The 144179-nt window shown below is 40.9% G+C and overlaps 2 protein-coding genes across 2 annotated transcripts; one reads left to right on the top strand and one right to left on the bottom strand.

The window, feature by feature from the left end:
* The first annotated feature begins 30392 nt into the window (after positions 1 to 30392).
* On the top strand, positions 30393 to 113567 carry STAB2 (stabilin 2). The gene is made up of 69 exons (XM_054060470.1): positions 30393 to 30850; positions 35403 to 35536; positions 36282 to 36397; positions 40179 to 40264; positions 41094 to 41163; positions 43561 to 43656; positions 43958 to 44083; positions 46062 to 46258; positions 47293 to 47426; positions 51100 to 51233; positions 53006 to 53088; positions 53704 to 53853; positions 55096 to 55239; positions 56022 to 56084; positions 56177 to 56296; positions 56789 to 56842; positions 58042 to 58122; positions 59096 to 59248; positions 62208 to 62270; positions 63073 to 63156; positions 64313 to 64399; positions 64954 to 65065; positions 66328 to 66508; positions 67524 to 67617; positions 67834 to 67992; positions 68384 to 68479; positions 69262 to 69357; positions 70328 to 70375; positions 72782 to 72918; positions 73379 to 73493; positions 74447 to 74524; positions 74701 to 74793; positions 74904 to 75011; positions 76372 to 76503; positions 77560 to 77685; positions 79026 to 79082; positions 80306 to 80401; positions 80902 to 81097; positions 81609 to 81704; positions 82644 to 82689; positions 84189 to 84265; positions 85783 to 85908; positions 86435 to 86508; positions 88232 to 88303; positions 91040 to 91159; positions 91632 to 91679; positions 92765 to 92848; positions 92949 to 93095; positions 93471 to 93596; positions 93894 to 93953; positions 94498 to 94674; positions 94757 to 94846; positions 95608 to 95754; positions 96941 to 96997; positions 97454 to 97577; positions 98569 to 98718; positions 100531 to 100635; positions 101019 to 101126; positions 101664 to 101857; positions 102897 to 103038; positions 103389 to 103522; positions 104660 to 104825; positions 105269 to 105375; positions 106013 to 106132; positions 106894 to 107052; positions 109269 to 109376; positions 111502 to 111630; positions 112731 to 112850; positions 113429 to 113567. Exons 1-69 carry the CDS (start codon positions 30776 to 30778, stop codon positions 113477 to 113479), a joined length of 7638 nt encoding a protein of 2545 aa, XP_053916445.1. The 5' UTR covers positions 30393 to 30775; the 3' UTR covers positions 113480 to 113567.
* Positions 113568 to 117612: 4045 nt separating this feature from the next.
* On the bottom strand, positions 117613 to 138587 carry NT5DC3 (5'-nucleotidase domain containing 3). The gene is made up of 14 exons (XM_054060478.1): positions 138388 to 138587; positions 133449 to 133633; positions 129849 to 129923; positions 129279 to 129334; positions 126497 to 126587; positions 124597 to 124734; positions 123050 to 123110; positions 122710 to 122812; positions 122467 to 122568; positions 121189 to 121270; positions 120750 to 120836; positions 119417 to 119557; positions 118994 to 119058; positions 117613 to 117874 (listed from the first exon to the last, which is right to left on the bottom strand). Exons 1-14 carry the CDS (start codon positions 138551 to 138553, stop codon positions 117613 to 117615), a joined length of 1614 nt encoding a protein of 537 aa, XP_053916453.1. The 5' UTR covers positions 138554 to 138587.
* Between the last annotated feature and the right edge of the window lie 5592 nt (positions 138588 to 144179).

Below are 144179 nucleotides of genomic sequence, written 5' to 3'. Positions count from 1 at the left end.
GAAAAGTCATGGCAGTTAGAAGAAGTCTCTGGTGACTGGAAGAGGGGTAACATTGTGCCCATTTTTAAAAAGGGTCAAAAAGACGACCCTAGAAACTACCAGCCTGTCAGCCTCACCTCTGTGCCTGGGAAGATTATGGAACAGATCCTCCTAGAAGCTATGCTAAAGCACATGGAGGACAGGGAGGTGATTAGTGGCAGCCAGCACAGCTTCAGCAAGGGCAAGTCCTGTGTTGCCAACCTAGTGGCTTTCTATGATGGGTTGACCACAGCAGTGGACACGGGAAAACCAACAAATGTTACCTATCTGAACTTCTGTAAAGCCTTTGACACAGTCCAGCCAACATCCTTCTCTCTAAATTGGAGAGAAATTGATTTGACAGGTGGACTGTTCAGTGGATAAGAAATAGATTGGATGGTCGTATTCACAGAGTAGTGGTCAAGAGCTCAATGTCCAGATGGAGATCTGTGACAAGTGGTGTCCCTCAGGGGTCTGTACTGGGACCAGACATGTTTAATAACTTCATCAATGATATAGACAGCAAGATTGAGTGCACCCTCAGCAGGTTTCCAGAAGACACCAAGCTGAGTGGCGCAACTGCCACAGTGGAAGGGTGGGATGTCATCCAAAGGGACCTGAACAGGCGGGAGAAGTGGGCCTGTGAGAACCTCATGAGGTTTAACAAGGCCAAGTGTAAGGTCCTGCACCTGGGTCAGGGCAATCCACAGGATCGAGGATGATGTGATTGCAAGCAGCCCTGCAGAGAACGACTTGGGGGTGCTGACTGATCAGAAGCCTGACATGAGTCAGCAATGTGTGATGGCAGCCCAAAAGGCCAAATGTATCCTGGGCTGCGCCAAAAGAAGCGTGGCCAGCAGGTCGAAAGATGTGATTCTGCTCCTCTGTTCCTCTCTTGTGAGACCTCATCTGGAGTATTGTGTCCAGTTCTGGAATCCTCAACATAAGAAGGATATGGAGCTGTTGGAACAGGTCCAGAGGAGGGCTACAAAGATGATCAGAGGGCTGGAGCACCTCAGCACCAGGCCGAGAGAGTTGGGTGTGTTCAGCCTAGAGAAGAGAAGGCTCTGAGGAGATCTTATAGCGACCTTCCAGCACCTGAAGGGGGCCTACAAGAAAGCTTGGGACAGACTTTTTATGAAGGCATGTAGTGATGGGACCAGGGGGAATGGCTATACATTGGAGAGGGGCAGATTTAGACTAGACATAAGGAGGAAATTCTTTACTATGAGGGTGGTGAGGCATCAAACATATTGCCCAGGGAACTGGTGGATGCCCCATCCCGGAGGTGTTCAAGACCAGGTGGGATGGGGCTTTGAGCAGCCTAATATGGTGGGAGGTGTCCTTGCCTATCGTAGAGGGATTGGAACTAGATGATCTTTAAGATCCCTTCCAACTCAAATCATTCTATGATTCTATGATTTTATGTTTAGGTTACACCCTTGTTTGACCTACTGCTGAAATGACCCAGCACTGTCCACTGTGTTTACATGTAAGTGAAAATCAAGTAATATTCAAAAGCCAAAATATGCCAGTACTGTACTGTCAGCAGTTCTGAAACTACAGGTCACACTAACAAACGAGATCCCAGGGATCACATGTATAGTACTGTGAAACTCATACTGTAAAGAATAGGATATCCTATTCTCAAAACTGTCTCTTTTCCCTCCTCTATTATTTCTTGAGAGTTTATTAAGTTCTGTGCAAATATCTATAAAATAAGCAGTAAATCCATGAAATGCAACAAAATTTCATTTTACTCATCTGCCACTACACACAAAGATTGTGTTATATCCTCATTCATGCTCAAAGGATCCATTTATAAGTAACACATAAAGTACATAGTGCCAAAGGCCTCTTTTAACAGTTTAATTTATAATAAATTAAGCACTGGAAAGATAACAGCCTATACATTTAGAAGTCTATTTAGAAGGTAACCTACTTTTCCTTGGATGGATCTGTGCTGTCATTCTCTTACTGACTTTACTCTGTGGCCCAGGATTCACTCTAATTAATTTTAGGGAATTTAATCTCCTTTTTGCAAAATTACCTATGGCTGGCAAGCAGAATGCAGAGCTCCCTAGCGTCCTCGAATAACACAGCCGTAATACCTCAGTGCAGCCTCTGTTCAGACTGGAGCCACGAGCATGCAAAAACAGGATGACACGAAACTCTTTCAAATATGAAAATCTGTCAGCACAGGTAAATAAAAATATTTGAACCGAGTTTAGTGATGAGGAAAAATGACTTTGAAAGACGTTGAGCCAGATAATTAGGTGGTAATGAATGCGGAACTGTGCTTGGTATTCCACTGCAGCACACTGGGGGCGAGTGTGGGTGGAATGTGGAGCTGAGTCTCCGCCACTCCTGCCATGCATCACTGAGGCCATACGCAATGTGGCCTCAAGTTGATTATCGCTGCTTTCCAAGAGGTTGTCAAAACATGTAAACAGCCAGCAGGAGACACACTTTTAATAAAACTGCCTAGTCTCCAGTGATATTTTTCAGTTATGAAAACAGCATCCTTTCACATAACATGGGCATGTGAGCAAGCGAGCATGTAAAACACTGTAGCAGCATTCCCAGAGAACAGCATTTTCATTACAGCAAAGCCAATTGGATATTTATGTAGACTGACATTCTCCGTGCTGTCTGTTACATGCCAATGAGATGATTTACTGTGAAATGACGGATACACTGTATTTGCAATGTGAGTAACATGAACCTTCATACTGTCTGTCAATCCCTCAATTTTTTCAATTCATGTGTCTTTGATCATCATTTTGGGTGAGGACAAGATCAATTAAAGTTTGCTTTTTTGTGTGTGTGTGGATCTACACATCTACACAACAGAATAGAATAGAATGGAATAGAATAGAACTCTTTTGGTTGGAAAAGACCTCTAAGATCGTAGAATTGTTTGATTGGAAAAGGCCTTTGAGATCATCAGGTCCAGCCACACCTGTCCGCTACTAAACCATATCCCTGAGCACAACGCCTACCTATCTTTTTATACTTCCAGGAATGGTGACTCAATCACCTTCCCAGACAGTCTGTTCAGTGCCTGATGACCCTTTCAGTGAAGAAATTTTTCCTGATGTCTAATCTGAACCTCCCCTGGTGCAACAGGAGACCATTTCCTCGTCCTGTCATCTGTCACTTGGGAGAAGAGATCAACACCCACCTCACTACAACCTCCTTTCAGGTAGTTGTAGACAGTGATAAGGTCTTCCCTCAGCCTCCTTTTATCTAGGCTAAACAATCCCAGTTCCCTCTCCCATCCCTTGTTAGACTTGTTCTCCAGACCCTTCACCAGCTTCATTGCCTGTCTCTGGACGCACTTGAGCGCCTCAATGTCTTTCTTGTACTGAGAGGCTCAAAACTGAACACAGTATTTGAGGTGGGGCCTCACCAATGCTGAGTACAGTATACTTTCCTGGTCCTACTGGCCACACCGTTTCTGATGCAGGCCAGGACGCCATTGGCCTTCTTGGCCACCTGGGCACACCGCTGGCTCATGTTCAGTTGGCTGTCAATCAACAGTCCAGGTCCTTCTTTGCCAGGCAGATTTTCAGCCACTTTTCCTCAAGCCTGTAGCATCACATGGGGTTGTTGCATCCCAAGTGCAGGACTCAGCATTTGGCCTTGTTGAACCTCATATGACTGGTTTCAGCCCATCGATCCAGCCTGTTCAGATCCTTCTATAGAGCCTCCCTACCTTCAAGCAGATCGACACTTCTTCCCAGCTTATTGTCATCCACAGAGTTAATAAGGGTACACTCAATCCCCTCATCCAGCTCATCAATAAATATCAATAAAGATATTTAACAAACTGGACAGATCTTCAAGTCCAACCATAAAATGCCAAGCTCACCACTAAACCATGCCTCAAAGCATCACAGCTACATAATGTGTGTTTGAGAATGGATGAGAACTGCAACACTAAGGTTTTAGATGCACCAAAATACCCATGGCACTCAGTAAGTCTCCAAATTCTGTGGATTGATTCAATAGTGTCTCCTGTTTTTCTCTAAGAGAAGAGAGGTGGGAATGAAGACCTGTGGGTCCACAATGCCTGCAAAAATAGTACATCTGGAGATGTAGGGGTAGAGTTGATACAAGTACATCTTGGATGTCCTATGTTCCATTTCAAAACAACAACAAAAAAAAGCATTTAACAAATGTAAATTTCAATAATTTCCTTGACACTTAGGACCCTACATTACTAAGGTGCTTTAAAAATCTTATCCACTGAGCGGAGAGGGGAACAAGAACTAAAGAGATGTAATAGATGCAATGGATGTGAGAAGGGGGTAAGGGCTGCCTCCTTCTAAGCAAATAAGTACCAGCAGCCCTACATTTGAAGAGTAGGAATGTACGTGCAGGTAAGGATGTAGGTGAAATTTCAAAGTGCCTTGAATCACAGTGCTTCAGTTCAAGAGCTTGGCACAGGGAGTGAGGGTTGTAGCGATATAGAGTATGTACTCATTTCATCATGGGGAAGAGCAAAACCAGGACAACAAACAAATATTGACCTTTACCAACAAACAGGTTTTTTCACCTTTATGAATCATTTTGTTAAAAGTGTCTTCTAGACAGCTAAATGCATAAGTGCCATCTTGTTTCTGCAGTCTATTAGCATGGACTTTTTTTTTTCACATATCCTCCTGACTCCCACAGTCACAGACTCAATAACAGTGCCACTGATACACTAACCGACCTGCATTCTTTTTAATTCTCTAATAAATTATCTTATTTGAAAACAGGCTTTCCATTGCATTAATTAATATTAGTGGGGAAAATAACAGTAGCCTTCTCAAGAAAACCAAGTTAAAAATGAAAAACATGGCTCCACACAGCGCACCTTTCACAAATACAAGTCAATCAATATATTTGCGTTTGCAGGATTTGTCTTTTAGCCCAGTTTATCTAGGGTTTAAATGCAGACAGAGCCTTTGCCTCTTCGCTAACTTGTTTTTCCTGCCACTTTACTCTTCCTTTGCACATAATTCTGCTCTGAAGCTTCCTCCACCTATCCTTTGCCTGCTCATTGTATGGGCTTTTTTTTTTTCTCCCCTGCATTGTTACAAATGCCACAGAACTAATAAAAGCCCATTTAGTTTTTCATTGCTGTAGGAGAGATTAAAAATCGTGTAGAAAAATAAGCTGGCATCAAGGAAACCCTTTATTTAAAAGGAAAGGCACTGCCAAAAAGGAAGACAAAAAAAAAAAGGAATTACCATATTTTTCCATGCCTCCTCTTTTGTTCTCAGTACCAGAAATAAACTTTCTCAATCTCTGTTGCCAAAAAGAACAAGGACTGCCTTCTCTTTGCATCTCAGAATCAAAGATCAAAACAAAGTGGTAAAAGGTATACCTACACTAGTATTTGTCTTCATAAAGAGTTGCTTTGTATTTAAATCTCTCATTTTCTAAGCACTGTAGGATTCTTTTGCTTTTTTTTTACTGCCCAAAACAATGCCTTAAGCAACTTTATGCAAGGGTGCCCGATGATCAATAAACCATCACAAGCAGACTAAGTGCTGTGCTTGATTCCTCTGCTGATGGAAATGTTTGTAAACACGGCAGATTAAGAAAAAAAATCACATTACGTTGTCACAATTAGTTAAAGAGCAGGGAACTCGAACACAGAAATACCCAGGAGCCAAGCAAGCACCCATAGTGATGGTTTCCTCTCTTTCCTCTGCCAGATGACAGCAGGAAAAAAAGACTCAATCTATCTTTCAGTGCTTTCCTTCATGGAGAAATATGAATGTTAATTAGGAGGCTGATAGACAAATCAATAGACAATGTCTATCAGAGCCCTAATTAGCATATGTAATCCAGTAATTCTCTCTTTTTAAGAGAAGCTGCTTACCGCATTGTTTTGAGAATCATGCAGCAAGGATATTCAATATGTATTTTCAGTCTTTCAATCAGAAGGAGCTCAGCTTTAACCTCTAGCTTTTCTAACAGTTTCAGTTTTATTGGCTGTAGTCCTTCCCATAGCGACGCATTGGTTTGGCACCAAGGTCATCCTGCTTACCAGTGAGTAGTGTGGTGCCCACTGGCGCAGTACGCACAGGAGCGGTGGCAGTGGTCATCTACACTGCCCTCACCTCCCCTGGGTGCAGGATTCTGCTGCTCACAGGCTGACCCCATCTACCCCAACTTTTACGTCTCTCCACTTACGTTGGATCTTGTCTTATTTTCTGCTTCCTGTGACAACTGTGTAGGTTTTATCCTCTTTGGGCTCTGACACCAAGATCTCTCTGTCTCGGCCTTTCGTTCGTTCTTGATATTCTGACTGCAAACCCAACACAACCATGTTTCAGGGAAGTACTGACCCTTTAATATAAACTTAATCCTGAACAGGATAATTTCTATTGATTGGCAAAGCCTAGTGGTGCAGTTTGGGATTATTTCTGAACTGTTTGATAATGTGAGGCAGTCGTTTGATAATGTGAGGCAGTCAATTCCAGTCTGCAGTCAGGACCTGACCCTCAGAAAATTAGTTGCTTTCCACAAAGATTAGAAATTTAACCTCAGCTTGCTCAAAAATGCTATATCTTTCATTTGGGATTCTGTCATAGATATAGTGCAACACTCTTGAGCACAGTTTCACACCTAGCTTAATCTGCCAGATTTAACTGAAACTACTAAAACACATCGGAATATGGAGTTAAATATTGCCTTCAAAAATAACAGGACATTTTCTACACTCCTCTTTTACAAGCACACACTGCGTGCAAGCACAAAATAGTGCACTGTTTAAGGCTTGCCATACTTCTGGAGAATTTCACTACTGACAAAGCATTTAGTTGCTCCTTTCTTACACGGTTTTACTCCTGGCACACTGATATTGGGGGACCTCACCGTGCCAACAGGAGCTCTGTTTTAATCAGTCTGCCTCCTAGCGTTCAGGCAGACAATCTTTATGACGTCTGCTTTTATTCCAAGAAACTGCATTCCCAAAGTACTTTAAAACACCAGAATATCCACATGTTTTCCCCCATTATAGGCACCGTGATCTAGAGGCTATCCTTCCCTACGTGCAATTCTTAAATCAGAGAGGGCATCATCTCTACGAAACTTCATTATCAACATCAAATTCAAGTTCAGTGGTTGACAGTAAGGTTGTCTCTACCCTGCAAGTCATGATTGCAGGTCACTGCAGTTTGCTGCTAACATGCTACTTTAGGAACTAAAACCACCTCGGCTTCAACAGCACAAAATGCAATTCAATCTCCAAAGCTCACACAGAAGCTGGATCATTTCTTCTGTCATGATGAGACCATGCTGCTACAGCTAAGTGCTTGCTAAAGCTATACGGCAGTAGAAACCACTGCTTCTAGCTGAGAGGTAGCTCCGCTGTGTGCCTGCAGGAGTATTCTTATCATTTCACCACCACTAAACATGACATAACCAAGGCTTTTAGTCCACCTATTTATTAAATCTCTACTTCTAGTCTCTTAGAAAAAAAAAAATCTTAAAAATGTTTTTAAATGCATCTTTAAATGCTCTGTTCACATTTCAGTGGGACTCTGCTGCAAACAAGAGTGTCATTCTTCAATAAAAGCTGTATAATAACATATACTGCAGGAAATGGCTGAAGGTGATTCAGTTGCAGTGGTTTTTTACTCTTACACATCTTTTTCAACAATGTTAATGTTCTCAGCATAAGTTGATGAGGCATTTTATAACAGCTTATACTAAATTAGGAACAGAAGTATAAAACCCAGAGGCAGAGGTGCAATTATCTGAGGAGCCATATCCTTGAGACAGCATCATGTACAATTTCTCCAATAAAATTTTATGGGCAAAATGCTGAATGTGAGATAGCACAAAGAAAAAAACTTCCTTTAGTCACTGTCTCATGCCAGTCTGAGAGTGAAACTCCACAAAGATTTGTTCACAGGGACCACATCAGGAGCTGTGTGCCCCAAAATCTCACTTCAAGCCTATGTATAGAATCATAGTATAGAATAATTTAGGTTGGGAAAGATCTTTAGGATCATTGAGTCCAACCATAAACCTAATATTGCCAAGTCTATCACTAAACCATATTCCTAAATGCCACGACTACACTTTCAGGGACAGTGATTCAACCACTTCTCTGGGCAGACTGTTCCAGTACTTGATAACCTTTTCAGTGAAGAAACTTTTCCTAATATCCAATCTTAACCTTCCCTGGTGTAATTTGAGGCTGTGTCCTCTTATCCTATCATTTGTTACTTGGGAAGGTTGCTCTTCTCCTTTTCCCTCTTTTCCTTTCTCCAGTCCTTCCACCTTCTGCAACTGATCTCCTGCCCTGGGTCTCTCCTCACCTCTCTGTGTCCTTGGGGCTGAGGACACATATCACACTGGGCTGACCCACCATCACATGGAGAGGCAGCAAGAACTTGAAGGAGTCAACTTCTGGTATAGAAGCTCTCAGACATATTATGGTCCTGCTAAAGTTAGAGTTAAACCAGTGGACATCAGTGGCTACTGCATCAGGCTTCAGCATGTTCAACAAACAGAAACAATTCCATGACACGGAAAGCTACTTATCTACCTCATTTGCCTTTTAAACAGGAATCTTCTCTGCTGACTTCATGCCATTCTTCATGTTCCAACACACTATTGACATCCTACTATACTGCCTCAGGTTCTTATTATTAGCCAGTCCCACGTACATCTCTCTAAGTGTTCTCAGTTCCCTGTCGCTAGTACACCTAGTTTTATCAGCTCAGGCTATGAATACAAATGTGATATATATTATTCAGATTGTTTTCTAATTTTAAGTCCTATTATACTTTACAGTAAGGGTCATAGTCTGGACTACCCTATCTCAGTATTCACAGTGCTCAGAAGTGAGGACACAACTTTTTCCTAACTATATTAAAACTCCAAAAGTCAGCCATGCTAAGCCATATTTTACATTCACTTTACAAGCAATAAATTGCCTTTCCAAAAAATTGCTCTTCACAAGAATAAGCATAGTCAAGTGGGCTTTAGTAACAGTGCGATGATCTGGTAAATCAGATACACATGAAAAGGCATAAAGCACTTTTTTCATATTTTTTCAGTGAATTGAGTCCAACTTATCAGAATTATAATCACAGTGTTTATAGCCAATAAGATTTGTTGCTCACTTATTAAATTCATCTTTTCTTGTATGTTAATTACTGAAATACTGAAAATAGAAATACATCTAATAATGCATTGCTAATGACTGCTAAAACTATGGGGTTTGTTTCCTCAGTGTTTCAATCTCTAATTCTACATTCTGCATGAAATGGACATGCATACGGTTTTGTACATCTTTTTTTTTAAAAAAAAATTGAAGATATTTGAAATTACTTAGTTCTAGTCAACTTCTCTGGATGAGAGTATGGAAAACAAACATGTTTCTTCTAAACAATGGACTACCACGCTTATATCTAATCCCACTCTTGTCTGCGCTAACATAAATCAGGACAATAACTAAAGCCAATAGGATGACATGGGGTCAAACCAGTTTGAAATCTGAATGAAGACCACACACTTTTCATCCTTTAGAAACACTCATACCATTTTGCTGTTGCTTCAGCTAACTAGGCTCTGCTTTCTGGTTTTTTCATACCAGCATTAGACTAGCACACAAACATTCATGGATTTATATTGAAGTGAAACAAAAATAAATTCAGTTAAATGCTTCTCTCCAAAGGTAAGTTAGACAAGTTATAAACTTTCTGATGCCATTTTCTTTAATACATTATTAAAGCATTATTAAACTAGTAAGTTTTATGTAGTTTTCAAATTGAAAATTGCTGTTATAAAAAATCCTGACCTGGTTATTTTTCACTGTATGATGAGCCTAGAGAGCTTTCTTAGCTGGACCAAGGCATCAGGGGAACAGTTCGTTCAGTCTCTGACAGCAAAGCAAGATAGTCAATGACCTAATAGAAGGGAAAGCATCTAAAAGCTCACTGAACTCAAGGAATCGGTGGTGTTTTGGACCTGGAGCAGGTGAAAAAGGAAATTATTCCAGCAATAGTTCATCATCCAGAAAGGTGTTACACTCCATTCTGCACTCATTGACATCTAAGAAACACTGGATAATACTGTATATTGGGGTCATAAGGTAATGTATTAAATACTACATAATGAAATGCATTTCACACGTTTTCACATACAGTTTACTGCAGTGGTATTCTCTTTCCTTTTTTTTTTTTCTGTTTTCTTTTCCCTCTGATGTTTAAATTCAGGTGAAAAATATTAGTGGAAAACATTCAGCTATGGTGCAATGTGTTTCCTTGTTTCATTTGAACTTCCATGGAGGACTTTATTTAGATTTTTCCTTGTTACGTTTTCTGATTTTTTTCTCATTAGCTTTTAGTTTTATTTCAAATTTCCTCTCCTTTTGTTTTAATTAATGGAGTTCATGTCTTATCCTGACTGTGGCACGTAAATTTCTTCTGCAGCCTCAGGTGGGAGTTTATCACACCTTTCAATTGCTCATAGTTAATTTTAAAGAGTAGCTTCGTCCTCTTCAGTTTGAGATAAAAATCCTTAAAATCAAAGGTTACTAGTTAGAATAGCCTACACTTGAAGTGCCTTGAAGTCTTTGGGTTTCCTTTCATTTCTGTCGGCCTCAAATCAGCCTGTACAGTCGTCTTTGTCCATTTATAACCACAAAGAGGAGATTCTCTTTCATTTATCAGAATTGTAGCGACTTGGATAAAAAAGGATTTTATTTTATAAGTAATGTTACAGAGATACAGTTATTTAATGATCTTATAAGCTAAAGACTCATTACGCATCTCCTTTTAGCCCCCTGCTAAGGATCAGCGCAGGACTAGCCTATGCAGAGACTGGGCTGGTCTAACTAAACTGAACCCATGTCTACAGAAGACACAGACCTGGAGCATGACGTTAGACCGAAGCCAAACACAAGCCTGAGGTGGCTTGCCAAAGGCAGTGGGGTAAAAGGGGAGCCTGGCTTGACCCCATGCATCTGTGCTGGAATCTGAGCTGTCACTGCCACATGGAGCTGGGATTGACTTATTAAGAGTTTGACGAGAGGCACTTGGTATTCTGCTAGGAAAGCAGCCTTTGCGTGTATGTTGGGAATGAAAGAGTTATGGCGTTTCTATGGGTCCTGTGAGCCTTTTATTTCATTCAGCCCTCTGCTGCTGCACAGCGTGAACTGACTGAGCCCCAGAAGAGGTTAACGAGCACAACAGCCATCATTTGTGAGGAGTGGGAAAGAGCCATGTGCTGCACCAGCTTCTTTTCAAGGCTCCTGATTTTTTTTTGTCTTCACACTGGCACAAGGGCAAGCACCCAACATAGCTTGTCTTGAGGAGCTTGGCAGCACTCTCCTCTCCTGGCAAACCTGACGAAGCCAAATAAAGTAATCTGTGCATTGTCTACTCCTTCACTTGGGTGACTTTTAAGTTGGGAAAAAAGAAGCAGTGGGGTATAAGACTTTTAGATTTGGAGCCCTGTTACCATTCACACTACAAGCATCTTGCTTGGGACACGCTAACTGAAATTGCCTATTGAAATCCCACCTATTAAGTAGAAATTATTTTTTGAGACAGCTCCCTTTAAACCCATCCTCCTCCCCCTTTTTTGAAGCCATCGTCGCATAGATTTATTCTATTCAGCCCTCACATTAACCAATGTGAATGAAGGAATCTGACTGAGCCTGTCAAGGCAAAGAAAGCCATGAAAGAAGAGAGAGAAGAAACATTACACAACCATAATGGCAGACACAATGGAAATATGCTGGCGTGAAAACAATTAATGCAATTGGTGCTCTAAGTTCACAGCTTACCCCGAAACCAGGCGGCCCCAGGAAGCATAAACCTCATCGCAACATAGGGACAAACCTCAAGCCACCAAGGAAATCATGAGTAAAAAAGGCTTTGCTGTGCATACAAAGCTGCTTTGGGAAGGGGCTTTAGCAAGTAACTTCTTCGCTGCCACACGCCAGAGCCCCGCTCAGGGACCAGAAGGCGGACAGTGTAACGTACTGTCAGGCTTTGCCTCACTGATGTGCAAAAACCCTTGCAATCTTGTCACTGCATGTGAGAGCTGGCCTTAAGCAGCCTTCCTCTCCTCTGCCCACGCAAGGTTCCCAAATCTTCCCTTTCCCAATAGAGAAAAAAATTGAAATCTTGAAAGGGTTTGCAAATCAGTAACCAAGAGGAGAGAAGGAAGGAGAAGGTCAGCTGAAATATTTTCTTTTCATCATCTCAAGTGCTCTAAACAAGAAACGTAAGTTTTTATCTAGAAAACATTGAAATAGGTGGTTTTAAGAATTTATCCTTTCCTGAAAACAGACTTTGTTGTAACTAAATATCATCTCCCAGGAAAGAAGAAAGAACGTATTCTGGAGCTCTCTGACAAGCTCCATTACAAAAACATGCATCTACAACTGACTTCAGATGCCCCTCATAGCACTTCCAAGTCGCATAGGATGAGTAGTAAACTGCAATATTTTCTCAGCGGAAGTGGTGGTTTCCCATAGCTCACACTAGTGATGGTAGCAGAAGAAATCATTGGACCAAAAAAGTGAAGTATTATGGATCAAGTAGCTCCTTGCTAGCCTACATGGCAGCAGGTCTAAAACAGGACTAAAATTCATAATTTTGATACTTCAACCTTCACGAATGAATATAAATAATACAGAAGGTAGCACGGGAGAAAAGTGGAAGTTTTCTCCTTTGAGGTGTTACAATGTAGGAAGTGATAGGGAGCAAGACTTTCCGCTGATGTCCCCGAACAGACATGTGACTTTCTGCATCATTAACTGTCTCCTGGGCCTGGAGAGCAGAGATCAGGCATGTCGGGAAGGAATTACTACAGCTCCCTCTGAGCACTACCAAAGATTTTGCTCACCATCTCCTCCATTTCCAGGAGCACCCTAAAAATGTAATGAATTTTACACTTAAGAGCAACTTGATTTAGTGTCTTTCCACAGCCTAAAATGTAGGTGCTTTCTTCAACCTGCTGCACAGCTACAGCAGCACTTTGACACAATTGTCACTACATCGCCCATCTGGTGTGTACACCTGTATAATTGCTCAAGACAGCATCCAGCTAACTTAGCTAGACCCCTTCCCCTTTGCTCAAATCAGGATTTGCTTTTATGACCTCGGCAATCTGAATTACAAGCTGAATAGATTGAAAATAGATTTTTTTTAAAATATGGTTTTGGTTATTTACAAAGGCACCTTTTTTTCTTTTCTAAAATTAATTTTGCATATATTATGTGGCGGGTTTCTAGCTTTCTCCCCACATCATGCAATTTTATTTGCATCTTGTTTCCCTTTAGTGCAGCAATAAAAGAATGCTATACATATTGTTCTATTTATAACATATTTCCTTGCATAAGCAGAAATGATCCCTCAAAATGCCAAGGAGATTCATCAGGGTCTTTTTCCTTTCTTTCTTTTTAAAATAATTTCTTTCCTTTGCAGTTATAAATAAGGCTTCTTCTCTTCTCTTTTGTGAAATCTAGCGTAGCTCTCAGTCACTGCTGTAGGTCACAAACTTGTTACATACTACACTGATAAATCATTGTCAGGAGGCAGCTACTGTATAGTTAAACAGGGGTCTGTCTCACATTAATGCAGCAGCATATACAAGTAGACCCACATTATCCCACTTCACCTGAGAATCTGAAAATGAAGCTATTTTCCAGAAGAGTCCCAGCATGTATTTTCTCCTTTTGGTTATTCAGGGGAGATGTACATTTCCCACCGAGCTCTGTAGCAGCTCAGGTTAGAGGCTCAGAGGGCTGAGTTTGGAGATCTTGGGGCAATTTGCTGCTTTGCCATTCCAGGTCTGGCCCAAGAAACAGTCAATGAATCAGGGAGAAAGAGAGGGAGGGAGTGGCAGATGGTAGATGACGCAGAAAACCTGGCCCTAAAGAAGGGCTGAACAAATTTTCACTGTTATGGAAAATAAAGGGGTATGTAAACATACAGTGCTATCAAGTCAACTTCTTAGGAGAAGGCTGACTAAACACCAAAAAATAAACCAGGTATCGAGTGTCATACATTGACTGACAAATTAAAGTCGGAACCTCAGACTTGGTACACAATGGAATTAGTTCACATCTCCAATTATAACTTCAAAATGACAAAACCATGTATATGCCATCCAGTTACTTTACTGCTCCACTTCATACGCAGTCTGTCAGGCAATATTTAAGCTATCCAAAGCAGCATATTTCTCTGGTCCTGTTTGTTTAAAATAGAGTAGACAACAAAAACAAGATGTTATAAGACCGCTATGCTAATTAGATTTTTATTAGAACATGCAACTTCTAAGTATTTGACAAAAAAAAAGCAGAGAAAATGAGGAGAGCAGCAACAAGCAGCAGTGTTTGCCAGCTCCCTATTATGACAGGGTGTAAATAGAGGTTAGGCTCATGCCTCCGTCTGCGAGGAGGTCACATCAAACTGCTTTCACCCCACAGGCAAGGTGAAAACAAGACCACACAGACAAAGAGGAATTGAGCTTCAGCTGGCATGACTGGAACCAATGCCAGTCAAAGAGTTCATTGAACAGTTCAATCATTTATCTTGACAGGGTATGATTCTTTTCAGGCTCCTTCTAGCACTCAGGCACAGTCAGCTCCTTAAACACTGACACAGTATTTAATAGCTCTAATGATCCAAATGAATATTTAGTCTAGCAAATTAACTTTTGATAACAGTGGCTGATATAGCCTCTTATGGCATACTGTGTTTATCAAATGTTATGGTAATTTATCACTGGGGAGAACAGAATGTTAGCTTTTATGGACAGATTCCAGTACTTCTTTTTAAATGAAAGTTTAGAGAGAGATTTACAGTGGTCCATACCACACAGGTTGCTAGGGTATGAATTTGACATCCTGAATGCCAAAGCATATACCTGTGCCACTCAAAAGGAAGCAATAGTGCTACTGGACCTCCCATTCAGCAGTGTATAAATTGTGACTTCCAAACCTATAATTATCAGAGAATTTTCACATTATTATTAATTACATTATTGATGTATTTTAATGTCCCTACACAGAGAAAACAGAATTTTAATAAAGAAGATTTAGCCAAGGCTGAAATTAAGCAGTAGCAAGCCCCAGTTTTCTTGTAGCTTTGGTCCAGCTGAAGAATTTCCAGATTTCACAAAAGTCTGGCTGCAAGATGGGCCATATGGGGATAAAAGCATATATGTTTGTGATAGGATTTCCTCCCAGTTCCAACCCGTACTGCATCACAGCACTGTAAAGCTTTCTATGTTTTACCATTGATTTTAAGGGAAATTAATTCAACACTAATTATTTTTGTGGTCCCAGCTATGACTTCTCCAGGTCAGCTGGACACAGCCAACAGACTATTCCCCCTTTTTAACAAGCTTTGTACAGATCTGTCCTTTTCTTACAACTAACTGGTTCTTTTTCTAGCTGCTCCTGGACCAATTGTGGAAATATTTCCTTAAGTCACAAATCAGTTTTTTCTCCTTGTTCTAAAAATATGTCAGTTACATTCAGGGGTAACTGATACTTTGCTGCCACTACCTCACTTTTGGTGCTGCAACAAATACAATATTCAACTTATCTGATTAATTCAGCTTTGGCATTGTTAACCATTTGGCGTCTGATAACAACAAAAAAATCAGATCATTTAAGGGAAATTTGCCGTCTTGTCCAGTCATATCTCAAGCATGCACTTCAGCCCAAACCTGCAACATGGCTAAAGCTTCAAAGCGGAACTCGGGCAGCAGTTAAGGACTGGTCCTAACAATCCACTCTAAACCCTCTGACACAGAACTAAATCCCATTCATAACTACTTGTGCAGTTAGAGCATCTGCTTTTAAAGATACTTAAAATCTTCATTCAGCACTTAGAGAATCCAGCTCACCCTAATAGGTTGTTATCAGGACAAATTGCCCCAACAATAAAATATGTATTACTTTTCTCTTCTGAAATTGTCTGGCTATGCTTTCCTCCTATATTGCTGTCTTTATTTTATATGTATACGTGTAATTTCACATATATAGGGACAAAAAAAAAGAGAGAGAGGGGTAGTAGGTAGCATTTTGCCATTAATTGCCTCTTGGTTTTGTGTAATTAAACAGACAAACTTTTTCATTTTCACAAAAAAGTCTTAATTATAATTTATGATCCTTAAAGAAAAAATATATCATGAAAAATGCTCTACTTGGCATAAATTTTACTTTAGTTTTAGAGAAAGAAGTGCATTTCACCAAACAAACGGTTACAGACGTACCCTTTTAGGAACACACTTTTTCAGCGCAGCAGCTCGCCTGGTCCCTGGGCTGATGACATATTTTCCAGAGAAGAGATAGTGGTAAAATAGCCAAAGAGATCAAATTCCCCATTTCCTGAATGACTACCTTAACAACTAGGCTGCTCAAAAGAACACAAGCGTCAAGTGGTACCATCAACGCTCCTGGCACATGAAAATGAAAATACGTATGGCATCTACGAACAATGGACATCCTGAATTTGGTGCAGACCTCATTGCCTTCTCGACTTCACACAACAGGGGAGGAAGAGCTGTTATACTTTTTTTGGTGGCAGGAAAGGACTACAATATCATTAGCACCCCAAATTAATAACACAACACATACACTAATGAAGGCCTGGCAAGCATTTGGGAAGGACAGAGTGAGATCTGTTCACTTCTCCATCAGGCTACTCAAACCACCTAAGTCAAAAGTTTCATAAACGGATCCTCCACCTCTTTTCAGGCTTTGCTCTGCTCCTGCCAGGCTAGCAGTGTTTCCAGGCACCCAGAGACTGAGAGAGAGGGGGGGTCGTCCCCATGTCTTGGGACAATATATGGCATGCATGCAGGAACAGATGTGGCCAGGTGTACGTAGTACTTCTGGGGCTCTTGCTGTTTCTACTGCACAGAGAAAGTGGGGCAAAGAAGCACCCAAATACTGTGTCATCCCAGGCATACATATCTTCAAATGCACTCAGTTGAGATTTTAATTGATATGGCCATAAATCCAAGCACTTCCTAAGCGTTAACTACAAGGAGAACAAACCCCAAGCCCTATACGAAGTCAGTAATAACCAGAATGAGAGCGATTTCTAAATACTTTTGTAAAGGACTCTGTGTGATCAAAAGTCGAAGAGGCAAAACATCTCAGTGCATCTATCACATGGAAGGCGATTACAGAAAAGCAATCTGCAGCACTTGCTGACAAATAATAATTTAGGAAATAGAGAATAAAATACACTCTACCTGGTATCATAAACTGTAGTTTCACCAAGGGATTTTCATGATGTTATTAAGTTTGAGAGACAAGCTCAAGTGGTTTAAATAATAGATAGAAGAAAATACAACTGCCTTAACGTTATATCTCAAAGCCCACTTCCTTGTATGTAATATATAGGGCAGCCTCACTCCAAATACATTTGAGATTTTCTGTTTCATGTTCTGCAGATTATGTTCGCGGCTCTTTGCAGGTATCTAATTTCCAACCAATCTAAGGTATTACACCAGGGGCAGCATGAGGTTATAGCAACAAGCTAGTCAAAAAACAGATTATTCAAAGACTGCTCAAAATAATACTGTAATTCTATCTGTTGTTCAACCTTTGCTTTCAAACAATAGAGCAATACACTGCTCACTGGACAGGCTTTTCATGAAATCCAACAAAATATAGTTTTAATATTCTTACTGAACTTTAATCAAAAATAATAAGTATTTCACTCTTTTTTATATCACTACCATATTTATTTAATTCTGTGTGAGTACCAAGTAACCAAACACTTTTAATTTCTTTTCCTCAAAGGGTAAAAATAAGTTCTCACCAATAGCTTTTTTTTGGGTAAAAAAATTATAGATGAAACACAAAGCTTTTAAGGCAAGATAATGACGCATATGAGGCATCTTGGCCAAGAAACTGAGATAATAGATGTGCAGCAGTTGTAAGAATAGGAATAGATGATTAAAAATTTGTGAATTCTTTAAGAATTCTGCACTTCCAAGGAGTGTAGATTCCCCAACTCCATGAGAGCTCTACCCATTTATATAACCCTGCCATCTACGCTGCAGAGTGTAATGGCCCTTTACAAAAGCCTCCAAAAGAAATCAAGAGTGTATGGAACAAAGTTTCTCCAGGGGATTATTATTATTATAACTGTCCAAAACATAGGGAATAAGGGAAAGGAATAGATTACAAGTTTTTCACATTAGAGAGAAAATATTGACAAGGAAGTGAGATGCATGACTATGCTGAAAGCATAGGTGAAAATGGGGTTAATAGTAAGGAAGAAAACCATATCATGTTACAAAAATATTTGAGGAGGTCAGTTGTAAGGCCAATTATGTGAAGAGCTGCAAAAGGATTTCACAGCAAATCAGGGGGGGGGTCAAGCAGCAAATGAAATCATGCATTAATCCAGATACACATGGAAAAAATAACCATGACCCAAGGATGGTTTTTAAATCAGCATTTGCATCCCCTAAAAAAAATCCGGGACCCATATGTCTCTCTCTCTGAAATATCAGCTCAATGTTCAAGATCAGGCAGAAGAGCATATATAATGCTAAGAATTTTAAGGAGAACTGAGAACAAACCAGAAAAAATACTTTTATATAACAATATAAACCTATGAGGCACAAACAACTTTAATGGTGCAGGCAGCTTGGCTCATCCCATTTCCAAAACACCAGAAGAGCTAGAAAAGGTTTTAGCCCCAAGAAGGGCGAAACTCAGTCCAGAAATACTGCTGCATGAGAAGAAACTGGGTGGATTATAACCCTTGTACCTGGAAAAGAAATAATGGTGACAGAGGGCAGAGGGATACGATACAATTCCACAGTCACAAAGAGAGTATTAGCTATTTCTCACAGCCCACCAAGCAGGGACATGCAACCACAGTATCTCACAAGATTTGAAATAGAGGTTTTTTTCACACAGCATGTAACTACGTTGTGGAAGTCACTGCCAAAAGATGCTATAGAGGCAAAAGAAAGAACATAAATCGGGTAAAAATAGCTCGTTACAGGTGAAAGACTAGCGAAGCACTTTAAAAACATTATTCTACGTTTGGCCTGCTTCTTATATTCTTTTACCAGATTGGACAGTTAGGAAGAGGGTAGCAGACTAAATGGGCCTTTGATTTTATACAATGTGCTTGTTGCTGTTTCCTTGCATTTCATATATATCAAGGGTTAAATTCAGAATAAATTCTTCACTTCGGAGTTTTGCCAAGAATACAAATTTGGGCATTTTGCCTGTTAAGCAATGTGACAAGAATTAGTTAAATCCAACTTTGTTATGGACACATTGCTTAAAACCTTCACTTCTGTCCTCAGTGCCGCTGTCCTTGGCTGCCAGACTGCCATCAGCACAGTATAACAATAGGTATAACAGTAATTGAAGAATCCACCCTCACTCTTCTACCATATCTGCCCTTGTTACTTCTCAGAAAATCTGAAAACTTTTTTCGAGAGTAGCATTCGAGTTTTAATGTTATAGATCCATTAGCAGAAAAAAGGCACACAGTCATTGATTCTGGATCAACAATAGTACATCCAAGAGCAAACTATAGCTGCTCTATTATCCTATTTTTCCAGAAATGTTATACGAAACAACTCAAATGCTGAGAACATATAAATGCAAATCACATACGGGGAACATGCAAATTTAAGGCTGATAATATACATTGCTTTGTGATAAGAATTTCCAGATAGGGTCAGCTTTTGCAACCACACTCAGATGTTATTTACTTACCTAACTAATTATTACGAGTTTCTCAAAGGAGCTCAGCACTCAGTTTGCTGAAATCTTTAGAAAACTTGGCCATAATAGTCACAATGGATACTGAGCTCTTTCGATAAACTAGTCACAGCTGAGAGTGCCAAGCCAGCAGGAACTGGATCTCAGGCAGAAAACTTGTGCCATAACATCTCTTGAAATACTCAGCGGTGGTTGACAGGAACAGATGAGTGTCTTCCCTCCAACTGCAGCCTGTGTCAGATGAACAACCAGTTGTGATTTTTCCATCACATTGATTTCCCATCAGGAAACCTGGGTTCCAAAAGACCTTTTCTGAGAGAGAGGACATTGATTTTAAGGCATCAGTTTGATTTTCCCCCAGAACATCACTGCCATGCTCTGAACCTCTCAGGACCTCCAGGCAGCCTGTGCTTCCCAACTTATGGATCCACAGAACCCAAACTAGTGAGTAAAAAGGACATCTATGTCTTAAAAATTGTGATTCCACAGAACATTGCCTAAAAGAGACTTGGAAAGGAGAAGTCTGTAGTCATCCTGGGCACAGGTCTCTGTAGTCCCATAAACTCAGCAGCTCTTCACGCTTTCAGGTTTCTAGTTCTTTGGAGTCCTTATGCCCACAGGGTGTATTTTAGTTGCCTAGGACTGCTTTAGGTGCCTCATGGTATTCCACATTTCTGCCAGGTGCTACCTACTCCAGAAGACCACAGCAGTCACTAGTCCTGAGCAACCAAAGGTATCTAAAGAGACACTAGTTGTCTTTGTCTAGGCACCTAAATTTCTTCAAGCCTTTCGGTTCCTCAGTGGAGTTTGAGACAAGCTATTTCACCTCTGAGGAGTCCAATCTAACAGATAGACGCTTTACCCAGTCAGCAAGGTAGACAAAGGTGAACATTTTCAGTTTTTCTGCAGTAAAACTTCTTCAACTCAGCATATGAATACTTATGTCCTCAGTTGAAATTTTAAAAAAAAATCTTATTAAAAATAAAATTATTTTCTACTAGAAATAAAAGTTTGCTTCTTATAAACTCTAGCTAAATGCTGCACAGGAAGTTTCTGAAACTGATTTCTGCCTGGTTGCTCTCAACCACAAATTCTAAAACATATTAAGATTTATCTGCCTACAATTAGACAACTAGAAAATAAGAAGTTAGAGTAGCAGAAAATACTAAATATTTTTTTACCACTTATTTACCAAGTTATAAATTTTTTAAAGGTGATTCTTTCACTCTCTTACTGTAGAGTTCCAATAAAAGAAACTTTAAGAATTTCCAATGTATCTTTTCTACAAGTTCAATAATACATCTATTCATTTTATCTCTTTTTAGTCTTCTTTCTACTCCACACTAGCATTTATCACATCCTATTTTTCTAATAATTGTCATTTTCATTCCCCAGTTCTCTCCAAATCCTTCTATATTCTCTGTGGGTTTGGATAATCAGAAATGGACACTACAGTCATAAGAAGGCTGAAGAGAATTTTTGCCATTAAAACATTCAGGCCGTTTCTTTAACTATTTGTCTTCTAGGAAAGCAGAGGTCTTTCCCGCAGGAGGTTGAATAGGAAGATGACATTTATTTCTGCTTAGCATATTAGTGCTGTTGAACAAGGTGAGGTTCGTGAAGTTATGCTGCAGTGCTGTTGTGCGATAGTGTTATTCCCCCAATTGATGCCTGAAGTTTTTACATAATTTCACATCTGCAGGTCAAAATTTTAAAACAAACAAAAAGAAAGCTGAAGTTTGAATTGCATTGTCCTACATCACTGTTCCTTATCCCTAAATAACTATGCACAGCTACTCAGCATTTGTCACTTATGCACACTCGAATGGTACAACTCATTGGCACTACAGGAACTTTCAGATTCTGACTGGTCTAATGTCAATGATGATGCACAAGAGGATGCTAAAGAAGTGTGAAGATGGAAGAATCTATCTTGACACTCTTAGAATACTGCTTATGCTAAATGATATTAAAATACATTCTGCAATCAGCAAAACATATATACTGCTGGATGAGAGCCTTGGAAGACTATATGACAGGGCCATACAAAGTTACATCAGCAAAAACATGAGATGTTAGTGGCAGTGAGGAGTTTATACCCTGCTTAGAGTTTCACATCATCAGACCGTGTTTCTGTTGCTTATAATCCAAATTAATTTTTAAAATCTAGACTAAAGGTCTATTCTATGAGTGGGTTTGGGCTTTCGGAGATTTGTTGGTTTGGGGGTTTTTTTATAAGTTAGGTGATTACATCTCCAAAAGTGTAAAAAATAAATCAACTTTCAATGTTTGAAAACAAGTCAAGCACTCAAAACCTAGAAATTTTCTAGTATATAAACTGCACATAAACTAGTTTTTCTGTCTCAAGCTGAATACTTCATGTTGCTGTCTCTAATTGGTGAACTGAATCCTCTTGGGGAGAGCATTTAATTTTAGACTCCTTGTACTTCTAAATACTTGATTTCTCCATCAAAACATTCAAAACTTGTAGCTTTTTTGATATATTTTGAACATATCTAAAGCTGTCTATGTTTCTGGATGAGGTCTTTGCACAGTTCTTCACAAGTGCCTTCCTACTTCCATACAGAGCTTCACTACATGTACGTGAGCCCTTGAGGGGGGTTTCCTGCATATTCTAATCTCCTTGTCAGTAACAATAACTTTACATTTTTATGCTTATTTAGAACTTCCAGTGTGTTTAACACAAAGTATAGTTATTTTACTATGGCTTTCTGTAATCAAAAAGGATCTCTGTATGTTTTTTTCATCACAACAAGGAAACAGTAAACTTTCTAATGACATTTAGTCTTCAGCATACAAGAAACAAAGCAGATTATTTTAGACTGAATTTCAGTAGGTGCTCGTGTGTTTTTGAAATCACTCTAGATTTTTTAATCGTGGTGTGTATACAACACTTAGGTACCAGATGGGAGACAGAGAAAAGGGAAGAGTTCCCTGTGTGCTTAGGTTTTGAGATGCAGCATGTTTTTGCAGGTATCTGGATGTATCCTCCCCCTCTACCTCATGTCCTATGTACTTTCTGCAAGTAGATGAACCCTTCCAAACTTTTCCCTCATATAGAAACCATGCATTACAGAATCCTTAACGTAAGAAGGATATGGAACTGTGGGAACTTGTCCAGAGGAGGGCTACAAAGATGATCAGGGGGCTGGAGCACCTCCCGTAGGAGGACAAGCTGAGAGAGTTGGGGTTGTTCAGCCTGGAGAAGAGAAGGCTCTGAGAAGAACTTATAGTGACCTTCCAGTACCTGAAGGGGCTACAGGAAAGCTGGGGAGGGACTGTTTACAAAGGCTTGTGTTGATAGGACAAGGGGGAATGGGTACAAATTGGGGAGGGGCAGATTTAGACTAGATATAAGGAGGAATTTCTTCACAGTGAGGGTGGTGGGGCACGGGCACAGGTTGCCCAGGGAAGCTGTGGCTGCCCCATCCCTGGAGGTGTTCAACTCCAGGTTGGATGGGGCCTTGGGCAGCCAAATCCAGTGGGAGGTGTCCCTGTCCATGGCAGGAGGGTTGGAACTGGGTGGGCTTTAAGATCCCTTCCAACGCAAACTATTCTATGATTCTATGATTATTTTAATATTACCAAAATTGCATTTCTACCTATTTGTTTTACATACATTAATAGACTTGATTAATATATTTTAATATATTTATTTTTATATATTTCTTTTCTATACTGGGGATTCTAATAGATTTGTTTATACCCACAAGCGCTCAGACTAATTCCAGGAAATCAGAGCACCTCAATCGCACACACGTGCTCACACTTTCACTCCCCCGGCGCGTCTCCTCTGCGCTGCAGTGGCGTTACCCACGTAGAGCATCGTGGGGGCAGAGAAGCCCCTTCCCCGCGGGTTGAGGGGGGGATTGAAGCCGTGGCTTGGGCTCTGCTGCCCTCCGGTGGTCCAGCGGGGAGGGTTCAGCACTTGGAGGAAGGAGGCAGGCGGGTGTCCCGGGAGGGAGCACCTGCCTGGTCCTCGGCCTCGGAGCTGGCTGCAAAACCGAGGGGTTCAGATGCCAGGGAAAAGCCCACTCTTGTCATTACTCTCCTCAGCAGGCTGCAGCAGGAAGATTTAAGAAAAAAAATCAGTGCACTGAATTGAAGAGGGATGGAGGATGCAGGTGGAGAAACTGCATTTTATTCTTGCATTGAAGCCATCCTCACCCCTGGTGTCACTTTTGGAGGTGGAAAGAGACAAACTATAGAAAGGAGAGAAGATGTAGCCAAGGCAAAAAGGAGTAGGCTCGTCAACATCTTTAAGCGATGGAGCCAAAAAGACAGCCTGGGACTCCTTATCCCAAGTCCATATCTACTTCATAGGGCAGTGGCTTGCAACCTTTGCTGGTCTGCAGCCAGCTAACACGCGTCTGGCAGCACCACACTTGGCTCTTCCCAGCAATATCAGGTGTCCTCATAGGCAACCAGTTGCCCTTGGGTCATAGCTTAGGGATTACCACATTGCATACCCACACTGCGTTACCCATCTAGCACAGCACATAACAGATCCCTGTAGCCCTGTGTAAACCAAGGCAAGTTTCTATATGGTAAGGATGAAGACAATGGAGGAAGCATTGTGTTATCCTATTCGAGGAAATTATGCCAGCTTTTCTTCTCCATTATATTCTTTCTCAAACAAATTTTGAGATGGCTTTTCCTAGACAAGATAATTGGCTGAAGCCAATTCACTATAGCCATAAACATGCACATTTCGATAATGTTATAAAGGCTGCATTTGAAAGAAAGAAAAAAAATAAATGAGCAAAGGTTGATTGCTCCATATCATTATGTGCAATTCAGTTCTATTACTAGTAAATTATTAACTACACCAAGCTAACTTTGTTTAAGTCTGATTAGTCAAAACAAAGACATTACTATGAAAGCATACAAGCTCTATGTAGTAGGCCAAAATTACAGCAAACTCTCTATGTTATACGGAGCAAGGAAGGAAGTCAGCAAGTAATAACACTGCACTACTAACACAGCCTCTGCTGCTTCCCTCAACTCCACAAACTCCCTTACCTTAGGGTGTGTGGGGTTTCCAAGTGTCCCCCAGTTCTGCCATGGCCAATTGCTAAGATCTGAAATGTGTATGCTGCTCTCTACCCTGCTTCTCTACAATGTGGTTGGAGAAACCAACATAACACTTACAGCACCAGAAATCCGTGCTCCATCCATTCCAAATACTGGAATCTAAGGGGTTTCCTGGTATTTTGGTCTATACATTCTGCCATCTTGGCAGAATTGCTGTAGTACAAAATGTATGTGCAAACTAGTCTAGTCTCTTTCCTGCCCAGATGTTTATAAAGTGCAAAACACGTCTGCTTGAGAATTGCCATCAAGATCCATTTTCAGCCACCTTCTCATCTTTTGTAAGCCCATTATTCATTCCTAGTTTCCAATATCTTTTTATTGCATCTTAAAGCTGAAGCTTCTTAATTTGGACATTACACAAGCAGGCAGATGTGAAATCAAACTGCATGTTTATTTTGGTGTATTTATCCAGCGGTTCATAACTGTGAATCGTTTCACTCCAAATCTGTGCAAGGAATGTGTGTTATATTTTTATTCCATTAAATAATAGATGCAATGATTCTGAAGAATGTTATAACAATCTCAAGGAAGAACATGCAAAAGAAGGTCAAGAATTTGTACCAAGGCAGTACCTTCTGCATTCACTATGCCATTAGCCGGCAGTAACATAGGACCAGAGTCTATGCATAATCTATAAAGAACTGCAATGCAGGAGATGTAAAGCAGACACAAGGACACAAAGATGGCTTTCATATTTCTCTACACCATCAGCACTTCCAGGTCCAAGTTACTAAGTCTTTCCCTTTACCTCCATGGTATTGCCATCCAGCAATCCTGTAGCTTCATCCTTCCGTACATCTTGGCCTGAATGTCACTTAGCTGAACGTTGGGAATGCTTCCAACAAGTCAGGGACTTATTTGTAAGTCCTGTATCCTGCTGGACCTACAGGGGATGGGGCCTTACGTATACCTAGAGCATAACTTTCATTTGTTTTAAGCAACATGCTATTATAACATGTAAAGGGTGGTAGAGGTACCCATGAGAACACCCTGGTTTTGTGGTCATTCTCTTTAGAGCGTGGTGCTGATTATAAGCTCAGCCTCACAGCTCCTCCACCTAACACCCCCTTAAAATTTGTAGTAAATAACATTGTCCAAGTTAGCATCGCATACGCTACTCTCCCCATGTCTCCCTAGCAAAGCCCTCTCTGCCACGACCTTAGCTCGAATGGCTTTTGTTTACAATTTCACCAGCTGAAAGACTCTTTTGAGAACAAAAAAAAAAAAAAACGGGGGGGAAAGAAAGAAAGCTGAAGAGGCCACTATGAGGATCTAATCTATGGCTAAGACCACCCCTTGACTGGCAGTCTGCATTGCCATCAGCTGTATGCATCATGAACGCATTCGAGTTTAGATCAGCTGTCTGTGCCTTCTCCCTCATTAACATTGATAAAAGCGATGGCCTCTGCCGGGCGCACGGCATTCCTCAGCATACCAGCTGCAGCTCTATCTTAATGCATCCTAAGGGCTTGGAGAATTAATTAGTTCTGATAGTCACCATGTTTCAAAATGATGGCTGTCATAACCCCACAGATAAAATTACACACCCCTAGAATTTTCCACATTGCCCATTCAGACTCTCCATAGGCCACCGTTGGCTTCCTCAGATGTATGGCACTGGAAAGACTTAACTTGCCAAATCTTTTTTTTTTAATCTCTTTGTTATGTTCCAATTAAGTCTGTGTTAATCAAAGGCAGTATTTCCCAAATATCCCCCCCTCCTCTTTCCCCAAGCCTCCTCCTAGGTGACTTGATGGTTTGAGCCCCCCTTCCTCCCACCTACAATTAGCATTCAGACGTTCCTCTTGGCAGAGCCAAAGCCTCCCTCTCCCTAGGAAGCTTTCTTCTTCTAAACACATTTTTATCTGTTCCTACCCCTCTGCAAGGTGCTTTAGCCAGTTTCCAAACAAAGAGCTAAGTGACTTTCCTCAGACATGTGGAGCCTCAAACTGTATTCAAACACCCCTGGGACAGATCTCCTGCTGTGACTGACTCTAAAACAGAAGCCACATACAGTAAAAAACAGTAATTCATTTATTTGCTGCTGCTTACTTTCAAATTAGTAAGAATATTAAATTTAGCTCAAGACTGCCCTCACCCTTGGCATTCTCTGAGATGTCACTAACAAGGCCACTCCGCTGGGAGAGGAGCTGAGCTGCAAGTAAGGTGGGATGTTTCAGAAAAGAAATACCACATCTCATGAATGTTCAGGCTGAGATGAGTACTCTGCTTCAAAATGGTCATAATTCTTCTTTATTTCTTCTGCTAAAATGGTGCTTTTATCATGATTGTTTGTGAAATGGCTGAGATGTCTTCTCTGAGACCTCATCATATGCTGCTCAGATATCTCTGGTTGAGGGCTTTTCATGTTCAGAAAGTACAAGGGAGTGATACAAAATGCAAGTCTTGTAGACAAAATCGATTATTTTTTTTTTTTAATGGAAGAAATTATGTGGTTATCAAAACCGTGTAGAGGAAGGTGAGCATTGCAGCCATCATATCTGTATCTCCACTGGTTTTTATTCATCTATAAGCTGACCTCACGTGCCAGATGCCTGGCTCTAAGAAAGAGCTAGCTCATCGTAACACTGAAATAAGTTGCAGCACTAAACATTGTTCTCAAAAACACCTACATAAATGAACCATCACATTTTCTCTTGCTCGTTGACATTTTCAGCACAGGAATAGAAGGAGTAGCGTGGAGAGATGTAGTATGTGGATGAAGAAAGTAAAGAGACAACCAACTCAGATCTACTTAAAGTAGGAGCATCCAGTTCAGGAATGCAATAGCAGAGCAGAGAAATGCTGTGACACATGCAAGTGTATGCCACAGCATATGGTATCTGCGCACACATTGACTCTTACAAATCTTTTTCGCTGGGGTATTTGCAACCTGAAAGTTTTCAGAGGTACAAAGGTGTCTAGTAGCCGAGAGAGGCATCCGAGTAGCCAGTATATCCCCAGGAAGGCTTAGCTGGGCCCTTTCACGTCAAACTGATCCCAGCTACCAGGCGTGTTCCTGCCCACAGCCACTGTCAGGCACACATTCCTTACTCTCACTTCCCTCATCTGTATCAACATTAATTAATAAAAAAATACAAGGGGGCCAACTCCACAGACACATTTGTATTTTGGTATTTGGCACCTAAGGCTTCCAAAATTTTGAGCTTCTTGTAGGAAATCAAGAGATTCAAGACGTCTCCACCACTACAGCTGGACACAGAAAGAGGCAAACAGAAAGCTAAAATAAAATGTCCTGCTAATGCCAGGAAAAAGTAAGAGTAGGAAATGCAAGAGCAAAAAAGTCTCAGCTGAGTTTATAAGCAGCAAGATAATGAGAACATGATAGCTTGCCATAACAACCCTGGAGGAGGACAACCCCAGAAATACACAGGCTGGACAACCAGGACAGATGCTGGAGAATGGCCAAGACAAAAGTCAGGACAGACAGAGCTATGCTCAGGGCAGCGCACTGACAGGTGAAATCCTCACTTGGGAATCCCAGAGGTGCGCAGACCCCTCAGCACTCTGTGGCCCGAGCACCAGCAGGGAAAGAGGAGGAAGGATGAAGGTCCCAGCCTGCAGAGATCATGACAGTGATGTTTCTAAAAGGAAAGGGTAAATCCTGGCAGAGAGGGCTTCCTGCCCATGCCAGCAGCATGCCAGCACCCAACACAAGCGCAGATGACAGTGCTGGAGCTGGCTGCTGCCCGGTACTTCAGGCACTGGCCAGACCACTGAGGCAGTTTCATCCCAAGCAAGACAGTAGCCAGCTCCCTGGCTGACTAGCGCGGACACTGCCATCAGCAGCAGTGCCACAGTGCACTGGCTGCTTTAAGCATTGGGGTGCTGCCTTCCCACCCTGTAAATCCCCAGGGAGCATCATCCTGTGTGCCAGGTGATATATTAGCCTGTGTTTTTGCCCGGAGAGGGGCAGGAGCAGTCCAGGCAGCATGGGAGCGTGGCACGGTCTGTCTTTATCTCTCACAAAAGAAGAAAATCCCTATCACCAGCACAAGGAAAGGGTGGCTTGTCCCTCCAGGGTAGGGAAAGCCGTCTTCATGGCAGTTAGCAGGGAGGCCATGCTCTGACACAAAGGGAAAGGAAGGAAAGGGAAGAATTCACACAAAATGCCTATACGGGAGGTAAGAGCAGATAACAAGAGAGCTGATGTGTGTTCCTTTTTATCTCAATCTACAGGACAGGAAAGGGACGGACGTGCTTTATTTACAGCTCCTTTCATCACTGTGCTCTCTGAAGTGGCAACAAGCAAAAAATCCAGCTGACCTCAAGCTGCTGCAGACGCTGTCAGCTCCTGCCATCACACTCACCAGGACCAGTTAAATATGTTTTGCCCAGGTAGCCACCCTGCCCACACTCCAACAAGGCAAAGCTGCAGAAAAGGGAGAAAAAGTTTTACTTCCAAGTGTTTCTTTGAGGAAGGGATGTGGCCATGGGCTATCATCACATAGGAGAAAAGATCCTCCAGGCTTCTGCTCTTTTGGAGAAAAACCTTCCACCAGGCCAGATTGCACATTGTACGTAAAACCAAAGTAACACGAAAGGTCTTGACCTCAGAAAAGAGAAATGGTACTTCTCAGGGACATATGTACCATCAGCATGTACAGCACAACCGCTGGCTGCTATCTTGTCTGCATAAACAAGAAATTATTTACTTTCCTCATTGTATAGCTGAAAGGAACAGAATCTGCTGAGCGCGCAGGAAACAACTTGCCCTGCTATCTCCTACCAGTAATTTTGAAGTATTCAGCTAAAGCATATAACAAAAGTAGATGAATTTGTGTATTATCTGTGTATCATCACTAGGTCCTTTAGGAAAACAATACAGAATTCAAGATAATAGGTTACAACTGCATTTGTCATCGGAAGACAAATTCTGCATTTAACCATACTACAAACAGGAATCTGGGAGAAAGCACTATGTTTGCAGCTACTGTGGATTCTTTAAAAACTTAAGCCAGCTTCAAAGCACAAGTTTTTATTAAGGCACCCTTATAGAGTGCCTTCAAGTGACTGGCAGACTGGAGGCAGCCGAATTATTAGGTATTTAACATGAAAAACTGCCCTTACAAGGCTGACCAGAGCAGCAGCAATGAACAACTCTTATGAAAGAGCTAAGAAAGCAGAGAAACAGTCTTGCTTTCAGCAAATCTAAATGTCTATCTACTCATTCCTCCTGATCATATGAATGTGACATAGCAGAGTTATTGCAATTTTCCTCTGCTTAGCTCCAGGAAATCAGTCAAAATGTTTTAACAAAAACAAGCAAAAAAAAGAAAAAGAAAATCCTCCTTTTTATCTGGCTAACCAGAGCTGGAAGATGTTCTTTTGTCCTCTTGAGATAAAGTCAGTAGTATTTCTCCCAGAATCACATTTAGAGGACCCACCTTCACATTATTAAGGCTGATAAGCCAACTTGCAGAGATCCTTTGCTCTGCATTAGATCAGTTGAACAAGTGTAGCGATAAACACAGCAGTTGCTCCCATCTCCTGTCCATATCCACCTAAAAGAAGAAAACATCTTCTGTTGTAACAGTTCAATGTCCTTGGTTTTGTGCTGTCAACAGCTTCAGAGAGAGGGATAAATGAACAGAACCCTGTCAGGATATCCTGTCATTCAGTTAGGAAGGGTTTATTCAGCTCTGCAGTGAAAACTTTCGGCAAATACCTTGTGTTTTGGAATTTTTCCTGCCTGCAAGCAAGCTTCACGTGCTGTATCTTTCACTCATTTACCTTCAAGAAGACAAGAGTCCTGTTAAACTATTTACCTATTAATACAGAAGAAATAGCACTTCTAATAAACAATCATTTTAAATTAGAATTTCAGTTCCCATGTCTGGAAGGCTCTGAAGGAGGAAAATCAAATTCTTCACAATGGAAAAGCACCTAATTGTTTTATTCTTTTTGGCTGCAGTGAAACCATGTTTGACATCACAAGTCCCAGATGAGGTAAGAAAGATTTTTATTGAAGTAATGAATCATTATATGTTTGTTTTGTATTATAGGGGTGAGGGTTGTTTCACTGTTATAGACAGAATAGTTACCAGATACTGTATTTCACAGAAGAGAAATGGACTTTAACAGTAATTGATGTATATGACACTGAATTATAAACTAAGAATTCTCTAATTCAGTCCTCTGAAATAACAGAAATTCACATTTATTCCACATGAGAATTTTGCTCAAAGGATATGCCATGAGCACACTGAAAAAATCTCGAAAAAATGGCAAATGTGGCAAAAGACTGGCTGACACATTTATCAAAAGCAACAAAAGAAAAGCGTTAGAATTTCTGATAAGTCAGAACATGAAAGCAGAAGTTTTGTCACAGTGAAAATTATCCACTCTACTAACAACAAGGAAGAAAAGCTACTTCAGTCAGGTAGGTGGGGGAAAATTAGATATCTAAGGAATTGAGCTATTGTAAGTAATTGCACAAAGTTATAGATGTAAGCTTTGTAGACTTTTGGGGAGTTGGTACGTTTGTCATGTACGAATCCTAGAGATCTGTGGAATTTGACAAAAACTCTTTTCAACACCCTTGTAGAGAGGCAGAAAGTGTTGGGTTACAAATCTGAAACACGAGTTCAACAGCAAGACATCCACTAAATGGTTTCACAACACAAGCTTTAACTTACTTCATTCTAGAGAAAAAAAAAAACTTATAGAAGAGGAAACAAAATGACAGGGGAAATTTAGGGGATGGAGGAGGAAGCTAATCAGGGTTTTTTGTTCCTGGTTGGGTTTTTTAAATGGAAAAATATTATGAAAATTATAAACAAGTACTAGGAAATATGTCAAACATGTTCTGTCTCTAAAAAAAGAGCCACTAACAAAACAACTTTCTTCCATTTTCTCTAACAGCAAAAAGGGAAAATGAGGAAATGGTAGAAAGTGGAAATAACCTCACCATTCCAAAACAAATATTGGTATATAGCTGATGGCAATGGAAGGATATAACTTATTTTTATTTAGCGTTTACATTTCCAAAATCTCTTTGAATTTTCTTGTTCCAAAAATGAAATTTTGTAGTGTGTCTTTTTGATGACAACTTCTGCAATGAGACAATTTCAGCCTCTCCTACCAACAGCGTTTTCCCTTCTGAACCTGAATATCCTATAAGCCCACCAGTTTGTCCTGCTTCAGACTTTTAATGGCTTACACCAAGTGTGTGTGAGGAGCAGGGCTTCAGTAGCATCCTTGGTTAAACAGTCAGAAAAAATCAGCCAACACTCAGAGTTTATGATTCTTCAATAATAACAATACTGATTTGACTCAGTGGAAATTCTCATAGAAGTTAAGCTGCCTGGACTGCACGTTTGTGCTGTATATGTTCTCGCTCTTGTGCACGAGTCATCTCATTAAGGATGAGCCGTTAAGGTGGGTAGACTGGTGCTGAGCACCACAGTTTTTAAAAGCTTGAAGCGTTCCAGCCCCCTTGTGTTGGTGCCTCGTGAGGTGGTTTTGGATGGGGAGTGAGGTGCAGAGATGCTCTGGTTTCAGTTTCTAGGAGACACCTTAGACCTGAAGCCCAAAGAACCACATAAATCGAGGGCCCCACTAGCGCCAGGCTCTGCCAAGAGTGCAGGGAGGCTGCTCAGTCCTCCCAGCACAGCACTGCACACTGCTGCTTTGCCAAGTGGATGATTGAGCTGTATCCACAGGTTACTCACATCTGGAAATAGGTCTAATTTTTATTTGAAAGGCGCCTGAAATACATTTACACAAAGTAGGAGGTTTTGCTAACCAAATACTTGAACACTATCCAAATCAGATTTCAACAGTATATTTATAAAGACTAGAATTTGACAACTAAATAGATGTTGAAATGTACTTACAGCTGAGTGATGACTATCAAGTGGAGTCCCTCAGAGCTCATGAAACTTAATCTCCTTATCAGCGTCTGTGATATATCCTCTCAATCTTCAGTACTGAAATGTGCTATCACAAACATTGAAGGCAGGATAATTAACAAGGGGAGAAATTGCTGGAGAGAGCTTCATCCAGGACTACTAGGCTATGGTACATGTAGAAATCCTCCTTAAGGTGCCAGTGTACCCACCCAGGCCAGCAATGAGCTTCTGCAAAGAGGCTGCAGTATCCCACATATGCCTAGAAGGTCCAGTAGTTGGACAGCACAGGGTTGCATTTGCACGTATACTATTTGGGAATCCCTGGGCAGAAATAGCAGAGGATATCCACTGAGGAACACCTAACAGCACTGTGATGGGCTTCATTCTTGAAAGTGGTGGCTTGGAATACACCCTGCACAGAAAACGACCTGAAGTTCCCGCTGTGATTTTTCTACACAAAGGGTTAATGGTTTATTTGCTAATGGCGAGGACTGAGAAGACTTTGCAGGGAGAGTGTGTAGGTCCCATTCATGCACAGAGGAAGTGCCTGGACAGGCTGGGTCTGATGCTTCCCATCCAGGTGGGCTGTTGGCAAGCCGGGCAAGCTCCAAAGGAGAGCTGGGGGATTACTCAAGAAATGGGAAACAGGTGTCATAGCAACGAATTCAAGAAATGCTATTTATTTGGGTGCCCAAAGAAAATCATAGAATCATAGAATCACTAGGTTGGAAGGTGATTACCCACTGGGTAATCAAGTCCAGCCATTCCTAACACTCCCTAAACCATGCCCCTCTGCACCTCATCCACCCGTCCCTTAAACACCTCCAGGGAAAGTGACTCAACCACCTCCCTGGGCAGCCTGTGCCAGTACCCAATGACCCTTTCCGTGAAAAATTTTTTCCTGATGTCCAGCCTGAACCTCCCCTGGTGGAGTTTGAGGCCATTCCCCCTTGTCCTCTCCCCTGTCACTTGGGAGAAGAGGCCAACTCCCTCCTCTCCACAACCTCCTTTCAGGTAGCTGCAGAGAGCCATAAGGTCTCCCCTCAGCCTTCTCTTCTCCAGGCTTTTACCTTGATCTCAGACTATAAGTATTCATAGGAAGTGAGTAGTAAAATCTGTAACAAGACAGATTCCTACCTGTGTCTTGCACAACAGTAGAACAATGACTAGAGACTGAAGCAAAACCATCACAGACAAATTATGACAGAAGGTACATGCCACCATTTATTTCTCCACAGCTGACCATTTCCAAATCAAGTGCATGCTTTCTAAAAGTCCTTCTTGTTCAAGCTAAATTTTGTGCAAGATGCTCCATTATCCTTTGTCATGCTCCTGTAATTATCCTTATATGCACCACTATAATTATCCTTCTGGCTTTGTAATCTGGGAAACTACTTAAAACATCCACACACAACTACTAACATATATAAGAATTCTGAAATGGATGATGCAACTAGAACTGGTCTTTTCATACATACACACATGCACATGCACAGTGGGCAGATACAGATTTATGGATAAACATTAAGCATTTCCTCATGTTGCCCTTATAATGATTTAGACATTGCCTTAATAGACTACTTGCCTACTTAATTGAAATCCCATCCAGACAGCTAATTTCAGTTCCTATTGTGTCAGATAGGAAGTCTTTCATGGTCAATATTGCTTGAGTGAGTTAAGACCACCTAAATGTGTCCATACTTAGAGAATAGTTTATAAATGGTTATCTTGGAATAGAAAATGGAGCACTCCAAAGTGCTTTCTCTCAAAAAAATTATTATTTCTTTTATGACTTTATGTTGGTCTGTAAAGATCGCATTTTCCATTAGATCATTTCTCACCATTTGTGAATTATGAACTTACTTCTACAAATACCAGGAAGAAAGAAGATGAAACCAACAGCAAAGACTTTTTGCTTTGAAATAGGTTGATTGCTTTAGTAGTAGGAAACTGATGTTATTTTGGTATACACACATTTTCAATTTCTTTTTTCTCTACGTAGAAATATAGGAGGCTGCTCTTCTCACTGTGCTCTGGCGGGGTCAGGCCCATAGCTTCTACCAGATTTGAATGCAAAGCTAGACAGAATTTTTATGTCAATTTGATAATACCAGATATAGTCCTTTAGTTCAATAAGGCATTGCTAACAATATGAAATCTGCACTGGAGAGGACCAAAGGCTTGTGCTATGCTCTCTGTGCATGGAGCCACAAGCAAATTCCTCCTCACCTTATGCTTACCTTTTCCATTTAATGGAGAAGACACTTAACACTTGTCTTTCTCCATCCTGCTTTGGGTTTGCAAGGCAACTTCAGAACTAAAGCTCTGTAGGCTGATGTCGTGCCAATAATCTGGCTTTAAACTCTGTAGAATTTAACACTTGTTGATAAAGCATTCTTAGAAGAAATATGACACTTAGAAGGGTTTATTCTGCAGTGACTGGGCATATTTTGTGCAGACAAGACTACTGCAAAGCCCTAATATGTGATCTATTGCCTAGCTTAACTCCAGAGTAGGTATCTCCTCCTGAACAGGATAGAGCTTATGGCTGTGAGTGAAGATAAAGCCAAGTTAAATTTGTGATTTTTTTCACTAATGCCACTGGGGACGGAGTTTCCTTCTTTTTAATTAATTTTCTCCTATTACAGATGCAGAAGCGATGTGACCAAAAGCTGCTCATTCGAATGAAAACTGAATGTGTACCTTGCTCTTTGAATCTTAAAACTCAATGCCCTGCTGGTTACACCAAAGTTAGCAATGGGACTGGGATACCAGATTGCAGGTATCGCTTGTCAGAGCTTTTCTCTGTGTATATTGCTCTCAATGAATTAGAACATATTCATTCATGTTGTAAGTGTTCTAATAGAATACAATTTTTCAAGGAACATTTATCATTGGCATCACTAACTCCAGAACTCAAGCTTCATTCAAAGTACTTTAAGCCTTAGGTTGATTAGTAAATGATATAAGAGAAAAATAAGCATTACTATTGATAGCATAACACATTTTCTTTTGAGTGATAACATAAAATCACTTCCTTCTTCATTCTGCGTACTTGCTCTGAATTATACCTGATATATAATATGTATTTGATAAATATATATATGATAATACATATTATTATATAAATAATATCTATATAAAATTTATATCAGATATTATCATGTAAATATAACAGATTTTTCAAACTGCCAGATTGAGGAGATGTTGGGGGTGAAGGGCAGGAAGAAATATCTAAAAAGAAATTTGAAAACTTGCTTTCAGTTGAAAAAAACCCCACAGTACGTTAGGGGAAATTAACTATTTTGAGCCTCCTTAGTATTCAAAAGAAACTTGATATTAAATAATTTTAAATTATTTAAATTGAATTGCAATGTATATTTTAATGAAGACAAAAAGGCAAATCAATACAACTAAGCTTGAAGTGCTCTTATCTGACACTGAAGAGAGAAGAGGAGGTTAAGAATTCAATTTTTCCCACAGGAGGCTTTATGTACTTTAAAACAGTTCTAACTTCTCTTCCTCAGATATTATCTCGAAATTAAAACACACACACTTTCTTTTCCTGGATGTCGTCACCATTGTACGAAGGAATTTGAACAACCTGAGTGCTGCCAGGGACACTGGGGCCCAGAATGCATGGGTAAGCTCTTTTTTTCTGTTTTGACAGAATTTGAGTAGAAACAAAGCAATGATATTTCTTGTTTTTAGAAAGTATATCCATGAGAATTTTGTTTCATAGAATTTATTATTGGGGTAGAAATAAACAGCAGTTTTCAGCCACAATTTAGAGGATTTAGGGAAAAACATGTATTCAAAGCATCACTTAAAAAGAAATAATCATAGGAAAAGGTCTAGAAAACTCAGGGAAACACTTTGGTTTTGAGATTTTCAAAGCAAACCATTTCAGTCAATGCCTGCAAATGTACTTTTCACAGGGGAATATCCCCTGAAAAGATTTTAAAAATTAAAGTTTTCAAACTACAAGTTTAAAGATTTCATTTTAGGTCAAAAATATGCTCATTTTCATCCAGAATATTTCCAGATCTCTTTAATTCTTTTTTTTTTTGATGTAATGAGGTTCTTCTCTTTCAGCTTAACTTAAAACAGCTTTTCCCTCCAAATTTATTGAAACTGCCAGTGAATGCTGAAGGCCATTACTGAAGCAGGGGTTATCATCATTGCCTCTCCTCACGCTCCCTCTTCATTAGGAAAAGCCTTCCAGCATCTCCACAAATGCACTAAACCTCAGGCTACCGAGATGGGGATCAAGACCCACAGAGGAAGTCTCCCTGCCCAAACAGAGCATTTCCTCCTTTAGTTAACAGGGTCAAGGTCTGGTTCAGAGTCCATGAAGTCTTTTTGTCCGCAAGACAGACAACCACATATAATTTCATCCTAAGCAACAGTTTAAATAGCAGTAACTTATCTACAAAAGCAAAATAGTCATACTCCAACTTATAGCTACTTCTATAAAAGACAGGCAAATAGCTGTATATGCAGCGTGTGGTCATGTCTTCTTCTGAAGCTAAACATTTATGTAGCGATTTACCATTTTTCCACTAAATGCAGCCTAAGTAGCTGGTAGAGGAAGGCAAGGCTACATGTGACCATTGTCCTATAGTTTAGAGTGCTCTGGGAGACCACACAAAGGACATTGGTAGTGATAGAGAGGCACAAATCAAGCTACCCCTGAGCCGGAGCCATGCCTGCACCACTGCAGTCTGGAGACTGCAAAGGCAAGGAAGCCCTCTCTTCCTTTGAACAAACTTCCTGGCCCCAAAAAGGAAAGAATCAAGGTCTGAGCATTGTTTCTGCTGTCATTTGGAGGAAGAAAATAGCTCTTTGCATTATCACAATCTCTCTAAGACAATATGGCATGCCTTGAAATGTTTGGAGGAAAGCTGGTCCTTCCTGAGGCCAGAGAAAAATCCCTGACTAGGGGTTTACTTCACATTTAGCATCTGAAGGCAATGACAAAATTAGGTCTTAAATAGCTCTCTGACTTCCTTAAATGATAGCATATGCTGGAACCCACAGTGTGGAAGAAAGGTGTTTTGTCCCCTTCCCTCTCCACAAGCACCGCAAGCCAAGCAGCCACACACCCATCCCTCTGTAAAAAAAGCATCAGAGCAAAAGGGAAAAGTGTGGGTAAGGATAGCTCCAGAGGAAAAAAGCACAGCCTATCAACACTGCCCGTATCATCCAACCACAGATACCACACAGCTAGTGGAGCTCAGATGCACTGTGTGTAATTTATGGAGCTTCAGCAGAAGCTGAAGGTTCCCACTCTGGGCAAGTATATGCATGGCTCAGAAGAAAAACTTGGTTACCAAATGAAAGGTGAATGGTGTGAACAACTGAGTAGAAAGCACTGTAATAAACAAAAAAGTGAAAAAAAAAAGAAAAAGGCCAAGAGGAAAGATAATAAACCCAATTATATCAAATTATGTTGTTCAAAATATATCTTTACCAGCTCTAACCACTGCCTTATCCTGCAGGGAGTCAGATGAAGAGAAGCAATACAAGAAGCTGCGTATGAAAACATTTGAGAAATGCTGAATCAAAATCTATGAGTTGAAAAAGCTGGTAGATTTAATCTTTTCTGGACTAGGTATAAAGCTTTGGCCTTTGGTCTTTGTCAGCTGTAACAGCTAAGCAGAAAGATCTCTTTCTTACAAAGGGGAAGAGTAAGGAACATCAACTGCAAGAAAAAAGAAAAGGAAAAAGTACTATTTGGCAGCAATTTTAAAGCATCCTTTCCTAGAATTTATACCATAAATAGAGTTTTTTAATGTTTTTTGTACCTTTGTATATTCAATGCAACTATCGGTGAAGGTGAAATTGTTTCCAGTCTGAGAAAATATCAAATCTGTGCCAATGTTAGAGATGAGATTTAGCTGTCATACAGTAGCCAGAAAAAAAAGACACTAAAACCCACTTTAATGATTAATGGATACGTATTTATTGCTTCACCTCATTTCTGGTTATTTTATCTCAATTCTTAATAAAAATTTTTATTTCAGAACGCATGAGATACACTGCACCTAAATTTTCATCCTTAAATTTATTGGTTTTTCATGAGAAACTTACTCAGATCCAACAGATTTCACAGACTCTTTATTAAGGAATAAATGAAGAAATATTAACATATTGGTATAAAGCCCAAGCTTTCACTAAAATTAGGTGTATATATATTCACATCCACTTATTTGCTTGACACACTGTCCAAATCAAACCAATTTTCATTAAAACTTCCACATTACTTAAATAGTTTAAATCAGGGCTAAGTTGCTTACTGGGAGCATAAATCCAATGCTGTCCATCTCCAGCCACACAGAACAAAATGAGGCTGTTTATAAGAAATAAACCTACCAGTACAGTACAGGAGAGAACGTGTGAGGGCAGTACGAGTTTGATACAGTTAGACACCGCCTTTGTCAGCATCGTAGTACCTAATGGGAACTCCAGTTATCTGAAAGAAGAGCTTGTGGAAGGGAATTAATAAATCATTCCCTCTGAAAGAGTGTACAATTATGAAAAATAAGGATTTCCCTACAGATGGAAAAAAATGAAAGAACAATCTGACTAAAAAGTGACCATAATATGATTTTCCTGTAGTCAAACTTTCAGTAAAAATTGAAGTACTGAAAATTTTCAACCAAAATCTATATTATTTTGATTTAGAAATACCATTATTGTTACTTATCCTCTCCTGTTGGCTTGGGTTTTTGATCAGACTCTCTCATCTGGTATATCACTGCCTATAATCACAGTTTTAGCACCAGAAGATCTGAAGACCATAGCACATCTTTCTCAAACGAGTTTTATTAGCAACCATAGTGCACTGGACAGAAGTAGTTTAAGAGATACCCAAATTCCAGTTTCCAAGATTGCTTGAATCAAATATCAGAGTCTTATAGGAGACAGCAGGGAAAAGGAAAAAAAATCCACATGAAGACAAGACAATTTGTAGGGGAATGAAAAAAGCTCATTTAAACTCTGACTTAGCATCAAATATAAATCTGACAGGAAATTTTCAATGACAGTTGTACTAACATACAAAAGAAGTTGTCAGGCAAACTCCACTTGTATCAAAAAAGCTAACAGTTTAAAGCATCTGCATACAGAGATGGATCAGCAGGAGCAAAATCAATACGGTACTTTAGAAAATAAAACCTATTTTTTGTGCAGTCCTTTGATTACAGTTGTTAGCTTAAGTTCCCATAATAGAAAGGGCGATGGTTTCTGCTCAAGCTGAGATTCTAGTGAAGAGATGTAGGCAGCTGCAAAGCAGCAGCTGTCACTTGAGGTTCCTGCCTGGCCCAAAACCCTGCAGCCTCCGAGGCTGCCACCCTGACTGTGCAAGAGGAGTATAAGGGTCAGAGCGAGCCGGCTGATGGCTTAAAGGCTGTCCTTTCTAGCCTGTCCAGGAGGAGCTGCATCACCATGCAACGGGAGAGGACGCTGCATCCAGGGTATAAATGGGGATGGAACATGCACTTGTCAGGTACGTCCTTTCCTTTAAAGGAAAAAATATGACAATAGCTTGCAAGCTCTGCTAAGAAATAATGCATGTTACATTGTATAAATACGTTCAAGGAAAGTATTTCAGAAACAGTACAGATAATCTACTTGGAGTTCATTTTTTTGTGTGATTTGAAATAATCTTCACACTACTACTTCTACAGACATGAGCATGTTCAGGTGAAATTATTAGAGCTCTTCCACCTTGTCCTACCAAAACAGGTGTACGAGTTCTTCTGTTTTGTGAGTGTGCTGTTACTGATGACTTTTTTGCCCTAATCAGAAGATACTTACGCTAGCAACTATTCTCAATACAACGTTCCTTTGCTGAGAATGCAGCATGTCATAGTTTATGACTTCACCAAAAAAATTTTTTTTAAGAAAACAACTCAACTGAATCTTTTCTACCTCTCCCCCTAATGGTTAATCTTTCCATGACATCCAAAAGCTTTTGCTTTCCAAAGCATATCTGGGCATAAGCAAAAAAGAAACAGAGTCAGAAATAGTCAGAAAACACAACGTTACAAATGTAGAAATTATTTGGACGTTAGGCTTTATCACTATCTTTACTGTTAACTTGATATTCAGGATCTCTGATTTGGAGTGCAAGAACTAAAACTTTAAAATAAAAAAAGAAGACAGAATAAATAATTCAAAAGACAACCTTTTCTAGTTTGCAGTAGTCATCTCTGATTTGCTGATTGAATCTTTTCTTTTGGCAGCTAAAGATGCTGTTTTCAGGCTGCTAGGTATATATCTATACAGAGATAGATGAGAGACTTAAGTTTTGATTTCCATTCTGTAATTCACAGAAGGGATTTAGTGGGACAGCCTGTGAAAAATGTGCTGAAGATAATTTATTTGGTCCTTACTGCACATCAGGTAAGTTTGTGCTTTTTTCATTGAAGAAGGGAAAAAGAAGGGAGTGAAAGCTATAGTCAGACACTAAGATATCAGAGTAAAAAGGGCAGGGGCCTAAGACTTTCCCATCAAGGTCTGCTGTCTCCTTCAGGGAACACGACAGGTAAAGCAAATAGGCATCTACTCAATTCCTTGTTCACAGTGGGGCTGTATTCAGCACAGGACTGCACAGACAACACTTAGTGCAGTGCTACAAAAATATCATTATGTTATCTTCAATATCTTTGCTATAGTCAACAGCTAAATAAATTACGGACTAGAATAACCTGTGTGTTACTGCAGGCATGCCTCCCTGTTAGCCAGTTATCATGTTATCCACTCTTCACCCTCAATTACGGATTTGCAGTTATTTGATATAAATATAGGAAGTTGTTACAAGACTTAAAATATTGTGTGAGAACATATCAAATCCATAATTTTTAGTGGCTTACAGTGTTTTTGCTTGGTTTTTTTAAAATATGTCTCACACCAGAGTGCCTGTATTAAGGCCTAAAATACTCACGCTGTATTGGAATATCTGACTCAAAAAATGTCACTTTTAATCAGGCCGAAAGTCCTTCTAGCCTAGCATCCCATATTGGAGGCCAGTAGTCGATATCTAGGGAAAGAGTACAAGCAGCCAGATATTGCATTCAAATCGCAGTGTTTAAAATCTCCCGCTGGATCTACCTTCCGTAAATTATCTACCTTGCTTCAGAGTCCAATTCTGGTTTTGCTCTCTGCAATATTCTTTACCTAGGAGCTCCAAAATTTATTCAAAAGTGTGAAAAAGGATGAATTTGGTTCAGTTTTGGGTTTTAGCCAGTAGATCAATCTGTTGGTTGGCCATACTTCTCTCATAGGAGGAGCAGGACATCGAAGGAGGGAACAGAGCTACGTGCATTATTTAAAACTTATATGTATCACAAGTGTATATATTTTTCCAGTTTTGCCTGTTTCTTAATGATTTTTATTATTTTATTTACCTTCCTGACCCTCGCTGAGCATTAGACAGATACATCAGAAAACTGCCTGAAAAGAAATACTAAGAAATGTCTCTTTCTTAAGTGGTAATAGCTGTTTATCTCTATTTTGTTTCCTGAAGATCTACATAAGTTTATTTCTAAAAGAGTCACAAATGGCCTCACTTTTAACTCTCTCTGTTGGACTTTCTACACTAATCGTACACCACTGCTGTCTCAGAGGCACATTTTCCACCAGCTGTCCACTGGATGCCAGTGTTGATACACAGAAACGTGACTGAACCAACATTTTCATGAAAATGTGATACTTGAGTGAAGTCATTATCACAAATGTAATTATTTTCCAAGAAGATACTGGAGGATTCAACTGCATATTAATTTAAGCAATATTTTACACATTAGCTTTCATTAGCTACACATTAGATATTCAAGCTCTGCAGGTTTTCTAAGCATCTATAAATACTGTCCATTTGTGACTAATTCCTTTTCAGCAATACCTTTGGCATTCCTGTTCTTTATGTTAGGATTATTAACATAGGTAGAATATTACTAATTAATTATTGTAGGTGCTTTGCATGAATACAGCATATGTTTGTAAAAGGGAGACATTATGTTATTTCAGGTTAAACATGAGGTCACCAATACAACTCTGTACATCTTTTCTAGGTGTAACTGCACAGGGCCTTTTTAAAAAAGCATCATTACCATAATTGAAAGAGTTACAGCTACAAAGCTTTTTAAGTATGAATAAAGCTTCAAAAACTATTTATAAAGAGTCTCAGAGTTGCCTGGACTCTGAATATCGAGTACTGTGTGCATATTGTCTCAAAGATTATAACCAGAAATGGCAGAATACAGGAATGGGACCTGAAAAAAGCCTGAGACCTACACAGTGATGAACTATTCTTTTAACTAAATACACTCGGTTTGGGGGCATTGGAGGATGTCACAAAGCTCATCTCTTCTGGAGGTGTTTAAGAGAGAAGCAAACAGAACTGAAGCAAAAATGAGCAATTTTTTAAGTTACAAAAAAGGCATCTGTTAGACGTTATATCCAGTTTTGGCTCAAGACATGTCAAATGTAAGTTTTATGGTATTAGCAACTGGTCAGTTTGGTGTCTATAGTATGCGTCATGGGGATTTTCAGGTCCTCAGGCTATAATCAGCCTGCAAAGTTAGCGTGTTACTAACTGATGTATGCAACAGTAAGCACTGATTTTCTCATTAACAGAATCCTATAGATTCAGGAACTCAGGTCAAAACTTGGGTTTGGAAAACCACATTGTGTAATATTTAACAGGTGTTAGCCAGGACACTATTTGCTGTGGGTAACCACTAATGGTATCTTTCCAAACATCATTACTATACAGTAAAGCCTGTCCATCTCTCCCCGTAGTCTGCAATTGTGTTCATGGAGTATGCAACAGTGGAATTACAGGGGATGGAAGATGTACTTGCTTGTCTGGATACAAAGGTCTAAACTGTGATCAGCGTAAGTAGATTGCTTTCTATATAAGATATATTCAACAGCTCTGATACAGTTAGAATTGCTGAGGATGAAAGTAAAACTGGTCTCAGATTAGTCACTCTAGAGTAACCAAACATACATCAAACCTGAAATCGTGTATGTGAGCTCCCACAACCATCATCACCACTCCAGTCCCCAGAATTATGAGAGTGATAGGACCAACGGTCCCTAGATCAGGCATACTTTGAAGTAATATACTGCAAGATGCAAGATCTCTTGGCACAGTTTGCAGATACAGCTTAACCTGTCACCTTCTGTCCATTAGCAATAGCTGAATGCGAGGCCTTGCGATGCCCTGCAAACTCCAGATGCACTGCCTCAGGTGAGGGTGGAAAACAACTGCAATGCATGTGTCTGCCCAACTACCACGGGGATGGTACACAATGTGAACGTGAGTAATTTTCATGTCCACTGAGTTCTCTGGATACAACATCATAAGTATTACGAGATACTGAGTGCGCTCTTGAAACAAATCTCACCATTGTCTTGACTTAATCATACTTGGGTTCATACCCCAAAGCAGTCCCAGGTGCATAAATTAGATTCCTTCTGGATGAAACTCAACCCTTAAATGTGCCCAATAGACACATTGGTCCAGCTGCTAGCAGTCTTCAGTCTGTGCAACTAGACTAAATCTAGTAAACTCCCTTGAAACTTATAGTAAGGAGAATGCATCATCATTGCTTACCAATCCACTCCTATCAAGTCACTGTACTTGCTAAAGTTCAACCTCATAGTTTGCTTCCATAAAAATCAATGACAGCATCCAAGGACTTATATTTATCAAATATCCATCATGTGGGGCTTAGCTTCGTCACTAAACACAAATTCTACACACAAGGTCATATTAGCTTTCTTATTTTTTATGAAACAAAAGTAATAGCATCTCAGCTAATGGCAAAAGTCTACCTTAAAGTTGTCTTTATAGAGTCCTCAACTTGCCACTGAATGCTCAAATTAACTGTATTACAACTGTATTACAAGAGTCTCTACTCACGTTATGTCTTACAGCACCCGTTCTTCCTTCTAGACCAATGGCAATGAAGAAAAATTGCTGTCTCTGTTGCTGAAAGAGCTATTTAGTAAATGTTGGCTTGGATCAGGCCAGAAATGCAATACTTCTTAGTCTCTCTGGAAATATTTACATTATATAATTTAACCTTCTTTGTCCTAACTGTGGAGTAGTCTTCTTTGAGTAGACTTGAACGGCATCCAAGAGCAAGCCATTATAAAGTCACTTCTCAGGTGATGTGAAGTTCTTCTAGTAGGTAGCATAGAAAAGTGAGAGACAAAGAAATTGCAAGAAACAGTGGAGAAGGAAGGTGGTAGTATCCCTACCTCTCTTGGCTTTTGCACTGGTGCAGCCTGCACGAATTTTGCTCTTCTGTCCCAGTGCCTTCAGATATTCGGCCAGCTGTCTTTTACATGTGACTGATTGCGAAGCAGAAAGCAAGCAGCTAAGCACTAAATGAGGATAATAGTGGCTGCACCCGACCCATCTTGGGGGTGGCATTCCTTATGGTCAGTTTAAGCATGTGAATTTGTGAATGTGAATGGAAGAGAAGGCTTGAAAGAGTGGATCTTGAGTGTTGCCAACTCTCTCAGGTCCCCACTGAGGGGAAGAAAGGGAAGAGGAGAGGGGAAGACAATAAGGAGCACCACCTTTTAGGTGAACTTGTGGCCTAGCACTTTCTATCTACAATATGTGCTTGACCATATCTTAAATTGGACACAAATGTGTGAGAAGATCCATTCTAAGCACTGATGGACTAGGAGTAAGGACAAAAACTGCCATTGCCTCAAAAAAAAAAAAAAAAGGGCTCAGAAATAATTACTGAGCTTCCAGTCCAGCCCTGAAACTACAACAATATATGACTAAAGTACTTGCTGGCCAATTTTCCATACAGCTGAATGAATTACATTATATTGTTTAATTACTGGAAAGAAAACGGTGAAGGTCTATCGTATTGTGAAGGTATTGAGAAATATTTTCCAACTGATCTAACACATGCTTAAACCCTGTACGGACTTTGTATCACGTACCTGACCCTTTCTGGTTAGAATCTACCACAGAACAGAGAAATAGTTGTGATATTTTAATGAGCATATTATATGTTTTAATCTCTTTATAACTCCATTTGACAAGTTAAGAGATCATTTCTGTTCAAAAGCAAACTGCTGGTTGCTATGTTAGCATAAACACATTCCTACCTTCTGTCTTCATGTCGCCGTAATACTTCAAACTTGGCCATTATGAGAAGTTTAGTCTACCCGAGCTTTGTTTGGCATGGAGGTGCTCTGGCAAATACTTGTCTTCAATTTGAGAACTGCAGGCGATAACTCATTTACTGCATTTCTTATTTCAAAAGCTATCAACCCATGCTCCAAAAACGTCTGCGATCCTAATGCTGGCTGCACTTACCTCGGACCAAATCGGCACAAATGTACATGTCAAGAAGGTTACAGAGGGGATGGACAAATCTGCTTACCCATAGATCCTTGCCAAGCAACATATGGGAATTGCCCTGCACAGTCCACCATTTGCATATATGATGGCCCAGGAAAGGTTAGTGTTGAATGAGTGCCCCAGCAGGTTCCTATGTCAACTACCTAAGAAGAAACAACCCCTTCTTTCCAAAAAGCGGAGGGAGGCCTCAGGGACACCAAGCTGTACTCCTAGCTTTGGCGTAAGCGCTAGTGTTGACCAGGAGTGAGTCCCTTTACCTGTCTTCTCGATGTCTGTACATCATGCTTCCCCTTTTGAAAATGGGAAGGGCAATAGTGTTCCTTTTCCTAGAATATTTTGGCTCAGATTTGCCTCTCCCAGAATGGAGGCACTGAAATAAAGCTTCTCCCAGTTACATTTTGTCTCTCCGACCACAGGGTCTTGTAGGACCAGGGAGGATACTTACAAAGGCACCACAGATATGCATCTGAATTTGCTGTATTTAGGAGAGAAGTAATCTTGAGGACAACTGATGAAAAACAATGTACGAAGGCTGCATATTATTCATGCTGTTAGGAACCAGCTCAGATTTTTTTGTGTAGAACTCCCACAGTTAAGAAAGCGAGACTTCAGAAGACCACGTCTGTTTTGCCTGGACACCCTGAAGAGCCAAAAAGGGACTTGGTCATCCAGGTTCATCTTGTATTTACAGTCATTTAAGTTGCTCCTCTCGTGGGTGTCTCAATGAGCTGCATGTGGCTAGAGCACACAGAATGGTATGTACTGAAGCAGTGTTGATACACCTTACTCATTAATAGTATGTTTTGGCACTCATCTTTGGAAGCAGAAGACTGTAGGAATAGAGGTAAAAAATTTGACATACCCATGCTGATCTTAAATGCTCTATGATCACAGAAGTGAATATACAGGGCTTTACCTGAAGGAAATTTATCTGAGAGTCGGTAGTTTTCTGGAGTGGATAAAACCTAGAAGGGAGTTATATAAATAAAGATAAGCTTTATACTTATGTCTGAACTCACCCAGTGGTTAAGTAAGGCTCACTGTCTTTATAGCCTGCTTCCAGAAAATATGCTGAAACTCACGATATGTGTATATCTCACTTTTGTCTCCATTATCCTATCTTTCTGATTTAGTCCCACTGTGAATGCAAGGAGCATTATACAAACTTTGTACCTGGGAAAGGATGCAGCATGAAGGACATCTGTGAAACAAACAACACTTGCCACAAAAAAGCTAAATGTGCAATGGTTGCACCAGGACAGATTTCGTGAGTCTTTTTGCTTATTAAAACTTTCATCTAGTTTCTCCTTCCTCCCCCAAGTAAACAGTTGCTAAAACAAAGCCAGTGGGTGAACATCTCCTGAAGTTATCATTAATTTTTTTTTATCAAGGACTAAACACAAGATTTAATGGGGTTAGGGTCAGCCTATTAGCATACTGTTTGATTTCATCAGACTAATTATTAATACCTATTAAGTAGGTTTGTGGTTTTTTATAGCACACAGAGGTCATTTCTACACTAGTAAATAAAAAGGACTAAGACCTCTTTTCTGTTCTTCAGGGCAAGCAGCAGCATCTAGCTTACAGCTAAATTCTCTTCTTCCAAAACAGAGTAACTGCCTCTTGGCAGCAGTCCCTGGCACACATCCCTTCAACTGTGCCTGAGCAGTGCATGGGAAAATGCTACTTGGTGTGGGCCAAAAACATGCCAGGCAGCATGCTAAAAATTAATCAGCATTAATTATCTTGGGACAGCAACGGAGCCCTGGCTCTTTTTACTATACTAATACAGATACAACGAGGGAATCTGACCCCCATGCTGTGAAAGCAACACTAGCTTCAGCAGATTCCTCAAACCCTCCAGTCAAGCACGTGGGAAACTGAAAAACCCCTGGCAGTTTGTCTTCCTGCACAGAAGTTTGCTACACAGATGTTAGGAGGAAAGTCAGTTTTAATACTCAACTTAACAAACATATCTTACATCAAAGAACTTGGATTATGCGTTTCTATAGCCCAGTGGTAGCTAAAGAGTTGTCCCAGAAACATTAGTTTTCAGCAGCCGAGTTTTTGAATGTGAAAGATGAGACAGTTGTAAGTTGAGAACAAATTAGGTATCGTATAGATCTACAGACAGAAAGTGTTTGCTCAGGAGAGTATTCTTATTGTCAGTTCTTGCTCCACCATGCAGCTTTCCCTTACAGTGTAATATCAACACCACTTTTGTGTAAGCTATTGGGCATTTCAGACAAGCTTATCTAGAATGTCCCCTAGGTCGTTTTTAGAGCATAGTATACTACTCAAACTACACTCGGTATATATTTATACCATACTTAGAATAATATACTACAACACTGCACAACCAGAGTTGAAAATATAAAATTCCACATCACATAAATCAGGACCTTGCTTTCCTAACTTTTCAGTTTCACTGTTGCAACTCAATTTTCTACAGCTAAGGAAGATTTGAGAATTTTAGAATGGGAAAATTTATGACCAAGAAGGGAAACAGGCAATCCAAATGCTTTGCACACCATTCATTCAATGAACTTTAATGGTAAAAAACAAATAGAGAAGAAAGGAGAGGGATGCAAATCAAACTAAAACTATCTCTTTGGCAAAAAAATTGAAACCATACTGAACAGTTTCCAACTAAGAAAAATTAATTTATGAAAGAGGAGCTTTGCAAATGAAAACATTAACTGGTAAATGTGGGCACAGTAAATGGTTTCTGAGAAGTCACGGATTCTTACTCTATTTTGCCTGCATCCCAGATGTTAAATGTATTTGGGAGGGCTTGTTTTAGTGGAGTTTTGTACTTTTTTCTCCTCTGCTCAGAAGCAAGGGGGACCACAGACATTAGTACAGCAATGTCTACCCCATCAGAAGAAAGGGGTCAGCCCCTAATAAGCAGCTGGTCCTTTCTCCCAGTCCTAAATTCTTTATCCACCTCCACTGTTGCACCCTCTACCCAAGAGACCTGCTTAATAAAAGGAGAGGGCTCTCCATCAGAGTTGCATCCTAAAAACTGAAGATGCTTTTGTACTTCTATTTTTACCCAGAACCAGAAGGAGTCAAAGCTTCATCCTCTCAGCCAAAAACTCAGCACCTCTCTGGGTCTATATGCAGTCCTCCATACTGCAGAGACCATGAGGATTTTCAAATAATCTTGCTATGACCAGAAAAACAGCTACAGCAGAGAGCACATATGGAAAACAGGAGATATTTTGGCATCAGGTTGATGCTACTGTGGGGTGTGAGAGACAGATGCGTGTTTGTAACCACCAGCACAGGCAAATGATTAGGTCATTAGTTATGTAAAGAACATTTTCTGCTTGTGTGGAGAAATGTTCTTTCTCTAATGATGCCATTAGAAAAAATATCCAGCGAGATGAATCATTATGAATAGGGCTTATACAAATACCAAACATGCTGGAGACTTAATTAGGAAAGGCACTATTAAAAGCCAGCGTTTGGCAACAAGTAGTTGTTTAGCCTCCTAAATATAGTTGGGTTTCTTTCTGTGAATGCTACATGTTGACAAGTACCTACTTTAATTTTAGCACTGAAGATGAGTAAATGACTGAGCTGACACCACCAGCCAGTCTCCCAGAAGCAGCCAAGCAGAGGCTGATTTTCTAAAGAGTGAAACAGAAATAGCTGAGACTGGCAAAACCAGCAGGTATCGATGGCCCCTCACATTGAGATAGGCTTAAAGATCCAGATATTTCAGAAAGCACTAACCACCTCTCCTGGTGAATAGTCAGGCTGACACAAGGTCAAGGTGCACACAAATCCTAGTTGTTGTTTGAAATTCACAAGCATTGTACACATCAGCACCAAATAACAAGCATACGTCAATTACGCTGACAATTTTTCCCCCACACCACTTGCAGTTCTGAGGTATTTCACAGCCATAAGACTCAGTTTTCATGAGGCATGTTCCCTCCCTCGTGTGACAAAAAATGTCAAACTGACATCAGATTTCCTTCAGATTTTACCTTAGCTGCAACATGCTACTTCAAATGCAGCCTATCCCAAGGCAACGAGGACATAGAGCCCACTTTGAGGCATTGACTGCCACCCTCATAGGCATCAAAACACGAGCCTGTTTTGGATGTACATAGGACTGGGTCAACCATTCATCACTGACACTTCTCATGGGCTGGAGTCCCCAGGAGATAGCCAATGTGTTATAACTGAGATGCTATTTCTAGTGCAGAGACTACAGAAGCATAAAGTGTACAACTGAAAAAAAACCCATGAGATCTTGTGCTTCGGCAGCTTCAGAAGAAAAAAAAAGGATAATATTAAAGTATCGGTATCATGGCCCAAAATGGTTATGTTACTTAAAGGGCAGTGTAACAAACAACCACTTTGCTTTGTTGAAAGGACAGATACCCCTGCCTGTCTTTTTGTACCAGTCCCATACAGCTGTTACAAGGATTGATGAGCTGTCATCACCCCCTTCATACAGAAATACCATTAATCCTGCCAAGTCACATGCAGTGAGTGGGGACTTCACACAACTGCCTTTCCACCACAAGGGTGGCAACTCCACACATGCTGTAGCCTTTCCTTGCTCACAAGCAGGCAAGAACAGTGGTTTTCCGGGCTCCAGCAACCACAACATTTGGGAACCAGAGTCTGCACCACAGCCAGAGGCATCATGTAGCGTCTAATCAAAGAGGTCCTGCAAGGCAGACACCGCTGCTTTCTAGCTCAGCTGCCAGGAGGACATTGCATTAGGCAAGCAGCCACCAGGCTGCCCCACACGCTGACATACTTTACAGCATATAGAAGCAAAGATTAAATAAAATGCATTGGTGTTTCCTGAAAATGCATTCAGAGAAGCAACAGGTAACACCTGGTGCAGGTTTAGTGAAAGCCTCGCTGACACCACAAGGCATCAGTACACAACTGAAATGACAATCCCTTCACAGGTGCACATGCCAGGGTGGCTCTGTGGGCAATGGGTTTGTGTGCTATGGAAACATCATGGAGCGCCTCCAAGACCTGAATGCAGAAGTGGGAGGACGGTGGCAGGGCAAGCTGACATCTGCCTTATCACTCATGGGTAAGTGACCACATGCAAGCAGAGTCAGCTTGGGCTGGGTGGGTTGATCTTGCCTTGTCTTCCCCCAACACCCCGCACTGCAGGAAGGTGCTGCTAACAGCATGACATGGAGTGAATGCTACTCACTGCAGACTCCCTCTAACCACCTAAAGCTGCATTTTCTCAGCATGCTGTGCAATCTACAAGAATTTCCAAGCTAAACACATTCACTCAACTCCTTACACATCATTTAGTGTCACCAATGGGTTTTGCCCAATAGGAGGATAAGTGAGCCCATCCCATCTCCTCTTCCTCCCTGCCCTCAATGATTTAGATAATTGAGATTTTACCTAGATCTATGCAGAGAAGTCTACCAAAAACATCACAATTCCCACTGAGTACCTCTTCCCAGTCCCTAGCCATCAACATTGGCATTGCTTTCACCAGGAAAGAGGAGAGAGGCAAGGGAAAGAGACTGATCCCATCTGTGGTCTCTATCTCTCTCAGAACACCCCACCAGGGCCACAGTTTGGGGATCTCCAGATTTCCTAACTGTCTGCAGAGGTGATGTGGAGCCCTTGTCAGGACTCACAGCTTCCAGACTTTCACAGTTATTGCAACTACCTCATGAAGAGAGCAGCGTAACTGTCTTCATTATCTTCCGTTGTAACGCCACAAATGTCACCTATGAACAAACACTTCTAGAATTGAGCTGGATTTTCAACTTAAGTTTGTAAATATGAAAAAGTTCCTCCTGTTTAATATAATTCGCCCAGCAATTAAAGATCTTCAATTCCTGAGCAGAGCAAAGTAAGAATGCCCTATAGCTGGCCAAGGACAAAGCCTGACAGTGACCTTCACATTCAGCACTGAAAACCAAAATCCATTTCCTCAGGCCCAGGAGCTCAGTAACAGTTTCTCTGTGCATTTCTCCTTGTGTATCTGAACAGTGACCAACATGCTGGGCACCACCATTCGTTAAACAACAATCTGAGTTTTATGTTCTTCGGTTGTGTTTTGGACATAAATGTGCCATTTGATTTACTAGCCCGAAGCTACAAAGTTATCTTACAATACATCCACTCCATATTAATGTCTTTCAAAAGCTAAGAATATACAGCAGAGTAGCCCACATTGTCTGCAAAAACATTAATTTTGAGATATACTCTCTGGTTAGATGTGCCTGTAATGACTGTAAAGATTTTTTTAACTATAATTTAAGCATCTAGAAAAAGAGCTGAATATTAGGAATATTTAATGCTTTCATCTGCAGAATCAGAGGACTCATACTGCTGTCTGGGAAACAGAAATACCATCTGGGTAGCAAACAAACTTTAATTAACTTTCAGTGAATCAGCTTTTATTACCAGCCATGCATTTGCTGATATTTGCACTATCAGCAGGTTGTCACCAGCATATCCCTCAGCCCATGAAGACTGAATTGATTTAAGGCAACAGAACATCTTCCTATAACGATACAGGTCAAAAAAAAATGCTGTTTTCATGTCCATCGCTTTGGTCTGTATGCCATAGAATCCAGGCTGCCAGAAGCATTCTGAATGTTTTGCCTCATCTTGTGTCAAAAATGCAGCAGCATCTGCATTTCATACCCCACTTGCCTCTCATCTTTTCAACAATTTGGATTTTAGAATCTTAAAATAACATTTAATAATCACAGCGGTGGTCTTTCTCATTCTGCCCTTGCATCCCTGGCACAGAGCACATGCTTACTTCCTCCAATGAGCTTTTCAATACACATTTAAACTTCTATTTTTGTTCTCTCTTTTTATAAGAAAATGTCTATGAATGGCCACTGAGTACTCTGGGACCATTTACCGTACTTGTACCAACAAACAAGGGGCTCAAAGGTACAAATGTAAGTAAACAACAGACAGCTTAATATTGTAGGGGGAGGGGGAGAAAAATAGCTTACTCAGAAATCTAATCTGTGTTTAAAGTGTTTTGATTCAACAGACACAGTAGAACTTTTTGCTCCAGTACACTTCAGGATGTATTTAAATCTAGGGGCCACAGGTTGTCTTTTTCCTACTTGAAAGGAAAGCAAAATAATTTGGTAAGTCAGGGACTTAGTTGAGACAAAGACTGAACTAAGATTCAGCAAGAAGGCCCTACAGGTCACCTTTTAAGTAAAGGTAACAAAAAAAAAAAAAGGTTTTTGCTTTAAAGAAAAGAGAAAAAAAAAGTGATCTGACATGCAAGTGGCATCAATTACCTTCCACTGAAATAAGGAGAACTCTGGAGGCACCTACTGCTCATGCAGGAATGTAAGGGTGTCATCTGACCTGAACTGAAACCAAAGGAGGCCTCCACATGGTTCAGATCCCATCACCTCATTTCAAAAGAAAACATACAGTTTCAGAATGTCACAGCTGGAGGGAAATAAGAGTTCATCATGAGATATTTGGTGGGTTGTTTTTTTTTTTAGATGAATCCTATATTGAAATAAATCTCTGTTCTTCTGCTTTTCTAGATAAAGGATCTTCTGAATAATAAGCAGAAAGCACAATACTTTGTGAAACTCCATGTGATTGCTGGTCAACTGAATACCAGTAGCTTGAATAATACTAACGTAATATACACTTTGACTGGCAAGTCAGGAGAGATATCAAAGGGAGAAAAGGTAAGTGATCTTTCAGCATACTTCAGCAAGAATAATACATCCACAGCAAGACGCCAGGTTGCAGATAGCTGCTGGATTATGAAACACCACAGCTGTAGCATGCATTACAAGGAGTTCAAGTGAAACCATCAAGGTTCCCACTAAAATCAGTGAAAACAATAATTACATTTAGAGGTGCATCACCATGAAGTGACAATGATCTAATGCAGACCGCTCTAAAAATATTTGCTAAAACATAGTTTGTCTTAAATCCGCAGGCACGACCAACAGAGCTGCAGGGAGGTATTAAGAGAGCCTAGGTGAAGTAAGAGGGAGTATGAGGAGGGAAAAGCTCAGAGCTTATGCTGGAAACTTCTGTGTAGTGATCGCTCAGAGCAAGTGCCTACTCACTGCAGATTCCACCTTCCACTGAGCATCAGCATCCTTTGAAAGATGCAGCAAATAAAAGTCTACAACATAAATCAAATGCATATGGCAATTTATTGTTAAAAGCATGGAGTAAAGTTCATCACTGGCCCAGTGTATTTGATGTCAGAAAACATCGGGGCAGTCTGATCTCAGTTTAAAAGAATAGTTCTCTGCAGCTGATATACTAGATTTTATAATGCAGAGTTATTGCTTTTGGTCCTTTAAATGTCTGTTAATGACTTGAGCCTATTTGAATGCTGAAATCAAGTACTTCTGATGTTTTTAAGTAGATCAGTGACATCTGAGAAGAGAGATCTATTTCGTTTCTTTAACACGTATGCAATCTATTTGTAACAGGAAAATACCATTGCTGTCTCAGACCTGTTAGTTTCCTGGAGGCTTCAGTACAGTGCAGAATCAGCAACATTTTGTTGTTTAAAATATACATATAATATAAGGAAACAGGTTGTAATCCCTTAAGATTACAGGAGTTGACCCTTTCAGCACAATCACATTTTAAATCATTTCCTGGCAGACTTTTATTACTGGCAGTCACCAGAGTTCTTTTAGGTACACTGCTCTCCCCACAGGGCCTGTCCCTGGTTCTCTTCTGAACTTGCTGTCCTGGAACAAAATAACACTGTCCTGTTCCAAAGTCAAAGGAATTTGTTTCCATTTCCTCAATAAGCATTGGAAGCAACCTTTAACCTCCCTAGTTTTAAATGTCCCAGGTGTTGGCAATAGAAGGGAGTTTTAAACTTTATTCAACACTAATACTCTCTCTATTTCATTCCATAATAAATGGTTCACTATCCATTGCCCAACTTCTTTCAGGATAATCAATTAAGGATTAGAATCCAAGGAGGAAGGAGGAAAGGAAAACTGCTGCAGGGAAATATTATCGCTTCCAATGGGATTTTGCACATTATTGACAAAGCCATGGACAATATGGAGCCAACCTTTGAAAGCAGCCAAGAGGTGAGCTGTAAGCTATATATATATATGTGATATCTGTCTGTCTTTTAAAATAGTTTCATATTCATTGAATGCAAAGGAGAGTGACTGACAGCAGCCAGACAAGCACTACTGAGCCATTGTGTGTCAACTCAGAGAAGCAACGTTCCAAGTGAAAGGTAATGACGCAGTTTCCACAGCAAATAGATATCCACTTTTCCGCCAAGCTGGTCAGTGGAGGATTTGGTTGTACTCACTGCATTCCAGGGGTTCCTTGGGACACTGGCAGTCACAATCAGTGCATCTCACTAAACTCCAGAACAACTCACTAAACGGAAGGACATCTGGACAGATACTAGGAAAGATTTGAATTCAAAGCAGCAATTCTTCTCCCCCAAAAGCTAACACTATAAAAATTGATAATATTGGATTGGGGTTTTTTGGAGCCCTGCTTAGCATACTTCCTTGAAAGTTCACTTCTTTATAAGAGGTTTTTGCAAATATTTTATTTCTTTGCTCTTTCTCATTTTGAATGAAGAGATAACAACGCTTTCCCAATACACACACTGTTTGAGTGTTCTGTGACTACACAGTATTTCAGGGCAATGACAAATGCTAACCAAAGCCAGCATAGCACCAGAACAAGGCTGCTACCATCTCAGCCATTTCCAGATACCACCAGCCACACAAACAATAAGGAAACTCTACTCAATCTGTAATAACTAAGATTCAAGAACCGTCCTATAAGAATTAGTATTTTGTCCATATTCCAAGCTAAAATAAATCTTACTTTCATCTTAATTTAGGAAACCATAATGTCAGTACTTCAAGGAAATGGAAGATACAGCCAATTTACATCTTTGATAGAGGTAAAGAACCAGAAAAGCAATAATATGGAGGTATTTTCAGATTTTCTTCAATATTAATATGTAATTTCCCTTTGATTTTTAAACCAAACCAGAAAACTGGCCTGGGAATGGATTTGCAGCAGGACAACAGACCTTACACAATCTTTGTTCCAAGTAATGAGGCTCTGAGTAATATGAAAGCTGAAGTTCTGGATTACTTGCTTTCTGCAGAGGTATAGTCTTTTATAATGCAAACCTTTCCTGGACATAAGATATTTATGTAGATATGCAGTAGATGCACACATCATTTTCCTGTGCTCATTTAGTTTACTGTTCATCCAAACTAAGTTCCTATGATCAAGACTTAAGCCATCTCTAACAATTAAAGATCAGCGTAACACCAAGAGAGGACCGGGATTTGGGATTTCCCATCCTAAGAAGAGAAAACAATCCCACACACAGGTCCTCACTCTTGCTCTGCCAGCACTGCCCAGACTGCCACACGGCAAAGCAACAGACCCTTTCCTAGGAGGTGTCAGTCTTGGCAGGGACAGACACAGGGAGCAGACACCACAGGGTAGGTTGTGTGCCATGAGCTGAGTACCACTGCTGATCCAAGAGGCAACAGCCATTGACGCCACTCTCATCTCCGTGCCCTCTCACAGGCCAGGCTGTGTTTGTGTGACTTGTTTTGGGCTAAAATAGCCTCTTTTCTGCCTTGGCAGGGTTCATGGAAGCTCCTGGAGCTGGTTCGATACCACATAGTCGCCAATACCAAGGTGAGAAACTGCACAACACTGCTTTACCGACCTGAGTGTATGACAGCATGTACAAACCCCTTGACAGTCTGCAGGCAGAAGTTTTCCAAGGATGACCTCCACTCACTATCGCAAGTCAAGGCTGAAAAGGACAGTTATACCTCTGCCTTTACTAGAAGTTGTCATGCCTAAGGTCACTAACAGAGAACACAAACATTTCACCTCAGTGTCGTTAATTAAAATGAAACCCTGCTAGGAGGTATGGGGTAGTCCTTGAATCATGGTAAACTAAAACTGCGTTGTGTCACACTTGTGTGTTACGTGCAACTAATTATTTCCACTTTAAAAATATAACTTTTGATGATGGGGACTTAGCCCAAGTGGGACTGGAGAAATTATATATATATATATATATATATATATATAGTCATCCTGAACTTGATATCCACTGTCTTAGCCTGCTGTGGAGCAAGAACCACTGTCAGGGTTTGGGGGAGGGTACTGTCAGCTTGGCAGGGCTGCAGGAAGGAGTAGCATGAAAAGTGCTTGCTGCTACCAAAATCAAGCTCTCTCCGAGCCAATTCTGCTAAAATTAGTTTTCTGTTTATCAGAAGGGTGTGGTTTTGTCATCCTTTAAAAAAGTCTCCTGCTTTTCACTTATTTTTCTACTTGAAACAAAAAGCAGAATCCAGCAAAACCACCAGCAATGAAGGCTGGAAGAGATTGAAGTTCATTCCCACCCAGTTCCTGCTTCGGGAAAGGAAGGATGTGCTCTTATACTTAGCAAAAGGCCTCACTCGCAGCATCCAAGGCACATCACCTGGCACATCATGGGAATATGGGGAGCAGGAGCATGTAATCAACGTGTCCCTTCATAGGATATCAGCAGTGCCATTTCCACAGTGGTCTAAGGAGGCAAGCAGGTCTGTTTTTAGGAAGAGGTGATAATTTTTCTCAGACTAGTTGCTATAATTAAGAGAAAAATGAATATCTTTTGGAGCTATGATCTCTTCAGGAGCAGCAACCAGCAAGCTCAAAGTTTAATGACCCTAACTTCATTAAACAAGCAGGCTAGGGAAAGAAAGGCTGGCCATGTAGCTAGAGAAAAGCTGATAGGGTCGTTCTCTCACCTAAAAAGTGATTTTCCTTGTTAAACCCGCTTGTATTTGAAAAAAAAAAAATACATTACATTTCTTTTAATTAATTTTTATTCATTTCAGCTAGAGGTTGCCAGCCTTGTCTCAATAGAGTACATCAGAACTATGGCGAAGCAGTTCATTTACTTTAATACAACCAGCACTGTAAGTAAAAGGCAGCTGCCACCTGTGAATAGTTCTCTCTGATCCAGGCAACTGTTTGCATGCAGGGGGAATAAAAGAGGGAGGAGGGGGCACATTATCAGAGGAATTTCTTACTATAATGAGGCAGAAATTTTCGACTTGCCATTCCCACCTACTGTTAGAAATTAGTATTATAAAGGATGCAGAACAAATGACCGGTATATAAGGATAGCCAGCAGTTTCTTTTTTCTTATGATTAGCCCCAGTCCAGGAATTATCCTCATTTGTCTTTTGCCTAGTTTAGGGTGAAAAAAAAAATCTATTTAAAATACTTTAAATCATTCTGTTACACATTTTTGTTTTTTAAACACTTCTCACTGCACACCGATGTTCTTTCATTAGCTTTAACACTATAGTCTCTGATCCTGATGAACCTAGTGAAGACTTTTAAAGGTATCAATTTGTCAGTGCTTTTGCTAAGCCAAACTTATCAGATATGTTGAATTCTCTTCTGCTCTTTGCACATTGTAGCCAAATACAAACATTCTATAGAAAAGATGCATCTGTGAAAATTCTTGTAAAGGAAATCTGTTGCATAAGTAAATGCAGAGAGAATGCTTTTTTTTTTCTCCTGTGAATTTGGTTAGATGACAGATTCTCTACCACTTTCTTCCCCTTGTCAGAGAGAGGGCCAAAGTATGCTTATGCCCACTGAAATCAGTGCTTGAAGTCTTCAGTAGTCTTCCCATTTTAGCCAGTCTTTCAGTCACCAGTTCCAGACTAATAATGCAGATTAAGAGGAAAAATTTAGGTACTGCTGTGGTAAACCAATATCCAAGAAAATGTGAAACACATGCATGCTTCTCACATAAAACAAGCATAACAAAAAACAGATAGCAATTTTTAAAAAGTATGACTAGTAGTTCTTGAAATTAGATTATCAGAAATTAGGAAGCTATGAAAATTTATTAATAAAAAAATTATTATTTCACAGGGTCAAGTCTTGGTGAGTGGAGAAGAAATGGAAGAAACGGATATTGTTGCAAAAAATGGTCGTATTTACACTCTTGCAGGAGTCCTTATTCCACCCACAATTATTCCACTTCTACCACATCGATGTGATAAGACAAGAAGTCAAATCACGATGGTAAGAGAATCACAACATCAATAGCTCTTAATTCTTCCATATAATGTGCTCCTCGCACTCGATTCCTTTTTATTTCTTTCTCTTTGTAGTGTCCATAAGAAGGGGGTTATTTTTTGAAATGAATATTTTGATGACATACAACCATCTGGCTAGTGGTACTGCAGAGATACATACAATTTGCAAACAGGGAACTCATATGAGCACATCCTATACCACTTTAACACATCCAGTTGTTGCACTAGACCTTTTAAATAAGTTGTCTGCAGTTAAACATTTTCCTGCAGTTCCTGAATCTCATCTGTGCATACAAGTGCATGGTAAGCACTGTCAAGCTCCCAGGAAAAGTACTTCAGAGCAGCATTTTAATTTCTACTAAACATGCAGAGAAAGGAGCCAGCAAGTTAGAATATTAATATAACAATTAATTTTATATTAATATATTAGAAATATGTTCTTTCCAGAAGTCACAATTTCACTTAACTCTGTTTTCTTGCGGTATTCTACATATTAGGAATTATAGAACTGTTTCATATTTCAAAGGGTAGATTTTGACGTACTTTGTTTGGTTTGGTAACACAGTACAGGCCTTCACACTTGATAGCATTCAGATACTATTTCTGGTAAGAAGAAAAATTATAAGATCAAACTTTTAGTTTGCAGCAAGCGTGACTCTAATGAGCTGCTACTGGACTGTGTTCAAGCTCATGTCTGGGCCAGTAACAGTTCCAGTACTGTAATGCAAAATATTTACTGTCTTAACTTACAACAGTCCAGAACCACAGCCTTGAAAGAAGTTCCCAGCAGAGCTGGACAGCATCAGAATTTAATGGAGAAAACACAAGAGTTGGCAGTAAAGAACCATTACCTCTGGCAGTAACTACAAAGTGTTGTACATGCAATATAATCATAAACCAGGCAGAGTGCCAAGCTGCAATCTCTAATACAGAAAGTGATCAAAACCTTACAAGTTCAAATTACACTCCAGTAACTTGAATTCCTTACCAGCAATACCTACAATCTATGTCTGACATCGGCTAACCCTAAGGCAATGCTATGAAAAATTATTTAAAGACAAAAAAAAAGCATCTGTCACGAAAGCCATTCTTCAAACTGCAGTCATGTACTTTTGTCTGCTCTGAAATCTCTGTGCATAGTTTAAAATATAGGTAAATATGCAAGGCTTTAAGCAGAGTAGTGTTACCAAGGAGAATATCAGAGGGAGCAGTGGTTTTGCTGTTTTCACCTTGCATCAAGCATCTTCATCACTCTCAGAAAACAAGAGCAATGCCGCATTGTAAATACTGTTTGTGGCACCGGTGAAAAGTGTAAAACTGTGCAGTTGTACATAGCTAAAAGAACTGTATATCCCTAAAGATGAAACCATGATGCTAAACATACAATCCCATGTAACTGTACCTGAATATGGGTAATAAGCACAGGACTCAATACATTACTCCACCCTCCTCCCAGAGGTCATCACTCTGACAGCAGACTTGGTAGAAGAGAATATATATCTGTGCTCCAGACACTTTGGTGCAAAGACACTATCTTAATCTACTGCTGAAAAGCGGGCAGATTGGACCTTGCATGGAAGGGCAGACAGGATTCGTTGTCCCCATTCCGTGGTATGGCAGAGAGGAGAGACAGGACTCCCCCACAAAAAGATGATGTCAATGGCTGAGACCATCTCAAGAGGAGAAAGAGTAAACAGGTGACACTACACGGCACTGAGCAGCAAAGCCAACAGCAGGAAACACTTCACACAGCCATAAGCCAGATTTTTAAGTTCTAAAGGAGCAAAAAAGCACTTGCAATATTTTCAGAAATGCAAATAAAGCTAAGACCTTAAGTCAACTTCAGCCATGACTACACAGCTTATCAAAGAGCTTCTGTAATGCCAAAATATATTTTCCAAAATACTTCTGACCCACAGACATTTAAAACAGTAGTGGTATTGATACTTCAACTATTTGATGCCCAAATGCTTTTGTAAGTCTGATCCTTTATTCCTTTAAGTGCTGTACAACATGAGGAACTACTAAATCCAAACCAGTACCTAATTCTTTCCCCACAGCTCCGGTGATAAATCAGTGGGGAAAATGCCATAATTCAGTTTCATGGTCACTTGTCCACTGATTATGGAACACAGTGAAGTAACACATCAGATGCTAGCTCTAGGATTTGTTCTAACTTGGTTGAAATGCAAGACTTTAGCAATCACAAGCATGACAAACTCACACACTGAAAGGCTCAACTTCTCTGAAACTATTCTCTGATGAGCCTGTCACAGGACTCACCTTTAAAACTGCCACTAGAGTTGATATCTCCTCAGCATTGTAATTGCCAGTCTCTGTCACCACCACGTGGTGATCAATTAGCTAGTGGGTAACAGCAACCAAAAAATGAAGACATAAAAATGGTTATACTGCGTGGGCTCATAGTGGAGTACAGGATCTATGACACGGGAGCAAAGCATATTTTTCTCTCCACTATCTATGCACACGAGACAAATTTCTGTTCACACTGTCTATATACAAAGCTCAACTAATTTGTGATCTTCCTAGGAAGAAATAAAAAAGATCTCATAGAAGTGTACAGACTGCGCAAGATCCACAAACGATATTAGTTAATATATTCTACCAAGTTAAGCAAAGGACACCAGTGCATTCGTGCCCATGCTTATCTTCTTTTAGGAAGCTGTCGTTTCTTTAGAGGAAGGGATAAAGGAAGGACAAAGGAAGCTAAAATGGGCAAGATGGAAATTAACAACCATTCTGAAAAAATCAGAGCCTGTAGATATGGTCCTGGTGGCTGCTCTTGGGCTCCAGATCCATGCTGTAACAATTAAAATCACAGAAGAGACGTACTTAAAATTTACAGGTTATACAATCCATAAGTATGCAACTCAGTAGTTGGTATAATGCCTTTTCAACTGACTATCCCTATTATTTTTATCTAGGGTGTTTGTGCAAGTTGTTTATCGCATGTATCAGGCACCTGTCCACAGGATTCAAAGCCCATCGTAAGTGATGTTTCCTGACAGATTCCCCAGCTGTACAAAATACATAGAAAGAAGGGGTCCTCATATGTTGATTACTGCTTTCCAAATTAAGTGGCCGAAAGATCCGGGTATGAAGACAGGAGACCACACAAAAATACAAACATAGGTGGTACTTTACTCTCTTTTTGGCAATGACTGAAGCATCAGGTAATTTCAGCATTATTTTCTTTGCTGTTGCAAGATCCCTCGTAGACTCGACAAGTTCTGACTCTCTCAGGTAAAGTCTATTTTGGATAGGCTTTGGCAGAAAAGAGAAGTGAGGAATGAGAATTGCTACAATTACGCTTTGAGAGTTAGTGAAAAAAAATTAGAAAAGGAATACATTTAAAATAGACCTTACAACTGTTAAAAATTTCCTTTTGATTAAGCACACTCCCAGAAGTAATTGTCTGCAGAAGCAGCTTCAGAAAGTGTTGAAAATCTTCCTTCTGCTTTACATCTAAGAGATGCAAATCTGGCTGCATGTTTGTCCACATACAAAACTCAATTATATCTACCACAGGAATTTTATTCCCATGTTAGAAAAATTAACTGGTAGTTAGTCCTATATTTCATGTTGGGTAATAACTTGCATGCCATTATTCAGCTGTAATTAGAGGTTCATATTAAGAAAAAGATACATAATTTGATTTTTTTTTTAAATGCAACACTATAGTAAGGTTCTTTCTGCTCTCCGGTTAAATGATGTTGTGATAGTAATACTGTGTCACACAACTGTATGTTGCTTAGAAATACTAATGCTGCCATTTTGTGCACGTTCCAGCCTTTCTCAAAACGGAAATGCATTATTGAAGGTCCAGGCTTTCCAAAAACTGGCTGTGCTATATCCTGTAACATAACAATAAAGGTACAAATTTATGGTTCCTTTAGGTGAAATATCTGTTAAAGTTTTCCAAAATATTTTCTTTTTGCTTTATGAACTTTCCTTTTGGAGTCAAGAGATGTTTGGAGGCACCCATGTAGCTCCCATCCTATTCTACACAGGGCTGAGAGGAGCTACTCTAAATCTCAGATCAAAGTACCAGGCAAATTTCAGTGAGTTTTTTTAGCAGCTGTACATTATTGACAACGATATTCTCATACTCCATAACGCAGGAGTTTTCACATAAGACTCCAAGCCCAAATGTTGTCCTTGCCCCATACAGATTCACCAATGAAGAACAGGACAGCTCGGTTCCCCTAATCCCAGCCCCTCCTGTCCCAGGCTTTAACCAAATATTGGGTAACAATGAATGGGAAATGGTCCTGAGAACCACACGCGACTCCCTCTGCTTGGCAAATCTAGTCCTTGCAAAAGTGATTAGCCCTTGAGGAGTAATTGCACCTTTCTGCCTCCTGGGGGTCCTGAATAGGGTTCTTCTATCTTTCATGACATTAAGTAACAAGAAGAGAAGTCTACAAATCCGAAGCTTTGAGAGCCTTTTGCTAATTTCTGTTTCTCTTGAGTCACATATGTAAATGAGGTTGGTTTTTCTCTACTACGCTTTCTGTGCTCTTGATAAATAAATGGATCAAGCAGACAATTCATGAATAAAACAAAAGATGCAGCTAGAAAAACATTTAGGGCTGTATAGTGGCTAAATCCCACACTAGTGCTAAGGGGAAGGAGAAAGATCAAAGCAGCATGTCTAGATTTCACAGTGCCTTCCTCAGGTAAAACATATCTTCCAATTCCCGATGTTGGATACAAAGGACTCTGCCTTGCCTCTGAATCCCATTTCACTTCCGCAGGCCGGCGTGAGAGTGCATACAGTATGAGCAGGCATACACAGGCATGTTCATAACTGATGACAGGATGAGGATTTCTAGCACTGACGAGTCCAATATGAACAACGGAAGGATCTTGCAGTCTGTGCATCTCCTTCTTGGGAAGTCAACATGCCTCCTGGTTTTAACAAGACCATTGCAGAGGCACTGCTGCTTCAACACAAGCCTTTCAACACCCAGCTACAAGCATTTGCCAGAGGGCCAAACATGACACAGAGTTTTGTTTTATTTCACAGGAACCAAAGTGTTGTAATGGATTCTTTGGCCCTGACTGCAGTCCATGTCCAGGAGGTTTTTCCAAACCCTGCTCAGGAAATGGGCAGGTAAGTAGAGCATCTGGCAGCACCCTGCACTCCCATGGTGGAGAAGGACAGGCTGTGTCCCAAAAGACCCTGAAGCACTTCTGCACAACAGCAGAGACAGGAGTTGGACTCAATGATCCTTATGGGTGTCTTCCAACTCAGGACATTCTACGATTCTATGACAATATCAGGCTCCATAGAGCTGGACCTGCTGCTTACGTGCAGTGATATCCATAAATGTCAGGTCCAGTTTTATGAAGGAGGGATAACGAATTGTTCTCCTCTCAGATGTCTGAATCGCAGGTTTCTATGGTTCCAACACGCAGCGTACAGGCAAGGTTTGGGCTAAGTGACTTGCACAGCGCAGCTCACTATGTTTATTTTAAAATTGCAAAGAAAGGTAGAATACATAAGAGAAAAGTACAAGCACAAAGGAAAGCTTTTGCTTCGAAACACATTTTTTGTGAAAGCTGAGATTCTTTCTGGTAGCCTATCACAGTCATAATATAGACTGGGGGAAGGATAAATATTTATTTAAATTTATACATAAAAATCACCTCTCTTGCATATCACAGTGCATGGATGGCCTTGATGGAAATGGGACCTGTGTTTGTGCTGAGGCTTTTCAAGGCTCCCGCTGTCAGTTCTGCTCAGATCCTAACAAATATGGACCTCAGTGTGACAAAAGTAAGTACAGCCATAGTTTTTCCGCTCAAAAGTGTGGGATATTTCTTTTGGACCCTAGTAACATTAAGGTAGGATTTAACCGCTAGCTAAACATTCTCTAAAGTGGATAAGCAACATGTCTCTGGGGTACTTCCATTTCTTATTTCAAATGGACACATCGTAAGCCCAGAGTCAGTGAAAATTTTCTCACTGACTTAACTGGCCTTATGCAAGGACGGCAGTTTGCTTTATATTAATTTATTGTTCTTTTCATTTCTGTCTCTCTCACGTAAGTAATTGGAAAAAAAATATCTGCTACCCTATTCCTGTCTAATATGGCCCACAAAGAACAGATTCTAAACGCAATGACAAACGTGTAATCTAGGAACAGCTAGATCTATAAACACGTTGCATTTAGGGCCACTTATGACCATCTTTATAAATAATTTCTGATCTACTGAATAGTTTGTAGTTCTAGCAGTCGTCTTCTATATACTAACAAATTTAACCCTGCTATGTCACTATACTATATTTGAGAGTCTACAGATTTTACATCAAATACAGATCTATTCCACATCTACAAAATCATTTTTAGTCATCTTTTTGCTATGAAACAGCTGGTCATCTATGAAGCACAGTTCACTCAAAGATTCAGAGGTACATAGAAAAGAAACTGAAAGATGAAACCCATAAGAAAGAGTAGTATTGCCTAAGTTCCAGTCCTGTCAACGCAGTATGTGTTGGCTTAACTAGTCACTACCGGCACTTCTTTGAGTTGCAGAAGGCTTACCTACTACATCCTCTGGGCACATTGCTGTGCCTCCCAGAAGCACTTACCAGCATAGTCGCAGCAAAACGCTGATAGGTCTGTGCTGCTTCTCTGTGTACTAGCCCAGCACTGTGCAATTTGTAGGATGCAGAGTCAGTATTACAAGACTTCCCGTATCACTGAAAGTACATTCAAATTTGTGTAATGAAATCACTTTAACACTAGTAGCCTACGACAGAGTATTTTGGTCCTACTTCTCTGAAGTACTTTGAAATTCATTGATAGATAAGTACGCTATAAAGACACAATAGATTTTAAATAGTTATCTATAAAACATAGCTGAAAAGACATGGATATGATAAAGAAATAATAAGTCCCGCAACAAAGTGGGATTTTAAAAATACAAAAGTTTACACTCTAGAAAAACAGGAGAACCCAATTCATAAGAAATGCTATGTAAGTACAGATGCCTTTTGTCACTATGGAATTGCACATTGTAATTTATCTCTATTAGACTGCCTCTGCATTTATGGGAAGTGTGATAACCGAATAGACAGCAATGGCATCTGTCTTCCTGGATCATGCAGGAATGGGTACACAGGGAAACTCTGCGATAAAAAGATTGTTCCCTGCGAGCCCTCTCTACAGCTCTGTCATGCATATGCAGACTGTCAGCTTAATGATGGTGCTGTGAGGTAAGTCAGTAACTTGCATCTAAATAATGTTAACTATGACGTACCTCTTTCCTTATCTGCCTAAATCAAAACAGTGCCTTGTAATAGTACACAAACAATAGCCACTGAAATACCACTATGGAGCAAATAAGCAGAAACATGCATCATGTCAACCTTGAATTGCAAGATAGTACTTTAGTTCTCAATGCCTTATCCTGTACTTTGTAATTGACACTGATAGGACAGATGCATATGGATCAGGCCCTTCTCAGAGGGCTGCCTTCCTACTGACATCTACAAAGGCTCTTAAGAACCTCTTATTACTAACAGTCCCTTAGTGAACTAGGAGTTTGAGCCTTGCTGGAAAAGAATGAAACTCTGAAGCAATCTGGGGACAGAGGGCTCACTTCAGTTAGCTCAGATAAGATTTGCACACCACGACACCGTAGACTTCAGCACAGGCTCTTGAGTCCTGACAGGACTGGTCGCAAAACTCTGGTACTGCTACTGCTGCCTCATACTTGCCTCATTCACCTTCACATGCAGCAGGCTTGCTTCTTGCCACAGTGAGTCACCACAGAAAGAAGTATGTGGGATGCTGCAATAACTTGAATGAAATATCCTCTAGTATGGTTTATTCTGGGGCGGGGTGTGCAAGGATACAAGGAGGTTCATTGTCTTTCATGCATTTCAGGGAAAAAGCTATTTTCTGTGTCACTGAAAGAAAGAGTAACCTCAGCTCATAATTAATTTAGAGCTATTAGCTTACCTTTGCAATGATCCCACTAGTGCAGATTTTTTTCTAATTTTAGTCCCCATCTGATATGCAAAGAATGGATCCCTGATTTTCTTTAATCAACCCAGTCGCTATTTTAGGAAAAAGACATAATGTATGCATGTAAGCTATTTGCATTATGAATCCAAGGCTACCAATTTTAAGCAGCCTACAAATAGCAGGTTACAGTGGTAAACAACTGCTTCACTTTACAGCTGTCCTGTCACATTTAATGCCTCTCTGCTCCTCTTGTCTCTATAGCTGTGTTTGCAAACCTGGCTACGAGGGAGATGGCATGAGCTGCCGCAAAATTGATCCTTGTGCTGCTTTAAACCCAGGTGGCTGTAATATCAATGTAAGTACGTGCTTTCCCCACAGAGCCTGACACCGTAGAAAAGTAGGCAGCAAGGATATTTTGGCCAGAAGTTTTTGCAGGAGTCATCACAATTTTCACTGCAGTAACAAGCCCTTTCCCCCGAGTAGTGGCATTGCTATTGCTCAGACAAGCCTTACACCTGAAGCCAGGTACCACCTAACTGTCCTGAATAGATGCCTCTGTCACCCCTCCCAGGCCGAGTGCATTCAGATAAGCCCAGGAGAGCACACATGCGTTTGCCAGGCAGGATGGACGGGTGATGGAAGGGACTGCTCAGCCATCAATAACTGCCTGATGTCCTCTGCAGCAGGATGCCATGAAAATGCCACCTGCATATACGTGGGGCCAGGTCAGGTAAGTCCTCTCAACATTCACTGTCACTTTCAGCACTAGTTGTCACCCAGTTTGCTCTGCCAGTGCGTCTTTCCTTGTTTCTTCCTCAAATTCTCCTCCTCGCCCCCCCCCCCCCCCCCCAAGCCACAAGGTTGTTTCCACATGGTGCAATCTACCCAAGCAGTCCTCTTCAGTTCTTATCACAGTGCTCACTCCTTCCTATGCGCTGCTGTTCTGGCAGCAAATATTTTTTAGTGAGTATGTTAGTAGATGTCAGGTGACATTGATCAGTGTCATTTCACTGAAGTCAGCGGAACTATGCAGAAACACCGGAACACTAATCCACCTAGTCTAGCATACGCATACTATTTTAATCATTGTAATGAATTGCTGTGTTTTATTGAAACGATAGAATGACTGCAAGTGTAAGGATGGATTTCAAGGTAATGGAATTGAATGCACACCCATAAACTCATGCCTGGAACAAAATGGAAAATGCCATCATCTGGTGAGTAATAAATTATTCTCTGAACAAAGTGTTCAGATACATATCACACCTCGCCTCCTGTGCACACCATAGAACTTCCTTGCCATTTCAAGCCTGCAATTTCTGTTTGAGTCAGAATAAATCTTTCCAAGCAGTGCTACAAGCACCAAAAATACTATGTGAACTACATCAGTACGGTGCATGCGCTGAGAACAGATTGCAAAGACTGCTCCCAGTTCTGCCTGTACTCAAGGAGTATCTCATGACTGAAGCAAATAAATGCTCCTTCTCTACCAGCAACTAAAATCTGGATGCAATACTCTGTTGAAGTGTTTACCTGAGTCATGCAACTCTACACAGGTATCTACCAGCTTTATCAGTAGCTGCATGTGTTCAGCAGACCTGAAGGTTCTGCTGTGCTCTGTAGTGCCTGCAAAAGCCATACCAACCTCAGGCAGGATGCAGGAACAGAGTTAAAGAACACTGGGGAGCTAATGATGGATCTGCCATAGCTGGGTGTTGGGACAAGACCCAACTTATTTATGGAGGAAGTAAGAAGGGTAGAGCAAGGGTTTAGGCTCCTAGATTCAGTGCATGGTGGGCAGGTGAGGGGGTTAGGACCCTCAGATGGTGGAATTTGTCCTATAGAAGAGAGAGGAGGTGCATGGATGGTGGTACAAAGACCCCTTGTTGAGGTTTTGTCTCTATATGAATGTGTATCAGGAGGAGGGCTTACAGACCATCTTTGCTTTTGAGTGGTCTCCTGAGTATTTGACAAGTTTTCCTCTCTTTCTGGTTCATAGGCAAACTGTCATTTTGAGTCTTCTCGTGGCTGGGAGTGTGTTTGCCCAAAAGGCTATGAAGGAGATGGTAGAATATGCTATGGAAATGTTGCAAATGTAAGTAAGATGGTCATCATCTCTGAGCACAAGACCTGCTGCACAGTTCTCACACTGGATCTCAATCAGAGAGTTAGCAAAGCCATTATAAACAGCAAGACAAATATGACGTTCACCAGTGCTACCTGCAGACAGTGTTTCTGCTGGAGACTCTCGCCTGATGCAAAAATGATCTATTATGTTTTTAAAAAAGAGGCCTAAGGGATCCGAGCATATTTCTTTAAGACAAATTAAAAAATGTCAGCCCCAGAGGCCTAAAGTGCAGACGTGCTAAGCACTCATCTCCCAGCTGGGAACAGTGAGCACCCAGCTCCTTTGAAGTTCTGCCTTGAGGTGTCTCTCAGTGGAAATCATCAATTTATCATGTTAAAATAAATCACACTGAGCAGGTGGCAAATCAAATGAAAAGAAGTAAATTGGTGAAATAAATACGAATTTAACAGCATAAGAAAAATGAAAGTGTCAGCTCTCCCAGCCATTGGCAATAACCTTATATGGCTCTTAGCACTTTCTGCCATCCCTGCTCACACCATCATCGTCTCTCTCTGTTCAAAGTATTGTGGCAGAGTAAAGGTTCTTCACTTGCAAGATGATATGTAAGAAGCTGTACATATACCAAGCAAAACAACATACCTTTTTTCAATTAATTTTGCATTGAATATTTAGTGTTACATTCCCATAAAATTAATGCTTAGGCAGATATCAGTATTTGTTACGTACCAAGGTCAAGTACACCTAATACTCCTAAGCAACAGATGGCCTGATTTTCAAAAGAGTTGGTAACTCACCGTTCCCATTTTCAGAAAAACATGAATGTCCTCCTTTTTCACACGTGCTGAACACCTCCTTCTCCATGTCATATCACCCAGGCCAGACACAACAGCTTACTCCACAGGCTACTGCACGTTTACCTAGTTACAGCTAACTTCAGCTTACACACTCATTGCTCTCTCTTTCTGTTTCTAATCAGGAGTTATCTACTCTATCAGAAGCAGCTGCGTTTAACCAGTGGGTTAATGTAAGTACAATTCAAGGCTGAATTTTGGGGGTTTTAGCATGTTCAAGTTGCAGAAAAACATGAGACTTTTAGACTTTAGAAATGGGGATCTCACAGGAATATTTTCATCACGCAGCAGAGGCTCAAGGTCTGGAGACACATTGGAGTGCCTCTCTCACCAGTCACAGTGGGGCTGATCATCTGGTTCCCTACGTCTGCCTGAAAAATAAATTATGATCCCAAATTCAGGCGAGTGAGGAAGCACCAGAAGGAAAGATCATTTTATAAGACCATTCCCTGAAGCAAGGGTCTACCACAAACCATGACTCACTCTGTACATAAATACACCATAGCCCAGACGACAAGCAGCAGAGTATAAGCAAAGCCTGAATGTGCCCCCAGGTGTCTCTTTCCAGCTTCTCTGATGCAATAAAACTATGAGTGGAGAGGGAAGGCAATGCCTTATGCTCCCCATTTTCCTTGAACCCCATGCCAGGAAAATGCAGCTGTACGGCTGGTCAGTATGCTGCTGTCACAGCAAGCAAGAAGGAAAAAAACCTCAGTCTGTGTGGGCTTGACTGAGATGCATGAAATGAAAGATTAGCTCATTTAGCTTTAGATTAAGGAAGAAACAGTAATTTAGATGAAGGGAGGGAAAAAGAGTTTTAGATAAATTTATTGTAACTATCTACTTCTTATTTTCAGGTGGTACCCCACCACAATAACAAACCACAATGGGGTAGGACCTATCATGTTACTGCTGCCCTAGTGGTTTGCACTGTGGGTAAAGATCAAAATCAGTTTTTCTCCACAAAGATCTTAAAACCTAAACGTAAGGATGTATAGCAAATATAGGGGAAACAGAAAGGATATGTTAATGAATAGCGTCAGAAGAAGAAGTCTCGCATTAGCCGCTTTCATGCTTTTTTTTTTTCTTTAGGTGGCTTGGGGATCCTTAAAGCTCTCAGTTGCAAGAAGAACCTCAGGGAGCCGCTTAAAAGAGAGAGCACTGTGGCTAATTTAAATCAGTTCTTTGCTTAGCCCCAGGCTAAGGCTGCAGCACTGCATGCTGTAAAGAGAAGATAAAGTTAAAGAGATGAGCAAAATAAGAAAGGCTGTTCACCTGCTAAAGTGCCCTTTAGATCATAAAGCTGGGGGGTGGGGGGATGGAAATCAGCAGATTCTGCATAATGTATTGAAACAGGGATATGGAATCTCTGCTGCATTTCCATAAAACAGTATCCCTTAAATTAAATAATGGTAGGTAAAAATACAAGCAAAACAGGAACATATATCAATCTGTGTGATTTTTAAATTCATACTTGAGCAGGAACATGATGATTACCACCCTTCATACCCAAAATTTTTCTTGCTGGCCAGGAAGGATGAGAAAGGGAAGTCTGTTGCTATTTCTGTATTCAAATATTTGGAAGGCGACGGTAATGATGGCTAGAAAGAAAGATGATCTTAACAGAGACCAAATTCCCAGCTATTTAGGGGAGCCAATTCCCTTCTTCCATTAAAACCTAGTATGGGTTATGAAAGAATATCTAAAACAAGCCAGCTTCTAGGTAGCATACCAGGTGCAAAGAGGTAGAACCCAAGGTCATATTTCTCCACAAATTTTTGCAGCATCGAAAATGGAAAGTGAAATGGCCTGTGAAAAGTTTGGCAAACCCTATCTTTAGCAAGATCACATTCAAACCTTTAGTTGTCCTTTTTCTACCTTCTACCCCACAAAAATATCCATGCAACTGGAAAAATCCCCTCCAGTGGAGGCTTTCTCCATCTATAAAGCACATACAAACATGGAAAACTAATCAGCCCATGCAGACTAGAGCCCACATCCCCCACCTAAAATTAGAGCTGTCAGCAGCAAGCCCCACTGCAGTGCTAATGGGCACAGATATCCCTAGGACATCCTGAAATATCCCAGCCATGTTAAATAGTCTTATTCCAAAAGAGAACACTGTGTCATGTGGGTTTCTTATTTCATGGTTTGTAACCCTTCTATCTATTAAATAGCATGAAGCCGTCTCTACAAGCAGGTTACTTGAAGTTATCAGTAACCAGTAGTATTTATCACCATGATTTTTTTCTAACATTCGAGTGCATTAAATAGAATCCACGAGACAAACTTTTGTGGGAGACAAATTGTGTGTTTTGTAATAAAAAAAACAGTTCTGACCTAAACATTGCTTCTGCTCTTTAAATGCTGGCAATCTATTCTGTAAAAAATAGGCACTCATTTACCATTTCTGTACAGCTCTAAGTACTTTCGTTCAAGTCATTTCTCAGTATAATAGTCTTTCCTCTCCAGGCAGGTCACGAAGTATGTCACATAGTCCACCTTGCTAAAAAGTCACCAGCTGCTATTTATGGATTGTCCTCAATATGAATTATTTTACACTCTTTACTTTCATACAGGAGGCTGAGATAAACTCGGTGTTGTCCACCACCTCAAACCTAACTGTCCTCGTGCCTTCTCTTCAAGCAATTGAAAACATGGATGAAGATGAGAAAGCCTTTTGGATGTCAAAGAGTAACATCCCAACTCTACTGAAGTAAGTTAAAGGTTTGGGTTTTTTTTTTTTAAGGAATTGTTTTCCATTCCAAACAAGACTTTGGTCTGAAGTCTCTAAAGCAAGGCAGCTCTTAGATTTTTAAGGGAGGTACATAGGATTCCCCTTCTAGTTACAGTGTTATTAATCTGTGTAGCAACTCCACTGAAAACAAAGATGTTATTTATATTACATCAGAAATGCTTAAAGACCAAGCTAAGACCAGAATATAGAATAGAATCATAGAATAGTTAGGGTTGGAAGGGACCTTAAAGATGATCTAGTTCCAACTCCCCTGCCATGGGCAGGGACATCCCACTAAATCTGGCTGCCCAAGGCATAACTGAACTAGGTATTGTACAAACAGTTCCTGCTTTAACCCACAATTTTACACAAACTAAGCATGTTTTTCTGAAATAAATGAGAAAATACAAAACCTTCACATCCAGTTAATCTCCTTTAGGTATCATGTATTGACAGGAGCTTACAGCTTTGCTGATTTCCAGAATTTATCATCCTCTGATGTGCTGCCAACATCTCTACAGAGCAACTTCCTACACTTGTCTAAAGAAAATGGGGTGAGATGACCTGCAAACCACTGTGGTATCATACACCAGACCCTGACCATCACTGCTACCAACCTTCCTGTATTACAAAGCCACACAGGCATTATGTGCCTGTATTTAAAAAGAGATCATGTCATAAAATGAAATGACTAGATCAATTATATTGGGTCCCCTGGAAGAAACATCAACTTGATTTTCTCCACCGCTTTATCTAGTTGAAATTTGTACACAATACTATTTGTTACTAATGTCACAGTGGCTCTTGCAAACATTGAACAGTCTCATAGCCAAGCGGAAGTGCAGTGTCTGCCTGTAACAGCCCATGTGGACTAATTTAAGACAAAAAGCATCAAGGAAACCTAATAACTTATTTTAGGGAACTGGGAATGTGCAAGGAAGCAGTGATACCATGCATATGTCCATATGTGCAACCTGATAGTCCTAAACCACCCAAAAGTACTTTCTAATGGTAAATAACTGATAGTCCTCCCCCCTCAACATTTGTATTTAGTACTCCATGTTATGAGGAGGGTTTTCTGGATGTGCAAATGGCATGTTTAATCATTTCATCCCCATAAAGGAAGAGAAAGGTTCCTTTTGCCTCCCTTTCCCAAGTGAAATACCATGAATGGGGTCCTTCAAAGCTGCACAGGCATGGGAGCATGTGAACCAACACAGGAGCTCATCCTGCTGTGGGGCGGAGGTGAGCACATGTACTCTAAGTAATCACTCAGAACAAGTGAATCCATGGGTTTGCCGGTCTGCAAATGGGGAGCAGATATCCAAGCAGTGCCCCAGAGGCACCTCGCCTGTTCCCTAAGGACAGGTGCACGCTGGTATGAGTGAAGCCGTGGGCGAGCCCCAGGCAAGCATTTGAGAAAGCGTGGAAGTCCACAGCACAGAGCACCAGGAAAGTGCTGCCACTGCAATGCAAAGGCAAACACTTTATCCTTTCCTTCTTTCAGAACCTCACCCTTGAGGGCGCTCACATCATGGCTGGTGACATCGCATCCACAAATGGGATCATACATGTTATTGACAAGGTATATGGCCTCATAGGGAGGATTTGTCCCTCTGCACCATAACTAGTGGAAAATAATTAACACCTCTTGGATAAAAGTGTTTGTGCAGGACAACATACTCTCCTGCACCCAATCCTTGCAGATGCAGCCACAGCATGTGCACAGATGTTGATGTGGAACATCTGCTCCTTTTTCAGGTTTTGACCCCTCTTCGCAGCACCATCATGCCGAGGCTGCTAGCCCGCCTAGAGCAAATGCCCGATTACTCCATTTTCAGGGGCTACATTATTGTAAGCTATCACACTATTTTAAGAATAGAAATGTTTTTCTTTGTATGAATTCGCACTGGTATCAAATTTTTAGTGGTCATTCTGATTTGGTTTTCTGTGTTCCACAACAGCAATACAGCCTGGCAAATGAAATAGAAGCTGCAAACACATACACAGTCTTTGCCCCAAATAATGATGCCATAGAAAATTACTTAAGGGATAAAAAGTCTGCTACTCTGGTACGTATTACTCACAAGACATGTCATAACTCTGTATCTCATCAAGTGGATGGAGTGAGAGGCCATAGAAATAGGAAGAGGGTATTTGTTTTCTAGAAAGCCAGTAAATTTGATTCTATTTTTAACACCAGAGAAGTTGAGTTGGGATGGATCCACCTATATTTTCCTCACTTGCTTGAAGACCCTAGCTATTTGTTCTGCATGTTCTCCTTCTCTCCATTAAAACCATGCTAATAATATCCAAGGCATTTCATCAGTAGACTTTTTTTCCCCCTCAAATATCAGTACAGGAATCACCAAGAGTAACACTGAAATGTGTTTCCTAGGTGAACAACTCCAGTCTTGCATCGTGACTGGCAACTGCATCATTAAAAATGCCACAAAACCGTCCAACTGTTTCTTAAGACCATCCAGATGTTTGGCCTCATCACTTCCACAGGAATGCTATCCCCTAGCTTCTTTCCATTTCTAATCCCAGTTTATAAATTCCATTTTCCAGTCCTCAGAAAAATTTCCTCAGACAAACCCCATTGCTGCTGCCCCCTCCCAAGAGCCCCATGCCCAACCTGGCCACCATATCCTCCCCCACTGGTGGAGACGTATCCATCTCACCTCCCATGCTGACCTTAGTTCTCGTGCCCAGAGCCAATTTATGTAATTTTGACAGCACATTCTGGCCATTTTATAGACCCTTATTCTTATGCCAGGAATATGCTTTAGCTGAAACAACTTCTCTCTCTGGCATTTGTGCCCTGACATATTTACAAGACTAAACGGCCTTCTCATTCCTGTTCATATCCTCCCCCCAAGATAAGCTATCCATTTCCTGCATCATTCCAGCACCTTCTTGGCATGTGCTCTGGTTTGAAACAGCTTTATCTGACAGGAATAAAGAGACACCTTGCAGAGGAAGCTTCGCCTATGACACACGCAATGACATTTATACATCTCTGCCTCTTCCATAAATATTTACTCTGCCTCACTCTGTTCCTACTTTCATGGTCTCCATTTACAGACAGGAAGCTGAGGAACATAGAGATCAAATGACTTGTCCCAAAACATATACTACCAATAAGCAGACTCGCAGCAAAAATCCTGTTTGCTGCCTCACTGGAAGAATTCACTTATCAGTCCCGCCAGTTCAATAGTTTGCAGGATCCCTATGATCAATAAAAGTTTCATTATGACAGGAATGTAGACTCTACAGTAAGAAACATGGAATAACCTGCCAGGTGGAAAAGCTTCTTCTTAAATTCAGACAATCTATGTTATGTTTATAACCTGTGGGGGAAAAAAAAAAGTATCTCAAAGAACTTGCCATGCTTCTTACATAACTCTGAATTTAATTGTGTGTTTGTAGGATAAAGACCTAATCCGGTATCACATTGTACTGGATGAGAAGCTCCTGAAGAATGACCTGCATAATGGCATGCACAGGGACACCATGCTAGGGTTCTCCTACCAGGTTGGGTTCTTCCTCCACAATGACCAGGTACTCCTGTCTGCACAAAATGGGTCTCTGCTTTCTATTAGTCCAGCTTCAACTTTAAATTAACACACGGTCAAAAAGATATGTGCATCCACATTAGCTTCTGGGACTTAAGACCACAAAAGATGTCACTGAAATGCAATGTCTCTCTCAGACCTGCTTAATTCAAAGTCACCCTTGGAGGGATCTTTGACAGAACTTGATTTAGTTATGCTGTTTGCATTTAGCATTGCATTTTAGAAGATACTGCAGTTGACATGAGTCTCTATCAGATACAAGCCTGCATCACAAAGCAGTTATTAACCTGACTTCCATGAGCTTTTAGAAACCTGCCTTTAACTATAGAACTTTAATTCTATTTGCTATGGATTTACTGTGCTTTCAATACTAAGAGCACAAATCACTTGGCAGTGAATGTGAACTCTTTCAACACCACTCATGGGAAAATCAGGCACAGCAAGAGTAAGCTACACACCTAATTCTGTGGCACAGATTGGTTTTCCTCCTCTGTCCCAGCACTCCCTTTGGGTATAGGCAATGGGGGCCAGAAAGCTTCTCACCAAAGCAGTTTCACCCCTGCTCTTTGCTCTGCCCACAGCAGAGCCTTGGAAGAAATGTCTGCTCATAGATCTGCTACCAGTGAGGGGTAGCAGGTGGGACTGTGGGGTAGCAGTGAGATGATGAAAGTCCTCCCTGAATAAGCAGCTGCTGGGAGGTCTTTCCTAAAGCCCATCATTTCTCACAGACAGCAAACTCAGCACTTAGCTGGCTTAAGGCTCCTTCTTCCAAACCTTTACACCCCACAGTGGAAAAATCTGATCTGCCAAATCCTATTGCTTAGCAACTTCAACAAGCTGTGTCACCTCATGCTCTCCAGTCCAGTGAAGCTCTTAAACGCAGCAACTGGGATGCGAACAAGTGCTTGAAGTTAACTACATTCTTTGGTTTTCCTGAATTGAAGTCTGTACCTTGCTCCTTCTTTCACCTGTTACGGCTCTGGTTACCACATAGCTACCAAACAACTCTGTTCCTTTCTAAATGATCGCATTTCTTTTGCAGCTGTTCATAAACAATGCACCTATAAGTTACGCAAATGTTGCGACCGACAAAGGAATTATTCATGGATTGGAAAAAGTTCTGGAAATCCAAAAGAACAGATGTGATATTAATGACACTGTGATCACCGTAAGTGGATTTTTTGCATATAGATGTTTAAAGGCCCATCAAAGACATCTATAGCCAAACACAGCTAAATCCACACGATACTTGACAGTATGTCCTAATAAAGAATGCATGCATTTTGCACAAAGGGTATTCCTATGAGTTTTAGCATTGTTTTAAGACTGCTTTGATGCTGTAATCAGTGTACTGACAGCCCGGATAGAATACCGTTAGAATAATACAGGAATAAGCAATTTCTGAGCTGTGATTTTCAGAAAATAGTAGCAATGCAGTGTTCTAATACATCTCCTTAGCCAGACCACTTGTTTATGAAGCAAAAAAACTATTTTTAGTAAGGGAAAATTTTTCTTTTCACTCCAGGTATAGATTACTGCTGCCTATACACACTAACTCCTCATGTCCTCTGAGCAAAGCATTCTCTGTTTTGTTCCTTCTATGTATGAAGTACAAATAGGTTTACATTCCTTTAAAGAACATGATGCTGCTTCCTCAAACTGGCAGAGGAATATTCCATTCATCTTTTCTCTTGAGTGAGTCAAACTGGACTGCGAACAGGCAGCTTACATCCCTTTATACCAAACATGCAATGAACTGGTCAAAGAAGAAAAAGCGAGACTCGTGCTGCAGTTAAAGCATATTTACAGGCATCAACTTTTGTAGCTTAATTTTTCCATACAGTCTCACATTGGAGTATATTTCACTCAAGGTTTTTCTCCAGCTTTGCCCCTTCAGGTCCTTTGTTTTGCCCCTTCAGGTCCTTTGTTTTCCCATAGAAAACTATTTTCCCTGCTATGTTCAAATGCAGCATCATACTTAAACATTCATTTAAGCCTTGCTAAAAGTAAGGACGTAATTAGTTAAACAAGAATAATATTAAGCATTGTGTACTAGGTATAACATACCTAAGCATTTCGTAGAAACTGAGCTTAAATGTGCAAGTGATTCACATGAATGCAGGGCACAGGACATACGTGTGGTATAAGTTTTCCATTTTCAAGCTCTTGCCCCAGAGGCAACCTGTGTCCAAGTTCAATATTTGCCTCTTATTGTGCTTTCAATGGGGAAGACTTTGGGAAGAACTGATTTAGAAAAACTAAGAGAAATATCCAAAATAGCTTTCCTTCTGCTTCCCATTGGGGTGCCCCTACAGACCTGCAGGTAGGGATGTTCTTCCTTGCTGGGCAGTCCAGCTACCCCCACAACCTATACCAAAGGAGTTATCCCAATTACGCACCCAGAGGGTTAGGTTTAGAAACATAGCTGGCAAATACGCATTTTCTATTAAACAACCTATCTGCAGGTCTTTGCAGTCTGTTAACTACCTCCCATTTGTATTGCTTAAGGAAAAGTGCAGAATTTGTTCGCAGTCATCAAGTTGTCCCCCAGGAACAAAAGAAATAGTAAGTAACTTCTTATTAATGATACTTTTTTTAAATCAAAACTGAACATAGATTCATTCAATCCCATTTTTAATGCGATTGCCTCAGTTTCAACAAAAGTTATCATAATTACTTCAGCCTGCTACATACATTACTTACAGACAATAGACTCAATCCACCCTGTGCGAGCAAGGGAGCAAGCAGAATCAAGACCAGCTTAAAAATAGTTTTATCCTGAAAGACCAGTTTCTAGTATGCATTGGGACAACTGAAGCCTTCTCTAACTGCAAATGTTACCTCTATACAAAACTGAGGTAGCAGAGCACGGTCTGCAATATGCTTGCTACAGGAGGAATTATGGAATTAGCTTTTAGCCCTCCAAAGCAGAGATATACAGACGGGTGAACTCAGCCTGGACCCAACAATATACTGTGATTTGTGGTCACAAGGAGACTTGGAGACTACAGAGACTTTGGATGTTCAGGTCCAACACCTGAGAACTGCAGATATTTAGCAGATCCCTATCAACCATGATAAGACCTAGAGCTTCTTGGCATCTAAATCTCTCTGGGAAAGCTCCACTGCTGGGATTATAGAAGCACCTTTTCCTTTACACTACTTTATTTTTTTAATTAATCATGTCAGTAATAGGATTCCAAAGCAGATGAAGTCCCACCACCCTCATTAAAATAGCTGGCTGGCAAAGTCCAGATGAAGTTCTTGTGTTTAAAACTCAGAAACATTAACGTGTCTTTGACAATGAGCAGTGGGGATGCTTATATCAATCCTCTAATAAGTGTAGAATGAAACCAACAAGTCTTCAGCAAACAATCTTTCCCAACTACATCCAGACCTGGAAAATAACGTTTCAGCAGCTGTTTTTGCAGAACTTTGTCTCTCAGTTTTCCAGGAGGAATTGGGAAGAACAAGAATTGTCAGGTAAAAAGAAGTAAATGCACGTTTGTCAAACTTCAGAAATAAATCTTGTTCAATTCTGAGGAAAGGCAGTATTAAACACATCTTTAAAATACCACAAGACACTGAGTAAAATTGATCATATATTGACTAGCAAAAATCATTTAGTTAATGCTTTGTACTTCTAGAAGTATTCCCTTCCTTTTCTTTGTGAATATATGAGTTAGCGCACAGCATGAGAAAACTTACCATCTCATTTTAAAAAAATATTTGAATATAGGTGATCAATACTACAACGAAGTATATCCATTTCTCCAATTTTTGTTCAGACAGGGGAGAAGAAATACTGCTTTCTTTCAGAAAACAACATGAGAATGTACACCATCCAGATAGGATGCCAGTTAAAGTGTGCTAAAACCATTATTGTGAGTATTTAATTTCTATTGCAGTAAAAGCCAGGAACCTCCATGCCTGAACTTAACCCCACTCGTAGCAGCCACTAAACATTCACAGGCCCAAAAATATATTTATAGGCCTTTTACTCTGGATACAGCAGAGACTGGAAGGTTAAAACCTGCTGATGGCTGCAGCATAGGAAGGGCTGGGAGCCTGATATGGTGCAGAAGGAGCGCAGGTTCAGAAAAGGTAACATCATGCTTGTCTCTAGCAACACCATCCACCTTTCCTTGAGGTGGTGGTGGGTATCTGGGTCCCATCAAGGACTTGGGGTTGCAGCCTGAGCCCTGGTACAGTAAGGATCACTGCCAGAGACCAGCAGAGCTGTGGTACTGCTAGAAATCCAGATATATAACTCACCTCCACCCAGCAACTGTCCCAAAACACTGTAACCAGCAGCCACAATGCTTGCTGCTATACTTGCTGTCCTGGATCCTGTCCACTCAGCATGGCATTTCTTGGTTTCCAGACCAGGGAGTGCTGTGCAGGTTTCTTTGGGCAGCAGTGCCAGCCCTGCCCAGGGAAAGCAGGGAACGCCTGCTTTGGAAACGGCATCTGCCTGGATGGCATCAACGGCACAGGCACCTGCAAGTGCGGAGAGGGGTTTGTTGGTACAGCCTGTGAAAGCTGCATTGAAGGCAAATACGGTCGCAACTGTGATCAAGGTACTGAGCACCCCCAAACTACACTGGCACCTTCGCCAGTCTTGTCAGACATCAAAACCTTCCCATCAGATCTTCTAACAGTGTCCGTTCTAGATCCTGGAAAGGTACATCACTTTCAGGGTAACAGGCCAATCTTAGAAACAACATTAACCCCTTTTCTTTGCCCATTATTGTATTTTCTCTCTAATCCCTTATCTGGAGTACGGTGCCTCCTACTTAGAGCAGCATCCAGCAAGAATAATTCTCTCTAGCTCTGCTTTTTCATCAATGTTTTCCTATTAAAATGCAGTTTCAGCCCCTGAATTTGGGAACAGATGAAAGATAAGCCTATTTTGAATTTAGAATTGTTCTAGCCAATAGGCACAAGCCTGAGTATTTCTTGAAATAGGCTAGAGCAGAAGGTACCATCATCAGAAGACATCTGGATGATCCCTCCTGCCCTTCCTTCCCCTTGCTGCACAAACCTTTAGCCTGCCCAAGGACAGTGATTTCCTCTCATCTCTCCCCACAGCATGCGCTTGTGTCCATGGGAAATGTAGCAACGGGATCGATGGGGATGGCTCCTGTGAATGTGATGTTGGCTGGAGAGGAGTGAGGTGCGAGACTGGTGAGTATCCCTTCCTTTTTTTCTTTTTTTTCCTGGGGCAAAAAGCAAGCATTTCAGGAAATGCCAGAAATACAGCCATGACCAGATCCCAGTGCACTACCAGATATTGAGCAGCTTCCCACATGCAGTAAAATATGGGTGACACTCCTGTGCTATGGCAACTAATTCCCGTATTAATAGGGAGCCAGCTGAGAGTTCATGAGATTTAAATCCCAAAAGAATATCCCATTTGTCAAGGCTATATATTTTGCAGAGCAGTTACCTAACACATTTTGATCCTCAGATCAAAAGCCTCTCAAGTGCTTCAGTAAGTTGACTTAGCTATATAGCACTAGATATTGAATTATGTGCTTGCTAAAATAATAAAAAATAATTAAAAAATCATTTTCTGTTGGTTCAACACAACTTGTAAAGCCAATAAAATTATGTTTGGGGTGGACATAATTAAAATATATTAACTATTTTGGAAGTCTACATATACTAGCATAAAATGAAAAATGCGTAAGCACATTAATAATAGCATTTGATATCTGTTTCAAATTTGTTTAGGGAAAAAAATATTAATTAAATTAACTCCCTTGTTAAAGAGTTGATATAGTTGCTTTGTCTGAGCAAATTTCAGTTCCTTTGAAAAATCTACACATATAAGTAAGCTAATAATGTGCAAAACTCACCAGAACAAACACAGATAAATGACAATGGGTGAAAACTTTTCCTGGCAATGTGTTGAAACGCAACATATTGCAACTGAATTTAAGTGGTACCCACTGATCACTATGAACAGAGTCTCTATACCGACAGAGAGAGCACTTGTCTGGCACAGAACTCATAACAGACTCCAGCTCTGGATGATGGGAGCAAAACACTGGGAAACTAGCAGGACGTTAACACAAGAGGTTCTGATCCCCGTTTCATTTTTTCTTTTTCCCCTTCATGCAGAAATCAAAGATGATGTATGTAACGCTTCATGCCATACCAGTGCCAAGTATGTATGAAATCCACTTATTCAGAAGAGGGAGGAGAAAAGGGGGATCTCTGGCAAGCAAAAAGCATAGTCCTTCTTTTAATGAAGACTTCTCAGCAGCTTAGATAACACTCATTTTTCCCTCTACAGAGATAAACAGTGATGTTAAAGTAACATAGACAGTGACTGGGCAAAATAGTTCAAAATGTAAATGTTAGAAGTGTGAACAAATGAGATTTTGTGGGGAGGAAAATAAGAATAGCCGTGAACATTCTACCATGTAGTACACAAAGAAACAGAGCCTGCAGGATTAAAGAGAAAAACAGGGCAGGGGAAGGCTAATCACAAAGGTGAGTTTCTAAGGTGGGCTTTATCTTTCCCTCATATTTCCTCCATTCGCCACCACACATACAACTGTGAAGTGCCATTGGCACCAGGCCAAGCAGCATTTGACAAAAAACAGCTCTTCTCTTCATCTCAAGATATAAAAACCACACTGTTGGTGGTCCAGTACCAGTATTGGGACAGTAACCAGTTTTCAAAGGAGCACTTCACCACCGTTAAGCCATTTACTGAAGTGCACCTGGCCCCTATCATTTACCAGACAGCAAGATTTACATTACACAAGACATTTAAAAAACAAAGAAAGGTAGCTGGAAAGACTCCTCATTTTCCGCCACAGCTCTTCCGTAGGAGCAGAGAAACCAGAGAGGCAAACCCCGTTTTTCCCAGATGTATATCACTCTCTCCCTCAAATATTTGTGAACTGCAGTTCAAAGCAGTGATATTTTACCAGGCTTTAGGGGCAAAATTCCACCCTCAAATTTTCTCAGGAGGATCCCACACTTGCTGGGATCAAGACTGTGTTTCTGACAGAAGTAGTAGACTGTTCTTCTCTTGAGATGTGTTCATCCCTGCTGTACCTGTGTAGGTATGAGAATAGGTGCAGGCATGGCAGGAGTTGGAAGGGAAGAAGGAATTGTGCTGGCTGTGTTATAACACTGTCTCTGTGTGACACCAGAGAGCAGCCCATGTATTATTTGGAGTTCATGAGGCAGTAAACCCACATTGCATACAGATGGACAAACACAAAAAAACCCCAAAATTCAGACACAGTGGACTTGGATGCCTGGTTCATATAATTTCTGCATATAATTTCTGCTGCATCCCTCAAAAAATTGTCTGCACACAAATTAAAATAATGTGCGCAGTTTGGGGGTGAGCAGGCATGCAACTTCTGGAGTTCTACACATGAAAATAGGATACTTGATAGCAAATTGTGCATTTTTAATACTTGAAATAATACATCCAAAACACATTTGGAAAGCTTCATCTGACCAAGTTCATTTTTATGGTTGTTACTACATCATACTGTGTGATTAAATGCCTTGTTTTGCTATGCAACATTACCCTCAGAACAATGCACAAAGCAAGGGCTGCACAGAAGAAGTTTTGACTACTTTTTTCCTTTCCTTTTTTCTTTTTTTTTAAATGTCATCTCTTTGCTTTTACCTCTTTAGCTGCCTTCTACTATCAAATGGCACTGCCTATTGCAAGTGTGCAGCTGGGTTTGAGGGGAATGGGACATTCTGCACAGGCAAGTGGACTTTATTTCTTACCTTTTGAAAAAAAAAAAGTAACAAAAACATGATTCAAGTACTATGTTGTCACAGTAGAGCTGATGAGAGATGAGCACTTCCCTATGCACTAGTTAAAAAAGAGGAATTGCTGCCAGTTTGCTCAAAATGAATGAGAGCCCAACAGGTGCAGATTCATAGCAAACAAAGGATTCAAAATCTCCAGGTTGCAAGGCATTGTGCTAAAGGATACCAGAGGAAAGGGAACATGCAGTGCACAACCCAGGCCCCATTGTCTGCAGAGCAATGAAACCTGGATTATGACTTTTACTCCTTTTCTCAACAAAGATCAGTAAAGTGAGGTCAGCTCGGGCTACAATAGCACTTCCAGCTATTGGAGGCTGTATAGCCCTACCATTTCCTTCGCTTTCTGAACTTGCGCAGGTTTGAGGTAGTAAAATAAACTTCTTTAGACCAGAGAGATTCTAGAGACCATCAAAAAGAGGCAACAGCAGCTTATCCTAGGTGTCCCTATGAATGTCTGGGATATCCAGATGTAGAAAACTGACTGCTTCCAGCCATGGGGATTGTAATTAATTTTACAGTTGTTTTACTTAATCTTTAACTGATTACTAATAGTAATTCTCCTGGGAACAGAAGCATGTTACAATATTTACATATTTACAATAGCTAGCAGGTTCCTAACCCAAGATTTTAACACTCTGGCTGCTTTCATTTTCTCATCTGGCACAAATTAACCAAACCCATTATAGTCTGCTAGTGGGAAATGCCCGATGTTCACAAAAAGCTGGGTAACAGAGGTCACCCATAGTATATCTGCATTTACCCTTAATCCTCTACACAGGGTTCTCTGGCAAAACCAGTTAGAAGACAAGTCATCTCTGCAGTTTAGTTGAAACAGTAATTTGCAGTCACGTGAAGCAAAATCTAAAGCAACATTTGGGCTGATTTGATTCACACTGAAGACCAGAAAAGGGTCCCTCCCTGTTCTCAGGGTAACCCAAGCAAACTCAATTTGTAAGCTTCTGACTCATCCAGAGTTGGAGAAACAGCACAAGTTTCCATCTGAACAACAACCAGGACTTTGTTTTCAATGGAGTACTGGGTGGCATTACAATCTAGACCTCCTGCAAGAGAATGTCTATGATCTGTGTGAAGAAAAAAGGCAAGCTAATGGAAAGCCCAAAACAACCATTTGATCTAGAGAAGAATGTAAAGGTCCCTTTTTTGATGCTTGGTGGGAATGGTCGGAATCAGAAGATAGTAAAATACTGAAAGTCAGTTCTGGATGAAGTCTTATCTTCCAGACTAGAAGCATCTTCTCAGATTTCCCTCTTGTAATCAGTAAGATGTATTAAATATCTGGTACTAATGAAGTCTATAGCCTCTTAAATCAGAAGGGCTCTGTGTTCAGAAAATGTTAGCAAATCCCACTAAAAGATAGAGACAGCTTAACCTGAAAAGCAAAAAGCTATTTCAGCACATTATTTTAATCTGGGTTGTGATCACTGTTCAGCTATTGACGCTTGCAAGACCAGCAACGGTGGCTGCTCTGCCAAAGCAGAGTGCAGAAGAACAACACCTGGCAACAGAGCATGCGTCTGCAATGCTGGGTACACTGGAGATGGAATAGTCTGCATTGGTAAGTGTTCACAATGTCTCATAGGTCACAAGGAGCAAAATTACAGGGGTGAATTTTCCTGTAGATGGAACACCATTCTTCCACTATACCTCAGAAGTGCTATTTCCTAACACATGGTTGACAGTATCTGGCAAACCATGCAACTACTACAGCAGTGTGATGCGACATCAAAACTTTATTTAAAATATTTACCTCTCAACAAGGATAGCCCCATCTTCAGCTGCTTAATATACGCACACCTCTCTGACCACTACAAACTTAAAGAGTTTTAGCTGCTGTTTTGCCATATCTCCCCTGGTATGGTTTTACAAATGCTGATAGCAGACTTTTAGCCTTTACCAGAACAACTGTAAGATATAGACTGAGGTATTAAATAGCAAAGGGAATGAGTTTCATTGATTGACACATTGTCATAAACATGCATTGCTTGTATGTTTTACCTAAAATTATCCCTTCCTGGGTTTTCAGAGTCACTCTTTTATTATTATTATTACTATTACTATTATACTATTTCTCTTTTCTAAAGAAATCAACCCTTGTCTGGAGAACCACGGTGGATGCGATAAAAATGCAGAATGCACACAGACTGGACCCAATCAGGTAGGTGTTTTGTCAGTGCAGAAAAATAAGACTGGCCAACGGTTTACATTTGATTAAAGAAAGATTTCCCCATCTCAACTTTGTTTTTAAATGTAACAGTAGATTTCATAACAAAAATCCTGAGAAGTATATGCTTCCTTCAGAAAGGTATTTGAGAAGGAGTACGGACAAACATGAAAAAAATTAATTGCAGTAGAAGAAATCCAAAACTACAGAGGAAAATAGCGTTTTACTGTTTCAAGTGGTTGGTTTTCTTCTTTGGGAAGTTACGATGTGAAAACCTGGCAGTCTGAAAGTATCACCAGATAACATTTCTTTTATTGTTTTAGAAACTGTCCATGGAAAAAATCCACTTGAGACTAGTCCATCTCCCAGCATAGCTCAAACATACTCGCAAAGAAAGAAAACAGACTGAATCATACATTATGAATAGGGGTTAACAGCATACTGGCATCCCCTCGCTCCTCTGCTGTTCTGCATCTCCCATGCAGAAGTACAACATCCTCCCCAAAGAAAAAGAAGTGTAAAAGGACCAGGGCAGTAAAGGAGAAAAAAAAAAAAAGTCTCCCAGGCGATCAAGTGACACATATTAGTGTTTCTATTTTTATAATCATTTCAGAAGAAGCTGTACACCCCGATTGAAGCACTTCTTACCATCCCAACAATGCAGGAAACAGTGACCAGGAGTCAGAAGCCACCTAACTTCCAGTTGTCCAGAGATAGCAGGGTCAATAACCCCATCAGCCCTTTTTGCCAGTACCAATAAATTCATTTTTTGCCTTGACTGTTTGTGCATTCCTAGTGGGATACACAGAGCCATTTAACTCTTTCCCAGTTCCTCTAGACAAGACAGGTGATGGCTATTTTCTTCCATACACCCTCACTGGGAATAGAAGTAGTAGCTACAATATGATTATACTTTCTTACCCAGGAGAACATAGTTAACATCAGAGCAATAACCACCTCCATTACAAAATCCCACTGCAGCAGAACTGAACTTATAAGACAGAAACGAGCCTGTTTTCTGTAGGGTTTTCAGTCACACAGACGCACAAAACACCACTGTTACACTGCCTACCAGTTGTTTCTGCTGCAGAAATCTTCTTCATATTAAATGTGAATTCTAAATTGAGAACCATGAAGCAGAGAATGGAAGAGGAATATATTCTTTTCAGGAGGATTTCTTTTTAGCTCTGTTTATTCTTCATCTTTGTGGTAACTGCAAGTGCAAAACAGAGTAATTGTGACAGAAGAGTCAAATGGCTGCATGGAAAGCGGTCAGTAACATCAGGACACAATTCTAAGTGTTTTGAAGATATGTTTCATCATTTGAAAAAATAAGGAAAAGGAAGGAAAGAGAAGAGAGGGGAATTCAAATCTATGCAAATAAAGGTGGGGAAATAAACTAGGGGCTTAGCCTAGATAACAATGTGCAGTTGTCAAAAGGTCCATTTCAAATGGGCAGGACAGCAGAGGAGAGAGATGGATAGGCAGGAAAAGGGCAGATAGAGCCTCTTAGAAATTGTTATTCCCCAGTATCGTCCTATGGTTGCTGATATTGGCTAAGAAACTTCTGTGGAAGAGATTGTGTACTTTTAGCTCAATAACTCTTACACCACACCACAATGAAGTAGTCTGGCAGAAAAGTAGATTAAATGTAAGTATTCTGAAAAAAAGTCAAATATCCTTCCATACATGCGTGTTTTCTCATTTTGCTTTGTAGGCAGTATGCAATTGCTTGAAGGGATACTCTGGAGATGGTAAAAGATGCACATATATCAGTCTGTGTTCACAAGTAAGTATCCATTTCATGAGGGTATTTAAGGTCTTGTTATAATCATTATGATTTTTGCAGGGGGTTGTGCATTCAAAACTAAGACAAATAGGCCACTTAAGTTAACTGATTTTTAAATGTTCTTGGTTCAGTACATGTTTTAGTGTTGTTGCTATTTTAGAAACTATGCAGTAAGGTCTTTTACAGACCAAAAGCTGAATATAACACAAGTGAGGGCTTGGACTAATCGCTAAGTCTTAAAAAAACCACTTCAAATCAGAACTAGAGAAACAGACTCCAGACTGCAGTGTTAAAATGCAAGTCGTATCTGCTCAGCAAAATTTTTGTCATTGCTAGAGCTCATATACCACCATCTAAACTTCTGTCTGGGACACTCAGAAGGCTTATCAACATTTAAATCAATATATATATTTTAAAAAGAAGTTTCTAGGCAAGTCAAATAAAAAGCTTGGTTCAAACTACAAGAAAGAGAAACATGATCTACTTCATGTCGCCTGTAATGACAAAAAAAAAAAAAACAAAACCAAAACTACAGCTCAGGTTGTTGATGCTCAGGGCCTGGTTCTAGCTGTTCTAGGAGCCAGGTGATTTGGAACCAAAGAGAATAGTGTACAGCGTATCAAAATGCCTATTTATATTTAATATTTTTCTGTCATTAAGTCCTCTGGTGTCATTTGGGATGAGGCCTTTGCAGCCTGAACAAAAGAAATGATTCAGTGTCAGCATACACATCCCCTTCTCAGTCTGAAATTTTTATAGCCTGATGAGATTAGGTCCTCACATAGCTGTTTCATTACCAGTGAAATCCTTGTTGGGGCAAAGAGGTGGCCAAGGGCCCAGACTCCCTGGAGCAGACGTTACCAGTAGAAGCCCCAGCCTGCAGGCTCACCTTGGGCAGAGGTCCCATGGGGTCACTCAAAAGAGCAGAGCCTCACAGCCCCCATGGCCATGCACAGGCTGCATCCTGAATGCATCCCTGCGGATGCATAGTAAAGGATAGCAACACTGAGAACTGCAGCAGGGACAGCTTAGTGAACAGTGAAACAAAGGAAGTAGGGTGGTGGATGGAAGAATGGAAGCCTGTCTTGATGGGGAGGTCAAAAGAAAAGGAAAGCATTCACCACACCAACCGTTTCCCTTCTTTTGTTCCACAACATGCAACCCAGGGCTTCCCACGACACTCCTTACTTTTTCCTTAACTTATCACTACAGGCTGAGAATTAGCCACATTTGTCTCGCACAAGCTAGCTCACACACTGCAAGACACATATTTGCAAGCAACCTAGTTCTCTGCACCAGTCGCACCGCTTTGTTTTTTGGCAAGCTGCAGCAGGCATGCAGGGACATATCCACTCTCTCATGCACATTAATCCTTTGTGCTCTCAGTGCAGTGACAATAATTCTCATCCTCTCAGCCTAGTCTCTCAGCAGTGTCTCTCTGACCTCAAAAGTTGGCAGAGATGAAAGAGCAAGGACAAAAACAGAAGCTGGAGGAAGGAGAATTCAAAGTTATGATGTACTGCTTCCTGCAACTAAGCAGGCTGTTGCATTTTCCTATGCTTTGTTCCAGCAACTTTTCTTTCAAACTGCTAATTATGCCAGGGTAATTTTATATATATATTTTTATATATATATATATATATACACACACACATAAAAAGATGGTCTTGAGAATTATCACTGTCAGATGAGAGGCTAATCTGTCTTCATTTTGGCAAACCTCTGTGTAGCAAAGCTTTGTGGGAAACTATGATCAACCCAAGATTGCCAACAGCCCACTCAAATCTAGACAAATAAATAGCAAGTGCGCACAAAACCCCTGCTTGGAGCCAGTACTCACTATGGGCCGTCAAGTCAAGCCCCACTGGTAGCTTCCAAAGGAGCTTTTTCTCCTACTCATGGGAGAGGATCCCCAAGATGATTGGCCAGAGAAATGACACCATTAAACAAGTACACAGAAAGAAAATGAGATGACATCTCAATTTTTCCTGATTTGTCCTCAAGTCCAGTCTAGAAGCTTATTTGCACACTGAGGTGTCAGCTGGGGAGCATGTAATTCTGTCTGAACAGAGCTCCGAAACCCAGCACATTGCTCCTGGATGAGGAACATCTCCCCTTAGCACAGAGATCTTCCTGAAGCCAGGTGGATGTGTGAGGTGCATCATTGTCGCTCCAAGCCTTAGGATGCACTCATGATGCACACTTGGGGCAGATAGGAGACATTTTAAAGGACAGTACATGCGCTAGGACCTTATTCCATCTGGCCTGGACCATCAGCCGAGGAAGAAAGACAGACAGTCTTATGCTAATGCTCCTGCAGAAATACAAGCTTCTAGCACCATAAAAGTGAATTACAGCTGTAAATAGTTCCCTTCAGAGCAAGTCAATGCTGCCTCAGCAGAACAGCTAAGACTCATCCCAAAATCCAGAATGAAACCTCCCTATAAATCTTTTCAATCCTTATAATACAATGAACAGAAGAAATAAGAAGAGAATAAAAAACTACCTCCTCTGCATAAAAGGAGGGTTATTTCTTATGGACTTTAAATGCCTTTATTGTTTGCAAGAAAGTACATACTGTCAGAAGTTCCACTAAGATCCAGTTGCAAAAAGCTGTAGTGATTGCCTTTTTAAGTAACATATATTGGGGGGGGGGGGGGGGGAAGTGATGAACTGGAATTGTTCTGTACACCTAGCAATGAAGGAATTAAATATCTTAAATTTTGGTCTTGCAAGAATAACGGAGGCTGCAGTGAATTTGCCATTTGTAATGACACTGAGCTGACAGAAAGGACCTGCACCTGCAAACCTAACTACATTGGGGATGGATTTAAGTGCCGAGGCAACATCTACCAGGTAAAGCACTGCACATATTTGCCATCCCTTATTTTACTTCAGGCAGTTATTAAATACAATGGTTGTCTCCTGAAACAGCCCAGTTTTTTCCTTGAACAAATTGGTAAATCTACCCCAGAAATTAAAATACTCCCAATCCAAGAAACCAGGAATAGGAACAGGATGCTATAACCTTACTAAATAAGGATGCTATAACTTTACTAAAATAACCTTACTTTCCTCAAAAAACCCACACAACTGGTTGGCAACAAATACGACTGCAGTATTAGGGAGTTAATACTGGTATTTTTACGTTTCAAAGACGCCTTTCTTTGATAGAGCAAGGTAAGAAAAGAATAGGAGCAATGCAGATGAGCAGTATTTACTCCAAGCCACAATTTCTCCTCCTTTTCCAAGTGCTGCATATGTTTGCATTCCACAGAAGCTGCTCTAGGTTTGCAGCACTGTTACAAAACTGTTCTCTTGATTGCAGGAACTTCCCAAGAACTCCAGCACATCTAGGTTTTATTTCCATTTACAGGTAAGGAAAGGCCAAGTACTTTTTCTTGGAGGGATGGGAAAGGTGGGGTGTTCCTCTCTTCTCTTTTTTTGCCTCAAGGAAGGGGCATGGAGCAGGAATGAATCTGGCATGTGCCAACACCCTTCAACTTAATTGGATTTGGATCACCAGCCACTAATATTCAAGGTGCTTTAATTTAAAGTATTAACTGCCATCAAAACAGAGAGGACTAATAATAAAGACAGATCTCAGGGAAACGCAGCCTGCCCCCCCACCCCGACCAAGCATAAAACTGATTTTTCACACATTCACAGTCTGAGATTTCCAGCACAGCTTATGAATTCTGATGTGAGCAAACACCACTCTTCTACCCGTCCTGCGTTTCCAAACTGACATGCTGTTTTCGGTTGCCCCTCAGAAACATCACAGGATGCTGCTGTGTGTTGCTAGACAGCCAGCAAGCACCACCAGTTCTCACTGCTTTTTGGAGGCTGGTGGTAGTAATTCTCCATTTACCCCAAGCCTCAGGGCAGTACAAATCCCTATACTGGCCTGCTTGCCCAAAGACTCGTATTCTAGCCTCAGCTGGGCTATCATGATAAACTGATTGCATCCTCTCACTTTAATAGAGCTCTCTTATTTCAGATTGCCTGCAATACCCCAGGTCCATTTGTCCCTCTCACTGTAATTAACCTACTCCTAAGTACAAACAACTGCATATAAGCTAAATGCTTGTACAATCCACTCTTTACTCTCTCAGGATGAAAGGGTTTAACCTTCACTTGCCCAGGATGGAACAGCCCTTCTCCACTCTCCTTGTGCTTAGTGTTGGTTGAGAGCTTCTCGTTATTGCAGAGGAAACAGACTTGGCTATTAGCCAAAACTTTGCATTTAATACCCATGGGCAGCAGTGACAGACGGGTCTGGGAAAGAAAGTCAGCACTGTACAAGACCTTCTCTCACCTTTGCATTAGAAGGAAGGGAGCCGAGTGCAACGGCAATGGGGCTGTGGGCACCACTTCCCACTGATCAGTGCTGCTCCCGTTGCTGTGTGACACCATTTGCATTAATGACTCATTACTGCTTTGTCCTCTTCAATTTGGCAGACCTCTTCTATCCGAGATATCACAGGCCCTGGCCCTTTCACTGTCTTTGTACCTCACTCAGACGTACTAAACAGTGACCCACAGGTAAGTAAGAAGGCCAGAAGTCTTTGGTGAGCTGGCCATGAGGTTTTTGATTCAGGTGCCTTACTCAACTCCTTCTCAACTCCTTCATTTTCTGCTACAGGTTAAGGACTGGGTTGCCAAAGGCACGATGGCTCAAGTCCTCCGGTACCATGTGGTAGGTTGTGCCAGTCTGTTGTACAATGACCTGACAAAAGTCACCAACATCACCTCTCTCCACGGGGACCCGATACACATCGGCTACTCTCAGGTAACAGAGCATGAAAAGGCAGGGGACAGAATAAAACCATCTGCTCTCATTCAGCTTTTTGCAAAGCCTGACGCACGAAAATAAATAAATAGCATTTAAAAAAAGGTTATCCATTCAGCTGAAGTTTCAGCACTTATCTGCTGTGCAAAGAGTGGAGTTGTACAAGCCCTCCTTTGTCACAAGGTGTTTTATCCTCAGCCTCTGGCTTTATGAGTACAAAGAGAGTTTGAAAAAGCAAAGAGCATTTTATTAAAACTGAAGCTACTCTTTGCTGCAAAGGAAGGATGGTCTGGGATCATTGCATCAAAGAAATTTGGCATCAGCTTCACTCTCCCAAAAGGTTCCATAGAAAACATGTTATTGTTGCCTTTCCAGAACTCACTGATTTTGAACAACAAAGCTGAAATTATACTCAGTGATATTGTTGGCGCAAATGGTGTGATCCATGTGATAAACCAAATTCTGGTCCCACCACGTATGCAGGATTTCCCCCTTAAAAAGGTATGTGCAGCTCAACCTCCTCAACCCAGGGGCTTTTCTACAAAGACAGTAATATTCAAAAGACCTTATATAAACATTGTTTGACACTGCTGAGTAAATTATATAATTATTTAAAATTCATTCAGGAATTACAGTTATAGTAAGAACAGTATAAGAGGACTTCTGCACAGGGCTTTTACAATGGTTTTAATTTCATAACAAGAAGTGACTTACAGGAGAAAAGAAGCTAATACCTGCTTTTTAAATAGTCATATAATGTATTTATTAGATCCATTACCGAAATTCCTTTCTCTGTAGGAAAGCCTTAAAATGGTTGCAGCCCAACATGGATACATCCTATTCAGCAGTTTGTTAGAGGTAAGGAAACGAGAGATTGCAGCTATTGTGCAATGGTTTTAAACCCTTTTTTTAAACACAAATGTACAGATATGGCACATGTCATCATTGGCAAGATAGCGTTCAGTGGAGCCAAAGGGGTCACAACACAGTACACGACAAACCTGGCCACCACATGGTCCCTCTCCCACAAAGATGGGGGGAATGTCACGCAGGCCCATAGACCCACACAGAGCTTTTCCCTCCTCACCCAGCTCTGTCCTACCATACCTCTAATTATGTGGCCAAAATTTGACCAAAGTATGACTTAAGAACAAAGTTGAGCCGTCTGTCTGGTTTTGAGTGGGCAGCTCTGGCTGATGAAGCGCTTCTGAAAATTCAGTTGTGTGACTCAATTTGGGCAGCTCAACTCAGGCATTCAGTTTTTAAAGTCATTGAGTTTGCAGATTGGTGACTACTCAGACCACAGGCCACCGCATCCCAGTTACACCAGACACTGACCCTACAGTCAATGTCATTTTAGATGGAGCATTAATCCTCTACCCTTGTTTCTGGTATGTTGCAGAAAAACAATCTGCTTGGGCTGATCAACGATCCTATTCACAAACCCGTCACACTCTTCTGGCCCACAGACGCAGCTATCCGTGGGCTGCCACAGGAGCAGCAGGATTTCCTCTTCAAGAAATCCAACACTGACAAACTGGTGCAGTACCTCAAATACCACATTGTCCGTGATGCTGCGGTAGGTCTTTGCTTTTTAGGAGCATTACCAAGGCCAAGACATGAAAGCCCAGACACATGTATCTCCCTTCTTTCCTTCACAGGTGTTGGCCTACCAGCTCCCTAGCTCCACCTCACTGAAGACCTTGCAGGGCTCCAACCTCAGCATTAGTTGTGGGGATAACAGGGAGATTGTAAGTGTTCGCTTTGCCAGCACATTTACCCCTTGCCCCAAGTGCAGTATTCACTCACGCAGACCACACAGTGCCTGCGCACAACCCCCAGGGAGGGTCAGTGGCACCAAAACTCAATTGGTCTTCACAAGTCCCTGCAAAGATCCACAAGAATGCAGCAGCCACCCATTGACTCAGCAGGATAGACAGTTTGTAAGACTCCTTGAAGCTGTTTTGGAGCTCTTTGTTTCTCTGCTGTATGAAACAATTTGTTCAAAACAGCCCTCAATTACTTGAAAACTGAACTACCACCACATTTTAACTTCGACAATGAAATACACAATGGAAACCTATCACAATGAACCTGGCTTTGGCAGAAGCCCCATGAACGCACTGCCTGAATGCAAACCCTTCTTTGTAAGCACTTAGAAGCTAAGATTGCAGCCTGTTAAGCCAGAGCATCAGCATATTTTTCTTTGCAAATATATCAGATCATACCCACATATTCCCTGGCAAGCATCTGTCTCTGAAAACATAATCCTAAATGCACATAAGGTAAACCTGAGGATGTACGATTGGAATACTCTGTCCCCTTCAGGAAAGGAATAAGATCTACTCATCTGTGATGTTGTAACATTCAGCTATAGGAAGAGGTCCCCAGATTGACTTAAAACAGAGGAAGGATAATCCCTAACTCCCATTTAAGCCCTGAATTCAGCCTGGCCTCAGTGAAGACTGGCTCATGACTTGTCACACTCCACTCTCCTCATTCCATTTCTCAGGGTGCACTTTTCCTGAACGACAGACAGTGCAAGATAGTGCAGCGGCAGCTGGAGTTCGATGGGGGCATCGCCTATGGCATTGACTGCCTGCTGACAGACCCCAGCCTGGGGGGCCGTTGCGACAGCTTCCTCACCGTGGATTTCATGGTCAGTCCCCTTTTTTGATCCCCCATCCCAGCAAGACACACCCCAAGAGCCAAACCCTGTCCTCACAGAGACCAGGGCAAGACTCGCAGCAGTTTTGGCACTACTGAGATCAAGTCCCACCACTTAATCTGACTTAATCTGCCACACTGGCTAGAGCTAAGGTTAACAAGCACAGCACAATGCCTGCAAGATACACAAGAGAAAACCTGCATGCACACTAAGCAACAAACAGGACAAGTGGTTTCAGGTAAGACTAGCTTAGCAGACCCTGCCCTGTTTTCAATAAGAGCTGTATCTTACAAAGCCAAGCATAAATTTGAGCAAGAACAGATCTTGCTACCATGCTTTCAAATTAAGACAAATTCACACCATCAATTTGGTTATATTGTAGATTGCATTTACAAAGTTCCCAATTACAAAGCAACAGCACTTTGCTGTCCCAGCTGCACAGGGTAATGACAAGACCGAAAATGGCCTGATCTGTTATACAAGCTCTCAGTCTCTTACATTCACAGAAGTATCCTTTAGTACACCTGAATAAGCACTGTTAGTGTGGAGGAAGTTTCCTTCAGGAACTTTGATGGGTTTCACAAACAGGAAGTTTTGAAGCCCATTTTGAAATAGTTTGTGTGAAAATATTACCTAGAAGTAAAAAACAAGTTCACATAGTATTAAAAAAATGGTTATTGTCATTTATATTTCAGTTATAAAACAAACATTTGTATGTACCCCATCTACTCAAGTTACCTTTTATTTCACAACTTGGTTAAATTAAATAGATATCATTTCCTCAGATATGGTCAGTGCTTCCCCAGAAGTAACCATCTACCTTTACTCCAAACTTGACATCCAGACCTGATGCAGCCCATGTCAATACTTGTTTAAAGAATACCCACCACCTTTTCCCCATTTGTTTAAATCCAGGATAAAGTTTCCTCTTCCAGATTTTGTATTCTGGTATCAAAACTGATTTCTTGTATTTCACAGCACCAAATTAATGCAACTATTTTGTTTTCACTCTCCTCTCTTCTTTCTCCAAAGCTTGTATAATCTGCTTCAAGCATAATAAACTTACACTCTTCTCTGAGCATACTTGCTGCTTTCATAAAACAGATATTTTGTCCATCTCAAATAGCTTTCCATTGCCATTATTGTAATGCATTTTTTTTGTCATTTTGTACAACAGGGACATTGTGTTAGCTGTTTCAGTAGTTCTAAGTGCCCTCCAGGGACGAAACTAAAGGTAATTTGTTAAAATCTTGCATTTAAGCGGTCTAACCTGCTCTTCTCCATACTTCACACAAGCAAACTAGAATAAGTTGCTTCAAAAAAAAAGAAAAGAAAAAAAAAAACCTCAACATGAAACCATGCTGTTAAGTGATGCCATAAAACCTCCGGGACAAAGATGCCCCTCAGCAAGCACCCAAACACTGGTGGTGGGGGACATTTGTTGGTCTCGCACGTCATCCACTGTAGCAAGTGCTTCCACTGACTTTGGAGCAGCCCCTCCATCCTCATTCATGGTGCCTAGCAACTCAGGAGTCAAAGAAAGAGTGAGGGCCTCTTTACATATCACATTTTGATTCAGCATACATCAGAAATTGCAATTTTAAAAGGAAAAAAAACAAACTTCCACATGGCACTCATCTTCCTGTGTTTCCCCCACCCCCTTCTCTCTGTTGGCACATGAAATGCCCAGGAAGGGGTTCAGTGGTGCACATACGAGTCCTATGGGCTGCGGAGGGACGGCTGCCGTAGGAACTGCTCCATGGTCATCCACACTGCCAAGTGCTGCAAGGGCTACTTCGGGCCAGACTGCCAAGGTAGGATCCCTCATTCCATGCCACCAGCCCACGGCCTCCCCTGAACACAGCTACATAACACCCAGCAGGCTCAACTCTGGGAGCTGGGATAGGACGCATGAGGAGAGAACAGTTGCAAGATGGGGGAACTCTGTTGCTGGAGATGGAGCAAACAAATTATTATTGCTTTTCCACTCCAAATAATTTCTTTTTCACATTTACAGTAAGTTTAAGCTCCATACTAACAGCAAACTAAGTGAATGCTACAGAGTAAAGACTGCTCTGCTGTAATGAAACCGAATGAATCTTAGTCAGTCACCAGCTGAAAGTCCTTTCAATACAAAAACAGATATCGGGTTCTTGGCAGCAATACCAGGACACACCAGAGACAGGTTGGGAAGCTTTTTCTCTAGCTGTTCGCCAGGAGATACCAATGAACTCCATGTTCCTTCACCTGCCGGCCCTGTTGGGGAACGGTGGTGAGGATCTCACCAGGGCACGTAGGGTAAGGATGTGGGTTAGGATCTCTGCTGGCAGACAGGTCCAGGGACACATAGCCCTGCTGGCTAACTCTGTCCAGATTTTGCAAACAGACACATTGGAGTCTCAAGGAATTTTGGCCAGCCCAACCTGAGCTGCTCTTTGAGCTCATCCCAGCAGCACTCGGGTGCATGGAGGTACACAAGCAAAGCTGGATACAAGCAGGGTCTGGGCAGTGTCATTCACTGCTGGGTCTGAATGAGCAGGCACCCAGGTAAGAGCACACAGACACAGGGCTAGAGGAGTCCACACCATGTCTCTGACAGGAGCTGTAGAAGTGGATCACAAGGCTTGCAGTTGCAAGGGTCACAGCTGATTTTACACAACCCGACAGAGATCCATTTACAGGACTTTCCCTGTTCAAGAATTTTTACAGGACAATAAATAATAAACAATGACAATGTTTAGCTCAACATACGGTTGAGCTAAAAAAAAAATATTTTTTTAAAAAAAAATAAATAAATCCTTTCAGCTTGCCCAGGGGGCCCAGAGATCCCATGCAATGGCCATGGTTCCTGTGACGACGGATATACTGGAACAGGAGAGTGCCGCTGCAACAGTGGCTTCAATGGGACTTCCTGTGAGCTGTGCTGGCCAGGCAGATACGGCCCCAACTGCAAGAGTACGTATAAGTTTCCTTTCCATGCTGTCGCCTATGTGACACCTAAACTGTTTTGTCAGTGATAGGTTAAGTAAATCAAGAAATGCTTCCCCTTTTCCATATAAACATCTTTCCCTAGTCTTTTCTCACAGGATGGACCAATGGCACCAGTTCTCAGAAGGGAGGAGGAATAGGCAGAGGATGCAGAACTTTATTTAGCTTTCTCTGCAAGGCTCATCCAATTCTTATGTGATACATAAGTAACAGGGACTGGAGACAGAGCCTTAGTCAACTGCAGCCTTCTCCCACATCCCCATAAAAGGCAAGACCACATTTTAGCAACGTGGTCCCTCAAGGATTGCAGGAGACCAAGGCCACGCACTACTTTTGCAGAAGAGACGAAAAAGGACACTGAGATAAATGCAGTTCGTGAGGAGGGACAGTAGCCAACAAACTGCTCACATCATCCATTTCACTGTGTTTTAAAATGTAAACAAGGTAGAACCAGGATCAATATCATCCTTTAAAAATGTTTTCCAAACACAAAGCTTCCAGGTGGGGAGCTACAACGTTAACCTTTCCATCCTAACCCTGTGCACCTGTGATGCTCATGATGCACACATGGTGGGGATTATAAGCTAGATATCTTTAGAGGGGAGGCAAAACACTCGGCTTCGATAGCAATGCTCAAGAGAATGCTTACCTACAACTTATTGATTTTATAACACAATATAGCATAAACTGTATGAGCTAGTAGTCTGAGCCAGACTGTTGTACTTAACATAACAATATTTCATACCTTCTCTCTTTAATGCATACTTATGCCAAAAACTAGATAACCTGAGGGCAAAACTCCCCCTCTGACCAGGCCTTCACAGAATCAGTTTCCTCAGTCCCACATTATTTTAATCTTAAAACAACAGTATTTCAGGAAGAAGGATAAGACAAGAAAGGATACTACTTCATTACTTTATAAAACAGAAAGCCACCAATAATTCTTTAAGAAAGACTCAGTATATAAGTTATTGTAGCGCACAAATAGTGGGGAAAAAAAACATCACCTCTAGTTTAAACCAGTCCCTCAAGCTCTGGTTTGCAGGGCACAAGAGGTGACACTGCACACATCAAAGGAACAAACAGAATTCAGAAGCTTTTAGTTATAAAAATATCTGAAACCTTAAAAAAAAATTACAGCTAATTTGCCCATATTTTACAGCAAAGGTCACTAACCTTATACTTAGTTTCCTTACTCAGACAGAACTTCTCCCAAACAGCAATTAAACACACTCTCTCTCTGAACACTTGCTTCTCTCTGGCTAAAATGCTTCCCCACAAACATCATCTGATTCACATTAAGGAGAATCAGGCTGGGTCTTCACCTCGGCCATTAACTCTTTCCTGTCTCAGTTCTTTGTGAAGTCTGCTACTTTACCACAATGCAGATCAATACTAATTTTCATTTTTAGAGGCAAAGTGGACAACTGTCAGTTATAAAATCATAGGATCACAGAATAATTCAGATTGGAAGGGACCCCAGGAGATATCCAGTCCAATCCCCTACAAGCTCAGCTCTGAGCTTACACCAGGTTGTTCTGGGTCAGTCCTGTTGGGGCTCGCAAACCTCCAAGGATGGAAACTGCCCAATTTCTCTGTACACTATGGCCCACAGTTTTACTGGCCTTGCGGTAAAAAAGCATGAGCTTCAATTTATCTAAATAATTGCTAAAAAAATTGTATCTAAACTGACAATCTAGGTGATGTTTCTCTAGGGAAAGGTTTTCCACATTCCCAAATGCAGCTCTGCAAATGATCCCTCTTGCATTCCTTTTGCAGCCTGTGAATGCAAGAACAATGGGCAGTGTGATGAAGGATATTCAGGAACCGGACGATGTTTCTGTGAAACAGGATGGACTGGACGGCTATGTGAAACCAAGCTAGGTCTCTGCCTTCTCTCACCAGATCCAGTCTCATGGAGCCATGGATTGGAAGCATTTACAATTCAACGGCTGGTTTGCATAGAGAGGCAAAGGATTAGCAGAATCAGAAGACCTCAAAGGAGACTAAGGGACTGCTCTAAACTGAGAATAAGTCCCTTCACTGCTTTGCTTCCTCTTTGTGAAATGGGAATATAAATGCCTGCCTCCCCTGTGGAGGGGCTTTGAGCTACATGAGGGAAGGGATCATCTGAGAGCTAAGCACTGAAAAAGAGTCTTACAGACTTTTCGAGTTAGCAAACTTGTTTGAAGCCTTTTCTTTCTGCTTTAAACAAGGACATTGCAATATAAGCAGTATCTTCATGTTAGCTGTTGTCTTTCCCACAGCTCTGCAGCCAGTGTGTTCCCCTAACTGCTCCACCAATGCTGTCTGCATGGAAAATAACACCTGTCAGTGCAAGCCATTTTACAATGGGGACGGGCTCACGTGCACAGGTAAGCTCCCTGTCCCATTCACAGCATGCTACAAGAAAGCAGGCTGTCCCCTCTTGCTCATGCACTTTCATGTAGTTACCATCTGGTATGAAATGTTGGCTCTCAAACCTAACAACTTCCACAGTGCAGCAAGTGAAACAAACTTAAGATATGTACAGATCAGGTGTTTCCCAAAGCAAGCGGCTGGCTTCACCAGGCTTTACCAAGCAGGAATATGAACAAAAAGCCTGCTTCAGTTAGGTTTTGAAGTCATCCAGGCCAGAACAGAGTCACAAAAAAAAAACCCAGCTGTCTTGGGCAACCAAAAGATGAAACAGAATCTCAAGGGTGGGCACATGTCACTTAAATAGAGGACATATTGACAAGGACTTCAGAGCCTTTCACGCAAGTTCAGGAATGCCTTCTGAAGCTCCAACAGGTTTTTTCCCCCAAACAAGTCTTCTATCTTCTTAAAAAAAACTGGGGACAGTTTGTCTTTGTGAAGAACATCCTCTTTCAAAGCAATTTTTACTCACATGTTTTCTTTTCCCCATGCAGCCGCAGACCTTTGCAAACAAAACAATGGTGGGTGCCACAAGGCAGCCGAATGCACACAACTTGGGGTGAAAGTCTTCTGTAGCTGCCAGAAAGGATACAAAGGTGATGGCTTTACCTGCCTTCCAATAAATCCTTGTGCCGATGGGTTCAACGGAGGCTGCCATGAGCATGCCATTTGCACCATCATAGGACCCGTAAGTTGGATGGTTTCAGTCACAAGCAGGGAAGTCTGAGGTATTTCTTACTGATGCCAGCAGGTGTCTTTTCTTTGGCTGGATCACGCTCCATACCCCCTCAAGGCCATGTTTTCCAGAACCTTTACAAAGCTCCAGCCTGCTTTCCACATCAGTTGGGTATCCTTTCAGCAAAGGGATGAGAAAGTTTGACAACTTTTCTCTAGAGAAACAGTGCTAAAGCAGATGGGATATTTTGTATGTTTAACTTTTCTGTTCTCTTCTTATCTCTCTCTCTAACTGGATATCAGTGTGTGCAGTAGTAGTTTGTTGGACTGAAACTGAATCTATTTTGGTAGCTAAGCCTAGAGACATCTGGGAGAGTCGTGTCCCTTGTTAGTTGAACAGACTGAGCTTGAAAAGCTCTGCAGCCACATGATACAAATTCCTTGGCCCACATGGTCAATGCTATTGAGGAAAATTTGTGCAGGTGACATAATCCAGCCGTTGTCTTGGTGCTTTCAGGATCACCTGTCTGTTCCATTTTGGTGGTTTGCCTGATGTGTCTTCCGGGAGCTATCTAGAAAAGCCTTGCCACTAATCCTTTCCAGCTGTCAACCATCACAATCCCTGGCTGTCAACAACCCCTGCTTGGTTTATAGTTCTCAATTTATTACTATCAGTGGGCTACTGAATTCCTTTCATGCTCTGATGCCCAGTCATTTAAATATCATTTTGACAGGTTTTCCATCACTTTTTGTTAATTATGTGTCATATAATTCTCCAGTGCGTGTTATTAGCTTTGTGGGTGGACTTACGCTTTGGTACTAATTCAACAAAGCACCCAAGTGCATGGGTAAATGTTTTGCTCAGAAGAATAAATGTCAGTGTCAGAGTTTGTGGTCTGCTGAATCTCAGTTTTTAGGAGCAACTTTCCTGTTTGTCCTTTCCTGGATATAATAAGTGAAATTTTTCCAACAGTTCAGAACAGTATTTGAAATACCACTTTTATTTTAGCTAAGTACTTGACCTAGCCTTTTTTCCTTCTTTCTCTGACCAGGGCAAACGCAAATGTGAATGTAAAAATAACTACATTGGTGATGGGCTGAACTGCTCAGTGATGCAGCTTCCTCTTGACCGCTGCTTACAAGACAATGGGCAGTGCCACCCCGACGCTGACTGTGCCGATCTACACTTCCAAGGTGAGGATGGCACACCATGCATGCCACAGGACAGGCCTATCCTTGTCCCTGTGCCACTGCACTGAAGCCAGTGGCCAGGATCCTTGCGTCTGTAAGCTCACTCAGTCCTCTACCTGTGCCCCCTTCAAACAATGAGAAGATCAAAGTTGGAGTGTGTGCTTACATACTTCGCAATACCAGATTTCTAAAGCAACAGATGAAGATGTTTCAGGTAGGAGTGTTACCCCTAAGGAATCAATCTGTCTCAACTACAGTTCACAAAATTCATGGGTATTTGTATGGCACAGTTGAATGTGCATCCAGACATGGAACCCTGCTCAGGAAAAGCTGGTTCTTATTTCTCTTTGTAGATACCACGGTTGGGGTTTTCCACTTACGGTCCCCACAAGGGCAGTACAAAATGACTTACGAGAAGGCAAAGGAGGCCTGCGCCAATGAGTCAGCCACCATCGCAACATATAACCAGCTGATGTATGCTCAGAAGGTGAAGTAGCCTCACTACAGGAGGAGATCCCTGGGGATGACCTAGCCACAACGTAAACAGGGAGGGAGGAGAAAGGGGGCTGCTCTGTGCTGATAAGCTCCATTTTCTCTCCTTTCCTTCCCCTGTGCACAATAGTATGTTTGGTTGGGAGAAGTTTTCAGATTGCTCATTTGTTTCACACCTGCTCATACAGCACTGAAACTGGTCACCAAGTTCTCGTTTCCAGTGATATTAGGGTTAGATGGTAGAGCCAGAATTACAGTGTTTTCAAGGGGGTTTTAACTATTAGGACTTGTTACATAAATGTACACTTCAGAACTATGTTTAGATTTTTATTTTATTTTTTTTTTAGTGTAAGGCTCTATTAATCTTTTCCCAAAGTACTGTTAAGTTAGCAAACATGTTTCCATGTTCAGTTCCTTGAGTGTGTTATCGACAACGCACAGCTCACGTCAATAGGATAAGCATTACACCCTGGGCTTGTAAAACATGTTTTAGAAGAGTGAGTCAGATTGATTGTGCTTTTCTGGCTCCTTCTCATCTGCGGAAGGAAGAAAGTTACTTGCCATTTACAAGCACCTTTAGCAAAATGTGAAGCTGGACCCGTGCCAGCACATAAACCTCCTTCTGCTGCCTCACAAGATTCAGACTGCAGCCAGAGCTGCATGTTTCCTGTGCTCTGTAGTCTAAATATTTCCCTCAAAGCAACAAAGTCAGCAGCAAGTCTGGCTCTAGTGCCCCTGTGGACATATTTTCCATGTTGAGCTGGTTTGTTGGCTTTTCCCATGCTGAAAAATGGTGGGCTGGCATACAACACGATTGCACACACCCCCTTTGGCTTTCACACCCACCTCTCATCCTGCCCAGCTTTAGCCTTGCGGAAGCTTTTCCCAGGAAAGGCTCCCTTGGTCCATTCAAGGAGCCACCGGCTTTCAGAGGGCCCCTTTCTCTGCAGCACAGACCTCAACACAGGGCAGTCTGCACGATGGACAGAGGGACAGAGCTGTCTCAGACCCTCAGAAAGAGGACTGGTGGGTCACATCTTGCCTCAGCACCCTGGGGGGATCATACATTGCACCAGCCCTGCCACCCAGCTCTTTCCCTTGTGTTTTTTCCCTTACGGCTGTGTGGCTGCAGGCAAGGTACCACCTGTGTGCTGCTGGCTGGCTTGAGGGTGAAAGAGTTGGCTACCCAACCGCCTTCTCCTCCCCAAACTGCGGGTTAGGGTACGTCGGCATCGTGGACTACGGGAGAAGAGTCAACCTGAGTGAAACCTGGGACGTCTTCTGCTACAGGGAGAAGGGTAAGAGGGTCCTTTGTTGCATTCCTCTGCACAAACGGAAGCAGCAGCCCAGATTCCAGTCCCTTTAGTTGGCCACAGGCTACTAGATAACACTGCAAGAGACGCTGCCTCCTTCCAATTTAAAAAAAAATAATTATCTGTTGCCTGCAAGTTGGTTTTCAGGCACAGGGTGACCTAAAGCCTTCTCAAAAGAGAGAAATTTTTAACAATGAGGGTGGCGAAACACAGGAACAGGTTGCTCGGGGAGGTAGCTGAGGCCCCGTCCCTGGAAACATTCAAGGTCAAGTTGGATGGGGCTCTGAGTAACCTGATCTAATTGAAGATGTCCCTGCTTCTGCAAGGCGATTGGACTAGATGGCCTCTAAAGGTCTCCTTCAGCCCAAAGCATTCTATGGTTCTATGAAAAGGGTGCTCACGTGGCTATCTGTATTTGTACCTTCCAGAGGTGAACTGCACCTGCAAGCCAGGCTACGTTGGGGACGGCTTCTCCTGCAGCGGGAACTTGCTGCAAGTGCTGACATCTTTCCCAATGCTGAAAAACTTCTTGTTGGTATGTCTCACAGCTGGTGCTCTGCTCTGTTGGGTGAGCAAAGCAAAGCAAGCTCTACCACTGAGTTGTATATCAGTGTTTGCTTTACTAGAAGGTAACACCACCACACCAGCAAAGCAAGGTGGATTGGTGTAAATCTGCACTGTGAAAATCAGAACTTAGTGGCTATTTTTTAATTACTTGCACTAAAGAGATTTTGGATTTTTTTAAACTTATTTGGAAATTAAATGCTGCAGCAGGTTTAGCTGAAAGAAGATTCTGTGCACAACTGCTTCTGGCTTTCTAAGCATCACAAGGAGTGCGCTGCTTTTTCTGTAATAAATTGTATTGAATTATTGCTGGCAAAAAGGAAAGCATTAAAAGGGTCCTCTTCTTGCTGTTTCTCAGACACATATAAGGAGCCTCACAATGAGGGCCTAACTCCCTCCCAGCTCCCTCCAAGTTTAAGATGTGCTTGCAAAATCAACAGCTAAAACTGTGTTTTAATAGAAACTTCCTCCATAATGTCTCTCTAGATCTGCTTCATGGCTAATAACAGAAAGTTTCTTCATAATTATTTATATGGTCTCATCTTTTCAGCGCTCCAAGCAGGAGCTCACAATTATTCCTTATAATGCTGGATTTTATTTCTGCCTAGGACATCATGGTTTACTCCAATAGCTCTAGGAAGGGGAGAGAGTTCCTGCGGTACCTCACAGATCTGTCAGTGCGCGCCACCCTCTTTGCTCCAAATGATAACGGGTTAATGGAAAATGAGGTCAGAGTTTTTTTCTTTTTTTCCTTCTTCATCTTAATAACACTTTTTAAACAGCCATTACAGGTTTTGGTATCATGGTGAAATTTAAGAAAAAAATAACCTTAGTATGACATGCTTCTTTGTAACCCAAGATAGTTTAGACTGTGCTTCTGAAAGAGGAGAGTTCATCATTTCCATTTGTCTTCCACAGTTAGGAGTGTAAGGTTATCGAGTGTCTGAGTCACTACAGGGAATCAGAGGTTTTAGTTACTCAGTTATAAAGGAGTCTGCTGAGATTAAGTTTCCTCTGGCTTATTAACGTCAAGCAGTTATTTGAAGAAAACAGTGCACAGCTTTGGTATTTCCCACAAATCCATGAAAGACATCTGTTCCTAGCTTCATTTCTATGCTTATCCCTTTTTTACTTCCTTCCTTCCTTCCTTCAGTCAAACTTTGCCTCAAACAATTCACATGGGCTTATGCCCTGGCTCGCATCTTCAGGCTGTTTGGAATATCTCTAAGGCTTATCACTTCTGGTCATCATGCAAAAGAGTTAAATCCTTTGTCCCATCAGAATCAAGGTACTGCTTGCTGAGGGATCTAAGAAGCCAGCAGGGACAGAAGATCCCACAGTGCTCATCCAGATTTCCCAATAGCATCTGCCTCACATTGCACTTGCTGCAGTATTAAGAGCAAAAAGGACTCGGTGCTCTAGTCTAAGGATAAATCCAGTGGATTAATGAGATCAGTTAACGGTCCTTGTATTTTGCCCTCATTTGCAGACTCTTTCTGGGCGAGACATTGAGTATCATTTATCTAATGCCAGCATAATGTTTTACGAAGACTTGACCAATGGAACCACGCTTTTAACTCACCTAGGGGAAAAACTCCTGATTACAAACACCAGAGGTCAGGAACATCAAACCTCCTCCACCGAACAGGTACCTTTCCAATAAATTTCCCATCTTCACACTTTTTTTGCTCCTTGCGCTATACCCTGTAATCAGGTGATACACTGATCCAGAGAACAATTCAGTAAGATTCTAGGAGCAGCAATGAGAGGCTGACTTCAGAAGGCTCTTTCCTGCCTGGAGATAGAAGCTGGAAAGCTTTACAAAAGTTACAAAGCTTTACAAGTTTGCAAATGGCCAAGCTCTGACTCCCAAAATTCAAAGGAAGCTGTTCAGCTGGCCTGCAGGGATTGCAGGATCGGGATATGAGCTTGATTCAACTCTTCTGTCAGCCTGGCAGGATTATGGGAGATGGCAGTGTGATAGGGGAAAAGACGAGAGTAGCAGCTTATCATTAAAGAAAGATGTTTGCATTTGTAAAAGCTAATTTGAAAGGTAACTTTCTGGAAGAGAGGAGATCTCAGCATAGCCTTGCTCAGAGCAAAAGCAGGGTTTACATTGTTTATTGCTATTTGGAGGGAGAGGTTAAATGCAAAAATATATATCCTTTTTGCAAATGGAAAGTATCCTCTGACATTTTAGGAAAACATACCCTTTGAAAAGACATGCAATGTCTCACTATTTAAGAAAATACTTGCTACCCAGGCACTTAAATCATGTCTGAGAGAGGAGCTTATTGAGACCAAGGCTAGGACTCTGCTGTGAGTGATGCAGTATAGCTGAATATGAATATAAGAAGCCCAGCACCCATGGGCTTGCAGTCAAAATGTGCTCTGAGGATGCCACTGGACCCAAGGAAAGTTGGGTGCCCAATATGCCAACTACAGTAGAGGATTTTCCTGGACACCAACAGGAAGGAAACAGGTGCTCCAGGAAGAGGTGCACATCCCACCTGCTGCCTTTGCTCCCTTCCTCCTTTGCCTTACAGAGAAACTCCTTTAGCATGACAATTACCATGTACTTGATTTACGTGTTTAAAAACATCCTATAGTGCAAACCAAATAATCTCATTAATACACCCTTATGACAGATAGGGTGCACCAGCACAAGGCTTACCACTCCACTCATTAGCGTGCCAGAAGCTGGTTTGGATCACTTTGATGTGATATTTGAGTTAGAAGAGTTTCTCCTTTAAAAAAAAAAAAATCCTCCTCTCTTCAAATGCTACCAAGGGGAGGCTCTGAGCCCATTAACACAAATCTTGCTCCTGACCTTCAAAGCTGATTGGAAATTTGTAGCTTTTCTTCCTCTGTGGTGGACTTGAGCAAGCCCCTGGCTTCCCTGGCTGCAGGGTTGCCAGAGTAGGAAGGAGAGGTGGCAGCCACTTTCCACACATGCTGCAGGCAGCCAAACACCCACCTGTTCCAGCACATCAGGTCAGAGTCCATGAGCTTTCCCCAGGATCCCGGCAGGGCAGCACAGGGGTGAAGGAGAGAGAGAAGGATGCGTTGTGACTACCACATCACTCTCTGGTGCCACCAAGGCTGAATGCCTTCCTCCATGAGCAAAGAATGTCACCGTGTGCTTCAGCAGCAGCAAACAACCTTGTGCTGGGGCAACAGCAGGCAGGAGCTCCCAGTTCTGCTCACTGCGGAGAAACCACTTTGCTAAGTTTCAATTTAAAACACATCCAAAACAGGATGGGGAGACTCAGGACCGACCCGAAGCAGTCAAGGACTCCCACCATCAGCAGAGTTTAGAGAAGCATGGGAGAGGCAACCTCTGATTCCATCCCTCTCCCTTCCTGATGAGCTGCCAAATGGGAGCACTCTCCAGCTCACAGATGCTCGGCCACCAATTTAACTGCAGGTAGCAGGTCCCCACTAGTGCTGACTCAGCTCTCTTAAGCCAGCAAACTCAGTACAAGTGGCACCCTCAGCACAGAAAGCAGCTGTAACGGAGGCAGATTGCAGTTTGCCTGGCACTCCGGAGTAACAGCATTCCTAGGCAGCGCTTGGCAATTGCACAAAGATCAAAATAACCTTTTTTATCTTTTTTTTTCCTTTTTTTTTTTTTTTTTTGAAAAAAGAAGGACAAAGGCATGCCTGAAGGCAATGATGATGGCTACTTCATGCACAGGAGAGCCATGACCAGTCTGGGGCCATCCCAGGCTGATGTCGTTGGAGGCAGAGCTGTAAGCCCTCATGTGATTTTCCTCTGTGCGTGGGGAATTAGTCTCAAGGTTTATTTCAGTCCCAAAGGGAGAAGGGGCAAAGTTCAGCTTTCATTGCTTGTTTTCCTGGCAGAGTGAGATCAGATATGTGGACAGAAGTGCTATTGTTGAATGGGATATAATCGCATCCAACGGGATAATCCATGTCATTTCAGAGCCTTTAAAGGCTCCACCAGCACCTGTAAGTACATAGTGATTTATTTTTTGGGCAGTGGTGGGAGATAGCTGTTGTTTGTGTCAATCCAAACTCATTCAAATATTCCCATTTTCCTTCCTATATATGCAGTTTCAGTCTAAAAGGTTACCTTGAAAGAAAATTGCAGAAGAAGGAGGCTGTGAAATTTATTCTGAATTTTTCTGTCTGAACAAGTTCTTCCCACTTTTATTTTATATAAATAAAATTAAAGCTCCATTTTATAATGGAGCTCATTTTTGTAATGGAGGTTTTAAAAAAGATCCATTTCAGTTCTTACAAAAGGAACTTTCAAGCTTCTAAGCAAAATCCTTTACTCTTAGCTTTGTGTTCATTCCTATCAAAACCAACAAGGTGTTTCCAGTACAAAATCTTTTCTTTAACAGTGTTTGGATATGCAGTGTTAGCACTCCCCAGCTCTGTTGCACATCGGGTACACTGTAACAGCCCAACAGGCTCAGGTTGACCTTGGAAGAAGACCCACCACATATGTTAGTCTGAAGAGCTTCTCTTTCATCAGGATAACTAATCCTCATCCTTCTCTCCATGAGCTAGAGAGGCCACACTTAACATTTACAGCCCATCCTCCGTGGCTCTGAATGCAGAGGTGGCTAACCAGACACCACTGCCGTCCACACGGTTAGTCCTAGTGATATTCTCTTTCTTACCTTCATTTTGTTCCAAGGAACCCTTTCTCCTTTACAAACCAGCCTTCTTGTTCCTAGAAGCTCAGCCATACACCTGCACAATCGTGGTTGACAAAAATCCCTTGCAGCCTACAATTCTCAGAAGTAGAAAATCACATACTTGGGTAAAAGCATAAATTGCTGCCTGGAAATGATTCAAAATAATAGGCAATCTCTGTCAGTATACAGCAGCCTGATATTACAGTCTTTGGAATACCTTTCACATGCTAGAGGACAACTAAATGTTTTGCATTATTTAGCTGTCCAGCTACACCATGTAAGTTACTTAGTTTCCTAAAAAAAAAATAAATGAAGAGAGCATATCTATTAAGACAACAATGTGATTATTTTTGCCAGGGTAAGCTTAATAATTAGTTTTCTAGGCAGCAGCAGGTGACAGAGCTAAGGTGTCACAACGAAGAGCAAGAGTAAGAGCAGACAAATCTTCTACCCATTTCCAGGCCCCTCCTGGACTGCCAGCAAAGACCACACTGCTTTCTGGAGATTGCAGCCTGAGCAGTTGCATGCCACAGGATCCCTCAAAAGTAATGTTACCCTAAAGCTGCTGCTCACCCTCGTGATATCAGTCCATTAGGATACAGAGCTGCAGAAGGACAACCAAAGTCAGAGCCTGCAGGAATTTCTCCCCTTTAGGTTAAATCCAAATTTCTTTCAGTCCTTGAACTACACATTTACTAAAATATTTTAAAATGTTATATACAGTTACTTGGATTGACAGTTTATCTGCTATGACTGAAGAATGATTTCAAGTTAAAGGTATTGCATGTTTTGGGCAAAGTCACCTACAGAAGGCAGATGTTGAGTGGCTGGCAGAGCCCAGACTTTCATACCCTCTGCGCCAGCTGCCCATCCCTCTAACCAGCAATGAGATAGGCCTTCTCTCAGATGCAGTTTGATTCGAGTGCTGGTAAGGAGGGCTCAGATGGTGGTAAAGCTGCCCACAGCTGGCAATAACCAACACCTGCACCGTGCACAAAGCAGTCAAGAATAAGACTGAACCCAAATAGAGACTTCTAGGGTTTGTAGCACGGGTTTCCAAAGATTCTTAAGGGAACACGGTACCCACTTCTCCTCGGACCAGTGAGGTTTCAGCCTCATCAGAGCCTCTACAGCTACTCTGAAAAAAACAACCAGAAAAAAAAACACACTTAGGCATGCGTTGTAACTTATAAACATAAACAAGATGAAGCTATACTAGAGCCAATGTCAGTAACTCTGAAAAATCTAGCATGTAATTACTATCAGAAGCCCATATTTAACTGTGTCTATGAAAGATGTACCAGGAACCTTCAGAACAAAAGTAGTTTGAGACTAGGGGATACCTCAGAGGGACACTGCATGTGCTCAGGTGCTGGAAGGTGACCATTGCCCACCTATAGCTCACTAATCCTCTCTCTTGCTTACAGGCTCATCTCCATGCCAGTACCGGGACAGGGATATTCTTTGGCATCTGCCTGGTTACTGGAATTGTGGCTTTTATTGGATATTCTTACCTCAGATTCAGGAAGAGAAACACAGGCTTCCAGCACTTCAAGGTAGGTAGCAGACAGGAACACAAAGCAGGGGGGGCAACACTAGCCTAGACCCACCACACTTGCCAAACTCACAGCTTCCGATTTCTCCTTCCATTTTATTAAGCAGTAAACGTTCCCAATTGCTTCCCATTTGAACCATTCAGATTCAGATGTTATGGAAGTGGGAAAGGTTCATGCACTTGTCTTGGGCTTGAGCTTATTACATTTGCCTACTGCTCCCCCAGACATCTCCCTCCAGGGTGCGCTCCAGGCAAGCACACTTGCAACAACAAGGACTGTCCAAAACCTTATTTAACTGCACAGCACTAGTGCAGAAGTCTTTCCCTCACCAGAAAACTCACCCTTAGGGAAGCAGGTAATTACAACCACTGGAAGGGTACCTGTCCTCTTCCCCCTCCTCCATGGCACTGCTAGTAGTTTTACTAGCTGGGAAGATGAAACGTGATAAGAAAAAGGCCACATTCAAAAGACAAGCAAATTAAAATGATTGTCAGGATTTAAAAGTGCAAATTTTTGTAGTAATGGACTCTCACACTTGCTTTCTCTTAAAAACATTGCTAGCCCTGTGTAGTATCATGATGCTTCTAAATCAGCCAGCAATAATCAAGCTACTCATAGATAAGGGATGGCAAAAAAAGTGTTACAGAAGACACAAAAAATCAATCCAAAAGAAAGTCTACCTAAAAGTAACCAGAAATGTCTTTTTTACTCTTGGCCTTGCATAATGTGAATTATCTTCTAGAAACAAAAACAGGAGCCATGAGCCAGAGGAAGTGCTTGTATTTTTATATAGCTGCAATGAGAGCACACAGGACCAACCTGGTGCTTTTTATCGTAGGCACAATGTCAGGGAAACACTACCTCTCCCATTCTTTGGTGAGGCTTTAAAATAGTAACAGAGAGAAAAAAGGTACCAGTATTAAGTGACCCAAGATAATACAATAACCCAGGCCAAAGCGCATCCCCAGAGACACTGACTGAGATGATAAAGCCAGTCCAGTCCCAATACTGCACCAGTTGGTAGTGAACCTCGAGTGCCCCACTTAACACACTGTTAGACAGAGGATGGATTTTAAGCAGGTTTGTATGATTTTACGTAGTCAAAAGATGACACTGACATAACACCGCTGGACAAGTCACAGCCTTCAAATATCGCCAACCCCTCATATGAAAGTTCTTCTGCACCGACTTCATCAGAACCTACTTACGATCTTTTCTCAGTAAGTGTTCATTTTGATTTGAGATACAACTGAAATTACAGCAAGAGGGAATGACTTTATGACAGGAAAATGTCTAGTTGGGGGAAAAAAGAACAATTCAGGAAAACATCATTCAAGTTCCTGGCTTTCCTGTCTCACCACTGCTAGTAATTTCGTTTGTGGTCTACAGCTACATCTCACATCTACCTTCAAAAAGGGCAGAATTAAATTGGACTTCAAATTCTGCTGTTTGCCACTGACGCCTCTATACAAACTTAAAAAGACTTCCAGTTTTGTTTTTCCTTTTCTTTTCTGCAAAGAATCTGAAATGTAAGGACTGGAGGCTGGAAAACAAGGGAAGGAAAGATTGACTAAAGCCAGAATACTGAATAGCCTTGATGGTCCAATTTAGCAAAGCTCTCATGTACATGGAGAGACTAAAAATTAAAACAAACCTTTTTGCATCCAGTAAAAATACTTGCTTGGTGCAGAAGCAAAAGGTGCAAACTCTGCCATCAGTATGGACAAATTTGCCCAAAAGTGACTTTAATTTCTTAAGGCAACGTTCAAGTCTAATTTTTTTTTCTTCTATTTTATAGGATTCAGATGACCAGCAGCTTGTGATAAGTGGTCCTCATGATCAGAATTAAAGACTGAATTTGGCATCAGTCAACTATAAAATACATTGCTAATTACATTTACAGTGTAAAAACAGCATCTACACATTTCAGGGAATAAAATATCATTACAAATTAAAAACCAGAAGAGCACAGCTTTGTTTAAGATGCAGCCTTCATGCAGTTACCAACCTCAGAAGTGTTGGCTGTATCAGAGCAATACCGACTACGAATGCCAAATGTAAAACCCAGTCTCTTACAACCACAAATGGCAAGTGTGAAACAGAACGTGCTAAACCTGTATTCTTATACTTAAGTATTTTTTGCTAGTACACTTTCTTGTTAAGAATTTCAGCAGCAGGAAATACGAGCATCCTGACTGCCCCACTTTCCTCCTCTAGCTTTTCTGTCTTTCCTTGAATTTGGCTGTGTCTCGTTTACATCTCACCTCACCGTACAAAGGGAAATGGTAATTGTAGAACCTTTAGCAAGGTAATAAAAGCATTCCAATAGTAATCAATTTTTTACTTGAGCCATTTTTGTGAAAAGTGGACAATGAAGACTGAACGTACCTTTGCTGCATCATGTCCACATTCTCCACATTCTGCTTTTTAAGGTGTGAGAGCAGCAGAAGCTACCTGCTTGTTCACGTCACGTTTTTACCAAGGATGTGAACATTGCCTTTCAACCGATGCAGAGCAATAACAGCTGCAATTTTCACCATACTATTAGAAGCGAATCAACCTTTCATTTAATTCACTTTCATTTCTTTCTTTTAATAACCTTAACATTGTAGCAAACTGTAAGAACACTACAGAAACCACAAAATAACAAGAAAATGAAAATTTCTGGCTGGCAGCAGTACTGTTTCCCTGTGATGTGCTTCCTGGTGTCTACTAGTGATGGGGGCAGGAGGGAAGGTGTCACTGCAGAAAAGCACTAGTTATATCTAAAAACATCTCCAGGATGCCTCCTATCATGACAAGGTGTGCAGGCAAATCCAGGGTTGTTGACGCATCTATCAAGCATAACACAAAGGAAATCTGATACATTAATATGCCTGGATGAGAGAGACTTAAGTAACTTCCCTAACTCCTTCCCTTGCCCCTGTAGATGTGCCTGCTCGTTTTTACGTATAATATATTTCTAAAAATAGAACACAAACACACTTAAACACACACGCATAATTAGGGGAGTTTTCCCCACAGAGTTTTGCAATTAATACAACTCACATTCTTTCCTTCTCCCCAGTCCCCCAAAATATTAAGGCTCATAGGGACCACAGAGAAAGTCCAAGCATTTATTTTTGTAATAATCATTAAATATTTTTATCACAAAAAAAGTTCTACAGTTCATTAAACTCTTCTTTTAGTGGCAGACTATTATCTTCTGTGTTTCCAACAGAAGAAAATGGAAAATTCTTCTTGTTCCGGTGTTCAAATGAGCTATGCTCTCCAAATGAATGTAGAGACACTGCCCTTTAAACATGCTAAAAAAATCTCTCTGAAGTCAGTAACATAACAAGGTCAAAGTAAGTAATGCTGAGAGCGCCAAGGTGAAATCATTACAAAAATGCAAGACGTTTTTAAAAGTTAAAGAGCAGCATTCTAGCAGTGAAAAATACATAATATGCTTTAAAATTCTTACTTAAATTCCTATTACATATAGTTTGGCTGTTTTGAATGAACATAACTCTCCCGTTTTTTCCATGCAATGTTCGTTTTATTTCAAGAAGTCATGCAATATAAAGATTTTACTTCAGCTGGCTGTTGTAACATAGCATAGTACAGAAGTTTGATTTGCAAGTTAAGAGAAAGGAAGGGAGACAGGAGGAAATCATCTTGAAACAAAACGTGTATTCTGTGGGTAACATCATCCAAACCAATTAAACTGTTCCTGCTTAATACAAGAAAATTAGGCAAACAAACTGACCCCTAGCCAGCTTTAGAATAAGAAACATCACAGTTTTAACCAACAAAATATTAACAATTCAATAATGCAGAACTGAACAACATAATATTATTATTTGCTGGTAGGAAGATGGAGAATGTACAGTGCTTTGGTTTTGTTTTGTGTTGAACAGCGCATTAAAATTTCTGGAGCATGAGGTGCTACACACATGTAACACAAGTTCGGTTCTATCTGAGTATTAAGATAAAGAATTGAAGGCAAATGGGGGATACTTCCACCCCGACAATTCATTATCAAGTTACGCTAAATATTTCTCACACAGTCCCACCAACAAATCTCCTGATAAAGGCAAACTAACTTCCTGCAAAACTTCTCTTTCGTCCAGCAAAATATCAAGGCTGTCAGATGAACTTACTCATTTTGAGTATATCCATCTGTTTAAACACACACACACTCAAATACACACAAATTTCAGGAGTGTTGCACATCAAGTTTGAAAAAGGAGCACAGGAAAATCATGAACATAAAATCTATCACCATCTCTGAAGACTTCAGACTGATTTCAAGCATACAGGAAAACTACCTATAAACTTGTGCAGGCTAGATTAGAACACATTCTTTACTTCGCAGCCATGCTTTTAAAAATATGAAAGATACTGCATATGAAATTCAATATGGATATTTGCACATAATACAGATTAAAAAAAAATAAACAAGAAAACTTTTGGTCACCAAAAGTTTGTTTACCTGACAATGTGGTAGGAAGCAAGTGATATCCTAAAATGAAATGAAGAATACCAAATGCTATATATTTCTTTAATTTTGTTTTTAAAAATAGAGCCTTTAATAACTAAAATTTGAAAAACATTTATCATATTATGCCTTTTAAAATGGCTGGGGTGGGAAGCACCAGTTAAAAAAAAAAGTTTCCTTTGGATGCAGGGAAAGGAAAGCATTCTTATTTATAAACTACTATACAGCAGTTCTATAAAGTGCCTGTTTGAGGAAACACATCAACAGATGTTTTCCTTGTGCAAAATAGACATTTTTCAGCTCAAATCTTTAGAACATATACACTACCCAGAGTTTGCGTTCATGCTTACCTGCAATTTCAGTAATTCAATAAAACATCTAATCTGCGCTGCCAAAATTATTTCGCTTGATGCAAATTGTCTACCACATCCAACTCAGCTTTCAGGGCCTGAGCTTAAAATACGACATCAGAAAACTCTGGGTTTCATTTTCTTATTTCTTAAATTTCTTCAACTCATTTGCCCATTGTGCGTGTTTACTTTTAACTGTAAAAGTCCATTACTGAAGGCCATATGAAATACATTCTCTCCTAAGGAACAGCAAAACCACAGTGCATACCACTGAAAGACACTTAAAATTTTGAAAAGCAGCATTTAGGATCAATCTAAAGCCTGATAGAGATCTGTCTCCACTTCGAAATGCAAAACGCAAGAGCTCTTGAAATGGCTTTATTATCAGAGAGTAGACATTCAAAGACTTTTGAAACTTAAAATGAAAGGTGCCTAGAAGCTAAAAAGGAAGCTGAAGTTACTGCCATTTTTGGTTTTAGGCTCAGATCCGCCCTAAAGCCAAGCACAGACATTACAAGAACAGACACTGCACAGACGGGAGGAAAATCCCATCAGCCTAAGCCCACCTGTGCTGTAATCACTGCAATGCAGCAGAGCCAGGCCAACACTACAGCAGTTACCCGAGTAACAGGTAAGGCTTTAGCTACAGCAACAAGCAAAGTTAAAATTCACACACCATCCCTCTCAGTCTCACCTTAAACTGGCTATTAACTGTGTCTCACTGAAATACTAACACTGGATTTAAGCTTTTCAGAGCCAACATCCAGCTGCAGTGCTGAAAAGGGCCAGAAGGGAGTACAGGTATTTCTTTGTAAACCACAAGGCTGAAGATCAAAATTTCCAATGAACAAACAAAACCAACCATGCCAGAATACCACCGCTCCTTCCCCTTAAATTTGTCCTTCCTCCAAGTCCACTACTGCTTGGGCAGTCCTACATTTCTGCTGTGCATAAGAGGAGTTTTCACATCTCCAAGCAGGAGAGGAGAAAATAGGTACAATGCTTACTAGAACAAATATGAATTACATCTACATCAAGATAACAGATTTAAGTGACTTAAATTAAATAAAATACATGTACATTCAAAAAAAAAAAAAACCTAAACAAAACAAGAGAAATATTTGCCCATTTTCGAGAGAAGCAGCCAAGTGTTTATTTGATCTGAACTCTCTCTTGTAGGAAAGGTACTCTGAATGTACCAGTGCATAGCTGGTCTGACCAGCCAGGAAGTTCATGCTGCAAAGGAGTCCTCCTTGGATAAAACGTGTAATCAGGTTCATAGTTCAAGAGACAACTCAAAGATGCCATGTAGATATCTGCAAATCTAGAGAGACGTCTTAGGAAATAAGTTGGATTCTCATCAGTTCTGAACAAGCTTCCAAACTGTGCATTGAAGAAATTCCGGTTCATCTCTCTGTCCCCAAAAAAAAAGAAAACAAAGAGAATGAAGTGAACATACCTGCACACATCTCTTTACCAACTAGTATTCATACCTGAAACACGCAGTTCCCATAATCTATTCAATGCATTATTCTCTTGCCACTGCACTTCAAACTATTTAAGTGCATCACATAAGAATTTTTTGCACATCTTCTATATATGTAGCCCAAAACTAGCAATCACAGTAGTGAACAGAAGAGCTTCACGTTTCTCTCACTAAGATCAGCGATAAGTTGCTTCTGACTTCAGAAATATGACACCTCAAGCTTTCCCTTCTAGAGACTGTGAAGCTTTTGCCTTCATCTAAGTACTGACATCCACTTGTCCCAAAGAGAAAATATTTAAAAAACAAAAAACAAAAAACATAAAGATTTGGCTTAATGTACATAAATAGCTTAAAGATATATCGGAATTAACTTCTGTTATTAGTAATTAGCAAATACCATTCCCATTTAATTTACTACCACGTTTCCAGGGAAGGCTGCTGGCAGTACAGCCTTGCCATCTGTATACTTCACACACCCTGCATTTAGGTATTGTTCCTTCATGATGGAAGAATTTTAGAAGTTTTAGCCCTAATACTATTTTTGTGATGAGTCCACAGCTAAATCCAGTCTCGTACAGAACCCAGATGCTGTGCATTCTATAATGTATTGTATGTAATCTGAAAAAGTCATCTAAAAAAACCAGCAGAAGTGACCTAAGTCTTGATACAGAAACACATTTTTAAATAATGCAGAAATAAAGCTGTGTAATCAATAGCAATAGTGACAGCCAAACGCAGAAGGACAGTACTGAGATGAGAAGGAACAGTACTTGATGTGATGTTACCCTTCATGGAGAAACTAACATCTGCTCCAAAGAAAAGGAACAGCGAAATGGGGTTCATACGCTCAAAGGGTCAGCAGGCAGAAAAGCTGCACCAAAGACAGGCAGAATATTGCTTTACACGTATAATTTTAGAAGGTCTGTAACTACTAGGTACTAAAAATCAGAAACTGAGAGAAATTCTGAAAAAAACTGTGGAAAACAGCACATAGAACACTTGGCTACCATGAAACATATTGCAAATTCTTCATCTGCCATGTTTTACCTCATTTCCTTTCTTTCCTTCTTCCATTCTTCTAAAATCATTTGTGAATCAGGATCACGGTGAACCTGGAATATAAAGTATGGATGACAGGTAACTAAGGATGACCTCATAAATGAGCCTTTCCATTAATAAACCCTTATTACCTAAGAGGGCAAGAGTATGCTTCAGAGATCAGTATACAGAAGTTATCCACATGCATTTTAACCAAAAGCAGGAATCAATCCAGGCTGACCAGTGGAGGAAGGGGACAAGATTTTGAGAAAACTCTTATTAACTAGCCATACAAATAATTGCATTTACTTCTCTACAGTCAGACTGGTGAACTTTAGACAGAAAGCACTTGCAACATCAATGTCCAGCATTTAGAAACCTGGCTGGATCCCTTCTGCTATACAGAGCCGATTACACACACACAGAACAAACCTGCATGTGTTCCAGTAATCCTGTCAAGGTTTGCAGCCAGGTCATGGTTTGAATGTACTTCTCTGTGTTCATTATTTTAATCTCTGATCGCAACTCTGGAATAATTGCACCAGTGCGCCAGCCGTGCTTCAGGGTCAAATCCTATTTACCAAGAAGAATTACAAAATACAAGCATTAGTCTTAAAAAGAACTATTTAAAGGAACTGAAGAATCTGACCATTGTTTATCCCCAAAAGGCACTATTTCATTGCTTCTTATAGATAAGCAGAAATATTAAGCAGTGGGCTTAACTGTGACAATAGGCAATAGATTTTAGTCTCAGAGTAAGCTTAAAATCCCCCATTTTTCAAGTGAGAGAGATAAAAACACATAAGCACTACTTCATTCAGTTTAAAACAAATGGTACAACATTCCTCTTGTAGATGAGACCTCTGCTGCCGTCAGAGTATCTGGAGGAAACAGTGTGTTGGGTTTGTGGTATCTACCTGTACACTCAGCTGACAGAAAGGTCCCATCAGGACCCCCAACTATTCAAGCTCCTCCTGATAAGTACAAGAGGAGGCAGCTACCACCTGTGCTCTCTCCTCCACTGTGCCAGAGAAGAACGGAGCTGCACCCTCCTTCCTTCAGCTCTCTGCCTTCTGAAGTGCCCAAGCTAATTTTATTTCTTAAAAGCAGATTGGGGCAAAAATCTGCAAAAATGTTTCAGCATCTGCTGCTGCTGAAACACGCTAGCACAGCTTGGCAGTAAAAGTCATACCCAGGCATTCACACACAATCAGTTACAAAAAGTTAAGTGGTGGTCACTTGCTCTAAAGTAACAGTTAACAGTACAGTTGTTGGTAAGGTACTAAGAAAATGCTGGGATAGTGGGACTACAAATCATCACAAAATCTTGGGAAGAAAGGAAGCTTCCTATTAGTGACAGGAAGATTGCCTCCTGCCATTCAAAACAGAAGTTCGTTCAGCTCTTATTAGTTGGTAGTAAATGTCATCCAAATCAGCCACATCTGTACATTTGGATCTCTGTGTTTACTCTCAATTACATCTGACATAATCAGTATCTGGATCAGGAATACAAACTCACACATTCTTAAGCTCAGTTTGTTATCAAGTTAAATGCTACAAGTCAGGTGGAAAATACGGTCAGCCTTTTATGGCACCAGTTTTCTTCTCTACAAGAAAAGCAATGTGGCTCAACTACCATCCCCATTTTTATCGTATTTAAAAATCTACTATGAAAGTGTGTTATACTGAATAATTTAGGAGGGAGGAAGGAAAAGTAACAAAAAGCTTTGTCTTTTATCCTGTTCCATGAAAGTAAACTACTTACTGCCAAGTCACTGTAAATGTGATCACCGAAGTAGAGAACCTTAGAGCCCCTCCAGCCAGTAAGCTTCAGAAATTCATACAAGTTACCCTGCAGGAATAATAACACTTACATTGTAGTGGCACACAACTTGTACCTTCAGAGGCATGAAAAAGGAACTTAGTACTCTCCTAAAAACATTTTCATATCAAGAATATTGTCCTCAGCTTACATATCATGAATGCCCAATGTTACAGGCAACTTCAGCAACGCTACCACTTCAAAACACAAGTAAACTGCAGACATACATACCAACAATGAATTTGTACCACTTCAATCATTAAAATAACTCTCTTAAAAAAAACATATCTAATTTTTAGAAGTCTTTACGATATCTAAAGAACCTTAGGATTCTAGCAAATAGGTATTAAATCTGAACTGAAAGAATTGACTGAAAACATACCTGTTTGTAAATCTGACCTTTCTGCAGCTTGTGAATTTTGTCCCAAAGCAACACTCCCCTTTCATTCACCTTCCGAAATGGTCTAGAAGAGCATTATACACAACTGTTATATAGCTGTAAAAATTCTGCCACTTTTTAGGAAGAAATTAAAATTTTAATATTAAAACTATTCAGTTTCCAAAAAGAAAACATGGTCTCTACTATCTGAACATTTTGTAATAGACAGAAAAAGCAAAGGTCCAAAATTTCAGCTTTAGCCAGTGAAATGCAATGGATCTATCCAGTACATCCATGATGTTTATAAGATAGTTTGAGAACAACTGTTGAGAACTAAGGCAGGGATCCCAGACAGAGGGGAAGAAACAGTGTGAACTGTCTGCCCTTAAGAGGAGAGAAGACAAGACAGAAGAAGTGAAGATGCGTAAAAATCTTGCCCGATATCTCATTGGAACAGGCTGCCCAGGGAAGTGGATGAGTAAGATGTGTAGATGTTGCACTCAGGGACATGTTTTAGGGGTGGACTTGGCAGTGTTAGGCTTAAAGTTGGACTCCATGATCTTAAAGGTCTTTTCCAACCTAAACAATTCTATGATTTTGTAAGACTGAACAACTGAAGAAGTAGGGAGCAGAGGACTGTGGTCTAGATGCAGAGTAGAGTTCTTTTTAAAATTACATAGAAAAAAGTAAAGGGAAAAAAAATCTCATCTCCCTCTATTTCACTTTCAATCATAGTACACATAAAGCAATAGGTCTTTCTCAGCTGTAGGAGTAGTGCATACACATTACAAATGTGTTTACTTAATTGAACAACTAGTCCAACTTAATTGAACAACAAAAGTCCGAATACTCCAGCCTGTCAGCCAGTCTGCACTTTAAATGTCATGTGTGAATTAAAAAAAAAAACCAAACAAAAAAAGCAGAAGCAATGGAAGATATTTCCAGATAAGGGGTTGATTCAGAAAGGCACCAAAATTTCTCAGGTTTACTAGGAAAGGAACACAATTCATCAACGTACAAGCTAAGATGTTAAAAATAGCTTCTCTGGCCTGAATTCAGTCCAGTGGACCTCAAATAGCTACTCAAACTTTATTCAGTAAGAAACAGTAAATATTTGGACTTTGGAATTGGGTGTTGCTGCATTCTGTAATGACCTCAAACAGGATTTCACCAAATATGATTTCATTTTATATTGCATACAAATTAAAATATTTCATAACAGCTCTATAGCCTTATATGGAATAAGCTGCTCAAACCATTCTTTACTCACTAAATACTCACCTTCGCTTATCATTGAAAAAGTTTGGTTTATCAGCCTGTACAATAACCACATCAAAGAGATCCCTCCAGTCCTTGCCAACTATGAACTTCATGCCTTTGTCCCTAAAAAGGACAGAGGGATGTTAACAGTGAAGTATAACAAAAGTGGAGTTATCTGTGCAATATAATTAATTACATCCAAGAACTTTAACCTCCCTGTCCTTTAAGAACGTATAGTTGAACAGCAAATAATTGTTCACTTACACAAAGCTGCTTGGACTGTTTGTGATGAGAAACATCTTCTTGCCATGGTCAGCCAGCTTTGCTAACACTGCACGAGTTTGTTCAGCATAGCAGATGTACTTCTCTGTGAAGATTGGGGGAAATACAATATTAATTGAAGAAGCTTTTCACAAGGATTTTCTCTGCATTCAACCAAGGGTTCAGAACATGAGGTTATACTTAACAAAGGCACCTCAGACAAATGGAAATAACTCTTTCAAGCTTTAAAATTTACAACTCGTAATCTTAAATAAGGAAGCCACAAAGATCATTATACTATCAGCAAAAAAAAGCTTTGACACATGATCTCATTAGTACTTACCAATATCTGCTTCGATTGCTCTGTACATTATTCCTTTGATGTGGACATCTCTGATTGAATCCTGTCAGGAAAGCAACAGAGCACTAAAGGACTGAAAAATCTTTTCAAGTATAAAACCCACGCTTGCTGCATAGCAGCAGTAATTTGTTTTTAAAACAATTCCTTTCTCTGAATTACACTTTCAACTTCACAGAAATGCTGTGTGATGTTCATTATGTATATGTCACCACTAGACAAAGAGTAAGCCTGTCCTCCAAGAAACTAACCTCATACATTTGGGAAATACAAAACTGTGTAGCACAAGGGCTGTTTTACATGACAACTGTGAAAGGCTGCTCAGAAGGGTGAAGTAGGGTGAAAGCCCTCTGCAGAAGGAGAGGCATCACAGATTTCAAATAACCTTTGAAGCAGAACACATTCCTTTCCTCTCGTAAAAAAACAACCCAAAAGCTTTAAGCCTGATAGACTTTAGATTATGACCACTCCCAAATTCTCTGGTTATTTATAAAAGAAATTTATTAACAGAGGAAAGCAACTAAACGCTTAAGCAAAGTACCCATAAGGAGCTCTGAAGGCATTCAGCAGCTCTCCTGAGCCAACTCTGCAGCAGATTGTTTTCTTTTGGACAGCAGCACTGCCATTTTGGTACTTATATGGGGTTATGCCCTAAAAATACTCAAAAAAAAAGTCACTGCACGGCTTCCAATATGTAGGTAATGCTGAGCAGTACAGAAGTTGCTACAAACACTCCAGCAGAAACCACAAGAACTGGCCTTCTGACTCTACTCAGACAGGAGGGAAAGTTACTCTGGAGGTCAAATGTTTCATAAGACCTATCTGATCTACTTAAGAAAGTAAGAAATTCAACATTCAGGCGCAACACACATGCTGAAGAACTACACAATTTTAATACATGTCAACAAGGGAGCAAGAAAAGGTTTCATATGGAAAGCCTGTGCAGACAAATACCATCAACTTGAGCTTGATCTCTTCTCTTCTTAAATAACCATGACACAAAACTATCACCTCTGCAGTATACATCCTGAGGAATGAAGAGGGTCAAATTACTCTAATCATTATTAATAGATTTTTTTGGAGGAGGGAGGAAAACAAGCAAAATAGATATATCAAAAATAAGAGACAGCTAGCAAAAGCACAGAGGCAGTATTACTGAAAACTCCAAACTGGAATTCCCTATAGCCTCTTAAAATTTGTGCTAGTGAATTATGTCCTTAATAACAATTAAAAGAAGCTTTATTGACATACAGAGCTTTTCCGCTCCCCCTCATCCACCTCTCAAAACTATGAAAAGAGCAAGAGCCCTAGAATGTCAGATTTAAAACAAATTTCAAATTATTCTATGTTTCTTTTCCAAGCTCCGCGTTCCATTTACTTATTGGGTTTACGGCTGTATAGCAATAATTTCTTTATACAAAACCTAACGTTGCGTATTTCACTGGAGCTGACAGAAAAGGCTGAAGCTTCCTGAAGTTCTCACAGAGAAGATATATAAATGTAGAAGTTACCTAAATCTTCAAATCTAGTACCTTGACATCTTTGTACAGATGAACAGGCTCATAGTCTATGTTGTTTTTCAGAAAATATTCATTCACACAAGAAAGAAGTGTCATTTCTGGCAAGGAAAATATGTCCATGAATTGCTTCATTGTATTTCCTTGTGAGCTCTACAGGGGTGGGAAGAAAAAAAGAAGATAAAAAAGGTCAAGCATTTCTCAGATTATAATACTTTTATTCATTCAGTATAAACACTTCAGCTTATTTGCAGATATTCGGCTTTTGTCATCACTGTTCACATTGCTATAGATTCTTTTTGAACTAACGCTTTCAATAAAACAACTCCAAAAGCGTTCACTTTATTTTAAGAATTAATTATGACTCATAACTCTTAAGAGCAGTATTCGAATTCATAAACACATAAAAGACAGTGCTCAGCTAAAAGTCAAGAGAAGGACTTAGGGGCCTTCGCTGGAAGTCTGCACCTCTATAAATAAGAAGCACTGGGTATTGAAATGGCAGGTGGAGGTTTGGGTTTTTTGGGGGGTTGCTTTGGGGTAGGAGGGTGGTTGGTTGTTTTTTTTGTTTGGGATTTTTGTTTTGTTTTAATAAGTGGAATACTGATTACAACTGCAAAACAATTTACCTCCTTGAAAAGAGATAATAAAAAGCTGTAGGAATCTAGTCATGTAGGAACTGAGGAAAAGATTTCTAGTCTGCAAAAGCTGTAGCTACAATTAAGTTTCACAAAAGTAGAGAATCTTATTATACAAAAGCAAATACAAACCAAATATTTCTTAACAGGAAGAAGGGTAAAGCAACCAGACATCTTTGCTCTACTAGACAGAACACTGGTTAGCACCTCAGAAACAAAATGGTTGAGGTTGCAAGCAACCTCTGGAGGTCACCCTGTTTAATCCCCTGCTCATGCATGGTCACTTAATAGACAGCTGCTCAGGACACTGTCCAAATGACTTTTGAATATCACGAAGAATAAAGACTCCACAACCTTCCTGGACAACCAACGCATGGTAGTGCTCGGTCACCCTCACAGGAAAGAATTTCCTGATGTTCAGAGGAAATGTCCTACGTTTCAGTTTGCACCCACGGCCTCTTGTCCTGTCACTGTCCTTTCCAAGATCAAAGAAAGCATAGATCTGTGGAGACCAAGGTATTCCACTGGGAATGGCAGGCAAATATTCAGAACTGCTGCAGAGACCAGATATGGCAATTCTAAAATCAGCTTTTTAAAATAAGAATAAATGTGACAACAACAAAATACTGCACAGTAAAAAGAAGGGTCTCTTGTGTCAACACAGAATTACCACCCTTAAGTAAAAGGAGTAAAATAAATCTGGTTTTGACTAAAAAGACAGCATCATTCTTCATTTGGGAAAGAGCAAGGAACCTACCAGAAAGAAGATCAACTTTCCCAACGAAGTCAAATCCTAAATCGTAACCTTAAAAGCCTTATCTTTTATCATTCATCTTTTGTCAAATCCTCTTACTGTCACTATGCCACCTTGGAAGCAAGAGATGCCTCCATACATTTACTTGCTGCTACATCAGCCAAGCCACTAGACCACCTGGAAGAAGTACATAGCCAGGATAAGGCACCAGATACGGTTCACTTCCCAGCCTTTATCAGATTTGCTGTGCAACACTGAGCAAGTCACTTGATTATTTTTTTTTTATGTTCCACTTCTCTGTCTGTATGACTGGGCAAGGAAACGGTGAAAGAAGAAATTACAGCACGTGGAAGAAAGAAAAGATATTTGTCATTTTAGAGGGCAAACTTCACAGCTAGCACTGTAAGTCAATCATGTATTGAGAAAACATAACTGCTAGCAAGAACAAGAACAACAAGCAAACACTACCATCCCCACTCAAAAAAAAAAAAAAATCACTTTTGAAGATTAGTTTGTGGTTTACCTTTCCATAAAAGTCACTCATTTGTTCTAAAGGAACATGGGAACCATCATACATTGCAATGACTTCTTCATCTGGGACAACACTGAGGCCTCTGGAAAACAACTTAAGCTTTAGTTCAAAAGTCAGATAAAATTTTCAAGTAATTATCAAATGAAAGTCTGACAGATCAACACTTAGATCTGTAGCTTATTAAAATATTAATAATGTCATAGGAATACTTTGGCCTGTAAATTAAAACAGCGTCTTTCCTTACAAAGCAAGTAACATTTTAACAGGCTGATGCACAGAGAACACATTCTGATTTTAAGCTCTTTTTACTTTCTTACAGAAAAAGAACAAATTAGTCTCCATTGAAACTATGCCTCAAGGGTTTATAAGAAGTAATTAGAGCTTCCGGTTTCTTAACAAAAAGTAATTCTTCACTCTGCCTTAGTTTCATAGAGCACTGATGATGTGATAGTGTTTAAACCAGATTATGCTGCAGCATGACATTGAAGATTGAAAGACAGATATACACAACCTTTAACTAAATGAGAATTTCTTTTAAACTGTACCAACAGTTCAGTTTCCCAAAACTTAAGACCACTTGAGAGATTGTTGACAAGTAATTAAACAAATGGGGAAGAAGGAGACATCCTCTCTCTCCAGAGTTTTTTATCAGCTATTAAGAGATTAAAGGTTTTGGTTTGGTTTGGTTTTGAATGTTTTCAGTACCAAGCGTCTTGGTCTAAAGCATCTAAAACACTGCAGGCATGCAAACCTCCTCACTAGAGGACACAGAAGTGTTGAGGTTTTGCTTAGAAATAAAGAACGGAAATAAAAAACAGGTCACCTGGTCCCTTTTTTCCCAAGTCTATGTTTTTTTGCAGCCTCGTAAGACAGTTGATTTCACTGCCTCCCTTTCTTGGTCTTACCCAGAAGTGTTGTAAGGCATTAAAAAAGTAATTAATTAATTAATAAGTCTAGTACTTTCAGTGTTTAGCATCCACATCATCTTTGCAGTAGAAGGGCATAATACATGAGCTTCCTCAGTGCTGCTGTGGTAGCAGAGTCCCATGTTAACTAGCTGCGCTTCTCAGTGCTACATGGACTTCTACACAGCTCCACGCTACTGCTAGCAGGACTCCAGCGTTGAAGTTAGTATTGTGCACAAACAGGGTAGAAAGCAATTTGGTTTTCTAACACACAGAGGTCAGCATCATCCACTTCACAGCAGTAACACAAAGAAATAGAACCAAAAGGGTAAATGATCAAATAATATGATCAGCACTGAGGATAACAAACTCATCTTCTAGTCTGCAGACAGCTATGCCAAGTGGTATGTGAATACTGCTAAAGAAAATGCTTGTGGATCAGGAGCTACTTAAGCACAAATGAAGAGAGGACAAAAAACATAAGTAAAATCCACAGAGGAGACAACTGTGTAGGCAAAGCTGTAGATTAATTTTACCAGAACAACCACAGTCTTGATACAGTTCATAGTGCAGCTGTATTACTACAAAGCCTATTCTATTCTACTAACAGCATGGACCTATGGCACTAAAATCACCACAGTTCACCTACAAAAGTGCTCCCACTGCTGCTCTTGGGGACATGTGTTGTTGGAGGGATACCAGAACTGCTTACACCTCTCAGAGCAAATTAGGTTGTATGCTTGGGCAAGTCCTGCAACCTTCAGTGGTATAAGGGACCTGAAGACTAACGGAACACATGGAAGGTTAAAACTAATAACTGCAGATATGCAGCAACTGACAGCAAAGCTCAGTGTTGTTATAGAACAGAAAAGTAATCTTATTTTAAACAAAATCAAGAGAAAGTATTGAGTGAAATGGTAGCTTTCACTCTTTCCCACACACACACTCACAAGTACCAAGATGTGTTGCCTAGCAGTCTCTCCAGTACTACTTTTGGTGACATGGGTTACAACGGACACCAGCTTTCAACACAGAGTTTTCTTGACCGGTCATCATGTGCTGGATTTGGATGCGCCTTTTGTACCAGGAGTTAACAGCAACTGCCATCTTCTGCCTCTTCATTTTGCCCCACTGTGAGTCATAAGCCAACACTGATAATGGACTCATCACCCATTCATCTTCTCACATAGGTCACTACACAGGTCCAGCCACACAGTTGCTCTTCCTGACACGATCTCTCAAAGCCTTCAGCTTCTTTTTTGTTACCCCCACCTCCGTACAGGTGTTTGGAGAAACAGCATGCAGATGTGTTGATATCTTCATGACAGAGACTGCCAATTTTACATCAACTCAGTAAACTCAAAAAGTGTCGGGCAGACACAAAGCAGTTGTGCTCCATGCTGCAAGTATGACATAGCTGACGTCTAAACTTAAAACCTCTGGGCAAACACAGCAAGTGTCTCTACAACCACACCAAAGTCAAGCTAACAGGGACTCTGTGACAATTATTTACATAGAAAGCATCAGCAGAGAAGTCATCAGTGTATTTTTAGATGTCTTTCAGCACAATTTAACAGCCGGAAACAAAGTGAGTCAACACTATGTGACCAACCAGCTTGCCAACTTCCCCAGCTCTGTACTAGTTAGTCAGCTGTATTCTATCAGTCAGTAAATGTGTGCATGTGTCTGCGTGTACACAGAGATGCAAAGAAACCCCTTTCCAGTAAGACTGCAATGTTCATTCATGTCTGTGCTTTTCAGGGCGTTGCACCTGATATGAGCCTAAGACGTACACAAATAAATGCAACTAAGAGATTCAAAACACAAGAATACACATTTTTACTACAAAAGGAAATAATTTTACCTACCTGTAAACTGTTCCCAGCTGAATATAATGAAAAGCATCAATCTTCATTAATAATGCCTTGCAGGAGGAGGGAAAAAAATATCAATTTTTATTACATCAACTATTTGACATGGAATTATAAAAAACAACACAACTTTGTCTGTAACCTTTCTGTCTCTAGAACACCTGAGTATCTTTACTTCAACTTCTTCCATAGTTCCAAAAACACTTTTATCAATAGCTTTTACCCAGGGCTTGCCAAACCACTATGGAAACATTGTCCAGTGACCTGAGCTAAGTCACAAAGAAAGAGCTTTTCCTACTGGCAGATGTCTGCTTAGGTTTATTCTGTTGCACTCTAAGATGCCTTCCTCCCCCTGCCGACCATAAGAACAAGACACCCAAAACATTTTACACTTAAGCTATTTAAAAAAAAAGAAAGAAATTAAGCTTACTATGAAAGAGAGGAATATGAAACAAAATCCTTACGTATCAATGCAGAGTGAAGAGTTGGAAGATTTAAAAGCCCTGTTTGTTTTTTTCACTAGGTTCTCCGCCCTACGTAACTCATCGCAAAGTTATTTATACATACCCGGTGCACATCATAATGAAGTCCTCGGATTGCAAAGTTGGGATCGTAATCATATTTTCTTATTTCTGCAGGATACTAAGAAAAGGGAACAATGATTGTATTTTAAATCCATAACAAAAACAAACTGAAAAATGTTTCTGCAGAATTTTAAAATTAAGTTTTAGGTGCTTATTTTCACTAGACTCAATAGAGGCTTTTTGATAGGTTGCAGAGATTTGCAGGGATGTACATACAGTGCAAGACTAGACAAACGTTTTTTAAAAATCCAAGGTCAATGTTTTAAACCTAAATCAAGCACAGTATCCAAAGCAGGACAGCCAGGTACTCTGTAGTGATCACCTTTGAACTAGCCCCTCATTCAAATAATTATTTTAATATATGCACCTTTGAAAACAAACTGAATTTTATTAACTTCCTAAAATCTGATAGCCAAGTTACCTTCGAGCTAAAAACCCAAGAACACGGCCTGATTTACCTGAACTTTAATGCTCACTTCTACTGAAAGGAAAAGCAACACATCATCAATATTAACAGGAGCAAAACATTCTTTGGAATTTTCAAAACACAGAAGCAGCACAGCTATCTCTTTTAATTCTCTCAATGTGGATTACACTCCTGATTTTCAATTATCGTGTTCAAAATATAGGCCTCAGAGGTGTTTAAAATACGGTGTACTGCAAATAAACAAAGATGGGGAGGAAGGAGAAGGCTCCCCTAACAGGGACTTTCCCCAAGGTACAGTGTCTCACAAAGGTCAGACCCTGAAAGCAAGTTTTGCATTGAACACCATCAGGGTGAGTCACTTCAGGAGGACCCCACAGCATTTGTAACAACTTGTTGTTTAGAGATGCACATGAATTGAATGCCTGTGCAAAGTACTACTTCCCTCACGTTCTTTATAGATATCATAGGTAGTTCACATCACCTATTATACAGTTTTCTAACATTTTTCAGTACAAGCCCACTTTTAGGAGATTGTGATTTTGTTCTGCTTTAAGCAGAGGTTATCCATGGGGAAAAAAAAATATATACGTTGAGTTTGTGCCTGGGGCTAAGGGATTTGTTCATTTTGTTCAAAAGGTAAAATGCTTCAGTCATTTCTGACAGGGTCTGAGAAAACTATGACTTCTTCGATTAACCAACTGAAAGGCAAGCCTATGTTTCCCTCCCACAGGCTAAAACAGTCTTGGAACTTGACAAATGCCTCTCAGGCACATTCTCCAGCTTCTCTACAAGGGTCTCCACACAGATATGGCTAAGTAACAAGCCTTCATGGAAAAAAAAAAAAAAAAAAAAGAGAGATTATACAGCTTCAACAGAGGCCCTCGCTACCTTTTAAAAAAAGAAACCATAATTTCTCCATAAAGCTTTTATCTGTGCTGAAGAGGACTTGCTCTGCAACTGCTGTAGATCGCGCTCATATTGAGTGCAGGCATCTCCAGCTAAAGAAAAGAGTCTTTTCTCCTAACTTCTGAACTATTATCCTTATCACCACTTCCAGAAAACAAGAGGGAGGCTATCTGAATGAAGAACCACATCAAAAGCCTACAGATGCATTGAGAAGATGTACACGTTTGGCGACGGTACATGAAGCAGAAAAGCTGACAAGGGAAAACATCTGGGGATATTACAGAACACAATGAATTAAAAACCACAATGCCTGCGTACTTGACTTTCCTACTTCAATTTCTTCTACTAGAAGGCTATCTTTTTGCATGCGTGTCAATACATATGAGAAAAAAATTGAGCCTACCTTGGCACACAAATCAAAGCTTCCTTAGAAGCCAAACAAAATAAAGTGATAGAAGTCGCACTGTTTGCTTACCCTACTCTTTTACAGGGATACATATATCTGGGCTGAAACAGCAGTCGAGATAAGGTGGCACAAGGCCTGTACATTAGGAGCGAAATAAACCCAAGAGCAAGAGGTTATATTCAACACCTGCTGCCACCTCCAAGATTAGCACCAAATTGAAGTTTATTCTCCTGGACACACTTCAAAATTCCTTGCTTCCTACACTGCATTTTGCAATTTCCGATTAATTACCTTACACTGCCATGACTAAAACTGGACACCTTTTAGGTTTACTGTGACAGTCATAATGTGCAATGCTATCTAAAAGTTTTTTCAGAGAATCAACCTTTTGCCCCGGGTCGACAACAGAATGAGGAGCATTATGGTAATGAGGTATAAATTTAGGCTTCTTCCTAGCAACTTCAGGTCTTTGTACTGTGGTAATTCAGCAAGTTTTTAAGTCCAATTTTCTAAAGTTAACAGCAAGAAAAACACTAACAGTGTAAGCAGCTACAGAGACAGCATTAATAAAAACTGTTGTCCTTCAATAAATTCCAACAGGAGATAATATATTTCAATAAGCTGTCTCAAAAGCTAGTTACAGCTTCATTTACTAGAACTCAAGAGATTTTAATCAAGACAAACTCAAAAGTTATTATTACTGAATTCATTCAAATAGTAAAGACAGCACTGTTTAAATTTTTGCCCACAAGAATTAATCTTGAATCCTACAGTAACACTGGTTTTCAAGAACCACATAGCTTTAATAAAGTGTATTTACACATCCCACAGAAATTGCTGCCAAGATATGCCAAAATCTTAGGGGAATCAAGTTGTGTATGCTTGTAGCGCCCATGAAGTTTTGCTTGTTCTTCTAGGGATATTTATAGATGTTTATAAATAGCTTCTAACCTTTAGATTCAAATATGAAAGCAGACTAACACCACCCATTCAAATTTAGGTTGTACAAAATACACAAGCAGTTTTATTAATTGGGTTACTCTGAGTACTTTTTGTCTTTTATTTTCCTGCAATTCCTACAGTTCAATGAACTTTGCCTCTTTCAGTCCATGTTTTCTTCAATCTTCAATCTTCCTCCAATACCTTCAGCTTCCCAAGTCACCCATATCCCTCCATCGCTTCCTGACGTATTGTAACTTCTTCCATTCCCAAAAACCAGCTTTGAGTTGCTTGGATGTCGACTGGTCACTGATGCAAACGTGCTGATTGGTGAGGCAAAAGGGCAATGCTCCATCTTAGCGGACTACTGAGCTGGACACTTACTTGGGTCTCTCTTGTACTCAGCCTCTGATTAAAGTGTCACTGCATATGCTGCCCCTTCAGCCAACTCAGCTGAAACACCAGCCACATATAGAGCACCTTGCAAGCACACAGTGCAATCAAAGACCTCCTACGAAGCCAGGCTAAAATCACTGCTAAATATATTGCTGCACTCAAATAACAGAGTAACAGTTATTTTTAAGCTTCTTACCTATTAGGATGACCCCAATAACTGACGATCAGGAAAAAACAAAACAAACAAAACCAAACACACTGCCACTACCACCAAATTAAAAAATAAAATAAATAAAATCCTATTCTTTAATAGTTGTCAGATTGTGCTCTGCTCAGAACTGCAGCAAAGAACAAACCGTCATTCATATGTAGCTGTTGTACAAAACGTGTTATAAGGGAACCAAGCTTGCACTAAGGCACAAAAAGATGAGTTGCTCCCCTCTCAGTTAGAAATTATTTACTATACTCTTTATTCATACATTTATTTTTATTTAATTAATTTTACTTACCCGATGCTCATTAATAAGAAGATCTCGAGCAGCATTGAAGATCAGCGTGTGCAGATGTTTAGAATAAAAGACCAACGTGTAGTCATAATCAAATCCATAAATTTCTATGTCTGACAGGCTCATTTCATTGTTTGAAAAAATAGCATCTGGATTCAACATGTTACTCATAATTGAAGGAACCAGCTCTGGGAACAGAGGAGAGAGAGAAAAAAAAAAAGTTACACCAGCCTTGTAGTTTTATTTAAATAAAAATATAGAAATCCATTTGCAATTTCTAAGTGTGGATAAAAGATAATGGAAACTATCAAACTAATTCACATTAGCCAGCTAATCCTTAACAATATGATGCTACTGAAGATGCTGTCCCCAATTTGTCTTGGTGACCCATAGTTTTTATTTGAAGCACATTTTCCTCTGTACACTTCAAGTAGGAGAGAAAATGAATTTAAGCATCTTACTCAGAGAAGCTGAGACTCAATTTCTTGCTGTTAACACATTTCTGTTAACACATTTATTACTGCTTTTGAAAATAAAAGTTTGGAGTTCAAGGAGAATAGTATTCTAACAATAATAATAATTAGGAGCCTTGTCTTCTCCTCCCATTACTTGGTCCAGCTCCTTCCCCAGAAGCAGAACTGACATTGTTTTAATGTAACATTGCTTTAATTTCTTTTGCTTCACCTTTTCAAGGTTACATCACTCAATTTTAACTCAAACAAGTAAAGTTTAAGAGATCGCTATACTTTCCAAACAACAGTTATATACACATTGCTACACTTAACCTTCTAGTGAGTGAGGAAACCAAAAATATCCCACTTATTCTCTATACACACGTACTAAGTGCATGTAAATCACTTCCATCTTTAAGGTATACCTCTCTCGACATTTGTAAAGTATATGGAGAAGTTAATACCACTCACACAGAGTTACTTAACACGAAGTGACTGTAGCACCAACATCAGTATTAAGGATGTTTATATTTCTTGCTTAGAAAACCTGGAAGATCAACATTAGGAGGCTAAATGCTATCCTCCTGGAAGCACAAAACATGAGCATGTTTTCCTTCCTCTCCTTCCCATATGCTATCTCTATAATCCAGCCTTCCTTACTAGTGGAAAAAAGGGGAACTTTCATCTTAAATCTGTAGTTGAAAGGGCGAGTTTAAAGGGAATATGCTTTGTTTGGTTACTTTCTACATATAAGTTCAGAAGGAATCAGTCAAGCTTTTCTCAAGACCTTCAGCTCTGAGGACAGATAACACTATATGCTCCACCGTGGCAGGAAGCCATCTCAACAAGGCAGGTAGGTGTGGGGACTCCAGATCTGTTAAAAAGATAGCGTTCCATTTTGAAAACTCTGGCCAACTCATAGAAAGGGAAATAACATTTCTTTTGGAAAAGCAATGCCTCAGATCGCTTCACAGTTGATGGGCAGATACAATAAGAAACATACATGGGTGCCCAATAGCAGATGGTAATCTGAAACCGTTCAACTTTATCAGATGCAGATACCCAAGTCTCTTAATTTTTGAGACAGAACAGCAATTGAGTTTTATACCAATTTTCAAATACAAATCCAGCATCTCTTTCACCAAATAAGTTTGCCAGGAGTTCCCCATGCATAAGCTGCCATAAAAAGCTAAATCTTTCATTTCAGGGGATTTAACAAAATAAGCCTCAACCTTAGCTCCTACTACCTCCAGTCACTGCTTATAGTAATACAGGAGATAAACATTATGACAAATTACAAACATTATTGACAAAATAATCAAATGTAATTTGACATGCTACTATTAAGGCAAATACTGGTATTCTATAAAAAGGGCCATGAATCATTTAATTAACTTGAAGCCGTAACCACAGATGTGAGTGAAGTTCCAAAATCATGTTACAAAACCCATTTCTGTATTTCAGTTAAAAGATTTTTTCAAATGTCAGTTGTGCACGTTGGTGACTCACCAGTTGTTTTAAAAATAAGGGTATTTATATACCTAGATATAAAGATATTTCAGAGAAAAGAAAGCTTGACTAGCGCCCGCCTGGAAACAGACAGTATAAACCCTCTGTTGCTATTAGACATTCTGGCTGGCAGACAGCATCCCAAGTGCTATAAACCTTGGGTCAAAAATCAGGACAACTTTGTCATCTTAATGCTGTAACTAAGCGAAACATTACATACTTGAAACCACTGGGTGATTCAAAACTATAATGTTCCCAATTATTCTAGAAGCACTTGCCTCATCTTTTGCCAACCCACATCCATTTATTTCCTCTTAACACTAAACTACTCTCTAACCTCATCTCTGAAATATTATTTGGGTGTGGTTTAGAATAAGAAAACATTCATTTCAAAGATAGGAAAAGAAATGAAGATTTAAAATAAAAGGCGTTTCCTCTCTTCTTCTTATCCCACTCTCTAAAGTCCAGAGTATGCTTCTAAGATCTCCAGTATGGCATATTTCACTTGTGAAACACTGACACTATTTCACATTTGCAAATAGTATTTTTGCACCCAGCACAGTGAAACCCCAGTTCACACTCATTATCTCAAGTGTAGGATAAAACAATACTTTTTGGGTTTTTTAAGAGCAAAACAGGCAAGACTAAAGCATTATCCGTCGCTGTTACAGGATAAGCTTTCCTACTTGATATTGTGGAACACATCAAATATTCAAGCATCTTGGTAATCTCTTCCCATCAGAGCAAAGGCAGCAAGCAAGCTTCAAGCAAGTATTTGGCCCTTAACTTTTTGCCTAGCTCGGCTGAAGAAGAGGGCTTCCCAGAGTCACAAACATAACATTAGGATTTTACCCTGGCTTTGATGCTTCACTATATTTTAATGGCAACACAGGCAAAATGAATAAAAGTCATCTAAAACTTTACAGTATTTTAACTCTTGCAAAGAACAGCCTATTGCAGAAAGCCTCTCAAATAGAGCACTAAATTCCTGATTTTCACAGGTTTTGGCTTTTCTCCGCACATCTCCAAAGCCCACCACTTCGCCTGGCCCAAACTACATTGTACAAAAGGTTTCTTCCAGTGCATTTCCTGACAGCTACTGCCCCGGTGGGTCAGATGGGTGCTGGTCTGACAGGCTCTCCCCTCTACAGAGCAAGGGAAGGAAAGGGGGCGCACAGCCCCACCACTGCATGGCCACGGGGTACCCGGCCCTCAGCACCTACTGAGGTGACCAGTCTGATCCATGATCCCAGCCTGACCCTGGGAGAGCACTGGAGATCTCCAGAAGGGTGACACTGCGTGGCCATCAGGGTGGTCATCCCTGGGAGATCACTGGAGACATCCAAAAGGGTGACACTCCGTGGCCACCGGGGTGACCAGCATCTACTGAGGTGACCACGGTCTGACCCCCGCTACCAGCTTGACACTGGGAGAGCAGTGGAGACCACCAAAAGTGTGACACTGCATGGCCCCCAGGTGTCCAGCCCTGGGAGAACACTGGAGACCTCCAGAAGGTGACACTGCATGGTCCTCGAGTGTCCAGCCCTGGGAGAGTTCTGGAGACCTCCAGAAGAGTGACACTGCGTGGCCACTGAGTGTTCAGCTCTCAGCACCAACCAAGGTGACGGCAGTCTGACCCACACTCCCAGCATGACACTGGGAAAGCGCTGGACATGTCCAGAAAGGTGACACTCCATGGCCACTGAGTGCCCAGCCCTCACCACCTATTGAGGGGACCACAGTCTGACCCACACTCCCAGCCTGACCCTGGGAGAACACCACAGACCTCCAGAAGGTGACACTGTGTGGCCTCCAGGTCCCCAATCCTGGGAGAGCACTGGAGACCTCCAGAAGGTTATACTGCGTGGCCCCCGGGTGTCCAGCCCTGGGAGAGCACTGGAGACCTCCAGAAGGTGACACTGCGTGATCCCCGGGTGTCCAGCCCTCAGCACCAACCAAGGTGATGGCAATCTGACCCACTGTCCCAGCCTGATACTGGGAGAGTGCTAGAGACCTCCAGAAGGGTGACACTGTGTGGCCCCCAGGTGTCCAGCCCTGGGAGAGCGCTGGAGACCTCCAGAAGGGTGGGCGACACTCCATGACCACTGGGTGCCCAGCCCTCAGCACCTACTGAGGTGCCCACAATCTGACCCACACTCCCAGCCTGACCCTGGAAAAGCACTGGAGGCCTCTAGAAGGGTGACACTGTGTGGCCACTGAGCATCCAGCCCTCAGCACCTACTGAGGTGACTGTGGTCCGACCATTGCTCCCAGCCTGACACTGAGAGAATGCTGAAGACCACCAGAAGGTTGACGCTGCATGGCCACTGGGTGTCCAGCCCTCATTACCAACCAAGGTGACAGCGGTCTGACCCACACTCCCAGCCTAACCCTGCGAGAGCACTGGAGCCCTCCAGAAGGGTGATACTGCCGGCCGACCAGGTGTCCAGCCCTCAGCCTTATATTGACGTGCCCGCGGTCTGACCCACGAGAACACTGGAGGCCTCCAGAAGGGTGACACTGCGTGGCTGCCAGGGTGGCCATCACCTACCAAGGTGACAGTGGTCTGACCCATGCTTCCACCCAGCCTGACCCTGCCAGAGCGCTGGAGACCTCCGGAAGGGGGACACTCCACAACCACTGAGTGCCCAGCACTCAGCACCAATCAAAGTGACCCCGATCCCACCCACGCTCCCAGCCTGACCCTGGGAGAGCGCTGGAGACCTCCAGAAGGGTGGGTGATGCTCCACGACCACTGGGTGTCCAACACCTCAGCACCTATCGAGGTGACCACGGTCTGACCCTTGCTCTAAGCCTGACCCTGGGAGAGCCCTGGAGCCCTCCCGCCCGTGACCCCCCGCAGGGCACCCCCCGCTCCCTCCTCCCCCTCCACCACCAGCCCGTGCCCGCCCGCTCCCACCCGCAACGGCAGCGGGAGGAGGAGGAGGAGAAGGAGGAGGGCGACGTCCGCCCCCGCTCACCCTTGGTGACTCTCTTGGCCTCCCTGTAGCGCGACCACAGGTAGCTCTTCATATCGTGGGGCGGCGGCTGCCGCCGCTGCTGTTGCGGGGCCAGGGTGCAGTAGGGAGCGGGCAGAGCCCCGCACCGCCGCCCGCCCGCCCGCAGGCACCGCGCCGCCGCTGCCATCCTCGCCCCGTGCCCGCCGCCGGCTGAAGTCACTTCCTCGGGCTCCGCCCCAGGGCGGGTAGGGACGGTGAGACCCCGCCTCGCCCCGCGTGTGTCCTTAAGACGGTGCTCGCCCAGCGCTGTTCGTGCTTTGGAGGGCAGGAGGCCGTGTGTGCGGTGCGCTCTGCGCCGAACAGATGTCTCTGCTATGGTCACCTCTGTCTGCAGCCTCTCCCCATCTCGAGTGCAAGGTCAAACAGAGCCGGCTCCAAATTTGCAAGAGATTTGACTGTTGTGAAGCTCATAATAACATTATAATTATCCTTGGAACGTGACAGAATATGTATAATATTTCTGGGAGAATTTACCCATATGCATATAAGTGGGAAATCCATTCCAGCCCTTGTCTCGCTGCACACGACTGATGGAGATCGCTCCTGATGTTGCCCAGGACTGATAAAGGATGCTGGCTTGCTAAAACTCCAAAATGAGTCTTAGGTTATTTGTCGGCATTTATGGGAGCGTTGGGGCACCTTCCATAGGAAGGCAGGCTGAGAGAGCTGGGGTTGTTCAGCATGGAAAAGAGAAGGTTCCAAGGAGACCTTACAGTGACCTTCCAGTACCTGAAGGGGCTACAGGAGAGCTGGGGAGGAACTATTCACAAAGGCTTGTAGTGATAGGACGAGGGGCAATGCCTATAAAATGGAGAGGGGCAGATTTAGACTAGACATAAGGAGGAATTTCTTCACTCTGAGAGTGGTGGGGCACTGGCACAGGTTGCCCAGGGAAGCTGTGGCTGCCCCATCCCTGGAGGTGTTCAAGGCCAGGTTGGATGGGGCCTTCAGCAGCCTGATCTAGTGGGAGGTGTCCCTGCCCATGGCAGAGGGGTTGGAACTGGATGGTCTTTAAGGTCCCTTCCAACCTAAACTATTCTATGATTCTATTTTCAGTATCACCACAGTGCTGCATTATGGAGAGCACAGGGAGCCTGGGTGGTTGGCTTCACCAGGAAGCAGCTCTACAAGGAGCTGACCCCAAGCAGGGGGGATAACCCAGGGATGGTTGGGACCCTGGCCCTCAGGTCTGCCATCCCAACAAGGGAAAGCAACTTTCTTCCCAACTGTTTCATCAACAACTGCTGAAGGTTGTCTTTCGGTTCAAGGTCAAGCAGACCTGCATGGAGAACATACCCCAACTTTTCACCTCTGTTGCTCCTCTGATTTCTCACTGTCCTAGGAGCTGCCTGGGATTCTTTCACACCAAACACAGCATCAACAGCAAATATTTACTTCCCCAGCCAGTGTGGACTTGAAAAGTGCTATATGGACCTGTTTGCCTCCCTGAACAAAATAAGGTCAAAACATGAGCTGGATATAAAATGTGTAATACAAAGAATACCACGAAATCCACAGAAGTCCCAGTGCTGTTTTGAGGCCCCTATCTGCTTGTGAAACACTTGCCAGTGACAGCTGTAGACCCTGGCTGCCTGAGAACTCTAACCATACCTATTAATACCTGTGGGGGGGAAAAAAAAAATTAAAAAATCAGATGATGCATGGATGAAGAACAAAAACAAGACCACTTCCACAATGGAAAAGCTGAAGTCTCACATACGGAATTTCCAATGTGTTCAGAAACTTGCTTTACAACAAAAGGAACATTCTTTTTTCCAATTAACCCATTGTCACATCTGGAAGTTGCTCAGCCATTCCTCCTCATACATCTCTCAAGCAGCAGTCCATACAAATATGAAGAATTTCAGACCAAATACTACTCTGAGTATTCTCTTTTTTTACAGAGGATGATGCCCACCTTATTTTTACAGGCAAAACCACAACAATCAGTGTTGGATTTCACAGTGTTTGTCAGTGGGTAGATGCATGATCTATCCTTTCTACCAAGACTGAGTTCTTAGTTGACATTACAGCTGTGATTGCCAAAAGTCTGATACAGACTGCCCAGACTTGGTTACTTGTGGAGACCAGATGCAGCTTTCATCAAAGATTCTACATTACCACTTATGTTACATTAACATTTCATTACTGCAGTATGTGATTCTTGCATATATTACTGCAAATCCATCATGATAAATTCTGGAAACAAGGGGAGAACAAGATGGTCAATATTTAGAAAATGGACCATGCGAGAGGCAAGACAACTTCATGGAGAATTTCTATTCTTGCTTTCTGTGATCCTTCTAATCTGAGAAGATTTGTACTGATCTCTTTCACTACAACACCCTGTACACAGGGAAAGAAAACTCCCATTTACCTTTCAGCATTAGACTTTCCATGTGTGACTAGAAAAAAAAATATTAAGACATCTATGAAATTACAAGAGTCTGTGAAAATAATTCTGAACTCACGGTATAGTTCTAGGGCATTGTAGGTTTTCTTGTCACTGCAATTCCTAATTAATCAATCACCTTCAACAAAGCAAAAATGCATTAGAACTGGACAGCTTTTTTACTCCACTTAGCTATGGGCTAAGCAATCCCACGTGCAATTCAATTGAAATTAATATAAAAAGGCACATTGTTTTTCTCCTGAACACAGCTTAGTCTGGTGTCCAATTCCCAAGACTATAAATATTGTGAACAATAACCACATAGGTAGGTGAGGCATTCTCAAGGAAGAATCACAAGAACTGCTCTGAATAATACAAAAGGGAGCAGTAACAGAGAAGCTATTTCCAGCAGTCAGTGGAGGTGTTGTTCTGGCACAAGCAGTAAGAGAATACTGCAGAGCCAGGGATTTATGTTCCCTTACATTATGTACCCAGCATTAAGGTTGGAAAACTTACCTTTATTAGAAGTCTGGGAAAAGACAATACAGTGCTCTACAGCACTGCAACTCATCTCTTGAAACCTGCAGGCTTTGAACGTTCACATTGATTTATTTTTTATACTATTGAACTAGAATGATGGTACTTCTGTATGTTCTGCCAACATGTGCAAAACATAAGCCTTGAGTGTGAAAACAACTACTGTTGGTAGATACCTCTGGTTTTACTGCAGGCAGCCTGTGGTTAGCTCCTCAGATAGCTGGGACTAACCTATTAAAAGAGATGTGTGCCTGAATGTCTGGTCCCAGTGCTTTCAAAGATTATTCTCCCTGCATTTCAGACTATATGCTTTTGCAATGCTAACATATGTTTGATGCATGTGATACAAAGAAAAATAAAAGTAGCTTCCTTTATGTAATTAATAGCTAGTGTAACATTTGTGAAGTGTTTGCTTCTGTAAGACCACCTTTTAGGCCAGTGGGATATTCACAGAAATCAAAGTAATCCCTAAGTGTTAGCAGCGAGACTAGAGGCAGAACTAAAATGTGAGGTAGTGGTGTTTACAAATAAAGTTGTTAAACAACTCAACTTGTCCTTTCCCTTGTCTGCAAGTGTCTGAGTAATGACTCAAATACTCAGAAATATGTGATAATGTAAACTGGCACGAGGAAGCACACATAGAAACTCATTTGTCTTTATTTGGTGTCCATGGAAGACCGATGAAGATACATTCATCTTCCAAAATGTATATCAGTTTTTATTTACAGAATGGGATATACAGAAGTAGAAGAAGTCAACCTAAAATATTTTTTCTGAAAATTGCACTTGACAAGAAATATAATCATACAGGCTAATGTAAATTTAGATGTCCCTTCTTAATCAGATCAGTCCAAGTGATTCTAGCTGCAAGATGACTAAAAAGACATATACAATACTTTACATAATGCACAAAAGAACTCAGACTTTCCCTCATGTTATTGTCAGAATTGACCAAACCTGTGGTACTTATCTGGCACAAATTGGAACCAAAATGTGTTTAGATATGGCTGGCAATTTAAAAGCAAAATAAAAAAGAACAACAACAACAAAAAAAAAAAAAAAAAAACAAAACAAAAAACCCCACAAACCCACCAAAAACCAACTTACATCTAACATGAAGAGCTTCACAGAAGAAATACCCTTAAAAGAAGAATATCAAAAGGCTGTTTTGTTGCATGGATAGAGCAAGAGAGAGCACAGACCTAGAACCCAAAAGGCATGCAGTTGCTTTAAGTATTTACCACATATCTTGATTTATATCAGGCATCCTTCTGCTATTCAGGGCCTGTGGGATTAACTACAGTCTGAGTAGGGATAACATGCACAATTTCTTTCAAGATAAACAGAATGCTTACGAACTTAGTGATTGACTTTTCGCTAAATTTTGTGACCAGAAGTAATTCAGAGAGGCTAGAAACTATCCTCACTTCACAAAGAATAGCTCTATTAATACCGTTGAAGATTCAGGACAGAGATGCCATACGATCTCCGTATGTGCCTAGCATACATAAAACACCTTTGAGAACCTGTTAAGCATTTCAAATATAGTATGTATGACAAATTAGACCTATAATTATACCACTGTCTAATTACTTTGCTTTTCATGGTTTTGTTCACACAGGGGAACATGCAAATCTCCCAGCAGCCTGCTCAGCCCTGTCAGCTCTTCCTCATGTCTGATTACTGAGAGCACTCAACACTTCAAAAACCACTTGGCTAATAAAGACATGCCTGCACTTAAGTAACTCAGGGATGGATTTCCAATCAGCTAATGCAGACTTCAAGTAAAGCCTAAGACGGGGATAACATATACTATTGCACAATTCATTAATGTTCCATTGAATAAAATGAAAATTAAACACTAGGAAGGCTGACAATGTCTTAGTGCAGCTTTTGCAGTACAATGTTCCACCAGGAACAGCTTGGTAAGCAGTAAAACCGTTTGACAGATTGTATCAGACAGTTGTTTATTACAGAGGTGAATGACCTTGGACTGACAGAGAATGGGCAAAAGCAACAGTCAGTCTCTCAGGAAACAAGCTTACTGCTTCAAATGATTCTGATAAAAGTTATTTTCTTCACTTTTAATACATTGCCTGCTTACACAAACCTTCCTAAATGTGTTAGTAAAAATTATGTTGCTTTTGAAAACCATCAGATTCTGGTAATGGTTTTCAGCCATTATTGACATTACTCTGTTACAAAGCCAGCAAATGATTTTGTATGACAAATTCTTGAACACATTTAATTCTTATGCATTTTTCATTTTGATATTAGTATTTAAAAGAAGTGAAACTGTGTCTACATGCAACTATTTAAGATAAGCATTTTTAACTCTTCAGAGAAAAAAATTTTTCTTTGAGCTGTTTACTTGCTTCCTTCACTTCTGTTGCAGTAATACTAACATGATTTGAAATAAATTTGCCATATCCAATGTGGAAAAGCAAGAATATAAGCACACACTACCTATGCATGTTAATAACATATGGTTAAAACATGAGCAGAAAAAAAGAAAGCAATTGAAATCAGAAACAATAGTCTCTGTACTGCTCCTCACAAACTCCAAAATAAACCAGAGCTAAATACTTTAAATGTTGCACTTCCATAGTGGAGGTTGGTAGAGAAGATTCTGACTACTTCATTCTGCCTGGGGAGCATTTATCATCTGTCCCTCCTGCCTCCAAAAAAGTGTTTATTAGAAACAAGATTTAATCCAAACAAGACTTCTGGTAACTCGAGTAGCACAATTTTACTATCCAGGCACCTTGTCACATGAGTTCTGGTACACTATTTCAGACATCCTAAAAACTTGTATTAAAGCATG

The sequence above is a fragment of the Cuculus canorus genome, chromosome 1 (assembly GCF_017976375.1).
Source record: "Cuculus canorus isolate bCucCan1 chromosome 1, bCucCan1.pri, whole genome shotgun sequence".
NCBI lineage: Eukaryota > Metazoa > Chordata > Aves > Cuculiformes > Cuculidae > Cuculus > Cuculus canorus.
The sequence above is the reverse complement of the archived record's forward strand: the minus strand, read 5'-3'. Positions and strand labels throughout refer to the sequence as shown.

Excerpts from the sequence above, each read along its gene's own strand:
- NT5DC3 (XM_054060478.1), bottom strand. The coding sequence starts at position 138,553 with ATGGCAGCGGCGGCGCGGTGCCTGCGGGCGGGCGGGCGGCGGTGCGGG. Across the intron at positions 129,335-129,848 it reads TTCATTATGATGTGCACCGG|GCATTATTAATGAAGATTGA; the intron begins GTATGTATAAAT and ends TCCTCCTGCAAG. Across the intron at positions 122,569-122,709 it reads AACAGTCCAAGCAGCTTTGT|GGACAAAGGCATGAAGTTCA; the intron begins GTAAGTGAACAA and ends TGTCCTTTTTAG.
- STAB2 (XM_054060470.1), top strand. The coding sequence starts at position 30,776 with ATGGAAAAGCACCTAATTGTTTTATTCTTTTTGGCTGCAGTGAAACCA. Across the intron at positions 53,089-53,703 it reads AGGGGCTCAAAGGTACAAAT|ATAAAGGATCTTCTGAATAA; the intron begins GTAAGTAAACAA and ends CTGCTTTTCTAG. Across the intron at positions 74,525-74,700 it reads TCATACATGTTATTGACAAG|GTTTTGACCCCTCTTCGCAG; the intron begins GTATATGGCCTC and ends CTCCTTTTTCAG.